Below are 119,104 nucleotides of genomic sequence, written 5' to 3'. Positions count from 1 at the left end.
TGGTGAGGTGGAAGGTGCCTAAACCCTACAATCCAGAAATTCCACTTCTAGAGAAACTCATACATAGGCACCTGGAGGCATTTACAAGGATGTATGTCACATGTTTGAAATAGCAAAACAGAAATAATCCAAGTGCTCACCAAGAGGAGAATGAATGGAAACCGTGACATTCTCACAGACATGAAATACCACACAGCAGTTACATTGAATGAACTGGAGCTTCTTGTGTACATTTCAAAGCCATAACACCATTGAATAAAGCAAATTGTCAAATTCTGTGTACAATATAGGGCTTCCCTGATGGCTCAGATGGTAAAGAATCTGCCTGCAATGTGGAAGACCCAGGTTCGATCCCTAGTTAGGGAAGATCCCCTGGAGAAGGGAACAGTTGCCCACTCCAGTATTCTTGCCTGGAGAATTCCTTGGATAGAGGTGTACAATGTAAGATTGCCCATGTAAGAATGTTTAATACACAGGTAGTTCTATATATTATGAATGAATATATACCCAAGTAGAAAACTACGTAAAACTGAACAGGAAGATGCCATGTCAACTTCAGGATATTATTACCCAGAAGGAGAGAAGTGAGTGGCATAGGGAAGAGGTGCAAAGGGTTTCTGGCAGAACGTAATGACTTGTGGGAATTCCTAGGTGGGCCAGTGGTTAAGACTCCGTGCTTCCAATGCTAGGGAGACAGGTTTGATTCCTGGTCAGGGAATGAAGATCCCACATGCCATGTGGTGGGGGAAAAAATAAATAAATAAATAAGAATAAGAATGTAAAGTGAAAAGTGAAAGTGAAGTCGCTCAGTCGTGTCCGACTCTTTGCGACCCCATGGACTGTAGCCTACCAGGCTCCTCCCTCCATGGGATTCTCCAGGCAAGAGTACTAGAGTGGGTTGCCATTTCCTTCTCCAAATAAGAATGTAACGACTTGCTAAATCTGAGTGGTGGGGCCCCGTGGGTATCTCTTATGTTCTTCTTTGTACTTACCAGTGTGTTTGGTGGTGTGTCTTCTTTTTTTTTGGCTGTGCTTTGCAGCTTGCGGGATCTCAGTTCCCCAACCAGGGACTGAACCTGAGCCATGGCAGTGAAAGTACCAAGTCCTCACGAGACCACCAAGGAACTCCCCTTATAATTTTAAAAAATATATTCCAAGGGAGGAGGGCAATTTTGCAGGCTAGCTGCAAGACGGTGGGATGCCATCTTGGTTTCTGTAGCCGATCCCAGGCTATACCTTCCCTCCTTCACTCCACAGTTCGACTTTGGCAGCTCCTCAGCTGGGCCAGCGTTCTTCTCCCACAGAGATGACCTGTACTTGGTGGTCCTGCCTGGGGTGGCAGTAGTCTTCTTTGAACAACTTACCACTGGTGATGGCAACACGCAGACACCCAGGAGGGTCCCTGAGCTCTACACAATTGCCCATGCTCCCATCTCTTAACTGCGATTTCACTTACCCTCTGTGGTCAGAGTCGATTGTCTCAGCCATTGCAGCGATCCTCCTTTGCCTGTTCTTGTAGGGGCCCAAGGAACCCCAAATGGTCAGGAGACCCCCTCCCTTTCACTGTAGTGGGCCTGTTATCATGCAACCCCCCAGGAGAGCATCCTCCCTTCAGCAGAGTTCAGGAAACAAAACTCTTGACAGTGGTCATTGTTGTACCTCAGGGTGATGCCTCCCCCATTTTTGCCCCTCAGTTCCAAGATCCTCAAATAGCACTGAGATCCTAGATCCTAAAGCAGTCTAGGCTCAGTGTCACATTTATACAGCCTGAACTAGAAGTACATAGGAACCCCCTACTCACTCCCCCCTGGGGCTTCCCTGGTGGCTCAGACAGTAAAGAATCCTCCTGTAATGCAGGAGACCCAGGTTCTATCCCTGGGTCCGGAAGATCCTCTGGAGAAAGGAGTGGCTACCCACTCCAGTATTCTTGCCGGGAGAATCCCATGGACAGAGGAGCCTGGAGGGCTACAGTCCACAGGGTCTCAAAGAGTTGGACACGACTGAGTGATTAACACTTTCACTCCCTATTCCCTTCCCCACCCTTGCCTTTTGAAAGATATCAAAGGTATTGAAATATGTGGTCGACCACAATACAGGTGAAAAATACCTTCCTTTCCTCTCACACCCCACACCCCTCTGTTGGTCCTCAGCAGATCTTCCGGAAGTTGCCCTCCCAAACCTTTCTTTCATTCCTAGTCTAAAAAGTTCTGTTCTTCCTCTGTCCATCTCAACCCTTTATTATATGTATCTACAATGCCTTTCTCCCAGCAAGCAACCCTTTCTCCTTACAATCAGTAAGATGGGAGGGGTGAGGGGAAACTTGGTGCAATTACTGAATCCTCTTTAGCAGACCAGGAGAGGAGGAAGTCCGAATGCACATATGTTCTGTCTACAGGAGAAAAGGCACCGTATAAGGGCATTTTTGAGATGGCAGTCCAACCTCCCACGCTTTTGTTTCCCAGGTGGACCGCAGCTGTCTTCAAAGGGTCATTTCATCCTTGCATCCTGCAAAGCCAGATGCTTCTAGATGGTGGGGATCATGATGAAAGCAGGGACATCTCCCTGTACTTCTTTTGCTGTATGGCAGCTTCTAGGTCAGAAGCAATATTGCAAGATTCACAAGAACAGCATATGAGGCGTGAATAAGTTCAAGAATGGTGGTACTGGCAGAAGCATGATGCTCAAGTAAAACAAATCCAGATCCCAAGAAAGCATCAATGAGTGTATGGACAAATGGCCAACGTCCTCACCACAGAAGGGGTCTGGAGTGACGGGGGTCACATTGGGTTGGCTGGCCCCTAAGGAAGGATGGCACCATATTGGATTCAGGATCGGTGTTGCTTTGCAGCCGATGGGCACTGGGATCAGCCTTGGTGAGAGAAAACCCTGCATGTCCTCCCACCCCCTACCTCTCTACCACAGTGGCTGCTGTCATTATAAGCGCATTGAGCAGGCTGGCGGATAAAGAGGCTGCCTGGCCCCGACAGGGCTGCTCATCAACTGACAAAGTTATTTGAGCTCCTTTCCCAGAAGACTCCCCTTGGGGCTGGAGCTTAGCCGGAGCACAGAATGCCAGGGGACTGCCCTGGCTGGGGATCATGGCCCCTGTCAGCGATAAGGCGGGAGGCACTAAGGGTTGAATAACCTCTGATAGAGCCCTATCTTAAATCAACCACTCTTTCCTTGGGCCTCAGAAGCTGCTTTGTTTAACTTTGTGCTGTTAGGATCCAGATATGATAAGATCCCCAAGGCTTAAATAAACTTAAAAGTCAACGGAGCCCTTTACCCTCCGTTCCCGGAAGGGAGGCTTAGTGAGGGGGAGGACGAGCACCATGCAGGGGCTGGGGGCCGGGGTCTCCCAGCCCTCTCTCCTGCAGTGCCCCCAGCCCCAGCCTATCCCAACTGAGCTTCCCTGCGGTTTCTTTTTCTTTTCCTTTTTCTCATTCTGGTCGCCAGTAGGAGACCCAAGGCCAAAACACTGAACTACAAAGGCCAACTTAGGGGTCTTAAACTCAAGTGGTTACAGGAGCCGAGCAGGTAATGAATAAGTGTACAGAGAACCAAGTGAAAGAAAATCGGTTGGGGGGGAAGTTCCCTGGCAGTCCAGTGACTAGGACTCTGCGCTTCCATTGCAGGGGGCATGGGTTCGATCCTTGGTCAGGGAACTAAGATCCTGTATGGTGAGGCAAAAAAAAAAAAAGACAACAGTTGGGGAACTTACACTCCTTTTTAAAAATATTTATTTATTTATTTGGCTGCATCAGGTCTTCATTGCATCACACGGGATCTTTAGTTGTGGCTCATGGACTCTCTAGTTGTGACACTTAGGAGTTGCAGCATATGGGTTTAGTTGCTCCAAGGCATGTGGGATCTTAGTCCCCTGACCAGGGGTTGAACTCATGTCCTCTGTATTGCAAAGCAGATTCCTAACCACTAGACCACCAGGGAAGTCCCAGGAACTTTCACTCTTGAGAAGATGAAATAGACATACGTGGCCCTATTCCTTCTGCCAAGTACAGCCAAAACCCCTGGACTTTATAGATAAAACAGGCATAAGAAGATTGAAAGGTGGAGGGAAGGTAGAGCAGCTCGGGACCTCTGGACCCAAGGGCACCTGGTGCCCTCGTCGTGGTCACCATCCAGCTGGCCGCCCTAAAACTCCTAGTGGTGCATGGCGAGGGCCGCAGCTTTTTTTTTTTTTTCGGTTTTTTTCTCCCAGTTTTATTGAGATATGGTTGATGTTGGCACTGTGTAAGTTTAAGGTGTACAGCATAATGGTCTGACTTATATGTGTATATGTGTGCTCAGTCACACAGTCTAGTCTGACTCTTTGTGACCCCATGGATTGTAGTCCGCCAGGCTCCTCTGTCCAAAGGAGTGGGTTGTCCTTTTCTTCTCCAAGGGATCTTCCTTGCCCAGGGATCGAACCCTGGTCTCCCACATTGCAGGCAAATTCTTTACCATCTGAGCCACCAGGAAAACCTTGACTTACATACATTGTGAAATGATTATCACAGTAAGTTTAGTGAATGTCCATCATCTCATACAGACACAAAATTAAAGACATAGAGAATAATTTTTTTCCTTGTGTTGAGAACTCCTAGGATTTACTCTCTTAACAACTTTCATATATAACACATAGCAATATTCATTATATTTATTATGTAATTTACATCCCTAGTATTAATTTATCTTAAAGCTGGAAATTTGTGCTTTTGACTGTGGTGGTTTGGTGGTTTAGTCGCCTAGTCGTGTCCGACTCTTGTGACCCCATGGATGGGGCCCGCCAGGCTCCTCTGTCCATGGGATTCTCCAGGCAAGGATACTGGAGTGGGCTGCCCTTTCCTTCTCCAAGGGATCTTCCCAACACAGGAATCGAACCCATGTCTCTTGCATTGCAGCCAGATTCTTTACCAGCTGAGCTACGACTGCTTTCCTTCAATTCCCCCTGCCGGCTCCTGCCCTGATAACCACAAATCTGATCTCCTTTTCTATGAGTTTGTTTTTTAAATATAATTGACCTATAATACTGTATTAGTTTCTGTTACACAATACCCTGGTTCTATACATTGCGAAATGACTACTATAATAAGTCTAGTTAGGATATATCACCATATAAAGATATTACAAAGTTATTGACTGCTGTTCCTCACACTGTACATTTCACACGCATGACTCATCCCTTTTGCAATCGAAAGTTTGTACCTCATAATCTTCCTCACCTATTTCTTTCCTTCCCCCAACCTCCTCCCCGCTGCCACCACCTGTTTGTTCTCAGTATTTATAACTGTTTCTGTTCTGTTATGTGAGTTCACTTGTTTCATTTTTTAGATTCCACACATACATGAAATCATACAGTATTTGTCTTTCTCTGACTTATTTAACTTAGCATAATACCCTCTAGATCTAACCATCTTGTCTCAAATGGCAAGATTTTGTTCTTTTTAATGGCTAACATTCCATTGTATATATATACCATAGGTTGTTTCTGTATCTTGGCTAATGTAAATAAAGCTGCAGTGAACATATTAGACCAAGCTTTAACATGGCAATATTTACCTTAAATGTAAAGAGTCTAAATATAGGCATCCTTCAGAGAAATTGCAGTTTTGGTTCCAGACTCCCCAATAAAGCGAATACAGCAATAAAGTGAGTCACTCACATTTTTCAGTTTCCTGGCACCTATAAAAGTTACGTTTATACTATATAGTGCTCAGATGATCAATCAGGTCTGACTTTTTCCGACCCCATGGACCTCTGTCCATGAGATTTTCCCGGCAAGAGTACTGGAGTGGTGTGCCATTTCCTCCTCCAGGGGATCTTCCGGACCCAGGGCTCGAAACTGAGTCTCTTACATCTCTTGCACTGTCACATGGATTCTTCACTGGCGCCTCCTGGGAAGCCCCTATGCTTACACTACACTGTATTCGTTAATTGTGTAATAGCATTATGTCTAAAAAAACAACGTGTGTGCTTGCTAAGTTGCTTCAGTCGTGTCCAACTCTTTGGGACTCCATGGACTGTAACCAAGCTCCTCTGTCCATGGGATCTGCAGGTAAGAATACTAGAGTGGGTTGCCATACCCTCCTCCAGGGCATCTTCCTGACCCCGGGATCAAACCCACATCTCTTACGTCTCCTGCATTGGCAGCCAAGTTCTTTACCATTAGTGCCACCTGGGAAGCCCAAGAAACAGTGTATATACCTTAATTTAAAAAATAAATTAAAAAAATTAAAACACCTCATTGCTGGAAATTCCCTGGCAGCCCAGTGCTTAAGACTCTGCTTCAACTGCGGGGGGCATAGGTTTAATCCCTGGTTGGGGAACTAAGATCCCACATGTCTTGAGGTGCGGCAAAAAGTTTTTTAAAATAAAAATACTTCATTGCTTAAAAAGGCTAACCTTCATGAGCCTCACAAGTCATAATCTTTTTGCAATAGTAACTTCAAAGATCACTGATTACAGATCATCATAACATAATAATAATGAAAAGGTTTGAAATATTTCACCAAAATATGACACAGAAACACCAAGTGAGCAAATACTGTTGGAAAAACAGCACCAATAGCCTTGTTCAGTCCAGGTTGCCACAAACCTTCAACTTAAGAAAGCACACTGTAGTGTGAAGTGCAATAAAAGAAGGTGTGCCTCTGTGTCAGTTAAAGAATTCTACCACAATAGTAGAGTTTCACTAATAGAATATACTTGTTATTGTTGTTTAGTTGCTAAGTCACGTCCGACTCTTTTGGGACTCCACGGACTGTAGCCCACCAGTCTCCTCTGTCCATGGGATTTCCCAGGCAAGAATACTGGAGTGGGTGGCTATTTCCTTCTCCAGGGGATCTTCCCGACACAAGGATTGAACCTGTGTATCCTGCATTGCAGGCATATTCTTTACCATCTGAGCCACAATATGTAAAAGAGGATTTATTAGAGGAATTGGCTTGGGCAGCTATAGGAGCCAAGAAGTCCCACAGTCTGCCATCTGCAAGCTGGAGAACCAAGAAAGCCAATGGTATAATTCAGTACAGAGTGCCCACTGGGCAGAGGAGGAGCCCAGACTGAGTGCGCTGGGGGGGTGGGGGATGGGGAGGGTGCCACAGCCACAGTATGGGAGCGGCAGGCCCTGGGGCCCTGATGGCTACTTCTGGGGGGTGGACACTGGGTGGGGGAACAGGTTAATCTCCTAGCTGTGGAAACTCTTCTTTCAGTTCCTCTTTTTCTAGCATTTGCTTCTTGGAGTCACACACACACACACACACACTTCACTCCAGCACACCTGGTCACCTTCACCAAGTAAAGTCTTCTCCACCAACTCCTGCCCAACCTCCTCCTACAAGAATTTCTCCTAGATCAAGACAGCCTCAGTGCTCTCCTTCCAATGGTCACTGGGCACTAACTGGAGGGATTTTGGAGCATCAGTGTCATCCTGGGTCAAGGTGCTGTTTCTGGACAAGAGGCTCAGGAACAGAAGGGAGAGACAAGCACTGCGTTGGAGCCCCCAAGCCTTACCCTCCTCTCAACAGCACTCCCGCACTACCCATAGTCATAGCTCTCCATACAAAGACAGCTTCATCCCATCCTCATTCCCACCTTCTGGGGTCACACACACCACACCAACAAATATTGTGGGCCCCAAGCACCATCAGTTCAGTTCAGGTCAGTTGTTCAGTTGTGTCCGACTCTTTGCAACCCCATGGACTGCAGCATGCCAGGCTTCCATGTCCATCACCAACCCCCGGAGCTTGCTCAAACTCATGTCCATTGAGTTGGTGATGCCATCCAACCATCTCGTCCTCTGTCATCCCCTTCTCCTCCTGCTTTCAACCTTTCCCAGCATCAGGGTCTTTTCCTATGAGTCAGTTCTTCACCAAAAGTGGCCTAAGTATTGGAGTTTCAGCTTCCAATGGAGTTTCAGGACTGATTTCCTTTAGGACTGACTGGTTTGATCTCCTTGCAGTCCAAGGAACTCAAGAGTCTTCTCCAACACCACAGTTCAAAACCATCAATTTTTCGGCGCTCAGCTTTCTTTATAGTCCAACTTTCACATCCATACATGACTATTTAAATAAACTATAGCTTTGACTAAACAGACCTTTGTTGGCAAAATAATGTCTCTGCTTTTTAATATGCTGTCTAGGTTGGTGATAGTTTTTCTTCCAAGGAGCAAGTGTCTTTTAATTTCATGGCTGCAGTCACCATCTGCAGTGATTTTGGAGCCCAAGCACCATAGTGGTTTTTATTTTAATAGCTTTGTTGATATGATTTATAGACCATTTCACAATTTATTTAATGGTTTTTTAGTATCTTCCCAGAGCTATGCAACCATCAGCATAATCAATTGTAGAACATTTTCATCACCCTAAAAAGAATACTGGAGTGGATATTCTCACTGTACCCATTAGCAATCAATCTCCATTTCCTCCAATGCCCCACCCCAGCACCATTGGATCTACTTTCTATCTCAAATAGATTTTCCTACTCTGGATCATTTTTATGAATGAACTCACATAATACACACCATTCCTTGCAACACACTTACCATAATGTCTTGAAGGTTCATCCACATTTTGCCACAGAACAGAACTTTATTCCTTTCTGTGACTGAATCATATCCCATTGTATAGACATACTCCTTTTTGTTTATTCATTCACCAACCGACATTTAGGACGTTTCTGCTTTGAGGCTGTTAGGAATGTTGTTCTGAACATTAGTGCACAAGTCCTTTTGGTTTTGCTTTTTATAATTTATTTATTTTATTTTTGGCTACACAGGGTCTTCGTTGCTGTGTGTGGGCTTTCTCTAGTTGTGGTGAGCGGTGTGGGCTTACTCTTTGTTGGGGTGCACAGGCCTCCCATTGCAGGTGCTTCTCTTGTTGCAAAGCTCTAGTCACCCAGGTTTCAGTAGCGTGGTGCACCCAGGCTTAGCTGTCCTGCACCATGTGGGATCTTCTTGGACCAGGGGTCAAACCCATGTCCCCTGCACTGGCAGGCGGATTCTTAACCACTGGACCACCAGGGAATCCCGTGTGTGAATTCTTTGGTAAACACATGTTTCCATTTCTCTTTATTTCTTCTTGATATGTTCTTTATTTCTCTTTGTATCTTCCATTTCTCATTATTAGGGTAAATATCTAATCATGGAATTGCTGGGTCATACAGTATAACTCTGCCAGGGGGCTTCCCTGATGGCTCAGTGGTAAAGAATCTGCCTGCCAATGCAAGAGATGCAGGTTCGATCCCTGGTTGGGAAGATCCCCTGGAGAAGGAAATGGCAACCCAGTCCAGTATTCTTGCCTGGGAAATCCCATGGACAGAGGAGCCTAGCGGATTACGGTCCATGGGGTCGCAAAGAAGTTGGACACGACTTAGCGACTAAACAACAAGTGGTGACTCTGCCTTTTGAGGAATTGCCAGACTGTTCTCAAAAGCAGCTGTAGCATTGAACAATGCCATCAGCTTTGTCGGAGAGTTGTAGTTTCTCTACAGTCTCTGTGACACTTGTTATCGTGTTTTTGATTCTAGCCATCCTTGTAGGTGTGAAGTGGTATCTCTTTGTGGTTTTGATTTGTGTTTCCCTGATGACTACTGGTGTCCGACAACTTTTCACGTGCACCTTGGCTATTTGGATATCTTCCTTGTCTATTCTGAATGTCTATGCAGATCCTTTGACTGTATTTTTTTTTTAATTGGGCTATTTGTTTTTTATTACTGAGTTGTAAGGACCATGGACGATATTAAGCAAAAAGCTGATTGAAGCTATTTGCCCAGAGCCAAAGTCTTACTTGCAGAGTTCCTGAAGTTTGGCCCCTGGGCATGAAACTTTCTGTCCTTCTGGCCTCATCTCTTCCCAGCCCAACCTAGTAGGTCCACCTCACTCAGGAACAAGGCACCTCTTCCTGCCTGTACCCCAAACCCAAGCAACTCAGAATAAACCCCTCTTCACAGATGAAGAAACTGAGGCTCCAGGTGGGAGAAGACTTGCTCAAGGTCACAGGACTGGTGAGAGTGGAGGCGGACTCCAATTCAGGTCCATCCATCTAAACCCCACACCTTCACACAGTTTCTCTGCACACTGGCTTGTCCGGCCCTTGTTGTTTTTTAATTTGCAATATGCTCACGTTGCCTCTGTACTCATCACAGCGCTGTGAGGTAGATCATGTAGACATCAGTTTCCTCATTTTGCAGAAGAAGAAATTGAGGTGAGGAGCGGGGGTGTGACTTTCCTTGGCCTCGGAGGTAGCAAGAGATAGAGCTCACAGCACAAAGAGTAGGAAGCCCACTCTCGAGACAAAAGCATCTGGTCTCAGGCCCCCATGGCCACTCTTCTGCCTCAAAGTCAGCCCAATAACCAGCACTTCACTGGACTTCAAGAACTTCCTCCAGGGCAACCCACACCCAGCACCAGCTGGGCCCTCTGGCCAGGCACTCCCAGCCCTGCCCAGCCCAGCCCCAGCTGGCCCAGCCCAAGACCTTTGCTCCTGCAAGAAGTAGGACCCTGGTTTCCATGGGCCTTGACCCTGTTTACCTCACCCCAGGGCTAGGACATTCACAGAGAGGACACAGGATGCAAGCCTATAATTTGAGAGATGCGACAAAGCAGGAAAACCCCTAGGGCCGATTCCATGAGGTCCCTCCTCTCACCTCAAAGTGCCCAAGTTTCCGACTAGATTCCAAAGGCAGGTAACAGGGTAATATCCCATTACCAGGCATTCATGCCAGGAGGAGGGGGCACCCCCGGGGCAGACAAGGTTGCAGGAAGGCAAGAAAGTGATGCTTATCCTCCATTCAAGTCACTAGATCAGGGACTTTCCTGGTGGTTCAGTGACTAACACTCTGTACTCCCAGTGCAGGAGGCCCAGGGTTCAATCCCTGGTTGTGGAACTAGAGTCCTCATGCCCCAGCTAAGAGTTACCCTGCTGAAAAGAAGATTCTGTGCACGCAGCCAAATAAGTAAAAATTTTTTTTAAAAGTCACTACATCAACTTTGTCTTCAGGACCTAACATGGTTTCAGACACTGGAGACATTGGCAGTGAATAAAACCAGCAGAAACCCTTGCCTGGTTGGGGGCATTCTGCATGTCCCAATGGAGCTGACATACCAGAGCAGAAAGCAAATAACAGGCAGTGTGAAATGCTAAAAGGAATGTAAAGTATAAAAATGGGGACAGGACATTGTGGGGTGAATAGCTGTGATTTTAAATTTTTATCTATTTCTTTTTTGGCCACATGGCCCTCGGGGAATCTTGTGGGATCCTAGCTTGGGGGATCCTTACCTTGTGCTAACCAGGGGTTGAACCCTGGCCATGGCCGTGAAAGCATGGAGCCCTAACCACTGGACAGCCAGGGAATTCCCGGCTGTGATTTTAAATAGTGTGGTCAGGGGAAGGCCTGGCTGGGAGCAAAAAGCTGAAAGGTGGAAAGAATGGGCCATGTGGTCTCTACATGATCCCTGTAGTGGACACGGCAAGGGTGGGGGCCCTGAGGAGAGGGGAAGTGAGGGACAGAATCTCCCAGGTCACCTCTGTAGGGCAGAGAGCAAGGTGAGGGATAGCTCAGGTGTGGGAGCAAGGCCCTTAGAGATAATGTCTCTGACTTCCCACCTTTGCCGGGATCAAAGGTCTTTCACCATCGTTTCAATAACGTGGGTACTGACTCCCCCGGGGTTAGGACCCGGGCTCTGTGGGAGGAGGGTGCGGGTGCGGTGTTTCTAGGAGGCGAGGCCAGCTCAGCGAAAGAGATCCAGGGACACCGTGAGGGTGAAGACCTGGGAACTGAGGAGGGGCTAGAGAATCTGAGTTCAGCACTGGCTCAGGGGTGTCTTCAGGGCGCCTTTGCGGGCTGTCCCCCGCTTCTGAGCCCAGACGACCAGGACTGGCAGTCCCAGGGGCCTGGATCAGGCCGAGAGCGCGCGCAGGGAGGAGCGCTGCCCAGAGGCCAGGGGGACCAGGAGCAGGTGAGCAGCTCCGGGGACAGCCGCCCACTCTGGTAAACAGCTGGGCCACGCCCACAGCGGGCTGGCCACGCCCACACTGCCCGCCCCTTCCCCGCGGATCCCCGGCCCCTAGCAGCGCCCCCCTCCCCACTCCTCCTTGCTGCGGGTAGAGTGGTGGAGTGTCAAGCAGGTTGTCCTTTTCACCCCATCCCCCGGAGAATTCCTTTCCGAGCTCTGGGGCGAGGGTGGGGTGGGCAGGAGCGAGGGGCTGGGGCTCAGATCTCGGCCCCGCCCTCTCGGCAGCCCGCACCCTGGCGCCTTGAGCCACTCCTGGCCAAGTGCTTCCTCCCGGGGCGCTTTAGTGAAAGGAGAAGAGGGGCCACGTCACTGTCCCCAGGCCTGGGAGAGCGCGGCTCCGCCCCTCCCGCCCCCGCCGGAGCGCTGGGCCGGGATCGAAGACTAACCGGCCCCTTCCTAGGGGCCAGCCCAGTCGCAGCCGCCCGCCTACAAAACCACGGGCAGGTGCAGGCGCAGCCGCTGCGCCAGCCGGGAGAGCGGAGCCGTTAGCGCGCGCCGCCCTTGTGTCCGTCCGTCCGTCCGTCCGTCAAGCGGGGCGTCAGTCCATCGGCTGCACCGCGGCTCCTGCCCAGGCCCCAGCGGCCCCGGACCCTCGTCGTCCCGCACGTGGAGCCGCCCGGCAGAGCCGGCTTTGGCGCGGCAGCCATGTCCATGGGCCTGGAGATCGCGGGCACCTCGCTGGCCGTGCTGGGCTGGCTGTGCACCATCGTGTGCTGCGCGCTGCCCATGTGGCGCGTGACGGCCTTCATCGGCAGCAGCATCATCACGGCGCAGATCACCTGGGAGGGACTGTGGATGAACTGCGTGGTGCAGAGCACCGGCCAGATGCAGTGCAAGGTGTACGACTCACTGCTGGCGCTGCCGCAGGACCTGCAGGCGGCCCGCGCCCTCATCGTCATCGCCATCCTACTGGCCGTCTTCGGGCTCCTCGTGGCGCTCGTGGGCGCCCAGTGCACCAACTGCGTGCAGGACGACACGGCCAAGGCCAAGATCACCATCGTGGCGGGCGTGCTCTTCCTGCTGGCCGCCCTGCTGACCCTCGTGCCGGTGTCCTGGTCGGCCAACACCATCATCCGGGACTTTTACAACCCCTTGGTGCCCGAGGCTCAGAAGCGCGAGATGGGCGCCGCCCTGTACGTGGGCTGGGCGGCGTCCGCGCTGCAGCTGCTGGGGGGCGCGCTGCTCTGCTGCTCCTGCCCACCGCGCGACAACTACGCGCGGACCAAGATCGTCTACTCGGCGCCGCGCTCCACCGGGCCCGTCACTAGCACCGGCACTGCCTACGACCGCAAGGACTACGTCTGATGGGGCGACCGCGGGAAGCCCCGACCACTCCCCCAAGCTGGCGCGCCCACCAGTCCTGCGTGCAGCCTTGCATCGGAGTCCAGCCCCCGCCCCCCAGATGCCAGTCTGCTCCCTCACTGGACTGGGAGGGGCCCGCCCGGCGCCCCCTTCCCCAGCTGCTAGCCCTCCTCGGCCCGGGGAGCGGGATTGTGGAGCCCAGGGGCCTGCCGGCACGAACCTTTGAAACCTTGCCCCTCTGGTGCGCGGAACTGGGATGACCACCTCTACTTGCCCGCCCGGTCGGACTGTGGCCACAAAGTTCTCTTTGCGCAGGGAACCGCAGCTTTGAAAAGGGGCCACGATATTTTTCAATAAAAATCTTTCGTTTTGCAGTTGCTGGCGCCTCCTTGTCCTGAGCGCGGACAGGCCTCCACCTACTTCCAAAACTTCCCCATCCCAACCCCCCGCCCCGCGTGCGACCCCCAAGGATTTGCCCTGGCTGAATTCTGCGCTCCGGCTGCGGGATGAAGCTTAGAGAGTTTCAATAAGTTGTAAACTGAGCTGGGTACTCACTAGCTAGCTGGTCCTTTGGCCTATTCACTGGGGATTCAGACAAGGAAGGCCCACTCCGGAGGGGCGGGCAGGTGCACTTCCGGCCATGGAGGAGGTGGGGAGATGTCAGGGACCCCCTTCTCCAGGCTTACGCCTGAGACACCGGCCCTCCAAAGCGCTCCCCAATGCCTGAATCGCCCTGCGGCGTGTTAAAGAGCACATTCAATGCTATGATTTCATATTTGGGAAAGGAGAACAAAAAGATCTATTGTTCTGGTAAAACACACCGCCAAAGGAAACTGGGTAGAATTGTGTCCCCAGGAGGAGAGAAGAGAGAGGGGCCTCATTTTTTTCCCTGAAACTCTTGAGGGAAGGAAAGGGTAGGTGGGGGGAAGGGATACTCAGAACTCTCTGGTGACACTCTAATGCTTAAGGTAAACAAGGCTGGAAGCACTTGTGTCTCAGAGAAGGTGTAGGAGGTTCAGGCAGTGGGAAAGGGGCCCAGTGTCCAGAGCCAGGAAAGTGGGATTTCACCTGGCTGGGTAGATAGCAAGGTGAGGGAGGAAGTGGCGATGGGGCCCTGGGCCCTGGAGAGGCCAAGTCACCGGGAGTCTTGTGTGCAGAATTACAGACCCTGGATTGTACTGGATTGTTACCGGAATCATGGAAGGGAGGTACCTGATCAGATTTATGCTCTAGAATAACCTCTCCAGCTGGCCTGCGGAACTGGCACTCAGGTAGAGGGATGAAGGCAGGAGACCATCTTAGAGGCTGTGCAGCTGTCATCACGTGAGATGATGCAGCCCAGAAATAAAGTAGGGACGGGGGGATGGGGGACCAGGCCTGATGGGGAGGGTGGCAGGGAGTGCTGTGAAAGAGGCAGGATGAGCCAGAGCCAGGCTGGAGAACCATTTGGGTATGTGGGGAGAGACAGCGGAAATAGCTGGGTTAACCCAAATTTTTTGCCTTAGGTCAGTGATTGAATGGTGGTACCATTTACCAAAATAGGACCAGGTTGCTGGGGGCAGTTGATGGGCTTATCTGTGAGTGAACAGAGTTTGGCCAGCCTGTGGGACCTCCAGGCACAGACGTCCAGGAAGAGACAGGGCATATATAGAGATCTGGAACTCAGGAGTGGTAAACCTGCTGTTGTTAGAATACATATGGCAACCGAAACCAGGGAAGTAGATGAGGTCAGTCTAGAAACCAAAGAGGAAAAAAAAAGAGTTTCAAGAAGGCGGGCATTGGCAATGGTGTCGGAGGCTGCGGAAGTCGTCAGGCAAGAAGCCTGAGAATTCAGAGCACCGAGCTGGTCACTGGTGGCCTTGGCAAGAGGCCTGACAGCGGACACAGTGAACAGACAGATGGGTGGGAGATGAGAAGCAGAAACAGACCATGTAGGCCATGCGTCCTAGAGGTTTGCGGCTTCCAGGCCAGGAGAGCAACTTGCAAAAGAGCAAGGACAGTTATTTATCCCAGGACAGGTATTTGGGATTGTGGAGGCTCGCAATTATTTCAAAGTTATTGTATCTTGAACTTCTTGACCTGCAGCAAAGCAGAAAGCAAAAGGCCCCAGGAGCAGGCAGATTTTTCAGTAGAAGGCTTTCAGTTCAGTTCAGTTCAGTCGCTCAGTCCTGTCCAACTCTTTGCGACCCCATGAACCACAGCACTCCAGGCCTCCCTGTCCATCACCAACTCCCGGAATGCTTTACATTGGTCCAAAATATTCTCCTCTCATTAAGCAACAACTGACAAGTCACTGTGCTTTATTACCAGAAGAAGAGGAAATAGGTTACTGTAAACAGTAAGAGCACCCTGGCTTTAGAGTGTTCATTCTTAGGAGATTCCTGGAAAAGGCTTGGGGTTGGCATTACTCTCTCTCCAACCCAGGCCTCTTTGGGAGCCATTCCTCTGGCCTGGGGAAAGGAAAGAGGGAGAGGGCTGTGAATATGAAGGTGGGGAGCGGGTGATGGAGACGGATCCCAGGAAGAGCTGGAGGAAGTGGACCTGGGCTCAGAGAGGGATAGACTTAGCAAGAGGGGAGGGGCTCATGGGGAGGCCTCTAGGGAAGGGGGTTAGGTTGGGGGGGAAGGGAGGGAAGGGAGCTCAATGAGAGGGAAGGGACCCAGAGAAGAGGGTCAGTGAAGGGGAGGGGGCTTTGTGGGGGAAAGGGTCAGACAGGAAGGAGGCTTAGTAGTAGAGGGGCAGGAGGAACTGAGCAGACATGCTCTCTGGGCCTCTCTGGACGGGATTTGGGGGTGTAGGCAGAAGGAGCCAAGGGATTTACATCTGAACCCTCACGGTCTCTGGCCAGGGGCACCAGGGAGTCAGGTTGCCCCGAGCCAGAACCGAAGGGCACCGGGTGGCTCTCCATCCCAGAGGGCCCCGCAGGCAGGAGTGAGGTTATTCACTTACCACTGGCTTCAAGAGGGAAGCCTGGACCCAAGGGCTCCCAGCTGCCGAACCAGCCCCCCATGGTCCGTCCCAGCACCCCCGAGCTGGGCAGAGAAGGCAGACGGACCCCATCAGATCTTCCCCTAGCTCCCTAGTCTCTCCCCAAGGCTGGGCTCCCCTGGTGGGGAGTGAGGTACCTTTCCCACCCCAACACGCACACACGTCCTTGCCTGACTTCTGGATCTGTCCTAACTCAACCTCTTCTTATTCTTTCTGGAATTTCCAGTCTAAACAGGTTAGAGTGTGCAGCATGCAAACCACAAGTTGGGAAGGGTCCCACGTGAGGAGGTCCCAGGAAATCTTGAGACCACTAGAGAAGAGAAAGCCATCTGGCGTGACTGGACTGGGAGTCAGGTGGGATCCACTCCTTTTCCTGGGATCCACTCCTTTTCTGCGAAACTCCCTTCCCTCCTGGGTCTCAGTTTCCCCATCGTTTCAACATAGGGGTTGAGGCCCGCCTCTAACTTGTCTTTTCCATCCCCATTTTTATCCGTATCATCTCCTGAAGCAGAAAATTAGTCAAGACATAGAAGGGTGGGATGGGAGGAGTGGGAGGGAGGCTTGAGAGGGAGGGGATATATGTATACATATAGCTGATCCACTTTGTCATACAGCAGAAACTAACACTACATTATAAAGCAATTATATTCCAATAATAAAATTAAAAAAATTTTTTTTAAAGAAGAAAAAATGTCAGAACCAAACTGACCAGGTAAGTAGGGCAGTTCACTCTCTGAGCCTCAGCTTCCTCATCTGCAAAATGGGTATGCTGTGTTGAGGATTAGCTCAGCCATCCTCTGGATTCCCATGCGGTCTAGTTTCACCCCATCACAGCACATACGACACTATATTGTTGTTCTGTTTCTTCTGAAATGTCCTCTACAGAAGGTCATCTCCCAAGCTCAGGGACACTGTCCCAAATTTCCCTCTGTCTGCAGCACCCAGTGTAGTCAGCACCCATTTATGGAATGATGGCATGTCTGTGTGCATGAAAAGCACCTGCCACAAAGCTAAGCACGCAGTAAGACCTCAATTAGTGTGAGCCGGTATCCTTACGATTTTGGTGAGGAAAAAAAAAAAAGATCTTGGTGTATTCTGCCAGGCAGGAGTCTGGGAACATGAGAGAGATGGTTGGTTCGTGAGAAAGTCCTTGGATTTCTTCAAAATCCACGGCCCCTGGAGCCCCCTGCCAGGCCCTGGGGCTCTGTCCCACCCCAACCTCCACCTGTGCTGCAGGCTGCCCTGGGTTCGCCACACCTGTTCTAGCTCTTCCTCCTACTGAGACCAAAAGCCAAGTGCTTTATCAAACAAACACAGCATTTATTGTGGTTCCCTCAAGGTCTGTGGCAGGCCTGGAGGAACAGACAGTACCTTCCTTCTCCCTGCCCTGCCAGGGCTTCATGAAAGGTCATCCTTGCCAAGTATGCACTGCAGAGCAGGTACAGAGAGTGAGGGCATTGGCCCTGGTGCCCGCTGAGGGACCTTGGGCGAGTCACTGGCCAGCTCTCACCCTCCTCTGTAAAAGAGGCGGATGTTGCCCCTCTTCTGTTTGATCCCCTTAAGAACTCTGCAAGGCAGGCCTTACACAAGGAGACCCCCAGGGCTCGGCTGCAGGCCCTGCCGCCTCCTGTCAATTACGTCTGTTATTACTTCCGTCTTCCCTAGTTGCACTGCCGGGACTCCAACCAGGCTGTCACCATCTTTCTGTAACAGTCTCAAGAGGGTCTTCCATCTCTAGAATCCCTCTTGATACTCTCAGTCCTCCCCTGTTATTTTTTTTTTTTTTAACATTAATGGAGTTTTTGTTAGATCCAGACAATGTTCTAATCAAAACTACTTACCTGCATTGATGGAGGAGACTTCCCTGTAGCTCTAATGGTAAAGAATCTGCCTGCAAGGCAGGAGACTAGGGTTCAGTCCCTGGGTTGGGAAGTTCTTCTGGAGAAGGGAATGGCAATCCACTCCAGTATTCTTGCCTGGAGAATTTCATGAGCAGAGGATCCTGGCGGGCTACAGTTCATGGGGTTGCAAAGAGTTGGACATGACTGAGTAAGTGACTAACACAGTCCAGTAATTTTATTAATTATTATCAATTTTTATTACTTCTTATTAATTTATATTCATGCATATTGGAGTGTATTTATTGACATCTTATTGGGTGCTATGTTGGTTTCTGCTGTACAGCAAAGTGAACAGATCTATGTTTATATATATCCCCTCTTTTTCAAATTTTTATTTATTCATTTTTGGCTGCACTGGGTCATAGTTGCTGAGTGCAGGCTTTCTCTAGTTGCAGCGAGCAGGAGTTTCTCTCCAGTTGCGGTATGCGGGCTTCTGACTGAGGTGGCTTCTCTTGTTTCAGAGCCTGGGCTCCAGGGCACACAGGCCCAGCAGTTGCGGTATGTGGGCTTAGTTGCCTGGCAGCAGGTAGGATCTTCCCATACCAGGGATCAAACCCACGTCCGCCTGCATTGGCAGGCAGATTCTTAACCACTGGACCACCAGGAAAGTCCCTTTATTAATTTTTCTAACTGAACTCTGCGTAATCTCTCTCTTCTTGGACTCCTTTTTCAAGACTTCTTTTCTCTCTTGTCAATTATGGTCAATCTGTGTACTGTCCTATCTCTTTTCTAGATTGTAAAATTTATTGATCATGGAAATAGTCTTGCTTATCCTTGCATTCTTCGTAAAGTATAAAGGAGAGTTCCTTTATGAAGTAGGAACTTGACAAATACAAATTGGGTTACAAAGCAGACCTGAATCGACTGCCTGATACATAGACTGACTATTTCTTTTTATGACTTGCTTTGATATAGCCTTTGCCTGCTTTTCATTTGATATATTTATTATATTTATATGGAACGGCAAAACTTTCACTTTTACATGTTAAAGATACTTTTATCACTTTAATTGAACATATCTGCCTTAGATTGGCAGAGCTAAGAGGAAAAGGTTTTCCAGGCAGGAATCACAGACTGGACAAAGGCATAGAGTCAGGCCAGAAGTCAGGAGTTGATCAAAAGGCTGACCTGGCTGAAGTTGAAAATTTGTATGGAAGTCAGTAAGAGAAAAGATTGAATAGGGACATGGAGTGACAATTCCAGCCAAATTTCTCTGGCTGGTATTGTATCCCAGGCCCTTCACTGCCTCCTTCCCAGACCCAACAATGGAGCCCCTGGAGTTGTTCCAGCCCCCACATTTTTTCCTTTTATTGAAGTACAGCTGATGCACAGTAATGTTACATAAGTTACAGGTGTACAATATAGTGATTCACAATTTTTAAAGGTTGTACTCCATTTGTAATTACTATGAAGTATTGACTATATTCCCCGTGTTGCACGACATAGCCTTGGAGCTTATTTCACACTTAGCAGTTTGTACCTTTTAATCCTTTGCCCCTTTATTGCTCCTCCTCCCTCCCTCTCGCCTCCAGCCTCTACAGTAACTTTTCGCTGTGCGGGGTGCAGGGCTCGAACACAGTGCAGCAGTGTGCAGGGTCTCAGTGTGCAGTGTGCAGTGTGCAGGAATCGAGCCCATGCCCCTTGCAACGGAAGTGCGAGGTCTTAACCACTGGACCTCCAGGGACGTCCCAACACGTTTTGCAGTCCCTATCCTTCCACCTTGCCTTCTGTCCACGTTCTAATCATCACCAGGGAGTTGGCAATTCACTGAAAATCTGGATGGATTAAGGGTTTAACACAACGAAACAAACTAGGAATGAACTAGAAGGCAATGCAGAGTGTTCTTATAATATCAAACTGAGGAAGGCCTCCCTAAGCAAGACACAAACCCCAAAAGTGAAAGAAAAGATGATAAGATTTGAGTGCATAAAAAATATAAAATAAATAAACCGAAAAGGAAGTTAAGAAAACAATGCCACTTACAATAGCATCAAAATGAATAAAAGTCTTAGAAATAAAGCCTAAGCCAGGAGGTGAAAGAGTTGTACACAAAAAACTACTGAAAGAAATTAAGCACAAATAGATGGAAAGACATCCCATGTTTATGCATTGAAAGACTTATAATTGCTCAGAGATCCATGTCACCCAGTGATCTACAGTTTCAATACAATGAAAAATCCCATTTTTTTTTTTTTTTTACAGAAATAGAAAAGTTCATCCTGAAATTCATATGGACTCCCAAGGGAACTGAATAGCCAAAAAGAAGAACAAAGTTGAAGGGTCTGCACTTCTGGATTTGAAAATATTACAAAGTTAGAGTAATCAGATCAGTGTGGTAGCAGCATAAAGACAGACATAGAGACAAATGAAATAGAAGAGAGAACTCAGAAATAAACTCTCTCACATACGCACAAAAATCTCAAATGAGTTTCAATAAGGACGCCAAGAACACTCAACAAGGAAAGAACAATTTTTTCACCTGGATCACCACAAGCGAAAGGATGAAGTTGGACCCTTGCCTAACGCCATATACAAAAACTAACTCACGCTAGGTCAAAGACGTAAACACAAAAGGTAAAACAATAAAACTTTTTGAGGAATGTGGGGCAAAACTTTGCATCATTGGATTTGGTGACAGTTTCTTGAATGTGACATCAAAGGCACAGGCAGCAAAAGAAAAGAATAGTCAAATTTGACTTGATGAAAATTTAAATTTCATGCATCAAAACGCACTGTGGACAGAATGAAAAAGCAATTCACAGGATGGATTTGCAATATATTTGCAAATCATATATCTGATATATGATTAATATCCAGATTATATAGAGAATTCCTAAAACTTGAAGAAAAAAAAAAAGCCAACAAAATAACAACTGTTGGCAAGCATATGGAGAAACTGGAACTTCTATGACCTGTTGGTGGGAATGGAACATGGCACAGCTACTGGGGAAAACAGTGTGGGAGTAAGAAATTTTAAATCGAGCTACCATAAGACCCAATAATGCCACTTCTGGGTATATACCCCAAAGAGTTGAAAGCAGGGTTTTGAACAGATATTTGCACACCTATGTTCACTGTACTATTCACAATAGTCAAGAGATGGAATGCAATTGTCCACCTATGAATGAATGGACAAGCAAAATGTGGTATAAACGTAAAATGAAATATTATTCAGCCTTAACAAAGAGGAAAATTTTGACACATGCTATCACATGGATGAGCCTTGAGGACATGTGCTACATTGAAATAATCCAGCCATGAAAAGACAAATACTGTATGATTCCACTTATATGAAATACATAGAATAGTCAAATTCAATGATAAATTTGAAAGTAGAATGATAGCTCCCAAGGGCAGGAAGAGGAGGAAAAGGGGTGTTGTCCTTTAATGATTATAGTTTCAGATTTTCAGGTGAAAAGGTTCTGAATATATGTTTCACACTAATATAGATTTATTTAAAATGACTGAGCTATACCCCATGATTAAGGTGGTATATTGATGCTTTTGAACTGTGGTGTTGGAGAAGACCCCTGAGAGTCCCTTGGACTGCAAGGAGATCAAACCAGTTAACCCTAAAGGAAGTCAGTCCTGAATGTTTATTGGAAGGACTGATGCTGAAGCTGAAACTCCAATACTTTGGCCACCTGATGCAAAGAACTGACCTGATGCTGGGAAAGCTTGAGGGCAGAAGGAGAAGGGGCAATAGTGGATGAGATGGTTGGATGGCATCACAGACTCGATGGACATGAGTTTGAGCAAACTTCGGGAGTTGATGATGGACAAGGGAAGCCTGGCATGCTGCAGTCCACGTGGTCGCAAAGAGTCAGATAAGACGAGCAACTGAACTGAACTGAATTGAAGGTGGTATATTTTACATTGTGTGGTATTTTTCCCACAATAAAAAATTATGTAGCAGAGAAAAATCAACAAATGTCAATGATAAGCAAGAAACAGGGAGAAACGTTTACATCATATGTAACAGAAAAAAATGCTTAAAATATCTAATATGAAGAGTTCCTCCCAAAGTCAGTGCTCTGTGACAGCCTAGAAGGGTGGGATGGGGAGGGAGTTGGGGGTTCAAGAGGGAGGGGACATACGTATCCCTAACGTCGATTCATGTTGATACATGGCAAAAACCATCACGATATTGTAAAGAAATTATCCTCTAATTTTAAAAACTTTTCATTAGAGTAAAAAAGCGTTGCTGCAAAAGAATAAGAGAAAGTATAGCAATCCAAAAGAATAATCTGCAAAGGAAAAGAAGCAACTATAAAAGTAACTATTTATCCTAATAAAGGTATGAAAAGATGCACAACTTCCCTATTTAGTGTTATTTCTCTAAATTCTCTAAGTGAAATCAATTTTTCCCTGTTATGTTTTTGTTTTTAATTTTTGTTTATTTTGCATTTATTTCTGGCTGCACTGGGTCTTCCTCGCTGCGCTCAGGCTTTCTCTGGCTGCAGCGAGGGAGGGCTACTCTCCAGTTGTGGTGTGTGAGCTTCTCACTGCAGTGGCTTCTCGTTGCAGAGCAAGGTCTCTAGGCCTGTGGGCTTCATAGTTGCAGCACAAAGGCTCAGTCGTTGCCGTGCGCCAGCTGCATTGCTCTGTGGCATGTGGAATCTTAGTTCCTCGACCAGGGATCGGAGTCGAGTCCTCTGCATTGCAAGGTGGATTCTTAACCACTGGACCACCAGGAAAGTCTCACATGCTGTGTTTTAATGAGACTTTATGGAGGGACTATGTATAGAGAGGCATGGGTAGAGCTAGGGAATTTAGTAAAGAATATTGAGGTATCAAGAAACTAACAATAGTGGGGACCCTTTATCACCCGTAAGCCTAAAGAAGCAATGGGAGGAAGCTGAGTTACAGGAGCCAGGTTGAAACATGGAGCTGTGGGAAATAGGGTTACCAGACAGTAGCCACGGCTGTAGGAGGGCACACCCTCTGCTGGAACCACAGCAAACCAGGGAGCAGCAGGGGAAAAGAATAGGCCAGCACCTCTCTCTCTTCTCACCTTCAGAAGCCAGAAGGCAAGGCTAATACATCCTGCAAAGGTGAACCTCCCAGAAACACAGACAAGAGTAGAAAATGGATTTGGGGACAGTAACCTGCACTTTGATGATATCCCATATGATAGAATAATAACTAACAATGTCTAAGAGCAAGTGTCTGAATAGTGGCATTATTAGCACCATCCCCATTTTACAGATAGGAAAACTGAGGCACAGAGAAGTTACACTAGTTGTCCAGACTTCACACAGATATCACACAGAGGTGCTGGGCTTTGAACACAGGTATCTGATTTGCTAGAACCCAAGTTATTAACCACTGCACTCCTCTGACTCTTGTTTTCCTTTTCCCTAGTTGGTGCAGTATATATATATTGATACAATAACTGATTTTTTGGAGGGCAATTTGACCACTTCTATAAAAAATAAAGACCTTATAAATATAAAAAGTCTGAGATCTAGCAATTCCACTTCTAAGTAACATTGTTCAGAAATACTCAGTGTCCAAGGATATAGGATATTCATCTTATACATTTTTAGATAACTGGAATACACCCCCACCTCCAGCTTCAATGATAACTCCTGATTAGCCTAAGCCGGTGGCTGTTGGTCTCTTCCTTCCATGGTTATTGGCTCAGAGTGGGCATGTGACAGTTGCAGCCTATCAGACAGAAGGGAAGGTCTGTTGCCAGGCAGCAGGCAGCCTCCACTTGCCTAAGAAAGAAGTCACTCCCCTCCTTCCCCAGATGTTCTTCAGGCAGGTGGTGACATCAAATTCTATCACCAACTTGAACCCCAAAGAGAACAAGCCTGAGGATTGAGACCAATGAGGAGGACCTCTATCTGGAGAGGAGGAACTTGGAGCCCTGGAAACATTTTCTATCCAGTAACTGCCTCCTCTTTGGGGCTCTCAAGTTCCTCTAGATCTCTGGTTGTGGGAGATGTGGGTTTTCTCATTGGTTAAGCTGGTTTGACCTGGGGTTTCCAGCCAAAGGTGTCCTAACTAGTATGACTTGGCTGCCATAAAAGAAGAATCAAGTTCAACATCTCTTGTTAAATAGTCTTGAAGAAAAATAAAAATCATAAATAAATGAACTATGCTGCTGCTGCTGCTAAGTCGCTTCAGTCGTGTCCAACTCTGTGCGACCCCATAGATGGCAGCCCACCAGGCTCCCCCATCCCTGGGATTCTCCAGGCAAGAACACTGGAGTGGATTGCCATTTCCTTCTCCAATGCATGAAAGTGAAAAGTGAAAGTGAAGTTGCTCAGTCATGTCTGACTCTTAGCGACTCCATGGACTGCAGCCTACCAGGCTCCTCCATCCATGGGAGTTTCCAGGCAAGAGTACTGGAGTGGGGTGCCATTGCCTTCTCCTAAATGAACTCTAAATCTTGTCAATTTCTTGATCAGAAGACAAATTTACAGCACATGCAAAAGAGAGAGGAACACATACACACACAGAATACAGTCAGCAAAATTCAGATGCGGAGAACTCTATCAGACAAATGGATTCTTCATCAATAAAAAACTTTAAAAAAAGAAAATGAGGTGTAGGGACCAGTAGATCAAAAAAGAACAAAAGACTCATCAACCAACCACGGATGTGGGTCTCAACTGATTCCAGATTCAACCTGTTAAAATAAAGTATGGCATTTGTGAGACAATTAGAAAAGTGAACATTGAATGGATAATTGATAACATTAAGAAATTATTACTCTTTAAAGTATATAAGTCACTGTTCCTGATGGCTCAGACAGTAAAGAATCTACCTCCAATGCAGGAGACCTGAGTTCGATCCCTGGAAGATCTCCTGGAGAGGGAATGGCAACCCACTCCAGTATTTTTGCCTGGAGAATTCAATGGACAGGGCAGGCTGGCAGGCTATAGTCCATGGGGTCACAAAGAGTTGGACATGACTGAGGGACTAACACAAAGCATGTAAATCAGTCATCCCCAACCTTTTGGGCACCAGGGGCCAGTTTCGTGGAAGACAATTTTTCCATGGACAGGTGAGGGGATGGTTTCAGGATGATTCAAGCGCATTAAGGAAGGAGAGCTCAGCTGTAAATACAGATGAAACTTCGCTTTCTGGCCAGCCGTTTACCTCCTGCTGTATGGCCAGGTGGCTAACAGACCGCAGGCTGATACTGGTCCATCATGGCCTAGCAGTTGGGGATCCCTGATGTAAATGATACAGTGGTTTATGTTTAAAAAACAGAAAAGTCCTTAGCTTTTAGAGAAACATTAGAACTATTTACAGATGAAATAGTATAATGTGTGATATTTACTTCAAAATAATGTGGAGAGGAGACAGGAGATACATGGGGACAAATGAAACAAGATTGGCTTTGAGTTGTTGAATTGTTGAATTCATCACAATTGTTGAAACTGGGTGATGGTGATCCTATCTCCCTTCAGGTATGCTTTAAAATTTTCCATTATAAAAAGGTGTTTTTTTTTTTAAAGGTAGAGCCAGGGAATTCCCTGGTGGTCCAATGGTTTTCACTGCCATGGGCCTGGGTTCGATCCCTGGTCAGGGAACTAAGATCTCGAAAGCCATGCAGCACAGCCAAAATAAAATTTACCAGAATTTTAAAAGTTAGATCGTACAAAGTAAATTAAATAAATAAATAATAAAAAATAAAATAAAATTTTTTTAATTTTAAAAATAAAAATTTTAAAAGGTAGACAGAAAAAAAAAATCTCCCTCTGAAATACCTTCTTTCTCTTGCATTGTCAAACTCCACCCGCTCTCTACTATATCCTTCACATCAACATATAAACATGATTGAATATCTCCCATCTTAAAAAATAAAAGTCTCCTTGCCTTCACGTCTCCAAAGAGATGCCGCCCATTTCTCTGTTCATGTCAAGCGGTATCTCACCCCTGCTTTTGCTTCCTCCCCACTTGCCCCTCGGCCACTCCTGTCTGCTCCTGCCCCCACCCTTTTTTTCTCCACTCCAAGCTGCTCCTGGCAAGGTCCCAGAGGCCTCCAGGTTGCCACGGCCAACGGTCACTTAACTTTTCTATCCAGAGTGTACTCTAAATGCTCTCAGCAACTTTTGACACGGCTGATTGCTCGCTCTCCCCTTCTGAACTCTCCCCTGTCTTGGCCTTTGTGACACCAGCCTCGCCTTCCTCCTCCCTCTACACATCCCGTCCTTATCCCTTCCTTGTCGTCTTCCCAGGATCCTCTGTCTTCGGTCCTCTTCTCTTCCTCCAGTGCACCATCATCCCCTTTGAGTGTCTCTCCCATTCCCTCGCCTTTAACACCCTCCAGCCCCGACACCTCTCCTCCAAGCCCCCCACTGCCTGCATCGCCTGTGTCCCGAATGCCTCGACGACAGTGGAGGGCAGTGGTTAACAGTGTGGCCCTTGGGCCCAACCATTTGGGTTTGGATCCTGGCCCTGCAGTTTCCAAGCTGTGTGACCATGGGTGATTAATTAACCCCTCTGCGGCTCAGTTCTCTCAGCTGTTAAAGGAGGGGCTAAATAATACACATACCCTCTCACTGTCATTATGAGGGGTAAATGAGTCAATGAATATGTAGCAGTGGGAACAGTGCTTGGCATGTTAAACTCAGTAAATATTAACTATCATGGTATCTCACGGGCTTCGAAAACTTAACATACCTCAAGTGGAACTCTGGATTCTCCCTTACTATTGGTACGCTTTAGAGGGAAAAAGGAAATGGCAACCCACTCCAGTGTTCTTGCCTGGAGAATCCCAGGGACGGGGGAGCCTGGTGGGCTGCCATCTGTGGGGTCGCACAGAGTCGGACACGACTGAAGCGACTTAGCAGCAGCAACAGAGGGAAGAAAAGAAAAAAATTCCTCTCCAGCCTTCCTCATCTCTATAAATGACACAACTACCCTCAGAAACGGGGTTGTCCTTGATCTCTTCCTTTTCCTTTGTACCATCTTCCTCTCTACCCATCTAAATTCTTTTTTTTTTCCCCATCTAATTCTTCATCCAGGGGAGTCTCTGGCAGCCCAGTAGTTAAGACTTTGTGCTCCTAACGCAGGGGGCACAGGTTCCATCCTTGGCTGGAGAACTAAGATCCCACATACTGCAGGGCACAGTCTTAAAAAACAAGTAAAATAAAAGAAAATGGAAAATATGTCTCTCCCTGCTTAAACCTTTGTTGTTGTTTAGTGGCTGAGTTGTGTCCAACTCTTTTGTGCCCCCCATGGATTGTAGCCTGCCAGGTTTCTCTGTCCATGGCAATAATACTGGAATGGTACTACTACTGAGCCACCAGGGATGCCTACTTAAACCCTTGCTACACCACTTCAGTCGTGTCCGACTCTGTGTGACCCCATAGTCGGCAGCCCACCAGGCTCCCCCGTCCCTGGGATTCTCCAGGCAAGAACACTGGAGTGGGTTGCCATTTCCTTCTCCAATGCATGAAAGTGGAAAGTGAAAGTTAAGTTGCTCAGTCGTGTCCGACTCTTAGTGACCCCATGGACTGCAGCCCACCAGGCTCCTCCGTCCATGGGATTTTCCAGGCAAGAGTACTGGAGTGGGGTGCCATTGCCTTCTCTGAAACTTAAACCCTTACTGGCTCTCATTTCTCTTTAATAATGGACCCGTACATGGACCCACCCTAGCCTACCTCCTATATGCCTTTCTCCTCTTGTTTTCTCTGCCTGAGCTTCCTCTGCCTTCTTCTCTGTTCTTCTAACAAGATACAGTCTTATGTACCTCAGGGCCTTTGCACATACTATTCCCACTGCCTAAAACACTTTTCCCTGATGTTTGTATGACTGCCTCCTTCTTATCCTCCAAACTTCATCTTACCTGAGAACTTTCCTTATCACCCTACTTAATATCCTCTACCCCTGTTACTACTGAACACAGCACCCTGCCCACTGAACTTAACACAATTTGTACTTACAAATTTATTTGCTTGTTTCTTTGTTGATGGCCTGTCTTCGCCACTTGAGAGTAGATAGGTTGGCAGCAGGGGTTGCCTTTTTGTGTTCCTTGAGGAAGAGGGCCACGTAATTGCCACATCCCTGGCTCTAAAATTCATATTTGGTAACTGCAGGTGCTTGGTAAATATTTGTGGAATGAATTATTGGATTGTTGATTCATAAAGGAAATCAGTGTATATGGCATTGTGGCAATTATGAAAGTCAGTCCATAAACTGAGCAGTGCAATAATGTTATTTCCTTGATGCTCCATTCTGCTGAGGCAGTTAGAAAGAGGATGGACTTCAATCTTTCTGAGGCTGGACTACAATTCCAGGATATTCAGCAGGGTCAAATTTGCTGGGGGTATGGCAGACGGCGGGGCGGGGGGCTTCCCAGGTGGCCCTAGTGGTAAAGAACCTGCCTGCCAATGCAGCAGACATAAGAGATGCAGTTTCAATCCCTCGATTGGGAAGATTCCCTGGCAGAGGGCATGGCAACCCACTCCAGTATTCTTGCCTGAAGAATCCCATGGATAGAGGATCCTGGTGGGCTATAGTTCATGGGATCACAAACAGTTGGCCATGACTGAAGCTACTTAGCAAGCACACACATGTGGAGAAGCGGGTAGATGAGGGAGGAGGCTGGGAGGGCGGCCAGGCTGGACAGTATCCAGACCTCAGGCAACAGTGATCCCTGCTAAAACATCACCATCTTGTCCCCCCGACCCTTTTGGTCCTGTGGTTTGCACTGTGTCTGCTTTGGGGTCAGAGCTGAGAATGATTTTGCAAGCTGCCTATGGTCTTGCCTGCCTAGTAAACCCCTGAGCCACTTCTTTCTGGGGACCCTGCTAAGAGGTAAGTGGCAGACCCCCCTTGGCATTCTTGGCCAAGATAGTTAACACTACTGAGGCATCTTCTTCCCCTCTGGACTTCAGCTTTTGAAACACAGAGACCAGCTTTTCTATTATTCCGAGACCCTGATGCTGGGAAAGATTGAAAGGAGCAGGAGAAGGGGGCAACAGAGGATGAGATGGTTGGATGGCATCACTGACTCAATGCACATAAGTTTGAGCAAATTCCAGGAGATGGTGAAGGATAGAGAAGCCTGGTGTGCTGTGGTCCATGGGGTCACAAAGAGTCAGACACCACTGGGCAACTGAACATTTGCCATATGTATCCCCAGGAGCATTGAACACAGAACCCAGAGCACAAAAAAATAGGGGGAAAAAAACTGGATTAACACAGAAATATGTGTTTGGAGAGATCAAGCTTCCTACTGTGTAGGGAAATGACTATGGAGACTGAAATGGACAAGTCCAGTGAGAAGGTGACAGTGATGGAGGGGAGTGATGGGGCTCTGGAGATGGACAGAAGCCAATGGATCTCAGAGATATCTGGGAGATAAAAATCAGCAGAAGTAGGTGAGGGACTGCTTCGGGGTGGGGGAGGTAAGGAAGGAGGCATCAGAAATGAGTCCTGATTCAATCTTGAGAAACAGGACGGCTTTGCCATTGCACATGGAGTCCCCACTTCTGGAACATCCTCCTCCACTGTAACCTCCTCACCGAAGTTACTGAGTCCTTTGAGCAGTCCTGACTGAGTCCCACTCCTTCTTATCTCCATCCAAGCGTTACTTCTGCAGGGCCAGTCACATTCTTCGGTTTGATGCGCTCCCTCTCCTTTGCATATTTACTGGGCGTGTGATCACACATCCGTTCATGTCTTCCCCACCGTCAGGTGTGTGAGTGGATCAGAGTTCTCCCCTGCATCTGCAGTGCCTGGCACAGAAGGCTCCAAAATGAAATGAAAGCTCCAAAATGCAGGCAGAGGAGGCTCATGTGCGTTATGCTGGCTGTTGTTTCTCAAGGGGAGTGTAGGGGAGTGTAGGCTGCTGATTTCAAAACACAGACTCCTCCACCCTCAAAAGAGGAGGTGTCCTCACTCGACCTACTTTAAGAATCTGTGTGTGTGATGAGGCTGTTACTGGGAGTACAGTGTGCACGTGAGGTAGGAAAAATGTTGACAAAAGTTAGCAGGGCCTGTCGGGGGTTCTGGAGCAGGGCCTGTCGGGGGTTCTGGAGCAAGGAGCCAGTAGGTGAAAGCAGGAGACGAGGAGCTGGGGGCCGGCGGGAAGCTTAGAGGGGAGGACTCACAGGTCAGGCCTGGAGGTGGCAGAAAGTGTCCCCAGAGGTGTTCTGGACAGCAGGACTGGAGGATGATAACGTGCAGTCTCTTTCCTCTGCACAGGTCCCCAGGAGTCTCCTCGCCATCTGCTCCAAAGAAAAGAAATAACAAACCAGGGGTGGGTGTCAGTCGCTCAGTCCTGTCCAACTCTGCGATCCCATGGACTGTAGTCGGCCAGGCTCCTCTGTCCACAGGATTTCCCAGGCCGGAATGCTGGAGTGGGTTGCCATTTCCTTCTTCAGGGGATCTTCCCGACCCTGGGATTGAACCCGGGTCTCCTGCATTGCAGGTGGGTTCTTTATCACGGAGCCACCAGGGAAGCTCTCACTAACACACATCCACTGTGGTGTGGCTCATTAGTCTGTTGTTCAGTTCACTGGCTGTCTTCAGAAAGGTGTTAGATGCTCAGTCGTGTCCAGCTGTTTGTGACCCCACGGACTGTAACCTGCCAGGCTCCTCTGTCCGTGGAATTCTCCAGGCCAGAATACTGGAATGGGTTGCCATGCCCTTCTCCAGGGGATCTTCCCAGCCCAGGGATCAAACCCTGTTCTCCTGCATTGCAGGCAGATGTTTTTTGACTGCCTGAGCCACTGAGGAAACCCCGCCCCCCGCCTCCGAGCCCCCACCCCGCTGCCCCATCTCTAGAACGGTGCCTGTGTCTATAAAGGCGAGAGGCTCCAGGAATATCTGTCGATTGTTGAATGAAGGCAGGCAGGAGCAAACGTTCTCAAAGTGTTCCCTGAGTGTGTGTGTGGTGGGGCGGAGGCACAGGGGATTACTACTGCTCCTGTGTGGATTAAACAAGACAAAGTCTTGGCAATTTAATACCCCGGGGCTCAAAATCTAGGAAGAGAGAAGCTGGGTTGAGGATGGGGAGTGTTGTGGGAAGAGGCCAGACGGGTGTCACAGGGTGAGCGGGGCCACTCACTGGGGCAGACCCAGGGGAAACCGTAAGGGGTCTCTCAGGAGCCTCAGCGACCCCAGCCTGACTGACTGACACCCCTACCCTATGGGGCAGTTGTGGGGGGGGCAGGAATTTGCCCTGGTGACCTCCCCAGGCACACTCCTGTCACCATGGTGATCAATCGCAAAACAAGCAGCTTGATTGTCCCTGCTCAGCGGGGCAGGTGAAACCCCGGCCACGTGACCGATACTGGGCCAGGTGCGGTTAAGGGACACCCGCCGCCTCCCTGTCTTAACCCATTCAACACCTCAGTGTCCCTGCCGCTGCAGGCCCCACCCCCCTGGCTCTCCGTCCCCAGCCAGATGGGTGGTGACGAAATCCCCGGAGCACTGACTGGGAGTCACAACCCGGGAAGGACTTCGGGCTGGGCCAAGCGGGGACTGTGTGACTGCAGCTGGGTCACTTCACCCCCCGCGTCTCCGTTCTCTCAGCAGTAAAATGAGGGTGCTAACACCCTCCCCCTTCCCAGGGAGGTTGGACCACTGGAACAGAGATGCGGAAGTGGAAAGCCATCGCAGACATAGAGCATCCTCGTTCTGTACCCCGCTTCTTCCCTTTCATCAGCCTCAGTATATCAGGGGCTTGCCACTTTCCCCAAGAGGGAGACCCTCACCAACCGCCAGCGAGTCCACTGGCCCATTCCTGACATGCTGGAAGGGAGGGGTGGGCAGCCCTCGGGTGGACCCCTCCCCAACACCCCATCATCAGAGTCCCTCCAAGGTAGCGAAAACCCCTCTCCTGGCCCCACAGCTTTTTCTGGAGTGTTCAAGTGAAAACCTCAAGCCAACTGGTTTTTCTGCTTGCCAGCCAGCCAGGCCCTAACCAGCCACGTGATACAGCTGGGGCCCAGAACTCAGAAACATCTCAAGACTGCTTCTGCCCCTAGACCCAGGGCTCCAGCCGGAGGCAGATGGTCAAGGGCTGAGGGCCAGGTTCAGGTTACCCAGTTAGACAGCAGGCTGGGGTGGGGTGGGGACTCACTTGAAACCACCTTTGAAATGTTACGCTTCTGAATCACTAACATGACGTCAACCCCCTTCCCATTTACCCACCAATTCTAGAAAAACATCCTGCCCATTCTCCTCCAAGGACCCCTCCCAGACCTTAGGCCAACCCCCTCTCCAGTGCTCAGATGTTTTCCTCACTCCCCTAATGACTATGCTGGCAACAAATGATTACACCACCTGGTGTGTTTAGAGTCCCCAATGACCTCAGAGCCCTCCCCAGATTAGAACAAAACACCGGCCTATCACCAGCTGGCTCAAGATGGGGGCCACTTTATTAGGCAAGGCATTGATGATGCCATGTAATTAGGATGCTTGTAACTGTACTGACTCCATCAGGCTTGTCCTAAGGAGGTAGGGGAGAAGCCAGTGTAACCCTGGCTGGCCCAGGTACCATGTCCTTGAAGGAGTGACCCAGCCACCAGCTGAACTGACACCTAAGCCTCAGCTGGTGCCTGACTCTCTCCATGATCATTAAGTAAAATTACTATTGCTCTTTGCACCAGATGAACAAAACATGACCAGGGGCTTCCAGGAACATCCAGCCTATGGTGGACATATAGAAGGTCGGACTCTTGACAAATGCTTTGAGAACATGGGGTGGAAGAGATTAGTTTCAACTGGGTAAATCTGGAGAGGTTTGAGAAAAAGGTGGCAGTTATCCTGGACCTTAAAAGATGTGGAGGATGGCCAACTGGCTATTTGGATGGTGGCACAGCACTGAAAGCAGGAGAAGGGGATGACAGAGGACGAGATGGTTGGACGGCATCACCAACCCAATGGACATGAGTTTGAGCAAGTTCCGGGAGATGGTGAAGGACAGAGAAGCCTGGTGTGCTGCAGTCCACAGGGTCGCAGAGTCAGACAAGACTGAGTGACTGAAGAACAACACAGCTCCCCAGTGGGAAGTAGCAGGGGTTTTTGTAGCCACGGGTTCCAGGAAACAAACTCACTCAGAAGGACAATGCAGATAGTGGAGTGAAGTTTATTACACCGGCGGGCCCAAGGCAGAGTCTCCTCTTAGCCAAGGACCCCAACCAGTTTTTGTGAAAACCTTATATACCCTAAGTGTACGTGCCCAAACCCACGTCCCCAAATTCCCTGAAACTAGTCTGAACAAAGGAAGAGAAAGATACAAAGTTAACCCACGATTCATATGCCTTAAGTCTGGGTAGTTAACAGTGGACAATTATCAATAGGCCTGTGGTCATACCCCAATAAGCATAATAGAACTTATGATTCTATTTGGTTACACAGATAATTAGGGTATTCTTTTAGGCAATGGAGAGTCTAGGTATGAGCCCTGGGGTTCTTCCATCCGGGGTGCCTGGTTTTCCAGTTGGTATGTCATTTCCATAGATACTGGGCGTAGAGCTCAAAGTCCACAGCCCGGCCCAAGATGAAGTCCTGCTTTCAAGATGGAGCCTGTTCTGTCTGTTTCCTCCTTCAGGGTAAGGACCTGAAGGGAGGTGTGTAGTGTAGTCTTTAGGGGTGCCTGGTTGGTCTGCACCACATGCCTTATAGGATCTTAGTTCCCCAACAGAAATTGACTCAGGACCCTCACCAGTGAGAACGCAGAGTCCTAACCACTGGACCACCAGGGAATTCCCCTTGATGTTTGTTTGTTTTTAAACAGATAAGCTATTTTATTTGTTTGGCTGTCTTTGGTCTTAGCATGCAGGATCTTTAATCCTCGTTTCAGCATGCAGGATCATATATATATATATAATTTCATTTGCTTGTTTTTGGCTGTGCTGGGTCTTCGTTGTTGCACGGGCTTTTCTCTAGTTGCAGCGAGTGGGGGCTACACTTTGTTGCAATTCAAGGGCTTCTCATTGTGGTGGCTTCTCTTGTTGCAGCTCCTGGGCTCTAGGACACAGGCTCAATAGTTACAGCGCAGGGGACCAGTTACTCCGTAAAATGTGGGATCTTCCCAGACCAGGGATAAGACTGGCATCTATTGCATCGCAGGCAGAGATTCTCCACCACTGAGCCACCAGGGAAGCCCATGCAGAATCTTTGTTGCAGCATGTTCCCTAACCAGGTGTCAAACCCAGGCCTCTGCATTGGGAGCACAGTCTTACCCACTGGCCCACCAAGGAAGTCCCTCCCCTGATGGTTTCTGAGCAGAAGAATGCCTTAGAAAGAGCAGCTACTCTTGTAACTGCTGAAGGCTCTACTGCTGCGGAAGCCAGCTGAGACCTGAGACGTCGCCACTGCCACATTAGCCCAGACACAGAAGAGAACATGGCAGCCCGTCAGGGTTCCAAAAAGGGGGTGACATCCCTGCACGATGTGCTGAGCGGGTGGGAGGATTATTTATTATTTCTCTGCTGATAAATGGGGGGCGTGGTGAGCACAGCTGAACCCAATACAGCTCAGTGCACTAAGCAAATGCCCTCTCTAGTACAAACAACTGGCCTCCCACCTTGACTCGAAGACCAGAGATTCCGGTTCTACTGCTTGTAAAAGTTATTTGCCTCGGTTTCCCCATCTGTAAAGGGCGGGGAGGCGGGAAGGTTGGAGACGACCTCCAGAGTCTCTCCGAGCTCCTTCTAGAGTCGACTTCAAGATTAGTGAGAGTTGTTCTGCTCCTTCCGGCCTGCCTGGGCCCGCGGCAGTGGAGCACGGCGCCTCCAAGCTGGCGTCTCGGCGAGGGGAGCCACTCCGGCCGCCGCCCGCCGCACAGAAAATACCGCATCTACCCAAGCCGGCGCTAGAGGGCAGAGGAGCAGGCCGCAGCAGGGCCAGGCCGGACTTCAGCAGATTGCCAAGGATCTGCCCCGCGACCAGAGTTCAAGCCCAAACCCCGTGACTACATCCTGAGCGACCGAGACCAGACTCCAAAACGAAAGCTCTGATTCCCGGCATAGGTTCTCCACTTGGGAGGAGCCGAGAGGGAGCTCAGCGTGGCGGGGTCAGGGTGTTGGGTGGCTCCGCCCGGAGCGTGGCGAGGGGCGGGGCTCTCGCCTGTGGGCGTGGCACCCGCAGGGTTACGTACGGGCGAAAGGGGCGGAGCCTAGAAGAGAGACATGTTTCCGGGATTACGTAAGGAGACGTGAGCGAAGGCGGGGCGCTCCGCGCTAGGGGGCGGGGAGAAGCCGGAGCTCCGGCCGGAATTGGGCGAGGCCCTGAGCGAGGCGGAGCCAAGGGGACAGCACGAGGTGCGCGCCGGGTAGCAGATCCTGGAGATGCTCCGCTGGACGCGTGCTTGGACGGCCCCCTATAGGGGGATCGGCCTCTCCAATTCGAGCTTCTCCAGACTGCCTATAGCACCCAGCAGCAGTCAAGGCGGCACCGAGCCGAGGTCAGTCAAGGGCGTCCGCTGGGAGGCCGTCCCTCGCTCCTCCCCCCGCGACCCCCCGCCCCCCGAGTTTGTCCCAGTTGGCTCCGCTTCCTCCGCTTGGGCCCTCCCTCTCCCAGGCCACTCGCTTCCCCTGCTGGCTCAGACACTTCTCCCACCCTCGTTCCTCCCGCCAGACCGGTGCGGCTTTCCTACAAGCTTCTGGACGGCGAGGCAGCTAGCCCCGCCCTTGTCTTTCTGCATGGGCTCTTCGGCAGCAAAACCAACTTCAACTTCGTCGCCAAGGCCCTGGCTCAGCAGACAGGCCGGAGGGTGAGCTTCTGGAGTCGGCGGGGCCCTGAGGGAGGTGGGGTCTGGGTGGGCGGGGCCCTAGAGGAGGCCGAGGTGTGGCCAGCTTCTCTGTCCCTAGCGCTTGGGAGCGGCGGGTCTCTCTGATAAGAAATCAAAGAAGAGATTGACCTTCTGAGGTTGGAGGCCCCAGGGCAGACCCAGGCCCACGACGAACCCCATTCATTCCCTGGTGCTTTCACCCACCCAGTCCTTCATTCGTATTATAGATCTCCGTCTGTGTGATCCACCCTGATTTAGCCTCTGCTCTCAGATACCTAGGCACCAACATCCTGCCCGCTAAGGGGGCCAGACCCTGCTTGTTCACCAGGGGATGACGGGCTTTCCACCTCCTGCAGCTGCCCGCCCTGCTGTGCTCCAGCTGTTGCCAGTTCTTGCTGTCTGCTTTCTCTGTAGCTGCCAGCCAGCTAGGCCAAATGTCTGGAGATGTGGTCACACTCCTTGGGCCTTCTGGCACAGTGGCTCCGGTTCTTCATCTGGGCCACCAAGGTCTGAGAACGGGGGTCTTCTCACCATCCGGGCCCTTTCCCCCTTCTGGATCTCCCCCACCCCGGGCTCTCCACCTCCCTCAGCCTGCAGATCTGCCAGGCTTTTGGCTCTGCCCTGACTGGATGCTAGCGCTGCTCCCCACCTCCCGCTTCCCCAGGTGCTGACAGTGGATGCTCGGAACCATGGTGAGAGCTCCCACAGCCCAGACATGAGCTACGAGGCCATGAGCAAGGATCTGCAAGACCTCCTACCCCACCTGGGCCTGGTGCCCTGCGTCCTCATTGGCCACAGCATGGGAGGCAGGACCGCCATGCTGCTGGCACTTCAGAGGGTGAGCCGTCTCTCTCCAGGGCTTCCTCCTATCTGTTGTCGACCCTGAGCGCTCAGCAGGCAGCCTGGAACTCCAGCGAGCCTTGGATGGCCGAGTTCCAGATCCAGGAACCTGCCCTAAGGTACCCAGTCTGCTTCTCTCCCGCAGCCAGAGCTGGTGGAGCGCCTGATTGCCGTGGACATCAGCCAAGTGGAAACCACATCCAGCTCGAACTTTCCAAACTACATTGCAGCCATGAGGGCCGTGGACATGGCGAATGAGGCGTCCCTTTCCGGCGCCCGAAAACTGGCCGATGAAAGGCTCCGCTCTGTTATCCAGGTAATGCACGCAAGCCCCTGCGTGGTGTGGGCAGAGGAAGAGTGGCAGCCCCAGGCCTCACACAGAACCTCCCACCCCGCAACTGCGGGACCCCCACAGAGCGCGAGCATTCGGCAGTTGCTGCTCACCAACCTGGTGGAGGTGGACGGGCGCTTCGTGTGGAGGCTGAACTTGGACGCCTTGGCCCAGCACTTGGACAAGATCTTGGACTTCCCCGCACGACAAGAAACCTACTCTGGGCCAACCCTCTTCCTCCGGGGTGGAAACTCTCAATTCCTGCTGTAAGCCAGGCTGGGTGGTAGGGACGGGCATACCCGACTTACCCAGCCCCTCAGCCTGCCTTGGGGAGGGCTGGGGTGTGGGTAAGGGGTGCCTGAAAACCGGAAACACCACTGGGCACATAGACTCACGTGGTTCTCCCTCTTTCCCCGCTTGGCCTCTGTGTCCCTCCTTCTCTCTCCACTTTCCTCCTGTCATCCCTTCTCGGCTGCCTTCTCTCTGGTGTTCAGTCCCAGCCACTACCCTGAGATTAGGCGGCTGTTTCCTCGGGCCCAGATGCAGACTGTGCCGAACGCTGGCCACTGGGTCCATAGCGACCGCCCACAGGACTTCATGGCGGCAGTCCAAAGCTTCCTGGCCTAAGGGTTGCTGGCCAGAGGGGACGTGAAACCCCAGGCGTCAAGGCTCTGTATCCTGCTCCTTGTTTCTGTACAGAAGCACTCAGGTGGGCACTCCAAGGGCATGAGGATTCAGAAGGGGTCAGACCTCAAACTTTAATGAATAAAGACACTCCTCCCAAGGTCTTGGGCTGAGCTTTCTCACCGCCAGCGTCCCCACCGACTCAGGGGGAATCGGATCCAGGGGGTCCTGGCAGTTCCAGGGTCCGCGGGGGCTCCCGGAGCGCCCCGGGACTCTCTCTGCAGCTGACTCTCAACCTGCTGCCTCACCAGCCATTGCATGTCCTCCTGGGGGCCAGGAGAGCAGGGTCAGGGGCCAGGCCTGTGCTTGTCTGGCCCTGCCTCCCAGGCCCGGCCGGCACACCCACCTTACCTCCCAGGCCTCCACCTCCTGCCTCAGTCTCAGCTTCTCCTCCAGAACTTCCAGCAGTTGGGCCTCCACAGCACGCAGCTTGGCTCTGCAGGTGTCCAGCTCAGCCTCCACGGCCCGCTTCCTGATGGGGGCAGAGAGCAGCCTGAGGCTCAGGCCCTGCAGACATGATTCTGGGCCCTGGGGGTGGACCAGTGTGGCCACAGCCCCCTGCCTTGGGACAGTATTCGTACAAGTATCTATGCAGCTTTCCTCCCAGGAATGCCCGACTTCCCCGCTTCCCCTCCTGGCAGGACAGAGCCTCGATGGGGAGCCATCCACCGCCCTCCCAACCCCCGCAAGCAGCTGCCTCTCACTTGGCGATAGCGTCATCTCGCTCCCGGAGGACCTGGTCCAGCGAAGGCTCTGTCTGGGTGTCCCCCAGTGCTCCAGCTGCTTGGGATTCCTGGCTCTGCAGTCGGGCAACAGAGGAGGGAACAGGGGTTTCTGGGTCTTGCCTGGATGAGGTGCCCCACGTGGCCCTTCCGCCCTGACCTTGATCCTGATGCCGATGTCAGGAGGGGAAGGGTCTGAGACACTTTGCACCTGCCCGCCAGTGCCCTAGTCTCTGCTTCCTGCTGAGGGGATAGTAGGTGTGGCCCCCCTCTTTCCACCTAACAGGGAGCAGAGGGGCTGGGTGTTTGGACCCCCAGGGAGGAAAGGCATTCTTATCCGATCCCCACGAAAGGGGCGAAGTGGCTTCCGAAGGACAACTTACCCCTCGAGGGCCCCAGACTGAGAGGGTGGCCTGGCGACTGGGACTCTTGTCAGCGGGGTGGGGCAGGCGGAGGACATGGCCCTTTGCCCTTGCTTCCTGTCCGGGCACTCCCTGTCAGGCCCCACCCCCGGCCGGCTGGCCGTGCCCTTGTCTCCCCTCCTGGAACCCTCTGGCCAGACCCAGTTTTCTCAGCCCCTTCCTTGCCCAGTCATTCGTGCCCTGCACCTCAAGGGGGCGCTCCACTCATATCAGGAAATGAGAAAGGAGCGTGAGAGCCTGTGCTCAGTGACTTAAGTCCTGTCAGACTCTGTGACCCTGTGGACTGCAGCACCCAGGCTCCTCTGTCCATGGGATTCTCCAGGGAAGAATAATGGAGTGGGTTGCCATTTCCTCCTCCAGGGGATCTTCCTGATCCGGGGATCAAACCCACGTCTCCTGCAGCTCCTTCATTGACAGGCAGATTCTTCACCACTGAGCCACCTGGGAAGCCAGATGAGAAAGGAGGGACAGAGCCCAGCTGGCTCCAGTGCTGAGACTGGTGCCCCACCCCCCTATCCTGCAGAGCTGGCATCCTGGAACCCTGAATGAACGGCATCATCCATATAACCAGAACCAGAAGGGAAATAGGTCTAACTAGGCAAATTTCTCCTAACATCTTAGCAAAAACAGTTCCCATTTGGGGATTCCCAGGCAGTCTAGTGGTTAGGGCTCCATGCTCTCACTGCCAGGGGCTTAGGTTCAATCTCTTGTCAGAGAACTAAAATCCCACAAGTTGCATAGCAAAAAAAAAAAATTCTAACATCTTGAACATCCATCCTCCCTAGAAATATCCTCCAGTATTCCTACATTATTGCTCATTATCCCCTGAATACTCCCCACATTCTGATCCTGGAGCGTGGGTGGGGATGGGGAGGTCTCGGAATCTCAGTATCCCACACCTTCCTAGCTGCAACCGCTGAGTGCCCAGGTGACATCAAAGATATAAAAGGGCTTCCCCTTTGAGAGACCTCTGCAGCACATGTCCACCTTGGACATTAGACCCTCGGTCCTGCTCTAAACAGTATATCCTTCTTCCAAGATCCCCACTAGGAAGCTCCCTGCAGACATGACTCCTGGTGGTCCGTGGGTCCCACTCAGCCAGGTGCACCTCCAACAGCCAGACATCCCAGTTTCTTTGACTGAACCCCAGTGAAGAGGTAGAACTGAGCTGTACCCCTAAACACCCCTTTTGTGGAAGTTTGCATTCAGTGTATTTCCGGAGGAGGCTACTCTGTCATGATCCAGACAGGACCCCTGCTCTCGGAACTCTGGGTATTATCAGAGAAGGGTGTTAGAGAGCCCAGGGACAGGGGGAGCACAGAGGGCCCTCACATCCAGTCATGGGGATTCCACAGGAGCTTGTCTGAAAATGAGTCCTGAAGGCCAGCCGGAGTCAGCCAGAAGGGCTAACATTCATGCCAGGCTAAAATTCATGATGTTTATTTTAACTTTTTTCTTTGAAACAATTTCAAACTGTAATGTCCCCCCCCCAAAAAAATTCCTTTTAGGGTAAAAAAAAAAAAAAAAAATCTAGTGTAAAACATTGCTCCCAGTTGTCACATCTCTCTCCCTCAATCTAGAACAACTTTGCAACCTTTCTTTGAATTTTGACCTTGGCGTGTTTGAAGATTACAGGGAAGTTATTTTGTAGACTGGCCTGTTCTTTGATATGGGTTTGTTCGTTCCTCCCGCACATTTAAACAACTGTTACACATTTTGGGCAGAAATATCACAAAAAAAAGATGCTGTGGGTTTTTTTGTTTTGCTGCACCGCGGAGCCTGTGGGATCTTAGTTCCCTGAACGGGGATTGAACCCAAGCCATGGCAGTGAAAGCGCCAAAGTGCCAAGTCCTAACCACTGGACCACCAGGGAATTCCCGATGCTGTGTTCTTACATCCAGTATCATTTGGAACCATGACTGGTGGTGCTGGTAATATTGATCATTTGATCATAATTAGTATTGAGAAAATGAGGTATTTTATGATCATAGGTTTCAGCATCCATTGATGTATCTTGTCTGAATTAATACAATGGCTTGCAAATGGAGTTTTCCAGTTTAATAATTTCTTCCGCATTTATTAGTTGGCCTTCTATTATTAATATAAAGAAGAACTTTTACTTCACCCCATTTATTCATTTTACTTATGTCAGGTGGACTTGTGATATTCTAATATATTCAGTAGGCTATAACACATTCTTATCATTTATTTTGATGCTCATATTGTCCAGAACTGGTCAGTGGGTACCCCTTACTGACCTCTTCATTTTAATGTGTCACATCCTTCTTTGGAATCTTCCATTCTTTCTGGCTCAAGAAGATATTCCAGGTTCACCTTATTTTCCCCTGCCCCCAGCCCTAGAATTATCCATTTTGGCAAGAATACCTATTTCTTTTTGGTGGTGAATAGTATTTAGAAACCAAGATGTGGGTGTTAGTTGTGCTCAATGCAGTTAAGGTAACGTCTCCTGCCAGGCCCACTCAGTAGACTCACATTCTCCATACACACATAAACATGCACATTTATACCTCTGTTCCTTCATCTGTGTGAGAGTTAATTTTGTGTGTCAACTTAGGACTGAGTCACTGGATGCCCAGTTATCTGGTTAAACATTACTTCCGGGTGTGTCAGTGAGGGTGTTTCCAGAAGAGATTAGCATTTGACTTGGTGGCCTGAATAAAACGGTGGCCCTCCCCAAGATGGACAGGAATCATCCAACCCATTGAGGGCCTGAATAGAACAAAAAGCCAGAGGAAAGGCTAAATTCTCTCTTCCAGCCTGTTGAGCTGAGATCTTGGTCTTCTCCTGCCCTTGGGCTGGTACTTGCACCACCAGGGCACTGCCCCTTCTCAGGCCTATTTTCTCAGTCTGGAACTCCAGCACCCCGCTTTCCAAGTCTCCAGCTTGCAGACAGCAGACTGTGAGACTTCTCAGCCTCCATAATGGCATGAGTCAATTCCTCATAATAAAATTTCTTTCTCTATATTTATCATATTGGTTTTGGTTCTCCAAAAACCCAAACAAATACAACTTCCATGTATTGAAAGATAGTGGTCATTCAGACATTACGTTCCAGTCCAGTGGCACTGGGTTCATCATAGCTTTCCCCCTTTCCAGATTTTTACTCCCTTTTCCCCAGTTGTCTTCAATACATTCTTGTAATTTGTTCAATGTATGTAGCTAATCCTATATATAGGTAATCCCCTGAGACAACAGGCTGCCCCTGACTTAAATGCCCTCCTTTCAAGGGGTTGGGCCCAGCAGAGCTTCCTTCTCACCCCACCCCAATCCTATCTGCATACATGGCCCTGGCTGCCATTGGGCTATCAGACATTTCTAAGAGATTTTTTTTCCGGGGTCGGGGGGGGAGGTAGTGCTTCACTATATGTGGGATCTTAGTTCCCTAACCAGGGATAAAACCCACGCCCACTGCACTGGAAGACAAGACCTAACCACTGGACCACCAGGGAAGGCCCTCTAAGAGCCTTATATTCATTCATTCCACAGGTATTTACTGAGCACCTACTATTGCTTCAGGCTGTTTCCCGGTGATGGAAAGCAGGAAGACAGACAAAGTTCCCTGGCCTCCCGAGCTCACGTTCTAGTGAAGGGAGACAGATGATAAACAAAAAAGTACACCAGATGGTAAGAAGTTCTGTGAAGAAAGAGAAGGAGAATAAGAAAAGACTAGGAGACTGCTAGTTTATGTAATTCTGTGCTACCCTGCTGCTGCTGCTAAGTCACTTCAGTCGTGTCCGACTCAGTGCGACCCCATAGACAGCAGCCCACTAGGCTCCTCTGTCCCTGGGATTCTCCAGGCAAGAACACTGGAGTGGGTTGCCATTTCCTTCTCCAATGCATGAAAGTGAAAAGTGAAAGTGAAGTCGCTCAGTTGTGTCCAACTCTTCGAGACCCCATGGACTGCAGCCCACCAGGCTCCTCCGTCCATGGGCCCTAGGGAAACTGCAAATATTAACCTATCACTTAGATGAAAAATAGCCATTCTCATGACTTGGAATAATAATTTTTCCAGCAACAGCATCATTTATGAATTCAAAAGGTCTGTATTTCCACACACAAGTGAAGATGATACATTCGAGAAAACTGTATGGGGGAAGTCAAACGAGGGGCTGGGTATGGCTCATGGCAGATGCCAATGAGCAGCACAAATGCAAGTGAAGGGTTTAAATCAACTTTCACAAACCGTGAGCATGGAAAAGAATTGCCTTTGAAATAAAGTTATTCTTAAAAATATGTGCTTTAAAATCTTACAATTTGAAAAAAAATAACTTTAAATATGAAATGTTTTCACTAAATATCATAACCAGGGAGTTACGTGTTTCATCTGCATCCCTAAATGTTTTAATTAGAATAGTGGGCCAAATTCCTTTTTTAAAAATATCTTGTTGGGAAAAGGAGGGCAATGTATTCAAGCATATTGTCAATTCCATCACCCACCCTACCTCCAGTATCACGTGCTGAGCAGTGAGACTCCTTCCCCAGCTGCCTACTCCCTGAGTCTCCCTCCTCCACTGCACCCCCAGCATGGCTGAGCCCAAGCCTCAAGACTGAACTGGAAGATGGTTACAGGTTGACGGTGGGCTGGGAGTCTGGAGCTTGGAAGAAGAAGGAGAGCTGCCTGCTGGGCAGGGCCAGGCTTGGTGGTCAAAACAGCTTGGGTTGCAAGGGCTAGGTGGCTTAGAAACCATGTCACCTAACCCTCAATGCCTGCTGTGCGTTTACCTCTCTGAGCCTCATCGTCTCGTCTGTGAATTGAAACTAAGGAGGGCGTCCCTGATAGGGTCACAGTAAGGGTGAGGCTTACACAATGGCCAGCACTTTGTACAACAATGGGCCGGGGCCAGACTACCCAGGAGAGGAGAAAGAAGGAGAAATCCTGCCAGAAAGCAGCAGAAAAGCCACAATGGAGAATATTGACCACACACACACACACACACACACACACACACTTCCCCCAGCCATGGAGCCTGGGTCAGCTGCCTCTTCCTGCTCTGCAGCCCCCACAAGTTGGCCCCAAGGACAGTTCTGCTCCCAAATCCTATATAAACTGCCTCCATTCCTCCTCCTGACCCCAACAGCCCCTAGACTTCCCCATCATTGTCTTGTCATGGTCAGGGTGTCTCTCCCACCAGTCTGGAGGACAGGTGATGATTGTCTTCATCCCAACCTGGGCACACAGGTGCTCCAAGGCAAGGGCATGGCCGAGGCAACACCGGCTTTGCCCAGCAGGTGGCAGCAGTTGCCAATATCAGCCATCTGGTGGGCAAGGACCGCCACCTGCTCCCTCCCAGCCTGTAAAATGGAAACCCCAAACTGTGCCTGGGCTTAGAGGGCTTCCAGATGCCCAACCTGTCCCTGCTCCTTTACAGGAACACAGTTCATCCATACGTGCCAATGTTTATCGCTTACTCCGCAAACACACTTTCTGTGCCATTCCTGGGGAATCAACAGGAGCCTGACCCAGTTCCTTCCCTTGTGCTGCTGAATTGCACAGTCGTGTCCCACTCTTTGTGACCCCACGGACTGTAGCCGACCAGGCTCCTCTGTCCATGGGATTCTCCAGGCAAGAATCCTGGAGTGGGTTGCCATACCCTCCTCCAGCGGATCTTTCCAACCCAGGGATCAAACCCGAGTCTCATATCTCCTGCATTGGCAGGCAGGTTCTTTACCACTAGCACCCCCTGGGAAGCCCCTCCTTTCCTTTAGGTGTCCCCATCCAAAGAGGGGACAGACACCTAACACACACTATATCCAAACAGTACAATAAGTGCTGTAGTCAGGATAAATACTAAGATCCCACAAGCTTCGTGGTGCAGGCAAAAAAAAAAGTATCCAGGGGAATTCCCTGGAGGTCCAGTGGTTAGGACTCAACCCTTTCACTACTATAGCCTGGTTTCAATTCCTGGTCAGGGATCTTAAGTCCCACAAGCCACAAGATGCAGCCAATAAGTAAAGCTAAATAAATTTTTAAAAATGTTTCCAGGATGTGACCACTTCTCATCACCACCACTGCCATCACCTTTGTCCCAGCCACACACACAATAGCAATCACTTCCTAAATACATCCCTGCTTCCTCCTATGTCCTCTTCCATCCATTCTCCACCCAGCAATCAGAGTGATCCTGCTGAAGTCCAAGATGGATCAGGTCCTCTGCTCAAAACCCTCTGGGGGCTCCCATCCCTCTCAGAGGCAAAGTCAAGGGACACAGTCCCTTTCAAGGCCCCTCCATCTACTCTGATACCACCTCCTTGGAGCTCTTCCTCACCTACCACGTTCCAGGCATCCTCACCTCCTTACTGTCTCTCTCATATGCCAGGCATACTCCCTGCTCCTGGCCATTGCACCTGATGCTTCCTCGCCAGAATGCTCTTCCCCCAGAGATCGATGTGGCTCCCTCCCTCAAAGCCAGCACCCTAACCCTTCTGTCCTACTTTATCTTCTCCATAACTTATTATCACCATTATATATGTTGTTTATTTATCATCTCTTTCCTCTCCCAGAACCCCATGAGCACAAGGACTTTTGTCTGTCACGTGTCCAACATCTAGAATAACCAGTACATAGTAGATGCTCAGTGACAGTGTCAGTCGCTCAGGGCTTCCCAGATGGCGCTAGTGGTAAAGAATCTACCTGTCAATGCAGGAGATGTTAAAAGACACAGGTTTGATCCTTGGCTAGAGAAGATCCCCTGGAGGAGGGCATGGCAACCCACTCCAGTATTCTTGCCTGGAGAATCCCACGGACAGAGGTGCCCAGCGGGCTTCAGTCCATAGGGTTGGAAAGAGTTGGACACGACTGAAGCAACTTAGCAGAGCACAGTATATGCTCAATGAATACTTTTTGATTAAGGGAGTGAAAGTTGGACCTTTGATTGCCTTCCAACCTTGTCTGCATGATGAAGTTTAACATTCAAGGCCTCTCTCACTGGTGTTATCTCCCACCCACGCTTACCCCTGTGCCTGAGCATCACAGCAGGTTCCTGAGGTTCTCTGGTTGCTCCCCACTCCCACCCCCAGTGTCTGGGCATGCTCCTTCTGTCCAGAAAGCCTGCAGCACTGCCTGCTGCACACCACTCCTTCAACATCCAGCTTGAACATCACTGTCTCTGGGAAGCCACCCTGAATCCCTTACACACTGAAATCATGTCCCTCCCACAACCCAGGAGCACCTTAAGAGCAGAACAGTGGCCCCAGAACATGCATTCCCAGCTAATGTTTGATGAATGAATGAATGAGCGTAAGACCTGTATCAGAAAGGTAGTTTAAGGTGAAGGGCACACATTCATTCTTTATTAATTTTTCACGCTACCATTTAATATGCATCTCAATAAGGGATGCTTGACATGGTACCAGGACTCTCTGAGGGCAGGAGCTGTGTCTCCCCTTCCTGTCCTCTCCCCCACAGGGCCAGACAACGAGCTCCGGGGCTGCACCCATGACTCACCCCACTGAGTCACCCTGCACACAGGAAAGCACTCTGGACCAGGAATCAGCACTCTCCCTGCCACCTGTCCCCTGGAACCCTGGGCAAGCCCCCTAGTAGATGAGTCCCGGTCTTGCATCTGTCAAACAGGGCACCACCAGCACTTGCTGTGTGGGTTACTCAAGATTGAGGTCTGGACAAGTGGAAGGGGTGTGGCTGTCTCTCAGGCCAGGCTACATCTGAGCTAGCCTTGGGCCGGACTTTCCAGGGAAGGAGGGATGGCTGGAACAGTGCCTCCAGCCCGTCTGCCAGGCAGCTAACCTGAGCCCACAGTCTGGGAGAAGTGCCAGGCTCTGACACACTGTGCAGCAGGGGGCTGGCTCAACTCCAGAGCAACACCTTTGGCAGCCCCCGGGGAGGGGAAGGGGGAATGCTTGGCTCCAGGTCAAGAGCGTCTGGGCCAGGGCACGGAGGGGGCAGCTGGGGGTGTGCAAGTGGCTGTTGCTCAACAAGAGGCTGGCAGGAACCCGGAAAGGAGCATCTGCTACTGACTAACCCCCAGCCACCATCCCTCTCCAGCGCTGCGAAGATCTTCCCATTAGTCCAGTGGAGCTGGGCCCCTGCTTAGCTACCCTCAGCTTCTAGACAGGAAATAAGCTCTCAGGCTCGGGGCTGGGATGCAGGGTTGGGAATACAGGGGAAGGAGAACGAGATGAGGCAATAACCTAGATCTCCTTCCCCCCAAATGGAGGGGTTCCTGCAATCTTGCTGAGAGTAGAAACTAAAGGAGGTGGTCACTCAGCATCAGACTGTGAACCGAGAAATCCTGGGGAAAGAGGAAATCCTCCTGAGCCTGAGTCTGAATGAGATACTGGGGGGAAGGCCGAAGGGGTGGGAGGCACAAAGGCTGGAACTCTGGAGGTTTGTGGAGTGGGGTGATGCTGCAGACCCCAAGGCAATAAAATTAAGGAGGGAGGTGGTGTCTGGCCTCTAGCAGAGATGTGAGGAGCTCTGGAGGTGAAGATCCAAAAACACTGTCTATGTCCAGAAGGAGGGATGCTGAGCGGTTGAGTCGAGGGAGGATTGGGATGGGACCTCCGGGCGGGGTCGAACGGACGTTGGGAACGCAAGGGAACGAGGTCCCGGGGTCTGTGACCCTTCAGCCCCTTCGGAGCACCTTAAGCGGGATGGGGTAGGAGCCCGGGTATCAAGAGCCCCAGAGCTGGGCTCTCGGCTGGGACCCACCGGGGCGGAGCAGGCGCGGGGCGGGGCCGGGCTGGGGCTGGGCCGGGGTCCCGGGGGCCGGGGCGGGGCCGGGCTGGCGCTGCGCAGCCGCGGGGCGGCCGCCGCGCATGCGGGGCTCACCGGGCTGCAGCCGGCGCCGCTGCCACTCCCGGGAGCATGAAGGACCGAACCCAGGAGCTCCGCACGGTGAGTCCGACCCCTGCGCGGCGCCGCTGGCCGCCGGCGCCCAGCGCCCGGTCCGCTTCCCGAGCGGCTCTAGCGGCCCCTGGGGCTGTCGCCCCTGCGTCCCCGGCCAGGGCGGGAGCGAGCGGTGCCAAGCCGGGGACCCCGACCGCCCCGGGTCCCGCCCCTCGGACCCACTGGGGTCACGAGCTCGCGTGAGCTCGGCTCCGATGGCCCGCGGGCTGGCGGCTGGAACCTGGGGTCCTAGATAAACTTTTCGGCGCCCCCCTTGTTTTCGGAGGGATATTCTGGAATATCGGTGGCGGGACCGAAGCTTGGCCTCCCCGTCGCCCGGCGGAGCAGGTCCCGACCCTTGTCTCCCCGCTGTGCCTCCTCACTGACCCTCCTGCCCTCCCTCTGGTTTAGACCGACGGCGGGACCTGTGCGAAGGGAACGGCCGGGGGCGGTCCCCTGTCCAGAGCCCGGCTGCAGGGCGCGCTGCGGAACCTGGCCGGTCGGGTGGGGCCGGGCTTCTCGGGCTGGCGCTGTCTCGCGGGACGGCCGCCGCCCCCATCACCTTCCGTCACCTGTAGCTCCCATCACCTGTGGCTCCCCAGCCGGTGGTGATCGGCAGCTGCTGCCCTCCCCGATCCGGGAGGGGTCAGGCCCGCTGTCTTTCCCTCTTCTTGGCTTCCGGGCAGCCGGGAGCCGGCGTTTCCAGACCCTTCCTGGTTTTCCAGATCGTATTCCGACTTGAACCTATTTTTTTCCACCTGTGTTTCGGAGGCCACTGGGGTGTGGCTTCTGGGGCGTGGTTCCAGTGGGGGGAGCAGAAGGATGCGCAAAGGTTTCGAGTCAGAGTCCGCCCTCTGCCAGCCCAGACAGAGATCCCTGCTGCCTGCTCCTTATCATCAAAGCCCCTCTCCCCTGGCCTCTGCTCTTAACCAGGGTGTTAGCACCTCTGCCCTTAAAGATGGCAATCTTGGGAGGGGCTACGCGGCCGGGACCGTGCACAGAAGGAAGTGAAGCCTGCCTGCGGGGAACCCGGACATCAGGGCTCTAGACCAGGTTGAGGCTCCTCTGAGGCCCTGGCTGACCACCCTGCTGATCTCTTGCGGGGGTGGGGGGTGGGGCAGAGTCTCCCTAGAACCCTTCCCCTGCTACCCAGCTTAGAGCCAGAGACCTGGACCCCTTATATGGAAAGTCCCAAGTATCCTTTGGGCTTGTGATCCCATGGCTGGTCCTCTCTGCACACAGCTTCCCTGCACTTGTGCCTGGCTCTCCCCCATCGTACCAGTCTTGTCTCCTGGGCAGCCTGGGGCTGGCACTTGTGCTCTCCTGCCTCCATCACCCCCTTGCTGTGGCTGCCAGCCCCACTCTCCCATTAGACCTGTATTATTCCTGGCTGAGTGCCCAGCACCCCCCCCAGCACCCCCCACCTCAGGGTAAACCCCTGGAGGTTTCAAAGGAAGAAGATGGTCCCTCATGTCGAATATGGTGTCTATAAACACTTCCCCTGCCAGGCTTGCGGTTGCCCTCAAGTTTCCTGTGCGCAGTTGAATCAGAAGGAGCGTTGTTATCTTGGGGATGAAGGGCGTGTAGTGCATTTCCTGGTGTTTGGGTGCCTGGTGGGTCAGACCAGAGTGTCTGTGGGAACCAGTGCTCAGGGGGAACAGAGCCCTTGACATCTGACGTCTTCTGACTCATCACCTTCATCCCCTTCATCCCCTTCACTGAAGGGAAGACAGAGGCATGAGAGAGAGAGATGTGGCTAGCCTGGCAGATCAGGTGGGATGAAGGGGCTTTACCTAGGCCTGAAAACAGTCAGACTTAGACGCGGCTGAGACCTAAGGGCTAAGAGACATTGGACTGTAGGAGCTTGAAGCTAGGTCTTTGCTCTGGTGAATCCCTCCCCGAGCCAAGCACATATACACACGCACACACGCTAGCCAGACTGGTCCTTAGGTGATGAGGCCTGGCTTCTCTAAAGTAATCTGAGGCTTCCTCTCCAGACGTTCCCCCACTCCAGGCATTCACTGCCCACGCAGGCTGCCGTACTCGTGGCTGGGTGGCCCTGTCCCTTAGGGGCTGCTAGCACCCTTGAGGATCAGCTGGCAGAAGCCCACACTGAGTGGGGTGCAACCGTTAGTCTAGGGGCGGCCATTCCCACAAGTCTTCCTTTGGGCTGCACAGATTCCCATCTAGGAAGTAGGTATAGGAAAACTGAGAATCCAGCTTCTTAGGGCAAGCAGTCACGGGTCTCCTGACTCCAATTCTATATCTGAGGGAGACCTTGAACCCCAGGAACCAGAATCCCCAAGGAACCGAGAGGGCCAGTGCTGGCTGGGCTGGACAGAGGGTGGTGCTTGGGACAGCTGCTTGCACCATCCCCACCCTCCCTCCCCCTCCCTCCCCCCTCCTCCTCCTTCCTCACCCCACGCCACCACATTTGGAAGAAGGAAAGCAAGAGAAGGGAGCTTATTTATAAAAGTCACACTTGGGGAAGGAGCTGGCATGTTTCCTCCGCGCTGCAGGCCGGGCCCAGCCCTCCAGCCTTCTCCAGCCCTCCTCATCTCTCACGGGGGCTGATCCTCTCCTGCAGAGAGAGAAGGAAGGGGTCATCCAGGGCCAGTGTGGGGGCCTGAAAGCGTCCAACAGCCCTCGGAGATCAAGGGCAACCTGGAGCCCAAGGAGACGGGTGCGGACGTGTGCGACCAGAATGTATAAAACCAGGGGGACTTTGGGGACAGGTGTCCCCAGGCAGCCCCAGCCTGGCCAGCAGCCACCTCCGTCCCCCAGTTCTAAGGCCTCCCCGGTTTTCTTTCCCAGGACTGCTCAGAGCTGACACCCCTCCCTGGGCGCAGAACTCTGTTTCTGTACCTCCTGGGCCATGTGACACAGCGGGGGCCTGTGCAGGAGCCAGAAGCCAGAGAGAGGAGGGAGCAGGGGGGGGCAGTCAGAGCAGGAACCTTCCTGGAACAGGAGGTCTGAGATCGCCGGGGGGAGGAGCTGGATTTGACTGGGAGGAGGGAGGGAGGGTGGGCCAAAAGAAGGGACCCGTGTGAGAAACAGCAGAGGGGCTGGCGATGCCTGGGTCTGACACCCAGGGTCCCCCCTCGCTCACTGGGGCAGCAGGCAGGCCTGAGTGGTGAAGCCCAGTGCCCCCTCTGCCGACTTCTGAAGGGACTGAGGGTCTCGGAGCAAGAACAGGCAGGTGGGTGCCTTAACCTCTCCGTGCTCATTTGTCTGCATAATGGAGCCGGCCGGCTTCACCCTGCAGAGCAGAAGAAAGGGGGGGATGTAAGAATAGACCCAGGCTAGGGGCCCTTCCTTCCTTCCCATCACCTTCTTGGGATTTCTTAAAAAAAAAAAAAAATTAATAATGAATTTGGGCACATGTCCATCTGAGGTGCAGATGGTGTCCAGGGACTATCTAGTGCAACTTCGTATTCTACAGAGTGGAAAACTGAGGTCCAGAAAGGGCCAGGAGTTTATCTCAGGTCACACAGCACCTGGAGGGAGGCAGAGCCCAGCCCCTCCCCACACCCTGAAGCTGCTTCCCTGAGTTGTGCTGGGGCCCTGCTAAGGGGTAGACTGGCAGAGGCGATCTGGGGGGCGGGTGGGGGGGTGGTTGCAGGGTGGGGAAAAGAGGAAGGGGTCAGAGAGAGTCCTTTCTTTCTAGAGACCTATCTCAGTCTCTGGCACACCCCTGACTCAGCTCTGGGCCTCTCTGCTTTAGTGAGATAGGCTTTGATTAGTCATTAAAAAGAAGGGGGAAAAGAAAATAGCCCTCGAGACAGACAACAGCAACTCCTGCTCCAGCAGCAATGAATCACCCCTGCCTGCTGGCCAGCCGCCATCTCCCGGGACAGGCCTGGAGACTGCCTGGCCTCCGCACCTCTTGGAGGAATCACACTCTTATTTCCAGGAAGGGATCGTGGAGTCCTGGTGCCTCTGCCTAGAGAGACCATCAGGGCTGCGCAGCGGGGGCTTCTAGTGGGGTCCCCTCCCCTGTCTCAACAGGTCCCTGTGGTGGGGGCAGTGCTCACACCCACCCTGACTTCCTTTTCTGATTGCTCAGGCTGGAGGCGATGAGACCAGAGTCAAGATAGCCAGCTGGCCAGAGACCAGGCCAATGGTTCCCAATCCTGAGGGGCTTTAAGGAAAAAAAACAACTTCACCGCGCCACCCCCATAGATTCTCATTTGGTCTGGAAGTTTTTTTTTTAAAACAAACAAACAAACAAACAAACAAAAACACCCTACCCCCAAGGGGCTCTGTTGCTGGACCAAGGTTGAGAACCCCTGAAAGATAATTAAAAATGTGCGTGCATGCTCATACATGTCCGACTCTTTGTGACCCCATGGACTATAGCCCACCAGGCTCCTCTGTCCATGGGATCTTCCAAGCAAGAATGCTGGAATGGGTTGCCATTTCCTCCTCCAGGAGATCTTCCCAAACCAGGGATCAAACCCACATCTCCTGCACTGGCAGGCAGATTCTTTATCACTGAGCCACCTGGGAAGCCACGAATTAAAAACACCAGGATCAAAAAACAAACACCAGGACCAACTGGATGTTGGTTGGATATGAGAGGAGGAGGAAGAGTGTGGATGCCCCCCAGTTTCTGGCTTCGGAGACTCTTTAAGAACGGGGGCTCAGGAGGAAAAAGTGGAACTTAGTTCTGGCCAGGTGGTTGGCAAGGTGCCCATGTGATGTCTGGGGGAGTTTGTCCGGAAGACGGTTGTACCTCGGAGCTTGTAACTGCCTCACGACTGCAGCTGCTGCCTCCGCACCACAGCCTCTCCAGTCCCAACTCTAGTCCAGCCGTCTTTCTGGAGCTGTGACTGCCACTTTGAGAGGGTTGGCCGGTTCCCAAGGGAGCTGGGGCCCTAATCAATCAGGGCCTTGGCATAGATGGGGATAAAGTAGGAGGGGGCAACAAAGGCATAAACCATCAGATTCTCACAGACTGGGACAAGGGTCAGAACAAATGAAGATCCTTCATTTGAGCCCAAAAGCCAACCAAGTAAACAGGGAGGGGAAGGGCTTCTTCCTTGGCTTCTGTGATCTCTGGCTGCATTAACAGAGGTCGACTTTGTAGAAAGAGGGAGGTGGTGGGTCAGATCTTTGGCCCTGCTCAGACCACAGTCAGCAGCAGATTCAGTTTCTATCTTGTCCTGCTGGAGAAGACAGAGACTAAGTGGAACAGATCTGGGGCAGGGGCTTCAACTTAAGGCCTCTGGGAAGGATCTGAAGCAGAGGGAACTTGGTCAACTTGAGAAAAAGAAAACCAGGGAGGATGCAGATGCTACCCTCAGATTTCTGGCGGGGCCAGCCCAGGGAGAGGGCACCAACAGGTTCTTTATGGCCTGGGGCCAGCTTGGAGGAAAGGGAAGGGCTTTCTAACAGTTGGGGCTGCCCCAGATAGACAGAAGAGCCTGGGGGAGCTAGTGAGCTCTCCACCACTGGAGGTGTGAAAGCTGAGACTAGAAGCTGTGGCCAAGGTGGCTTTTCAGGTCTCCCAGGGCTTGAGAGTGTGTTGCAGTGGCTCCAGTAGGGATGTGAATAGGGTGTGGGGAATGAGAGGAGCGAGATCCCATCCCTGGGGAGATGAGGAAGGCTTCCGAAAGAGGTGGCACCTAATGAAGAAGGGAATGTCGGTTTCATGGAATCAGCACTGCAGGCAGCGGGAGCCGCCTGGGGACCGCAGGGAGGACAGTGGGCAGATTCTAGGAGTGGATGGTTATAGGTGGGGTGCGCTGGGATCAGATTTCAGACTGGAGCAGTGAGATAAAGTGGAGGTGGGTGGAGGGGTGAGAGTGAAAAGAGCCTGAGGAGGAAGAAGTTGTAGCACTTGGAAGGGATGCCCTGGGAGCATCCACTCCCGGTTTTGCTCAGAGCCACGGTTGGTTTGACGCAGGCTGTGAGGTCAGGCCCTAATGTATATGTGTGCGTGTGTGCATGCTCAGTTGTGTCCGACTCTCTGCGACCCCATGGACTGTAGCCTGCGGGTTCCTCTGTCCCTGGGATTCTCCAGGCAAGAACACTGGAGTGGGTTGCCATTTCCTTCTCCAATGCATGAAAATGAAAAGTGAAAGAGAAGTCGCTCAGTTGTGTCTGACTCTTACTGCTAGCGCCACCTAATTGATGGAGAGCGTGGAGGAGGATGTGGCATCTCCCTGCTATCCTTCTGTTGGAGAAACTACCCGAATCCAGCCTCTGTGCACGGAGGCCGTGCAGGGAGCAGGTCAGACCTGGCTGGATGCCTGGAGAAGACAAGTCCATTTTGCAGGTGGGCAAGCTGAGGCCCAGAGGGTGGGGGGCACCAGCCCTGGAGCCCCTGGCCGTGACTCTCGTCTCTGGTGACTCAGAGATGAGTCTCATTTCTGGTGACTTGTCTTGGGCTCCAGCTGGTCATTACTCCCAGAGGGAATGGAGCTGGAAAATTCTCCTTCCACCTCTTTCCGCTCACCCCTATCCTCTGGGTACCGGAAGGACAGAGAGGCCAGGATGCTGAATGGCAGGAGCTCCCAAGGACACCTCCCAAGCTGGCCAGCTGCTGTGGAGGGGGCCCTGGGTGCCCCCATCGCACCCTGCCTTGGTTTCCCTAGGGAGTGCTCCTCCTCCAGCTCGGCTTCTAGATTCTCTGTGGCTAAGGGTGGGCTTGGTGGGGGATGGGGACCACCTGGTGGCAGCCACAGGCACTTGTGGGAGCGAGGACTTATTTTAGCTGCTGGGGGAGGAGGTGTGATCTCTTGATGAGAGGGGCCGCCTCCATAAAGCTCCCAACCAGCCCCTTCTCTTGGTTGGCCCCACTTGGGTGGGGTGGTGGGACCCCAAGAGCCCCAGTCCTTTGCAGAACGTGCTACGGTTCCCCATCACTCGTGGGCCCGCCCTCCCCCAGCAGAGCATCGCTGTCCCCATTTCATAGAGGAGCAGACAGACCCCGCGGGAAGTCCCTCAGCCCGTCGGTGTCTGTCTGGGCACAGAACCCAGTCCCTTTGGAGGTGGCGGGGCCCCAGCACCCCCTCTCCTCCCCCTCTGCCTGCTCGCATCCTCACAAGAGAGCATCAGGCCGAGGGCCAGTGCCTCCTCCCCGTGGGGCACTGAGGATGAGGGGGCAGAACCCAGCCCGAGAATCCCAGGTGCCCGTCCTACCCTGAGTAGCCTGGCCTTGGCTGTGAGGGGCCTTGGCCTTGCCTGCAGAGCGAGCCAACCCTGGCTAACTCCAGGTGTGAGACGGACAGTAATGAGCGTGGCCGGCATGCTGGGAAGTCAGAGATGTAATTACCTCCAACCCTGTGATGGGCTGGCTTTTGTGTGGCGGCTCCTGGGGCGGAGGGGCCAAGCCGACACCTGCGGCTGAGACCCAAGGCAGGCCCCGAGCCAAATAACAACATGACTGGCCTCTGGTGCCTGCCAGGCCCAACTCTGTGCCTGGAAGGAGAAAGGATCAATGTCAATGCCAAAACTAACAGGGAGAGGGACTTCCTAATAGTCCAGTGGCTAAGACTCCATGCTCCCAATGCAGGGGACCTGGGTTCCATCCCTGCTCAGGGTTCTAGATCCTACATGCCACAACTAAAAATCCCTCACGTTGCAATGAAGATCGAAGGTCCCTGTGCCAAAACTAAGACCCGGCACAACCAAATAGGTAAATAAATATTTAGAAAAAAAAAAGACTAACAAGAGAGGTCTCCAGGCAGTCTGAGGGAGCAGGCCTGGAGGTTCCCAGAGCTCTCCATGGGCAGTAGCTATCAGACCAGCTTGGGTGCTGTGGGCATGACCTGTATCTGAGCCATCCTAGTTTTTAGCAGGGAGGTGTTGGTGGTGCCTAGGCCTAGGGGCTTCTCTGGTGGCTCAGTAGGTAAAAGAATCTGCTTGCAATGTGGGAGACTCAGGTTCGATCCCTGGGTCAGGAAGATGCTTTGCAGAAGGGAATGGCAACCCACTCCAGTATTCTTGCCTGCAGAATTCCATGGACAGAGGAGCCTGGTGGGCTGCAGTTCATGGGGTCACAGAGTCGGACACGACTGAACAACCCCAGGGATGTTGCAGGTCTCACTGAGGCTGGGAGCTGAGGGCACAGCCAGGCCTTGTCCCTGCCAAGGGGACAGACAAGGATGGCCGGGCCTCGGAGCTCCAACCGGAAGACCCTGCTATAGGGGGATCCTGGGCAGCTTGGGGTCCCAGGACCCATGGGACCCAGTGGTCCTACCACAGGGGCGCTTGTGTGTCCACCCCCCTGCAGGCCAAGGACAGCGACGATGATGACGACGTCACTGTCACCGTGGACCGAGACCGCTTCATGGATGAGTTCTTCGAGCAGGTGGGAGCCGCACCCCCGCCTCTCCCCAAACACCGGCAGACCTGGGGCGGCCATGTCTCACCTCTCAGCCGGCCTGGGGCGCTTACATACCCGCGCCTGAGCTCAGCAGCCCACAGGCACCAAGTAGTGAGCCCATTTTGAGGGTAAATAGACAGGCTCAGCGGGGAGCAAAAGTGGGGATTGCCCACTCCTTCCCACCCCCACCCCAATCTCGAAGAATCCTTGGATCAGCACTACCCACCCCCCTCACCACACACACACACCGGAACCTTGCCCGGCCTGGCCCTGACCTCCTCCGGCCCTACTCTGGGCCCCAGAAGGCCCCTCCCTGGATTTCCGCCCCCAGAGCACCTGACCTCGGCCCACAGGTGGAAGAGATCCGCGGCTTCATTGACAAGATCTCGGAGAATGTGGAGGAGGTGAAGCGGAAACACAGCGCCATCCTGGCCTCCCCCAACCCTGACGAGAGTGAGTGTGTGGGTGTGCGGGGTTGGGGGCCGTCCGCAGGCCTCCAGAAAGACGCTGCAGCCAGGGAAGGAACGCCCTGCCTTGCTGGCCGTCTGAGGGGCCTGGCCAGGTTGGGGAGGGTCAGGAAACACAGGCTGTCCCAGGCCTGGGTTGAGGGGCGGTTCAGTGCCCTTAATCACCGTGGGATGCCTGGTGGGAGGGGCGGCCCCGCCATCCCCAGGTAACTTGGCTGCTTTCTAGGACAGCCCTGGATTCTGGGAGGGAGGGATGGAGGGAGGAGCTGCCTGTGATCAATAGGAGGCGTCCCAGCCCAGCCCCTCCCTTTCCGTCGCCTCCCCTGGGGAGCAGATGGCTGCTCTGAGGCATCAGCGCTGTGGGAGGGCAAGCCGGCCAAGCAGGCAGAGTTTCCGGAAAAAGCTGGCGGCCCTGGCACTCGGCCATTGGTGCCTCGGAGCCAGGCATTCTCAGGGCTCCAGGAAGTCACCTCTCCCCCTGAACAGGGAACATGTGTGTGTCTGTTTTACTCTGTCCCTGGGCAGGTCCCCCTGACCTGTGAGGCACTGATTACTACTACAGTAATAATAGGCCAGGCTGACAGCATGCTGGCCTGGGATCCCTTCCCCTAGAAGGGGTTCACCTTCAGCCCAGGGAGGCAGTGATGGGCCAGGGCTCAGGCCAGCCGCCTGGACTCATCAGATTGGGTGTGTTTGCCGCCTGCCTGTTCTCGAAGCTCGCTCACCTCCCCTCTCCCTTCTCCAGCTCCTTTGGAAGGCCCCAGGACAGAGCACGGGGCAGGGTCCAGCTGCTGCCCAGGTGTTCAGGAGGAAGGGCCTAGGGCCCATAGCCCCCTACCCAGGCACCCAAGGCTTGATTCTGTTCTCAGTTCCAGCACTGCCTCTCTATCCGTGGCCTCTCAACCTCAGGCCCACAGGCATCCTCAAGCACCCAGAATAAATCTCTCCACGGCCCCAAAGTATGTTTGGACCTGAGCCCAGTGCCACACCAACCAAGCCCAGCGCCAGGCCCTTGGAAGGCAGAACGAGTCAACTGGGAGCCAGGGAGACTGAACCGGGAAGGGCTGGAGAGGAGACAGGGACCCCCCCAGAGCAGGGCATACCTCCAGTGTGGTCCTCAGGTCGTCCTGGCTCCCCTCCCGCCCCACCTAGAGGTGTGTCAGGGACGGCGTCACGTGACATGGTTTGTCTGCATGCCCACATGTATCTGGGTCAGCGCATGTCCCTGGTGGGTCACTCCTGGTGAGGCTCAGGAGGAGGGCTGACTGTGGGGTGAGACTGTAAAGAGCTGGATTTGGCCTCTCACCTGCCGGAAGATGGAGCAGGCGGGGGGAGGGGGAGGATGGGGAGCCAGAGTTGCTCTGCTCCCCAACCTTAGCTGTGTTGTGTTGCCTTCATCGGATATCAGCAGTGACCACTTCAGAATTTGCCACCTGTGAGCTGAGCAGTCAGGACCTGGCACTTCCCAAGCGGGGAGGGGCTCCCCAAGAAGGGTTCTGGGGCAGAGGCGGAGCAGGGTCGCCAAGGCATCACAAGGAAAGTTGGCAGGAAGTGGGGGGCTTTCCCGGGCCAAGGCTTGCTCTGCCTTCTCTAGGGACTGCCATCCAGGCTGGGCTATTTTGGGTCTGAGCAAAAGAGGCTGAGACATCAGAGCAGCTGGTAACCGAGTTTTCCTTTGTTCCTGCGAATAAGGCGCACGCACCCCCGCTCCTGGAAGCCCCCCACTCCACCTCACTCACATGCCAATTGGGAAGTGCCCTGCCCACACTTAATTGGCCACTGTCAGTGCCCCTCCTGAGTCCCCCCAGGGGAGAAGCCCCAGCCCCAGAAGCACGCACAGGGTGGGCGTGAAAGGTTGAATCCAGGCGTTCAGTCCGGGTTTCTCCGGGGTGGAGTCCGGGGGTACCCTGAGGCTGAGCTCCACCCAGCTCCCCAGCGGGAAGAGCCTTCTTGCCCCACTTTGCCAGTGGACCCTCCCCGGGAGCAGGGCAAGCTGGGCACTCCCATGGCCTCTGCCAGGTTTAGGGAGATGGTACCGGCTGGAACAAGGGCCAGAAACTATGCCACTGCCCTCCCCCAGCTCCACCCTCTCTTAGGCCCAGCCGCATGCCACCTCCAGAGCCAACCGTACCCCAGGAGCCCCCTCTCTCCAGCACTTCTCTCAGCTCCCACCCAGGCCAGGTGCCACCCACCTACCTGGCCCTCAGCAGTTGGCCTTCGCTGAGCTCAGACCTGGGGAGCAGGGCTTTGTGAGTAGAACAGGTCTGCCCTGGCCAGGGTGCTCGATGGGTCTGCCTTCTGCCTCCTTGGCCCTTGGCCCGTCAGCCCTTCCTGAGCCACCAGGTAGCGCTAGGTGAGCCCGCTCCCCCCACCCTCGACTCTGGCAAGTATCAGCTAAATGTTCCCCAGTGCCAACTCCAGCATCGCCAGCTGCTCCACAATTATTTCTGCCTTAAATTTAGACCCATCTGTTATCTACAGGGGGTGGGGGGGTAAGCCAGCCAAGGAGGAAGGGAGGCTCCTTGGAAGACAGCGCAAGAAGGGGTGAGGCTGCAGCTGGCGTGGGCCAGCCCAGGATGGGAGAACAGGCAGGGCCTTAGCCAGGGGACAAGGAGACCCAGGGTCTGCCCGGAGCGCCTCCTCGGCCCTCCACAGGGGAGCCCAGGGTGTCTACCCCACCCTTTCTACCTCCCTAGAGACAAAGGAGGAGCTGGAGGAACTCATGTCCGACATAAAGAAGACTGCAAACAAAGTCCGCTCCAAGTTAAAGAGTGAGTCTGGGCTCCAGGCCTCGGCTGGGGTGTGGGGGGCACTCCGGGCCTGCTTCCCCCACACTGCCCAGGGGGTTTCACTGACTCAGAGGGGTACACTGGGTCTTCCTTGCTGTCCTTGTGAGGGTACCACCATGTGCCATTCACTCAGCAGCTACCTGGCGAGACCTGTTTGTGCCAGGCACTGGGCTGGGCCTCAGGATGTTGCCGGGGACACTCTGGACACTGTCCCCCACTTAGGCTAGAGTGTTAGAGGAGTGGCTGGTACTGCCTGATCCCACGCAGGAGCCCCATGCACTCCTGGGAGCACAGGTATACATGCCCCGCGGAATGCCAGGGTCATGTCTGTGCCCTGTGGTTGTGGCCACCTGCCCCGCCCCCATGGCATGCCCCAGCCGGTGTTCCGTACAACCTTCATAATCAGGACGGGGTGGGCCTGCCCCACCAGGCTTAGCACATAGTGGATGCTCACACTCACACACTTACAGATACACAGCTTAGCGTGTGCCTGGGGCCTCACAGGTGAGTGTACATGCACATACCCACACATCTTGCCTGGAATAGCCTTTGCCGGCCCCTCCTGCATCAGTGCGTGGCGCGGCCCCTTCCTCTGCTTCCTGTGTGACCCCACTCAACAGACAACACGAGTCCCTCCAGGGGAGGTTCCGAACCCGATCCCGGGTGTGTGGGCCGCGAGGGAGCGGCGAACGGGGCAGGTTATCAGCAGCCGGCTGTTCCCCAGGCATCGAGCAGAGCATCGAGCAGGAGGAAGGCCTGAACCGCTCCTCCGCAGACCTGAGGATCCGTAAGACACAGGTATGGGAGGGGTCTTCGGGGCGAGTAGCCGGGCGCCGGAGGCTCTGGGGCCCCGATGGGCTGGGCCTGACACCTATACCCCCGTCTCGGGACCCCAGCACTCCACACTGTCCCGGAAGTTCGTGGAGGTGATGTCCGAGTACAACGCCACGCAGTCTGACTACCGCGAGCGCTGCAAGGGCCGCATCCAGAGGCAGCTGGAGATCAGTAAGTTGAAGGGGCGGGGGCGGGGCGGGGCTAGACTGCCGCTGACCACTCTGGCGAAGGGCCTGGCTCAGTTTGACCCCTGATCGCAGCCGGCCGGACCACGACCAGCGAGGAGCTGGAGGACATGCTGGAGAGTGGGAACCCCGCCATCTTTGCCTCCGGGGTAAGTGTGGCCCCCTCCCACCGGAGTCCCGGGTGTGTGTGCGAAGTGCTATGTCTGGGCAGTGTTTGGACACCATCACCGGGTGAGGCAGGTTTTAGAGAAGAGAAGGCTGAGTCCCGGAGAGGGCAAGGGACAAGCAGAGGTCCCACTTTAGTGCCAAAGGTGGAAGTAAGACCCGTCTCCTGCTTCCTCCCAGTCGGGCCGGCTTCTTGTGCCCTGTGCTCACTTGCCACCAGCTAGGGGGCTCCTTCCACCATCCTGAGGACCCTTCCCACCTGGGAGGACACGGTGCCCTCGGCCTCTCTATATTCAAGTGAAGCTCCATGTGCTGCCAAGCAGGGGAGCTTCCTGAAGGAGGTGGCATACAGGTAAGGGATGCAGTGTGGACATGTGATTTTAGGAGGAGGGATCAGCTACATTCAGGGTGGGAGGAAGAACAGGAGGAGAGGTTTCAGGAAAAAGGCCATTCAAGGCTTGGGTCCTTCGCGCAGTCATTTTGGGCTCCTACAGCACCGGTGGTGAGAACTACCACTCGGCTGTTAAAGGTGTGCAGATGCAGGTGGGGACTGTTATTAACCCACGTTACAGGTAGGAACCTACTGGTAGGAAATCAGGTCTCAGAGAAATCTGGTAACAGCTGGTAAGAGCCTGGGCTTCGATGGTGGCTCAGTGGTAAAAAACCTGCCTGCCAGTGCAGGAGACTTGGGTTCGATCCCTGGGTCGAGAAGATCCCCCTGGAGGAGGAAATGGCAACCCACTCCAATATTCTTGCCTGGGAAATCCCATGGGCAGAGGAACCTGGTGGGCTACAGTCCATGGGGTTGCAAAAGATTCAGACCATACTTAGTGACTAAACAACAATGGTGGGAGCCTAACAGAAAGTGGGGGGAGGGCTGTGGCTAAGGACAAAGCCACCAGCAGGCCCTGCTTCCAGAACATTCTGCTCAGGCCACTGCCCATCCCGGTGGCCTCTGCCCTTGGCCTCTTGCTGCCCTGGCCCCCACCCCTCCCCCTTCGATGGGTCCCCGGGTCCCAGCCCACGGCTCGCACCCCCTAGATCATTATGGACTCCAGCATCTCGAAGCAGGCCCTGAGTGAGATTGAGACACGCCACAGCGAGATCATCAAGCTGGAGAACAGCATCCGGGAGCTGCACGACATGTTCATGGACATGGCCATGCTCGTGGAGAGCCAGGTGGGTGCCCGGGCCCCCCCCGCCACCACACCCCACCCCTAGCAGCACCCAGGGCTGCACTAACCCTCCCCTTTCTGCCCGCCACGCTGCCCCCGCCTGGGAGGGACCCAGTCTTCAGGTAACTCGCTGCGTGCGGTTGAAACTGCCCACCTGAAGGATCCTCTCTGCATGGCTCTGCTTGGCTCTCCAGGACCCCAGGCCCTGCATGGCCCTGCCCACCTTCACTCGGCCTTGTCCTGTCTCATTCACCAGCTGTTTGTCACGTGGGCACGTGGAAGGGCATTTTTCTAGGAGTCAGAGGAATAGCAACGAGCAAGACCACGGAGGGCCTGCTTCCCAGAGCGGATGTCTGTTGGGCAATAGGGCAGCATCAGTGAATGACGAGTGGCGTGGTCTCTACCCGCACTGGGTGTTAGAGGGCGGCAGCCTGACAGCAGTGGTTCTCAGCCTTGAAAGTGATCAAGAGCCACACTCACAGCCCTTGTTCTACATTTCCCTGTGCTGGCCCCTGTTCCCAGAGATTCGCAGGTGGGGGTTTGTTGTTCAGTTGCTCAGTCATGTCCAACTCTTTGTGACTCCGTGGACTGCAGCACACCAGGCTCCCCTGTCCTTCAGCGTCTCCCAGAGTTTGCTCAAATTCACGTCCGTTGAGTCAGTGATGCCATCCAACTATCTCATCCTCTGTCACCCCTTTCTCCTCCTGCCTTCAATTTTTCCCAGCGTCAGGGTCTTCTCCAGTGCGTCAGCTCTTTGCAAGGGCTGGCCAGAGTTATGGAGCTTCAACTTCAGCATCAGTCCTTCCAATGAATATTCAGGGTTGATTTCCTTTAGGGTTCACTTGGGGGTAGGGATTCATACATTTGTATGTCTTTAAAGTTCAAGGGTGATCCCGATGCTACTAGTCCCTGGGCCACGCTTGGAGTGACAGTCACTGCAGTGACCACTGGACGGGATGGTCAGGGAAGGCCCTTTCTGAGGAGGTGGCATTTGAACTCCAAAGACTCCCCAGGGGAAGAGCAAAGAGCTGGCCCAAGTAGAGGGACCAGGAACACCACAGTTCTGATCAGGACCAGCAAAAGCCTGACTTCCCCGAAAAGCAGAAGGGCGTTCCGGGCAGTTAGAGCCCAGGGAGAGTTGGAAATGATGGAGACGGGGGGGACGGGGGTCCTGGCAGGCGGTGCTGGGCCCTGGAGTCCTTTCTAGTTGGAGGATCTTAGTGTGGGAGGGACGTGGTCCATGTGGGGAAGCAGGGAGACCTTAGGAAGCTGCTGCTTCCATTGGGGTGAGAGGTGCTGTGGCCACCAGTGGGGGCCGTGGAGTTGGAGAGAGCGGTCAGCTGCGTGGTCGAGTGGCCTCTGAGGGCTCCTACCAGGCCCACGAGGGCTGTGGGACTGGGCGGGGGCATCAAAAGCTGTCAGGACTGGATGGAACCATCATGCCTGGGGAGGGCTCACCATGGCCAGACTCCCGCCCACCACCACTCTCGCCCCCGCCTTGCTCTGCCTGGCGCTGTCCTCTGTTTGGCCCTGGGGTCAGAGCCCCAGACAAGTGTCCTCTGCATGGTCCCCTCCCCCTTGGCTGAGGCTGCATGGCCAGTTCCCGCCCCTGGATGGCTGCATTTTGGGGAGCTGCTCGGGGTGCCTGGACCCCCCTCCTCCTCACCTTCCCCTTTTCTCTAACCCCAGGCGCTGTCTTCCCAAAATCCCTCCTCGGGCCCCCTCGCCGCCTGGAGGGGGCCCCTCTGGAGCTGGGGTGCCCCTGGCCCTGCAGGGGGAGATGATTGACAGGATTGAGTACAACGTGGAACATTCAGTGGACTACGTGGAGAGGGCCGTGTCTGACACCAAGAAGGCCGTCAAGTACCAGAGCAAGGCTCGCCGGGTGAGTAGTCCCGTCCTGCCGGAGCCCACATCCTCACGTACCCAGAGTCCCCCGCCCTCAGGCATCACAAGTCCCTCCCCGTTTGCCTTCCCTCGGCCCTCAGCTCCGACCAGAGCCTCCACCTGGCTCTCCCAGGCCTTGTTGTTGTCTAGTTGCTAAGTCATGTCCAACTCTGTGACCCCATGGACTTGCAGCTCACCAGGCTCCTCTGTCCATGGGATTTCTCAGGCAAGAATACCGGAGTCCCAGACCTTCAGCACCCCATTAAAATCCCACCCAGACATACTCCGGGCCATCACTTTCTTTCTCATCCAGTCCCCCAAACTCTCCAACCCTCAGCCCTGACCAGAGCCCGCTCCCCAGCGGCCCCCCACCCCTCAAAGCTCTGCTCAGAGGAGGCTCCGCCTCCCTCCCGGCACCCTCTTCCATGCTCTCTGAGGCTTCTCTGTGTCTCCCCATGCAGAAGAAGATCATGATCGTCATCTGCTGTGTGGTTCTGGGCATCGTGATCGCCTCCACCTTCGGGGGCATCTTCGGATAGAAACCACCCTGCCTGCCACTCTGCTCTGGACGGTCCACCCCCAGGAGACCCCTGGCTGCTGCCCCGCCTCTGGCTCGGAGCCCTCTCCCCGCCGCCCCAGACTGCTCCTTTCTCTGCCACAGGGACCCCCACTCCCACCCCGCCCTGAGCCGTCGTGTGCATGATCTTGTGACAGTGTGCGTCTGTACCGAAGAGGCAGAGGGGAGCCAGGCTGGGAAAGAGCCAGCCGGGTGGGGACGGGCCAGCAAGGGAGACTCAGGCCCAGGCCCTTCTGATCGAGGAGGGCTGCCCCAGGGTAGTTAGCCATGCTCCTGTCCCCCAACCTTCAGTAGTTCCACTCCATCCCAGGGTCTGCCCCCTTCTGGATCAAGGCTCTCTCTGGACCCCAACCTTGCCTCTTCTTGACCAGCCTACCTGCCCCGTCCTGTGTCCTCTCCAGCTGTCCCCCTGAATGGGCACCCCCTTCTGAGGGCTGGGGACCAGCTGGCCACATGGTGCTGCTTTTTGGTTTAGGGGAGGGGTGGCCCTAAGAGACAGCCCAGCTCTAAGCCTCTAACAGCCGATCACTGCCAGGGGCCGTGGCCGGGTGGCTTCTGGCCGAGTCAAGACCCGGCTTCCTCCCCTACCTGGGGGCAGAGTCCCAACAGGTCTTCGGCTGCCTCAGCCTCCCTCCTTCCCTAGTTCCTCCAGCCCCCAGAGGGCTATAGCTGACCCCAGGGAACATTCTGGAAGAGGCTGACCGGGGGCCTGGTCTCCTGCCCTTGGAGCTAGGGCAGCAGGGCAGGCCCTAGTCGGGCCTCTGCACTGGCGAAGCCCATGCCCGGGCCATCAGCTCTCCCCGGGTTGGGTCCTCAAGCCATTGTGTGTTGCATGTGTGGGACAGTGGTCCCGGCTCTCCTGTGCTCGAGAAGTCAGTGTCACTTCAGGCCTGCAATCTTGTCCCACCCTTGCTGCCTGCCCCCATCCCCACCACGTGGGTGTTGGATGTCTCAGATGCAGTATTCAGCCAGGGAGGGGGCACCTCCCTCCTCCCCACCGGCCCGGGACTTCTCAAGTCTGAAACGTGCTCCCTGCCCAGAAGCCCTCTTCCTCGTCGACAGGCAAGGAGTGTGCATGCGTGCGCATGCAGCGAGGGCCGGGGCCAGGCCTGTGCCCCACCCGCCCTCCGCTTCGCTCCTGCCCAGTGACTGTGACCACTGTCCGTGTTGCCTTCTTGAACAGCGACTCCCCACCCCACCCCCACCCCTCACCAAAGGTCTTGGTACAACCAGCTGCCCATTTTGTGAAGTTTTTATGTAGAATAAACATTTGTATCTGTACCACGCCTCTGCTCCAGCTTTCTTAGTGTCACGGCCTTAGATCTTGGGGGTGAACTTGAGTGGCACCACGGGGCTCAGGAGGCCAAGGATCCCAGCCGCCTCCCTCCGCCTGCAACCTCCAGGCCTTCTCGCCGGCTCCCCAGCAGCTTGAACCTCCCAGCTCCAGCTTGTTGCCTGTTCTGTACCGTGGGCCCAGACGGACCCCCTCTTCACACTTTACCAGGAATCACAAACCACCACTGCATCCCCTCCAGTCCACTAGACAGTCCCCAGCCAACCCCATGGCAGAACCTCTGACCACCAGTGACTGGAGAGCAGACAGACCTGCAAGAGCCCAGTGCTGGCCCGTCAACACCTGAGGCAGCAGCTCAGGGTCAAAGTCAGCCCAGGCCACTGGGAAACCATGACTGGGCAGTGGCCTCAGGCCCAGGGTACCACGGATACACGTCACCCTGCCCTTGCTTCCCAACTTTGCCTGATGATGTAAAACAAAATACAGTCTTACCAAAGTTAACATATAAGCACTCTTAAAGGATTGATGCTTTTGAACTGTGGTATTGGAGAAGACTCTTGAGAGTTCCTTGGACTGCAAGGAGATCCAACCGGTCCATTCTGAAGGAGATCAGCCCTGGGTGTTCTTTGTGGAAGGAACGATGCTAAAGCTGAAACTCCAGTACTTTGGCCACCTCATGTGAAGAGCTGACTTATTGGAAAAAACTCTGATGCTGAGAGGGATTGGGGGCAGGAGGAGAAGGGGACGACAGAGGATGAGATGGCTGGATGGCATCACCAACTCGATGGACCTGAGTTTGGGTGAACTCCGGGAGTTGGTGATGGACAGGGAGGCCTGGCGTGCTGCGATTCATGGGGTCACAAAGAAGTTAGACACGACTGAGCAACTGAACTGAAGTTAAAGGAATCTACCTTGTTCCTTGTAGGTTAGAATAAAGCTTTCACACGTTTAAGTTCTTTAAACCTAACTCACACCTGGGAATAAAGCCCCACCAACAACAGAACTTCTGAAATTTGTCAGGGAGGGAAAAATGCCAGAGCCAGGGCTCCACAGAAAGTGGTTTATTGCTTTCAGAACAAAGAAGCTCTTAAAATTTTTTTTTTTTTAAGTGAAGAAAATGCTTTTAGAACATTAAAACTTTTTCGAACTTTTTCTAAAACTTCTTCTAAGAAAAACGCGTTTTGTCAGCAGCTGAAGTAGGCACTTCAATAGAGAGAACTCTGCAGAGGCAAGCATCTGTGCTGGATTGCACAGCTTCTGCCCGGGGGGTCCCCGTGGACGCAGTCACCTGCTCAGAAGCGAGGCTTGCGCTTGCGGCCGGTGTACTGGGTGTCAGGGCAGACCTCCCTGTGCCAAGAGAGAACAGGGGAGGGAAGGACAAAACAGGCTCAGCAAAGTGAACTATGAACCCCTGGGACCCTGGAGGCAAGACAGTCCCAGGCCCTGGGTGGCCAAGCCCCCCTTCAGCCCAGAACCCAACCCCTCCAGCACTCACTTGCCCTGCCGGCGGCGGCGTGCCTTCTTCTCCAGGACCCATTCTCGGCTCTTCCTCACCACACCCCGTCTTGCTATCCTGTACGGGATCCTGTATGGGGACACAGCTGTCAGGAAGGGGACAGAGCAGCCTAAGCTGGCACCCAGGTGTAGCCGGGCAGAGAAATGTGGCAAGTCCCCCTGCCAGGCAGGCGGCCTCTGTGGTCCCCATTCTGGACAGCCCCTTCCTGGTGACACCTGCTGGGGCCAGAGCAGCTATTCAGCAGGAGGTGAGGGTCCCCCTCATTTGCAAGTATCCTCAAGATTGGGAACCGTGTGTTAGGCCTACATACAAGTGCCTGCGGGGCAGGCAGGGGCCAAATTACTTTGGGGCCAGGATCAGCTCATAAGAGCCTATCCAAGGAGGGACTCTCCTGGCGGTCCAGGGGTTAAGAATCCTCACTTCCCCTGCAGGGGACGTGGGTTCGATCCCCATGGCCAGGGAACTAAGATTCCACATGTTGTGCAGCATGGCCAAAAATAAAACTAACTTTAAAAAAAAGACCCCAGGGCTTCCCTGGTGATCCAATTGTTAAAAATCGGCCTGGCCGTCCACACAAGTTCGATCCCTGGTCTGGGAAGATCCCACATGCCATGGTGCCACAACTACTGAGCCCGCCCTCCGCAACAAGAGAAACCACCACAATGAGAGGCCTTTGCACCACTACTAGAGAGTAGGCCCTGCTGCTGCAGCAAGGGAGACCCAGCAGGACCCAGCACAGCCAGACAAAGACATTCCAAAAACACGGCCTAGCCAAAGCAAGCTGGGGATTCCAGCAACTGTGAATGTCCGAGGTAGGAAAACACGGCTGCCCAGCTCACAGCAGCCCCGAAAACAACCCTCAAGAGTTCATCTTGGGCTCCAGTCCCGGCTGAGGAGAACTCTTCTCTTCAGCTCTACGGGAGAGAGGCCCTGAGAAAGGGCAGAGGCCGAGTCCTCAAGGCACATTCCCCACCTGGCAGCCGGAATGAAACTGTTTTCAGCGATGACACGCCACGGAGGCTGTCTGCCATGTGAGCAACCGTCTCGAGGTACCTGGGTGGGCCCAGCCCGTGGGTGTTCTACAGCGGGTACGAACCAGCCCTGCCCGTGAAGAGTCCACGGCTGGGCAGGGGCAGCGACCACCCACACCTGGCCGAGTGCAGAGAGGCCAGGAGCAGCTGAGGGAGTGAGGTGGGCGACGAGTACGCCACCGAGCTTAAGCCACTGTAAGTATTTCTTCATGCAGGAGATGGGGCAGAGTCCAGACAGGAAGCAATACATGAAAGCGAGGCTCTGAGTTGACTGAAGGGGAAGGTTAGGGAGTAGAAGAGTCTTGGTGCCTAGAGCGACGGGTATAAGAAGGGGAGGGTCCCAGGGAGAATCTGAGAGTCCGCTGAGGATCGAGTCATCCTTGGAAGTCTACTCCAAGCCAGACTGCGTGACACAATCTTCCTGCTGCTACGTCTCATCTGTTCTAACCCAGTAATAAAAGTCAGATTAAAAAAAAAAACAACTCAGATTCCCACTTGTCTGAACCAGTTCATGGAGCTGTGAACACCAGCAAGGAGCGTGCCCTCTCTCCAGGAAGCAGCAAGACCTTAGACCAAAGGAATGACATACTCTAGACTTTAGGGTGTAGAGACAACAGTTCACAGAAGAAAGTTAACAGGCTCAGAGTGAGGGGGCAGGAGTCCAGTGTATTAGATGCAAAGCAGGAAGCAGCTAAAGATGCAGGACTGAACCCCAGGAGTTCGTAAGGAAGGACAAGCTCCAGGGTAGCACAGCAAATGGGGGCAAGATGTGAGCTGCAGGAGGGTCGATGGGAAAGAGTCATCAGGAGAGTCACAGGGGCAGCAAGGACGGCGAGCGGTGCAGACCACAGGAAGAGGTAAGTGGTGTCCACAGGCAAAGGCCAGAGGGGACGGCGCCTACGGAGCGCGCAGGTGATGAGTGGCAGGGCGGAGGCCGGGTGGCGAGGGGTGAGGAATACATCGGTCAAGCAAAGTTGATGGGGTGGGGGGAGGAAATTAGAAATGAGTTGGCAAAGGTTTAGAATACCTTTTCTTAATTTATCTATGTATTGGATTGGCCAAAATTTTCACTTCTGCAAGATGTTATGGAAAAACCTCAATGAACTTTTTGGCCAAAACAATATTTCTAAGAGGCTCAAATGTGATCAGACCAAAGTGACAGCACCTGGAGCAAAGCCCCATCAGCCCACAGCCTCCTCCCCACCCTTCCCAAATCGGAGGATTTCAAGGGGAAGAGTCTGTAGGGAGACAGGGTCTGAGCCAGGCACCGCGCCAAGTCCTGCACAGACATGCCCTCGACTCCTCAACATGCTGCCTGAGCCGGGGGCACAGTCCCCCTCGCCAGATTTTTAAATGAGAGATGAGAAACGGCTGCTGAAGGTCCCACAACTTACCTAAGTTTACAGCTAGGACATGTTGTCTGTAGACACCGCTGTGAGGACAAGAGGGAGCCTAAGGTGGACGGAGGGAGTTAAACCACTTGAATTTCCCTGTGAAGCAGGAGATGGGACCGCTTGCTGGGAGCAAGTGCTGGGTACCTTGGAGGAGAAACAGCAAGGAGAGCGCCCCCAAGTCCCCATGGGGAATGGGCTGAGGAAACTAAGGGAGATGAGCCTGAAGGGCCAAGGGGTCAGGAGGCATCAGTGCGTGGCAGATACGAGGACTGGACTCATGATTTTTCATCATCTCTGGGCCTTTCTAACTCATCCTTACTCCGCCTATTTTTCCTCTTTGATGTCTTAAAGTCTGAAGACCTTTCACTCTAATCAGAATGAAGAAATAACCTCCTTCTTTACTCTTCATAATCATTTCTCCTTCAACAAATACTAAACACCTTTCGCTAACAACACATTCTTCTGGTGTCAGGTATACAAGTCCCCACCGAGTTTTCACTGTAGTTGGGGGTAGAAATAATGCCATGTAATCAGGTATTTCTGATTCAGAGCTGTGAACAGTGTTACGGAAGTAAAACTAAGAACTCAACTGAAGATACTGAACAGGAAAATCGCAAGATATGATGTACACTTTTAAAAAGCAAAAGAGAAGGATCTGTCTGGCTGCACGGCCAGGGGAGACCAGGGACGCAGCTTTCAGAAACCGGGGCAGTGGGGATGGAGACCACATAGGTATGGGGGAAAGGGGTGGACTGACTGGATGTGAGATGTAAGGCAGGCAGGAAGGGTAGACAACAGGAAGGATGGAGGAAGGAAGTTTGGGGGTGAAACCAAGGGCTCTGTTTTGCTCTGGAGGCCTGTGGGAAGTCCAGGTCTGGACATTCAGGAGGGCGGGTGGTTTGGAAATCAGAGGTGGGATTGAGACCAGTGCTATACACGTGATGTTCTCAACCTGGAGCTGGTGTTTAAGGCAGCAGCACGGAGAGAAAGGGGGTCCAGGCGGAGCTGCACAGTGAACGGAGAAGGACCAGCCAGGGAGGTAGGTAGGAAGCCAAGTGAAGAAAGCGTTAAGGGAGCAATTGGCTGCCTTAGCTCCTACTTACCAAGCAAGTTACAATGAAGATGGAGAAGGGAAAAAGGCTCATGGGTTTGCTAAGACAGGCTTGTGGTGGCAAGAGCAATTTGCGATGAGACAAGCCTGAGCCAGGAGAGGACGGAGAAAGGCAGGGGGCCAGTGCGAGGAGTTCTGCCGCAGTGGGAGCCAATAAGCAGGGGTGGATATGCAGTGGCAGTCAGGAGCCGTTACAGGAATAAGGGAGGATCTTTTTTAAAGTCGGGATAAACTGCGCAGCACTGCCACGTGCTGAGAGCCATGACTCGAGAGGGTGAAGACGAGGATGCAGGGGGACAGGGAGCTGCAGGAGCCACAGGGAGGGGGCCTGGGATCCAGGGGACAGAGGCAGCCTGGGAAGGAGGGGGCCACCTGCTGCCCATGGACGTCCAGCAGGGCTCTACTCTCTCAGCCAGAGGCAGGTGCAAACGCCATCCCAAAGGGTTGCCCAGTCCCTTCTCCACCTTGCTGTCACTGCCACATCAGACCCTGAGAGACTTGGCGAAAGCAGAGACATGGAAGAGTCTTGCTGCCTGAACCTGGGGACGGCGACCATCTGCCCCGAGTTGGCGCCTCTCACCTATCAGCCGTGAACGTGGACTCGGCAGGCTTCTCCTCCTCGGTATCTTCGCTCAGGCCCTGCAGAGACCAAGGTGCTTTCTGGTGACATGGAGATCTCTCAACCTCCCCGCCCGCTCCATCCCGAAGGCCTGGCACCCAGGCCTGTGAGTCCTTCCAGCAGGTCCACGGCCTAACCCCACAGGAAGGGAACCCCAGACAGATGGGCCTACAAACTCAAGGGCCCTCACCTCTGGTAGAGAGGTTGAAGGTCCAGAAAACAAACACAGGTAGAACCTGAAATGAGAAAACGAAGAGTGAGGGCTGGGCTCGGAAAGCCTTAAGGGACAAGTGAAACCCTTACCCCACCCCGCCACGAACAGATGCACACACCGGGCCCCAGTGACCCAAGCCAGCACTGCTCTGGTCAGTCACTGGCCTGTGAGGGCCAGCCCGCCACCCTCTCTCCTGCTGCACGGGCGCACCCTGACCCCCGGCACTCACTTCTTGGCTTTGGCACTGTTGGGGTAGTCCACCACCACACCGCCAGTGAAGCCGGCCCTGGTGGCCTGGGTGGTGATCAGCTCCAACTGGGGAGAGAACGGCAGGGAGTCAGGCAGGGCAGCCGGCTAACAGCAGCTCTCTGCTCATCCCCCGGGCCCTCATCTGGTCCCAGGACGGACCTCGCCTGGGAGAACTGAAGGTCTTTATTGACTGTTCCCAATTCTGAGTCCCCAAAAACCATGCAGGGAAGGTGCAGGCTGGAGCCAGCCATGGCAGACACCTCCCTCGGGGATCACAGAACCACCAACCACCACCCCCTGCCCCGTTTTTCTCACTTTCTACCCCAGGGACCCACCTCCCCACTTAAATCTCCGGCAATGAATGATCACCAGCTGAGAGCCAGACTCATTCAGGGACAGCTCGATATTTGTCCATCGGAGTTGGTACCTCTGACCTGCCTCTGCTCGTGCATCACACTCCACAGCATACAACTGTTAACATCCCCTCCCCCACCCCCATTATTTCTTCAGTTATGGACATCAGTAATACCAGAGGGTCTGTCAAGAGGAGACAAACACCCTATCCCCCACCTGCCCCAGGTACCCCTCCCTCCTTAGGCCATAAAATGGCCGGCGAGGAGGACCACTCTCAGCTCCTCCCTTCCCACCGAGCAGCCTAAGGTGGCTTGTCCTGTCACTTCCCAACAGCAGAAGGACAGGAGAGTGAGAAGCAGGACAGTTGGACCTGTTCTGGGCTCCCCCTACCTGCATGCACCCCGACTAGCCAAGGGGCTTACCTGCTCTGAATTCTCAGGGTACAACTGCAGGACAGCTCGGCCTCCACGCACCTGCAACAGAAACGTGGTGGTCTCTCAAATAATCCGTGGGGTCCAGACCCAGATGCTTCCCCTTTTCTTCTTCACAAAATACTTGTTGAGTTCCCACTGTGTGCAAGGGATACTGTTCTTGGAGGTGGGAAAGAGCCATGAACAAAAGAGACAGTCCCCAATGTCTGCAGCTCAGGCAGCTAATCCACAGCAGATTAAGTGCCAAAAAGATAAATAACTTAGAACAAGGGATGGTAAGTGACAGAAACTATCCAGCTTACTTTCAGGCCTCTCTCTAAGGGACACTGGAGCAGAGGCCTGACTACAGGATGGAGGTGGCTATGGAAATGTCTGAGAGGAGAACATTTCAGCAGAGGGAAAAGTAAACACCGAGGCCCTCAGAACTTCAGGATTAACCCCAGAGCCTGAGCAGAGAAAAGACTACATAATGCACAAGACTAGTAAGCTATCTGCCCAAACCCACTCTAGAAGAGTCAGGGGTGAAGGAAGGTGACTTAAGAGCACCAAGAAACACCTGGATCTGGGACCTCCCCAGTGGTCTGGTGACTAAGACTCTGCCCCCAATGCAGGGGGCCCAGCTTCCATCCCTGGTCTGGAAACTATTAATAAATCCCACATGCTGCAACTAAGCCCAAAGACCCTGGGTGCTGCAACTGAGACCTGGCACAGCCAAATTTTTGATAAAAGAAAGCAAACACTTGGATCCAAAAAAAAAAAGAACCAACAGATTTTTAGGACTTAGAATCTCACTCTAATCTAATCCTAGTAAACAATGGAAATCAATGCCATCATTTCTAAAGATGAGATAAAGCTAATAAGAGGTTCTCTCACTAGTAAATAGCCACCCTGCTCTCCTCTCTGAGCACTGGTGGGAGGGGGAAGGAAGGTGGGAGCTGGAGGATGTGAGCTCTGGAAAGTGTTGTGTGTGGCCTCGATATGCCATCCCTGTCCTTGATCTGGGGAGTCCAGGCCCCCAAGCCAACGTAGGATTAAAATTCAGCAGCATAGACACAGCAGTTGTGATCAGTCTCAGATTCGGTCATCAGTGTCTTTGCATTTCACTGGCGTGTCGGGTCCCCACCCCACCCCCTTCTTTTAAGGCTGTCCACTGGGACAGCATTAGCCACAGTAAGGTCCTGCCATTCTGTGTCCTTCCCATGGGGTGCCTCTGCCTCATCACGCTATCTGCAGGACGAGGGAGGGACAGGGAGATCTCGTAACTCACCAGAACAGAGTAAAGAGAAGAGAAGAAGCAGTACAGGCGCTTGGCAGGAATATCAGACTTCTTGTTAGCATTACAGAGCCACTGCACTGCAGAAATGCTGCAAGAGGAAGAGACCACATCAGGAAAGGGAGCGACATGCACGGCCCACCCCTGCCTCTTTGTGACCAATGCCACATTCCTTAGTCTCCAGATGAAACCCTCCTGCCCACAACTCTGTTGGCACAAGCACCTCGGATCATTATCTTACAACACTGGACCAAACAGGGCCTCCAGAAGGTGAGCATGAAAGGTTTCCTTGCTGCCAGTCCAAGGAAACACATCCTCAAACTTTCTCACGCATCTCAAGTTTGGTTCAGCATCACTCAGCAGGTCAAGGCTCTCCCTGCCACCTACCCCTTCATACCCTTCCTCCATTCAAAAGAAATATGCTTCCGGCTTCCACAAAGCCATTCACTCTCCTCCTAAATCATTTCCTTCAACTCTACCTGCTAGGGGTCTCCACGATCCCCAGATTTAAAACTTCAAGCAGGGATTTCCCTGGAGGTGCAGTGGTTAAGAATCTGCCCGCCAGTGCAGGGGAAGTGGGTTCAATCCCTGTTCCAGGAACTAAGGTTCCATATGCCACAGGGCAACTAAGCCTGCGAGTCACAGGTAAATATCCTGCATGCCGCAACTAAGACCCAACGCAGCAAATAAATATTTAAAGAAGTAAAACTTCAAGCAACGAATATGCCCTCTTTTCCAGTATTCCCCTCCTCACTGCTGAGCACACACATAACACAGAACCCCAAACCCAGTTGGTGTGCCCAACTGCCTCTCCCAGCTTTTACGTCCTTCCACCACTCTCCTGGGTCAGCATTTATTATCACTTCGATTGCTTCAACAACCGAACTTTTCTCTTGCATCTTCTCCCTTAAGTAATGTTCCTATAACACAGACCAAGTCTCATCACTCACCAGTGCTCCATCAACAACTACTGAATAAAGACCCAACTTCTTAGGATGGAGTAAAAAGCTTTCTAGGAACCAAACCCACATGATCTCAGCTTCCAGGGAATTTCTCATTCATCGCTACATCAATGAGATGCCTTTTTCCCACTCACTTCTATGCCTGTGTTCACACTGCTTCTTCACTCTGAAACCCTCTCCCTTGGCTCTCCAAATCCCTTCCAGCCTTCAAGGCCCAGCCCCGGCCCCTCCTGCTCAAAGTTTTCCTGTGCTCTTATTTCTCTTCATAACTCTGGTGGGTCCCCAGACTTCCTAGTGTACACCTCACCCTGGGGCTCATGTTTAATAACTTGGTATACATCTTTCATTTTTCAGCCACAACGCACATCATGTGGGATCTTAGTTCCCCGACCATGGATCGAACCTGCAACCCCTGCAGAGCAAGTGCAGAGTCTAAACCATTGGACTACCAGGGAAATCCCCTGGTCCACACCTTATAGCACCAAAAAAACTATGGAGAGTCTTAAAAACACGGAATTTTATTTCCATAAACTCCATAGCATGTAGTACAATTTCTTACATGTAACAAATGTTGAGACAAAAATGCTGGCCAAACCACCTTCTCCTTTTAAAAACAAACTAAAAATGACTGCTTACTGCTGAAACACCCAAGATCATATTGCTGGTCTTTGACTCTCTGCAGCTTAGAACATCTCACCTGATCATTACTAAAACACGGTTGCTATCTTTGAAACGTTTTTTCTCCTCCAATCTTGTTTCCACATATATGTTAATCACTTACCCTAAAAAAACATTTGAATGTAGATTTGTACTCCTCATCCAGGTTCTTACTGTGTAGCCCTACAGCTCAATCTATTATCATAGGAAGGTCTTCGCCTCCCAGATAATGATTCAGCTTTGACATCCTCTCCTAGCCCCTACTTCCACCCCAGCAACAAAACACTAAACCAAATACTCCACAGAGCTTACCACAGAAGACAAAGAACAACTTCATGTTTCTAACAGTAATTAGAACAAGACCCCCAAAGTCCTCTCTTTTGTGTTACAAAACTACTCCTATGATTAACTTGTCCTGCCAGGTTCAGGCACCAGGGTATATAGATTTTTCTGCTTTGTGCGTGTAGCAGGGTGGGGGCTTCTGAGCCTCTGGGAACTATCTTGTGGGTCCCAGCAGCCATCTTGTGGGCCCAATGTTCTAAAATATGTTATCGAAGTACTATGTACAACACACTCAAAGCCTGACCCTGACTCCTCAGAAAAGACTCCCAAGCCACTGAAAAGACTGGAGCCTGAGGGCCACTCTCCACTATAAAACTCCTTGAAAAGAAGTCAACAAGATGGAGGCTGGGGCCCACAAGATGGCTGCTGGGGCCCACAAGATGGCTCCCAGAGCCATCTTAGAAGCCCTCACACACAAAGCAGAGAAATCTATACACCATGGTACCTAAACCCAGCAGGACAAGTTAAGCATAGGAGTAGTTTTGTAACACAAAAAAGACTCATCTGGGGGGCCTTGCTCCGATCTAACAGACCTGAGAATCCTGGGGAATGTGTATATTTATGTATTCTGTACAACTCTGCTTTGGGAAGCACTGACCTGCAGGACTAAAAGCAGGAAATGAAGACCCTTACCTGATACAAGCATCAAAGGTGCCCGGTTTGAAGGGAATGCCCTGACCCATGTCCCCCAGAATCACATCTCCCTGCGTCTCACGGTCCAAGGCCTCATCTACATTGGAAAAGAGTGGGTTAGGAATCAGGACAATCTGCATCACCACTCCAAACTCATGGAAGGGTGTCCACCCCAGTGCTAAACAGGGCATACTTACCCAGCATGGCAGGGCTGATGTCAATGCCCACCCAGTAGTGCCCCTCATCTGAGAGGTAATCACCGCTCAGGCCAGTACCGCAGCTGGAAGACAATCAGAGACTCAACAGTGTGAGGACCAAGGACATCCCCTCACCTGGACTGTCTGAACTGGGCCCCAGGATCTCACCCAATATCCAACACGTAACACGGCTTGTCCTCGGGCACACAAAGAAGCTCCAGTGCCCGTCCAGTCATCTTGATTTGGACGTCAATCATCCGTGAGCTAAAAACACAAGAACGTGGTAAAGGGGTTCTGGGCTAAAACCTCACCCAGACCAAGAAAAGTCAAAGGAAACAATCATCCTGAGGTACTCTTTCCCAGCCAATAAACTGCACGATGACTATTTAAAAGTAACCCCCAAAGACCATGTAGTACGTGTTATTCTACTGTGACACAGATTAAACTGTACCAGCTGCAGAGCTACTATGAAGGGAACAAATCATTTACCTCATAACGCATCATTTGGTATTTTCAACTCTACCAAGCTCTGACATCCTCTTACTTAAAAACATGTTTTCTAGAAGAATTATCCACTGTAGCTACTCCCATGTAGAAGGGTCAACAATGCACAGTAAAAATTATAACAGTGCTCTCCATGAGAAATACAACACAAGCCACTCAGGACATTCTTGAGTCCCTATTTAAAAAGAAACTAAATACATAGAGTTAACTGTAGTAGTCCTTAACCTAACCCAGTATACTCAATATTATACTTTACTTAATCCAATATGCTCAAAATATCATTTTAATATGTAACATAAAAAAATTAATAAACATTTCATTTTCTTTAGAGACATACAGTAAACATTCTACGGGTATTATTTCTCCCCCCTACAGACAGTACTGATAGTTTACACATCACCACTCCGTCCTACCTAATTCTTCACATGCTTGAAATAAGCTGTCACCTTAAACAAAGCAGGTATGATCACTCCCTTCCTAATTCTAAGATTACCGAGACCCAGAGAATTTGGTTTACTGAAGAGTTGACTTTGACGGTGTCAACAATGGATCAATTCAAGTTTCTTCCTTCCGCCACCCCCAAATTCTGCGTGCTTTCCAAGCACCTCCGCATTCAGGGCAACTTGCCGGTTCCCGACCCCCGATACCCAGCAACATCCAGGCTTCCCTTACTTGCGCACGTATTTCCGGGCTTCATTCTTGTCGTAATACTGCAAGAACGAGAAAAAGGTTGGGGGGGAGTCGGGTAAGATATCAAGACACGGACGCCCTAGGAGAAAAGAGAGGGGCGGGGGTGGTCACAGCCCTCACCAGCTCCGGAGGCCCGCGGAGCTCAGGTCTCCGCCCGCGAAAAGCCATCACCACGCCTCAACAGCAGAACTCGAGCGAGTGGCTCCGGAGCCCGGTTTTTATGTCATCGGCCGGGCGCCCGCCCCGTAACACGCATGCTCCACCCCCCCCCCTCTCCCCGCCTTCTCTTTTACTCGATTGGCTACAGGGCCGACCGGCTGCGAAAAACGCACGTCTCCCATTGGCCAGTTTATCTTGCACTGCCCGCCAGATTCACTCAAGATGGCAGCCCGGCGCGATCTGAAGTGGTCGCAACTGTTACTGTGGAGATTGTGGCAGCCCCGGGGGGTTCCCCAAAACCCGAGATCGGGCCTGGGCCCAGAAGCGAGGACTTATACCCGGAGCGACGGCCCGTACTCGCGCACGGCGCTCTATGATCTGCTCGGCGTCCCCTCCACGGCCACGCAGGCGCAAATCAAGGCAGCTTACTACCGGCAGAGCTTCCTCTACCACCCGGACCGCAACTCGGGGAGCGCTGAGGCTGCCGAGCGCTTCACGCGCATCTCCCAGGCTTACGTGGTGCTGGGCAGTACCACCTTGCGTCGCAAGTATGACCGCGGCCTGCTGAGCGACGAGGACCTGCGCGGTCCGGGTGTCAGGCCTTCCAAGACTCCCGCCGCCGACCCCGAGACGCCTCGTACCCCTCCGCCCGGCCCTCGGGCCCACGGCCGCGGTCCGGCCTCTCCGGGAGCCAAGCGCACCATGTTCGACTTTGACGCCTTCTACCAGGCGCACTACGGTGAGCAGCTAGAACGCGAACGGCGCCTGAGGGCGCGCCGGGAGGCCTTCCGCAAGATGCAGGAGGACCGGGCCAAGAAGGGCTTAGGCTGGGACGAGACCCGAGACTTGGCTTTCGTCCTCGTTCTGCTCACCGTCTTCCTCATCGTGAGCTCTCGTATTTAATCGGAGTGGAGGGCAGGGGAGCAGCCCCCAGCCAACACCCCCCCGCCCCACCCCACCCCCAAGAAAATGGCCCTGCGTGTCTTCTTGAACCCCTTGCCTCCCATTGTCTACCTCTGCTGGGGCCCGAAGGAACTGCTCTCCCCGTTCTGTTGCCCACCTGTCCAACTTAGCCATTGACCTGCACGTCCCTACCCCCGCCCCGCTCCAGAAAAGGAGGCTTTTCGATGCTCGAGAAAACAGGCCCCTAATGAAGAGTCCTGAAAGCCTGAGAGTGAGGGGTTTTCTGGAGGCCCTGGGGTGCCTGCTTCCAGATGTTGTCAACTTCTGGAACATTTGCTCTGGCTTTCTTGTAAAGCTCCAAGCAAGACTCGTCTGCTCCTGCCCCGTGCGTGTAGCGTGGGGCTCCTGTGTAACCTTGAAACGTGCAATGTGACCAATCGTGGCTGTCCAAACGAAAAAATCTGGGGTCTTACGAAACTTGCCTTTCTGTGAGTTCCCCAAGCCACAGGTGAGACCTGATGTAGGATAAAGTTGTAATCCGTGGGAACTTGGCCATTCTTGGGTAGTCAGATCCCACTTGGCCTTCTGTTGGTGGCCTCTGGGAGTGGGAAAGAAAGCAAGGTCATGAGTCTTCCTGTGCCCATACTTGTCGAATATATGACCTTGCAGAAAATTCATCTGTGGGCATGATGGCAGGGGAGCAAATTGTTTGCTCTTTCGAGATCTGTCATACTTGATTATCCATGTTCTAGTAGGCTCAGTGATTAAAATATTGATGTCGGTAGAGCCAGATTTATCCTTGGGACACTGTGCCTGGCACCTGGTCATTCCTTGACCAGCCAGCCTCATTGCTAACTGTGCAGTTCCTCCCCTCCTAGAAACAGAGCAACAAAAGCGGAGGTAAGAGTTGCGTGAGAGTGGCCCAGCCTCCCATTCTGCTGGTAGCGCTTATCACAGGCCCCACAAGCCAAGTCCTTGAAACATGGCTACTTGAGGCTGTGGGAACTGGGGGAGTTTGAGTAAACAAGATTATTGAGGGAGAGGAGGGACATGTAGAAATGCACTTCCTTATTCAGAGCTAACTGAGGCCTTTTTTTCTTTTTATGGCTGCACAGCTCAGGCATGTGGGATCTTAGTTCCCCAGCCATGGATCGAACCTATGCTCCTGTCTCAACCACTGCATCCCCAGAGAAGTCCCCTCCCCCCGTTTTTTCCCCTCCTCTGTTCCTAACTGGTGCTAAACAAGTGGGTGATCACTTGCTAGAGCTGTTGTAATCCAGCCCTCTTAACCCTGAATCTCTGCACACGGGGTGTGGATTAGCTGTGAGGCAGTAGGAACTCAAGTATGTATGCGCTGTTGAGCAGAAAGCCATGGGATAGGAAAACTTGTGCAGAAGACCTACTACAAGAGTCAGGACCTAAGTCTAGCTTCTAAACGAGGCCAGAGGTGCTTTGCTATATTAACACCAATTCCTGCACTCAGTCTTGTGTGTGCAATTCTTGTGTAATTTGGGTATAAACCCATAGGTGGTTCAACTTGGGTCTTTTCTCTAGCCTTGGAGGTTGGGCGCAAGTTCTTCAGCATGGCTTTGCAGTGACCCATGTAACTCAGTGGTAAGGCTTTAAGCTCACTCTGGTTCAGACCTGCTGGGCTCAGCAAGCCTTGGTTTGAAGGGAGGGGCATGTGTACTTTTAAAAAGAACATTTAATGTTATTATGTTTCATATTTGGAAAACAGGTGGGGAAAGTCTGTTCTTTCAAAGCACAGACAACAGGAAGTGAAGCTTAGTGAAAGGTACAGAGACTGGTAATTCTCAACCAAAGAGTTGGGACTGAACAGTCTGTGCTGCTGCTGCTGCTGCTAAGTTGCTTCAGTCATGTCCGACTCTGTGAGACCCCATAGACGGCAGCCCACCAGGGTTCCCCGTCCCTGGCAAGAACACTGGAGTGGGTTGCCATTTCCTTCTCCAGTGCATGGAAGTGAAAAGTGAAAGTGAAGTCACTCAGTCGTGTCTGACTCTTCGAGACCCCATGGACTGCAACCTACCAGGCTCCTCTGTCCATGGGATTTTCCAGGCAAGAGTGCTGGAGTGGGGTGCCATTGAACAGTCTGTGAGGCAAGATTTCATCCAAATTTCCATCAAATGGGGTTGGGGTTCTTTGGGGTTTTGTTTGTAAAAGCATTAATGGTCTGTGATATCCAGGGCCTTTCTCATTGGCTGTGACATATACCTCTCAAGTTTGTTTTCTCTTGGTGAAGATCACAGCCAAAAATATTCCCTAGGGGCCCCAGAACGTGGAGGTGAATAGAAAATTCCAGAAGGTTTGGGGTGATGGGTCCAGACTCTGTGAAACCTCTGGAACATTCCATGCAACTCCAAACAGGGCAGTCAATAAAATTTATTAACCATCCACCTCTAAGCCTCTTCTTAGGCCTAGAACTAGGCGCCCCACTCCGCCCCCCTTTATTCTCTCTAGTGCTGTCTTGCCTGTTGGGGTTTTTTTAGGCCAGAGCTGAACTCAGAGACACCACTCCCTACCATCCCTCAAACAGTCTGGGCTCATCGTGGGCAAGGAGGTGTGTGGGAGGCTTTCTGAAGTACCCTCCCACACTGGTTCCTGTTACATCATTTCTCTCCCCACCACCACCCGCATCTGTCCATTCTCAGTTTCTTATCTGCCCTTGGGAGGAGAGGGTGAACCAGGCCATGGACATTAGCCCCTGCCTTTCAGGGGCTGCTCCCGTGTTCCTGAGACATGGTCAGCTTTAGTCCCTTTTTTCCTTTTGGTCACAAGCTAAAAAGTAGAAGTTTGGACTGAGGAAGAGAGACTGGGACAAGAGGGGTCCAGCTTGCTCCAGGCTGCGCTCATTGGGGTGGGTGGGGGTGTAGTTCAGTACCAGGCCCAGTGAGAAGCATGCACAGATCCTGAATGGAGAGACGTGAACGAGAAGACAGGAATCAAAGGTGTGTATGTCTAGGCAGTTGTGATACTGCCTTTGGGCTTAATCAGGACTTTATTCCTCCTGAGCCAAACTTTTCCCCTCCATTGTCCTTTTTTTTTTTAATTGCTGGGTGAAAAGATCCTTTACACTTCACAGTGCTAAAGGAGTAAGATTTCTTGCTTCCTTCTGAAGTTCTGGCATTTCTTTCTCTGGGTGCACCTTACCCTCTGTAATGGTTCAGCCAAGATAAAGAAGAATAGCCTATCTTAGGCCAGCGAGTTGCCCGTTGGTCATCACTGACCATGTGTATATCTCCATCCCTTATAGCCACAGCCTGAAGCTGAGACACCAAGGGTGGAGCCCAAGTGAGTGGCCACCACACCCACTTTTGGGAAAATGGCGAGGAGGAGGGGTCTTGTCTCGGGCCTTTGGGCTTCCTGGAAGGTCATCAGGTCCCATGAAGAGAGGCTGAGAAGGGAAGCCGGTAAGTGGCAGGGTTACTTCAGTTCTCTGAGTTCAGCACTCTCTCATGGCCTTTGCCCCGTCCGTTCCTCTGCCCTGTGATGAATGTGGTCACATTATCACCTGCCTCTGAGCAGGACTGTAGAAGGCCCGCCTCACCTGCCTTCAGCGGCCTGGCTCTCAGCCAGCCTCTGGAGCCCTGGTGGCCATGGGGTTTGAGCAAAGCAGCCGAGGATCCGTCTGTTGGTTTTAGGATGATAGCAAGACCTGAGTCTGGGCCTCATAAACTTGTGTATGCGGGGGTGCTCAGTGCTCTCATCCCCCAGAGGCGCCGCTTCCCCGTCTGTTGTAAGATTATAGTATCAATGGATCTAGCCATCTTACCAGTGTCTCTTAAGGCTGTCTCAACCTGGGGCCTGGGCGCTACTATTGAGGGAGGTCAGCCCTCCCATTCGGCCTTTGTCCCTTCAGCATTCACACCCTTGGTCCTGGGAGGGGCTGCCGCTAGACCAAAGAAGGCCTGTTTTAGGAGAACCAAGGACTGACCCAGATTCGTGGTTCACAGGCCACAGCCAACCTGCACGTAGTGTTTGGCTGTGGCTAGCACGGTGTCTTAACTTTAGCAAACATTAAGAACTTGGGAGACTGCATAAAAATCTAGCTTTCTGACTTCGCTCCAAAAAATGAGAAAATGCCGCCATTAAGCTTCCTCCCATACCCGCATGACCGCGTGGGAAGAGCTGTCAGGTCTGCCTTGTAGACAAAGTCCTTCCTCCCCAGGCTGCTGCACTCTGACCAGCAAAGGGATGTGTCAGAAGCCATAATGCACACACTTGAAACCATTTCGCTGTTAGTAAAGAAATCTCTCTCTGTATCCCATGTCTATAAAGAGGGAAAATAGACAGACAAAAGGGGTCTCACATTTCCAGGAAAATAGGGGCGGATGTGCTTTGTGGAAATGGTGCTGCTGGGCACTGTGACCTTCCTGGCCCCTCCAGGCGTTTGAGGTCGCAGATCCCCAGATAACCTCCTGTGTCGTTGTAAGAGCTCACACTTTGGGAGGCAGAGTGTAAATCTTACTTTCTGTGGAACAGGAAGAATCTCTCGAGAGGCCTGTGGCAGGGGCAGGGTCCCAGACAAAGCCAGAGGTCCCTTGGTACAATAATGCCATTCCTGCACTTGGTCTTTCATGTAAAATCCTTGTATAAATTGGGATAAACCCTCAGCTAGTCCTACTTGGTCTCTCTGAAACCACTGGATTCTCTCTAGCCTTGGAGGTCAAGGGCAGTTTCTTAGCCATGGCTTTGCAGTGACCACACGATTCAGGGGTAGAGATTTGAGCTCACTGTGGTTCAGGCCTGCTTAGCTCAGTGAGCCTTGATTCGCGCGCACACAGACACGAAGTTACGTGTAGTGTTTCATATTTGGAAGATGAAGCAGGAGACTTAAGAAAGGACACAGAAGCTAGTGATTTCCAAGCAAGGAGATGCACATAACAGACTTCTGAGGGGCAGGAACACGTGTTTATCAAAAAGGGGTGGGAGTTTTGTTACTGGGGCGATCTGGGGGGTTTGGTTTGTAAACGCACCAGTGGTCTGTAATAGAACTTTTCTCATGGGCCCCTTGATGTAGCCCCTCAAGTTTATTCTCTCTCACAGAGGATGATAGCCAAGAACATTCCCTGGTACCCCAGAACCTAGACAGTTACAGAAGTGATCTGGCAGGAGAGCCCAGACTGCTTGGAACTTTCCAGAACATTCCATTTTCCTTCAAGCAGAGAGGCTAATAAAGCTTATTAACCATCCAACTCTAAGCCTTTCCTGTGGCCCAGAACTAGGGCCAGGCACTCTGGCGGCATCTGTACCCACCTCCCTCAGGTCTTTGGTCTTTTTCATGCTGGAGCTGAATCCTGAGGGGCGTCACTCCCTGTGCCCTCTAAAACTGAGCTCTTTGGGGAAGGGGAGGGGTGTGGAAGCCCTTTTGAGGGCCCCCACCTGGGTCCCATGGTAACGCTCTTCCTTTCTGGTCCCGCCCTTGCCTGGTCATTTCTTCCTCTGACCTGCCTCGGGGAGGGGAGGCTGAACCAGACTGTGGACATTAGCCTCTGCCCAGCTCACAGTAGTGGAGGTAGGCTCCGGCATCCCCATCCTTAGCCCTTCTTCCTGTGGTTACAAACCTGGAAAAACACCCTGGAAGCAGGGACCAGGAATGGGAGGCCAGGGTGAGAGGGGCCCAGCTTGCACCAGGCCCTGCTGAGAATGCAGAAGTTCTTCCAAGGCTGCTCAGTCTTCTGTCTGCTGTCTCAGGCAGGCACTAGGTGTCATCTTGGCGTCCCTCACCTCCAGCAGCTCAAGTGCTAGCCGGGAGGAGCAGGAGCGCCGAGGCCGCCGTGGGGTGGAGCCTCTTGAGCGGGCACTGGCAGTGCTTTGCCCCCGCTGGGAGGGATCTGACTGGACTTGACGGGCTGTCAGAAGCTCAAATGGGCCAGTCCCTCTTAACTATTGCCTACGTTTCTAAAGATCCCATCAGAGGAATTCCCTGGCAGTCCAGTGGTTAGGACTGTACACTTCCACTGCTGGGCACCTGGTTTCAGTCCATGGTCAGGGAACTAAGATTCCAGGAGCTGCACCGTGTAGCCAAGGGAAAAAAAACCCAAAAACAAAATTATTAAAAAACAAGATCCCATCAAGCAGTCACTCAGGTGCTGCTCAGACAGCTTTAGGAACGGGGACCACCTACCTCTAGTAGCAGCCATGGCTCTAGAGCCTCATCCTGAGCCAAAATCTGGCTCCCTGTGGTCTCCACCCACTGGTCTTGACTCTGACCTCTGGCTCTATGTGAAGCAGCCCTTTAGACTCAAAGGGCAGCCATCACCTACCTGTATGCCAAACAGATCCCTCAACTGTTCTGCAGGGGACTCAGTCCCTGTCCTTTTTTTCTCTTTATTGTTACTCCAAAGGCGGGCTTCCCAGGTGGCTCAGGGGTAAAGAATCTGCCTGTAAGGCAGGAGACCTGGGTTCAATCCTGAGTCGGGAAGATTCCCTGGAGGAGGGCGTGGCAACCCACTCCAGTATTCTTGCCTGGAGAATCCCATGGACAGAGATGCCTATCGGGCTACAGTCCATGGGGTTGCAAAGGTCAGGCACAACTGTGCAACTAACACTCACTGTATCAAAGGTGCTGCTGCTGTGGGGTTCCCTTAGAGTTTAAAACTTCAGTAAGAAGTAGTGCCAACCCAGCACTCGCCTCGGTCTAGATGGTTACTTCCCTACTAACGTGGACCGAGGTCACAGTAGCTTCTACAGCACTCTGACTCCTCTCACTGAGAGGATCTTCCTTGACTCCCTGCCAAACTTCGTCTCATCAAACTTGACCTAAGCGGATCCAAGACATGCTCCTACTCTCCCGTCGTCTTGTCCCACCGTCATCAGCCAAGCTGAAGACAGACAGCCTCAGCCTTCGGGGAGCCCCTCCATCACCCAGTGGGCGCGGTCATTTGACAGGCCAGAGAAGGAGCAGGGCCATCCTGATGGGGCCTACAGGGCACCGAGGAGAGGAGGGTGCACAGCGGTGCGGCCCTTGAGAACTGGGACGCAGCGTGTGCTTCTGTCCAGCAGGGCTGGGAAGTTCAGAGCTAGGAAAAGACTCTCTGGGGTTGGCAATCAGAGAAGGTTTCATGAAAGAGGCGGAAACAGTGCTGGACCCGAAGGACAGCTGGGCTTTGCATGCGCAGAGAGGAAAGGAGGGCCTCTCAAGAGTAGGCAGCTCAGGACCTGAGATGAGGCTGCAGTAGCTGAGAGGCCGGGTGAGGGGTCAGAGAGGAGTCGGGCAGCATGGTCATCTTCATCATCACATTTATTGACGGCCCCTGGGAGGCGGGGCTGGGGACAGAACATACAAAGACAAGGACCTGCCCTCAAAAAGGTTCCATTCTAAGGAGACGGGACAGAAAAATACAGAATGGTCTTTCCAGGGGATGGCCCACTCTCACCCCTGCAGGTCAGAAGCCCCTGGCCTACCTCGCCCCATGGTCTGGAGCCTGAGTGGGGCAGGTAGTGGTAGCCCCATGGCCATGGTGTCCCTGCCCCTGCCACTGGGGCCTGACCCCCTGGCTCCTAGGTGGTGGACCCCAGCACTGGGGGAAAGGTAGGCTCAGGACATGATGGAAAACACTCCGGTCAGCCGTGGCATTGTGCGAGCCCAGCGGAGGGGCAGGGGCGCTAGGGCCCCCTAGGCAGGGCCCCTTGAAGGAGGCGGGCAACTTCCCAGGCCCCTTCGAGTCAAGTTCTTGCACTGGGGCTGGCCCATCACCCGGGAGGCCCCAGCCGGGGAGAAAAAAAAGGCAGAGGTTCCTCAGCGCCAGAGGCATCAGACCCTGCCCACCCCACCCCCAGCCCTCTCTCTGGGCATCTCCCAGTGGACCCTCCTCCCCAGCTCAGCCTCCAGGGCCAGGGCCTGCCTAGGGCCAGGGGGAGGGGCCTGCCCCTCCCCCCACCCAGGCAGTGGGGGAGGAGGAGGAGCCACGCATCAAGTTTGTCTGGGCCCCCCATGGGGGGGCCATACCCTGGATCCTACCGGTGGGGGGGCTCTGGCTGCGAGGGCCGAGGGCTCAGCAGAGGGGCTGGGCCCAGGGGGCACCCGGGGGAGCCCTTCAGTGGGGGCACTGGGCGGGAGTCCAAGGGGGGCAGGCTCCGGGGCACTGCCGGTGGCCCCCGGGCGGCCCCGGTGGGCAGGACTGCGGCAGCGGGGAAGGATTTGGGGGGCTCCGCGGCAGCCGTAGGGGCTGGCTGGCCAGACCGCTCCCGGCGCCGCAGCAGCTCCTGCAGCTTCTCCGCTTGGGTGCGCCTCAGGTGGGCCAGGGCCCGGCCTCTTTGGAAGGCGGGCAGGAAAGCCTCCAGGCTCTGCTCTCCCAGCAGCAGCTGCTCCATCTGCTCCTGGGACAGGAGGGATGGGACAGTTTAGGAGGACCATGACCGAAGACTCAGGGCTGGTCCTCTCTCCCCCATCCTGAATCCCTTCCAATGGACCCCACCGCCCCGGTCTGGGATGGGGCACTGAGTTCCAGCCTCGCCTGCCCCTTGCTGAGTGACTGTGGACCAAGTCCTCTCCTCTCAAGCCTTGATCACGATCACCAGACCTGCCGGGGCAGGGACGAGGGGGTCCAGGGATGGGGACACATGTGAAGGGGACGGGTGTCCATCTCCTCCAGGCCAGGGCCCTCCACCTCCACCCCTCCACACCCTGAGCACTGTGCTCCCTCCCACTGTTCTGGGACGACTGACTGCCCCGGCTCCTCTGTAGCCCCAGCCTAAGCTGCCGGAGATGGTCACAGGAAGCCGGGGGAAAGTCACAGGTGGGGACGGTGGGCCTTGTGTCCAGGGCGGACAGCAATTCAGCAGGCCCTCCTGGGGGCCAGGCACTCAGGGCAGGCTTCCTGGAAGAGGGGCTCTCACGCCTGCAATGTAAGAATCAAGGGGAGGGGACGATGATAGGTTGGGTTCCCCCTCCGGGTCCCCAGGCCCAGCTGCCCCCTCCTCTCACCTCAGCCTCCTGCTCAGCTTCTTCCAGCTCAGCCTGCAGCCAGCCCAGCGCGCAGTGGGGGCTCCAGCGGTGCATGCTGTCCTCTGAGGGCCGCAGAGGGACGCAGTGAATAGCCCCTGCCCTCAGGGCCTGTCACCCTGGACAGACAGGCCGGAGCCCCAGGGCCCACTGCTGACTCTCTCCCTGACCCGTGTGTGCCTCTACGCTTCCCCTCCCCTCTCTGGGGCCTCAGTTTCCTCACCTGGACAACGCCCCACAGCATCAGTTTGTGTGCCCCCCACACCCCGTCCTGGTGCGAAAGAGGAAGCAGAGGCTGTCTCCTAGAGCACCCCAGGCCCTTGGGCAGCGGGTCCCCTCTTCTCCCAGGGACCCATTCTGGTCTCTCCAACCCAGCTATACTCACCAACTGCTCACTTTCCCAACTTGGGAATTTCCCAGGAGTAGCACCCCTGCAAGCTTGCCCGAAGAAGAGGTGTGCCCAAGTTCCCAACCTTCAGAGCCTGGCAATTCCCAGGCATCCCCACCCCCACCCCGGGCAGTTCTCCCCGCCATCCCTCACCCAGTCGCTGCAGCTTGTCTGCACAGCTCTCGGCCACCTCCCGGAGCTCCTGGTACTTGATGGCCAGGGCAGTGCGGCCCATCTCCAGGCGGGGACGTAACGCCAGATTCTCCTTGGCTAGCGCGTAGTTGGAAGCCAGGCACGCCTCGCGCTCCAGCTGCAGGCCTTGGAACTGCCGGCGGGGAAGAGCCCAGAGGCCCATTCAGGGACTCTCCCCACAGCCGCCGACCGCCCCCCCCACCCAGGCGGCAGTGCCCACAGGCCAAGCCAAAGGCGCCCCAACCTCAGGATGGCGAGCCAACAGGTGGAGGCGCTGGGAGAGCCCAGACCCCACTTTGCCTCGGTTTCCTAGTCCACAAAGTGAGCTAAAAACGTCTCCCTTATAGGGTTGTTGGGAGACTGAAGTGAGGAAAACTACGAAGGTCTCTACAAATGTTAGTTAATTTTTAATTTTTCAATTAATATGTCTGCTCAGGTCCCCGAGGAGCCCCCCTCCCTCCTCTGTCCCATTTTCCATGCATGGGCAGCTTCCCTCTCATTCCAGGCCTTTGTCTGCTTCCTCTTCAGGTGTTTGCTCCGAAAACACTCCCCATCCCCTGCTCTGACTCTCCAGAGTGAGGTGTTCACCCTGTCCCTGTCTGGCACCCCCTCACACACACACACCCCTCCTCGCACTCCTCGTCTGCCCTCCAGTGGAATCCCCACACCCCAAGGAATACACACCCCCTTTTCCTCCCCGATCCGCTAGCACCTGCTCCCAGCTCTCCTTCTCTTGCAGAAAGCAGACCCCTTTCTTTCCTGGCCCTGGAGAAGGCTTTTTCCTTCTGTTACTAGGCGGGCCAAGCCTCCCCTCCCTGCCCCTGGAGAACGCACTACCCTCCATCTGTCCCCTATAGGATGCACATGGCCCTCCCGCCTGCCTCCCTCCAATGTACACTTTCCCTTTCCGCCCCCCACAGACAACCAGCCCGGGCCTATCTCCTGTGAAATATACAACTTTCTCTCATGGTGGCCTATGGAACACACACCTCAGCTTTCAGTACCCCTCCCCAACGGAAAACACAAAGCCCCTTCTTCCACCCCCGGCATACGGACACCCTCCCAACGGTGCCCCCAGGTGTCAAACAGGCCCCTAGTTCTCCCTATTGAAGGCGCCTCCCCTTTCTGGCCCTACAGAACGTGGGTGTGCGAGCCAGGGCCCCCCACAACACAGCCGCCCCCCGGAACACACCTCCCTGGAGCATCCGCCGTAGGACACGCCTCGCGGCCATCCCTGGGGTGCACGGGCGCCTCCCTGGGTCTCCGGCGCGCCCCACCCGCCCCAGGCCAGCTCCGGGCGCCCCCTCCCCCGGGGGCGGCTCCGCCGGGCCCACTCGTACGTGCCAGGCTCCGGCGGCCCCGCGGCCCGGCCAGCGCGGCCCTTCGGTCGGTCGGCAGGTCCGACAGGCCGCGGCCCGTCCCCCGCGCCCCCCGCCCGCGCCCCCCGTGCTACCTTCCTGCTGAGCCGCACGATCCGGTCCAGCTTGGGCTCATCCTGAAGCAGATCCCGGAGCTGCCCGGTGCTGAGGATCCCAAAGCGCCCCGGGCTGCCGGGCTCCGGCCCCGCCCGCGCCGCCCGGGCCCGGTACATGCCGCCCGCCCGCGCCCCCAGCTCGGCTGCTGGCTCGGCCCGCTCGGCCCGCTCCGCCCCGGCTCCGCTCCGCTCCGGCTCCGGCTCCGGGATCCGGCTCGGGCTCGATCTCCGGCGGCGCGCGGCGCTCCGCCGCCAGAGGGCGCCCCGCCCGCTCTTAAAGGGGCCGCGGCGTGGAGGCTGGGGGTGGGGCGCGGAGGGGGCGGGCCGCACCCCTTCCCACCCCGGTGGCGGCGCGCCTCCCGCACCCGCGGATATCCTGGCAACCCATCATCCTTCCGCCGTCTGGATCTCTAGGGCCGCCTCTCTCCGCTCCCCTTCTCTCGGCCTTCAGTCACCACGCCTCCAGGCACGGACTCTCCTACCCCAGGCGTTTACAGGTTGCAAGGCTGTTTCACATTTACCCCTTGAATTCGAACGATTTTCTGAATTTGGCCAGGCTCCAGAAGCTCCTGACCTGCTGATGACTTGGATAAGTCATTCACCTCCCCCAGCCTCAGTTTTCCCTTCTACAAAATGGGGCGATGATACACAAAGTGAGGAAAAGAGGCAGTGAATGTTGAGTTCCTTGGTTTAGTCGCTAAGTCATGTCGGACTCATTGGCGAAGCCATGGACTGTAGCCCGCCAGGCTCTTCTGTCCATGGGATTTCTCAGGCAAGAATACTGGAGTGGGTTGCCATTCCCTTCTCCAAGGGATTTTCCCAACCCAGGGATCAAACCCTCGCCTCTTGCTTTGGCAGGTGGATTCTTGACCACTGAGCCACCAGGGAAGCCTGTAGAGTCTCTTACCTGTAGTTAAATGAATACCTGATATGAATTACTGTTATTTCAGAGATGAGGATACAGATTCTCAGAGATGATGTCACCTACCCAAAATCACGTTCTAGGTGAAAGACAGACAATCTCAGTTCTTCTGTATATGCAGGTCCTCAATCCAGCTAGAGGACAGAGGGTGTGCTGGAGATGTCTGAGAAAGAGACAGAACTGATGGAATGGGGCAGGACAAGCTTGCTGATGCATTGTGAAGGCAACGCTTTGCCCACATTTTTCAAAACATTTATTTTTATTTATTTGGCTGTGTTGGTTCTTACTTGCCACATGTGGGATCTTTTTTTGTTGCGTCATGTGGGAGCTAGTTCCCCAACCAGGGATTGAGCCTAAACCCCCTGCATTGGGAGTGCAGAGTCTTAGCCACTGGACCACCAGGGAAGTCCCCTTCCTCCACATTTTTATGGTAACTGAAATTTGGTTTTCCTTCTCCAGACTCAGTTGGAACATCACCACCTCCAGGAAACCCTCTTTACCTCCCCAGGCGGCGTTGTGTGCCCCACAGTCCCTGCTGTCCCTCCATCAGGATCCTGGATATTATCAAGAGCCCTGCCACAGGTCCCAGTTTATGAGCTCCTTGGTTCTGCTGTGTCTCCTCCAGACCCACTATTTCCGCCGTTCTTCCAGGGGCCTCCTAGACATTCCCTCCTGTCTGGCCCACCTTTGGCCCCCCTCCTCCAATCTTTCTTCACTCTAAGAGGCCTTGGTGAGATCTGATGGGAGCTCTTCCCTCAGCTTGTCCCTCTTCATCACCAACCCCTCTTTATTCTACACCCACCCCAATGCCTTTCCTTCCCTCTCGCCTCCAGGAAGAGAAACCTCCCCTCATTCCAAAGTTAACGAAGTACCCTTGCTATGGGTCTCACCTTCACCTTGCCTCCTCTGAGAGCCTTCCCCCCTACTGTGGTTAGTTATGTCTCTCTCTCTCTTTTAAAAAAAATTATTTATTTACTTATTTAGTTGGCTGCATCAGGTCTTAGTTGCAACAGGCAGAATCTTTGTTGCCACATGAACCGTCTTTCATTGCAGTGCAAAGACTCTAGTTGTTGCATGAAGGCTCAGTAGTTGGGGCGCCCTGGACCCGGGATCCGACCTGTGTACCCTGCATAGCAGAACGGATTATTTTTTTAGTTAATATGTTTACAAAATATTTATTAAGCTTCGCTGGTCTTAGATGTGGCACGCAGGATGTGCAATCTTTCAGTTGCGGTATGCGAACTCTTAGTCATGGCATGTGGGGTCCAAGTTTCCTGGCCAGGGATCGAAGCCCAGGCCCCCTGCATTGGGAGTGTGAAGTCTAAGCCACTGGATCACCAAGGAAGTTCATATGTCTCTCTTTCTCTGTCTCTTTCATGTTTAATTTCTGCCTTTAGACTGATACGTCCCTTTCACCCCCACCCAGTATTTTAAAAAGTACCCGATTATGAACTGAGTGTGTGCTCAGTCATGTCCAACTCTGTGCGACCCCATGGACTGTAGTCTGCCAGGCTCCTCTGTCCATGGGATTTCCCAGGCAAGAATACTGGAGTGGGTTGCCATTTCCCTCTGTATGAACTGAGTACCCCGCCCCCCAGTTGGTATTTTGAAATCCTAGCCTCCAATGTGATGATATTTGGAGGTGGGGTTTTGGGAGGTAAGTAGATGAGGTCATGAAAGTGGGTTCCCATGATGGGATTAGTGTCCTTCTAAGAAGAGGAAAAGAGACCAAAGTTTTTTCTCTCTCCACCATATGGGGTCACAGTTAGAAGGCCACCATCCGCGAATCAGGAAAAGAACCCTTACCAGAAGCCAAATCTGCTGGCACCTTAATCTCGGGCTTCCCAGCCTCCAGAATTATGAGATAGGCATCTTTTGTTTAAGCCACCCAGTGTGTGGTGTTTTGTTGTGACAGTCCAAGCCAACCAACATGCCATCTACACCCTGCACTCCGTGCATTCGTTTCCTCATCAGCATGTGTGTGCGCTCAGCTGTGTCCAACCCTTTGCAACCCCATGAATTGTATCCCGCCAAGCTCCTCTGTCCATGGAATTCTCCAGGCAAGAATACTGGAGTGGGTTGCTACTTCCTACTCCAGGGGATCTTTCCCATCTAGGGACCGAAGCCATGCCTCCTGCATTGGCAGGTGGATTCTTTACCACTGAGCCACCTGGGAAGCCCCCATTTCCTTATACCTCCCCTTATTCCTTGACTGACTCTGACTTCACCCCACCACCACTTCAAGGACCCTGCTCTAGCCAAGGTCACAGACCGCTTCTGAGTTCCAGAGCCCTTCTTTCTCACATTCAACACCATCGACCACCATCTCTTTCCTGAGCATATAGCAGTCAGAATCCAGACATTTCACAAGTGTCAAGTTGGCAAAAATTAAAAAGTCAGGTAATATCAAGTGTTGGTGAGGTTGGGGAGTGACAGGAATGCTTACATGCTGCTAGTGGGAGAGAGAATCAGTTCACTGGAGAGCAATTTGACAAACTCGTAAAGAACATTCAATGTGCAGTGGACAGAGTAATAGACCCCAAAGTTGGCCACGTACTCATCCCTGAGACCTGTGGATATGTCACCTTCCATGGTGAAAAGAACTTTGCAGCTGTGATTAAATCAACGATCTTGTGATGCAGAGAGTATGCTGGATCACCCAGGTGCGCCCATTGTAGTCACAGGGGTTCTTAGAAGGGAGAGGCAGGAGGGTCAGAATCAGAGAAGACACAACAATAAAATTGGAGTGCTGGAGTCAGTGAGAAACTTGAAGGCAGTACGTTGCTGGCTTTGAAGACGGAGAAAGAAGCCACAATCAAGCAGCCTCTAGAAACTGGAAAACGCAAGGAAGTGGGTTCTCCCCGAGACATGCTAGAGGGGGTGCGCCCCTGCCAGTATCCTAACTTCAGTCCAGGGACATCTATCACAGACTCCTGACATCCAGAACTGTAAGAGATTCTGTCTGTGTTGTTGGGTCCAGCGGCTGGGACTCTGTGCTCCCAATGCAGGGGACTTGGGTTCAATCCCTGGTCAAGGAACTATATCCCACATGCCACAACTAAGAGTTCACATGCCGCAACTTACTTCCTGCATGCCGAGACGAAGATTCGAGATCGCACATTCTGCAGCTAAGACCCAGGGCAGCCAAACAAATAATGAATAAATAAATTATCTGTGTTGTTTGGCAATTTGTTATAGTAGCAATAAGCAGCTAATACAGACTTCTTGGAACATTCACTGCCTTGGACTGGAAGACAAGAACAGGAATGTTTGCAGTGACTCTACTTGTAATAACAAGAAACTAGAAACAGCCCAAATGTCCAGGGCAACAGAAGACTTCATACTACACACAGAAATGGGCACGTTGCAGCTACACATGTCAATCTGGCTAAATCTCACAAACAATACCTCAAATAAAGGCAGCAGTCTCAGAAGAGTACACTCAGTATAATAATGTTTATGTAAAATTTAGAAACATGCAGAGCCATACTTCATATTGCTTGGAGATATGTACAAAGTACGGGAACAATAAATAACCAAATTCAGCAGTGTGGCAGTCTGGCAGAGGATGGAATTGAGAAGGCAACAGAGGGGACTTCAATGGCATTAAGAGATAGTTCAGGGATTTCCCTGGCAGTCCAGTGGTTAAGACTCCATTCTGCCAATGCAGGCGGTATGGGTTCAACCCCTGGTAGGGAACTAAGATCCCAAAAGATTTTTTTTTAAATTAGAATTAAAGAGATAGTTCAGTTTCTTAGGCTGAGTGTAGGTACACACAGGTGAATACTTTGGGATAAGTGCTGCGCTCAATATGGCAGCAAATCTGTAAAACGCAGCAGTGGCCACAGGACTGGAAAGGTCAGTTTTCATTCCAATCCCAAAGAAAGGCAATGCCAAAGAATGCTCAAATGACCGCACACTTGCACTCATCTCACACGCTAGTAAAGTAATGCTCAAAATTCTCCAAGCCAGGCTTCAGCAATATGTGAACTGTGAACTTCCTGATGTTCAAGCTGGTTTTAGAAAAGGCAGAGGAACCAGAGATCAAATTGCCAACATCCGCTGGATCATGGAAAAAGCAAGAGACTTCCAGAAAAACATCTATTTCTGCTTTATTGACTATGCCAAAGCCTTTGACTGTGTGGATCACAATAAAGTGTGGAAAATTCTGAAAGAGATGGGAATACCAGACCACCTGACCTGCCTCTTGAGAAATCTGTATGCAGGTCAGGAAGCAACAGTTAGAACTGGACATGGAACAACAGACTGGTTCCAAATAGGAAAAGGAGTACGTCAAGGCTGTATATTGTCACCCTGCTTATTTAACTTCTATGCAGAGTACATCATGAGAAACGCTGGGCTGGAAGAAGCACAAGCTGGAATCAAGATTGCCAGGAGAAATGTCAATAACCTCAGATATGCAGATGACACCACCCTTATGGCAGAAAGTGAAGAGGAACTAAAAAGCCTCTTGATGAAAGTGAAAGTGGAGAGTGAAAGAGTTGGCTTAAAGCTCAACATTCAGAAAACGAAGATCATGGCATCCTGTCCCATCACTTCATGGGAAATAGATGGGGAAACAGTGGAAACAGTGTCAGACTTTTTTTGGGGGGGCTCCAAAATCACTGCAAATGGTGACTGCAGCCATGAAATTAAAAGACGCTTACTCCTTGGAAGGAAAGTTATGACCAACCTAGATAGCATATTGAAAAGCAGAGACATTACTTTGCCAACAAAGGTCCGTCTAGTCAAGGCTGTGGTTTTTCCAGTGGTCATGTATGGATGTGAGAGTTGGACTGTGAAGAAGGCTGAGCGCCGAAGAATTGATGCTTTTGAACTGTGGTGTTGGAGAAGACTCTTGAGAGTCCCTTGGACTGCAAGGAGATCCAACCAGTCCATTGTGAAGGAGATCAACCCTGGGATTTCTTTGGAGGGAATGATGCTAAAGCTGAAACTCCAGTACTTTGGCCACCTCATGCGAAGAGTTGACTCATTGGAAAAGACTCTGATGCTGGGAGGGATTGGGGGCAGGAGGAGAAGGGGACGACAGAGGATGAGATGGCTGGATGGCATCACTGACTCGATGGACGTGAGTCTGGGTGAACTCTGGGAGTTGGTGATGGACAGGGAGGCCTGGCGTGCTGTGATTCATGGGGTTGCAAAGAGTCGGACACGACTGGGCGACTGAACTGAATGAACTGAACTGAAAATTTTTATACAAAATTGGTGGCTCAGAGGTAAAAGAATTCACCTGCCAATGCAGGAGATGCAGGAGACACAGGTTTGATCCCTGGGTCAGATCCCCTGGAGAGGGAATAGCAACCCACTCCAGTACTCTTGCCTGGAAAATCCCATGGACAGTGGAGCCTGGTGGGCTATATAGTCCATGGGGTCGCAAAGAGTCGGATATGCCTAAATGACTGAGCACACATGCTCACCCAATAATTTTAAGGGTATATTTTTAGACCTTAGCTTTGAAGTCAGACAGCTTGAAGTCAGCCTGGGTCCCTTTCTGAGCTCTGCCGCTTCCTATGTGACCAAGAGCAAATTCCTTAATTCCCAGAGTCTCAATGATACCATCTCTGAAGTGGATGGTTGAAGGATTCAGTGACTTGCTATGTATCTAACACAATGCCTGCCACTTGGTCGTGCTCCAGAAACAGCAGCTGCAATGGGTTCCTCTTTCTAGAAACAATTCCTTCGATTTAACTTATGGAGCACCTACTCTCTGCCAGGGATTCCCAGGGGCTGCCGGAAGAAAGGGGACACTTTATTCTTGGGGTTCTGCTCCCTGGTTCAGTCTTTAAATTCATTATTCTCCAAGGATTCAATCATTACCCCCTTAAAAAAAAAAAAAAGCAGCTTTATTGAGATACATACCACACAAGTCAACAACTTAAATTGTACAATTCTATGGGTTTTGGTATATTCACAAAATTGTGAATCCATTGGCACAATTTTAGAACATTTTCATCACCCCTAAAAGAAACTGTACCTGGAATTCCCTGGTGGTTCAAAGGTTATGACTCCATGCTTCCACTGCAGGGGGTATGGGTTCGATCTCTGGGCAGGGAATTCAGATCCCACAAGGCGAAACAACAAAAACAAACCAAAACTCTCTACTCATTAACAGTGATTCCCCAGTTCCTCCAAACCCCCACTCCCACCACCAGCCCCAGACAACTAACCTACTTGCCTGCTCTGGACATTTCACATTAACGGAATTCTTTAATATGTGGTCTTTCGTGGCCAACTTCTTTAAAAACAGAATGTTTTTAAGATTCATTCTTGAGAAAAAGTGAAAGTGAAAGTCGCTCAGTCGTGTCCAACTCTGCGATCCCATGGACTATACAGTCCCTGGAATTCTCCAGGCCAGAATACTGGAGTGGGTAGCCTTTCCCTTCTCCAGGGGATCTTCCTGACCCAGGAATTGAACTGGAGTCTCCTGCATTGCAGTCGGATTCTTTACCAGCTGAGCTCAATTCCTTTTGACTTTTTGGTGGTACGTGCATGACACAAAATTTACCATTTTAATCATTTTAAAGAAGGTTCCAGTTCCTTCACCAACACTTGTTATTGTCTATCTTTCTTTAAATTATAATTCTCCTAGTGGGTATGAAGTGTTGTCTCATGATTTTGATTTGCATTTCTCTGATGACTCATGATGTTCACCATCTTTTCTTATGCGATTTGTTGTTTTTAATATCTGCTTTACAGAAATGTCTACTCTGATCCTTTGCCCATATTTGTCTCTTTATTATTGAGTTTGTAAGAGTTCTTTATATATTCTGGACACTAGTCCTTTATCAGGGATATGGTTTATAATTTTTCCCATTCTGTAGGTTGTCTTTTCACTTTCTTGATGGGGCCCTTTGATGCACACAAGTTTTTACAAAAAGTTTGATGAAGTCCTATTTATTTTTTTCTTCCGCTGCTTTGTGCTTTGGCATCATATCTAAGAAATCATTTTATAACTCTAGATCATAAAAATTCACCATTATGTTTTCTTCTAAGGTTTTATAGTTTTTAGCTCTTCCATTTAGGTCATTGGTCCATTTTGAACTAATCTTTGTATATGGTGGGAGTTAGGGGTCTGACTTCATACTTTTGCATGTGGACATCCAGTTATTCTAGAACAGATACATACACATCCTCTTTTAAAATCCAGACCTCACACCATTTCATGCCAGTCAGAATGGCTGCAATCCAAAAGTATACAAGCAATAAATGCTGGAGAGGGTGTGGAGAAAAGGGAACCCTCTTACACTGTTGGTGGGAATGCAAACTAGTACAGCCACTATGGAGAACAGTGTGGAGATTCCTTAAAAAACTGGAAATAGAACTGCCATATGACCCAGCAATCCCACTGCTGGGCATACACACCGAGGAAACCAGAATTGAAAGAGACACATGTACCCCAATGTTCATTGCAGCACTGTTTATAATAGCCAGGACATGGAAGCAACCTAGATGCCCATCAGCAGATGAATGGATAAGAAAGCTGTGGTACATATACACAATGGAGTATTACTCAGCTATTAAAAAGAATACATTTGAATCAGTTCTAATGAGGTGGATGAAACTGGAGCCTATTATACAGAGTGAAGTAAGCCAGAAAGAAAAACACCAATACAGTATACTAACGCATATATATGGAATTTAGAAAGATGGTAACGACAACCCTGTATGCGAGACAGCAAAAGAGACACAGATGTATAGAACAGTCTTTTGGACTCTGTGGGAGAGGGCAAGGGTGGGATGATTTGGGAGAATGGCATTGAAACATGTATATTATCATATGTGAAACAAATCACCAGTCCAGGTTCGATGCATGATACAGGGTGCTCGGGGCTGGTGCACTGGGATGACCCAGAGGGATGGGATGGGGAGGGAGTTGGGAGGGGGGTTCAGGATGGGGAACACATGTACACCTGTGGTGGATTCATGTCAATGTATGGCAAAACCAATACAGTATTGGCTAATTTAATTAGCCTCCAATTAAAATAAATTTATATTAAAAAAAGAAAAGGCAATAAAATAAAATCCGGACCTCAGTTCAGTTCAGTTCAGTCGCTCAGTCATGTCTGACTCTTTGCGACCCCATGAATCGCAGCACGCCAGGCCTCCCTGTCCATCACCAACTCCCGGAGTTCACTCAAACTCACATCCATCGAGTCGGTGATGCCATCCAGCCATCTCATCCTCTGTCATCCCCTTCTCCTCCTGCCCCCAATCCCTCCCAGCATCAGAGTCTTTTCCAATGAGTCAACTCTTCGCATGAGGTGGCCAAAGTACTGGAGTTTCAGCTTTAGCATAATTCCTTCCAAAGAACACCCAGGCAGGTACACAGAAATAGATTAATAGTAATTCTTATTTTTTGATACACTCTTTTCTTTGGTGTCTACTTGGCCTGCATTTATTTCATTTATTTGTGGATTTATTCATCTATAATGAGCACCAGTGAATCTACCACTCAACCCCAGAACTGGAACCTCACCAAAACCTTACATTTGGGTGTTCCTACCTTGCTTGCTCACACCCCTGAATTTGGGATTATCACTCTTCCGTCACCTTTTTTATCCCCGTGTGCGTGTGGGATCTTAGTTCCCCAACCAGAGATTGAACCCAGTCCCCACATTGCAAGGTGGATTCTTAACCACTGGACCACCAGGGAAGTCCCCTCTTTAGCCAGTTCTCCTGACATTTACAAGTGTATCGTTTTGTTAACAAAGAATCTGTTCTGGGGCTGAATCTAGAATCTTGAATGAGGCCCAAGAACTTTGGTCAAGTGACAGTCAGTCCCTTCTGCTGGGTAAATCCTCCACCCACCTCCCCAAGACGGTTGTGTGGTCCTGGCCCAGCTCAGGCGGACTGACCACTCCTGGGCTGAGCTCCCCACCCCTTTCTGGCCCTCCACTGCCTCCCTCTAGTTCTAGCAAATCTGACCAGTCTTGCCTTTGATGGAAACTTACAGCTCCCTATCCTCTCCCAGATGGAGACTACATTACGTTGTCTAATGCCTGTGTTCCTCTTTTTTCCTTTTTCCTTTTGCCCATCTCATACTCAACCTCTAGATCCTCTTCCAGTCATGCCAGACTCTTGACCATTCCTCAGTCTCACATTGCATCTCTGCACCTCTCCTGCTTTTGCCCTAGATGTCCCACCACCCAGAATGCCTTCCTCTCAATGCCTTATCCTAAAGCTATTGAAGAACAGACCCATCCTTTTGGCTCAGCACATACCTCCTCCTGCACAGGCAGAATCCATCCTTCCTTCCCAGCCCACTCTATCCCAGCCCCGATCCCAGCTTGACCTGTGCCAGAGTCATTAAAGACTCATCCATGCTCCCTCTTGTTAGACAGTTCAGTTCAGTTCAGTCGCTCAGTCGTGTCTGACTCTTTGCGACCCCGTGAATCACAGCACGCCAGGCCTCTCTGTCCATCACCAACTCCCAGAGTTTACCCAGACTCACGTCCATCGAGTCAGTGATGTCATCCAGCCATCTCATCCTCTGTCGTCCCCTCTTCCTCCTGCCCCCAATACCCCCCAGCATCAGAGTCTTTTCCAATGAGTCAACTCTTCGCATGAGGTGGCCAAAGTACTGGAGTTTCAGCTTTAGCATCATTCCCTCCAAAGAAATCCCAGGGCTGATCTCCTTCACAATGGACTGGTTGGATCTCCTTGCAGTCCAAGGGACTCTCAAGAGTCTTCTCCAACACCACAGTTCAAAAGCATCAATTCTTTGGCGCTCAGCCTTCTTCACAGTCCAACTCTCACATCCATACATGACCACTGGAAAAACCACAGCCTTGACTAGACGGACCTTTGTTGGCAAAGTAATGTCTCTGCTTTTCAATATGCTATCTAGGTTGGTCATAACTTTCCTTCCAAGGAGTAAGCGTCTTTTAATTTCATGGCTGCAGTCACCATTTGCAGTGATTTTGGAGCCCCCCCAAAAAAAGTCTGACACTGTTTCCACTGTTTCCCCATCTATTTCCCCTGAAGTGATGGGACCGGATGCCATGATCTTCGTTTTCTGAATGTTGAGCTTTAAGCCAACTCTTTCACTTTCCACTTTCACTTTCATCAAGAGACTTTTTAGTTCCTCTTCACTTTCTGCCATGAGGGTGGTGTCATCTGCATATCTGAGGTTATTGACATTTCTCCTGGCAATCTTGATTCCAGCTTGTGCTTCTTCCAGCCCAGCGTTTCTCATGATGTACTCTGCATAGAAGTTAAATAAGCAGGGTGACAATATACAGCCTTGACATACTCCTTTTCCTATTTGGAACCAGTCTGTTGTTCCATGTCCAGTTCTAACTGTTGCTTCCTGACCTGCATACAGATTTCTCAAGAGGCAGGTCAGGTGGTCTGGTATTCCCATCTCTTTCAGAATTTTCCACACTTTATTGTGATCCACACAGTCAAAGGCTTTGGCATAGTCAATAAAGCAGAAATAGATGTTTTTCTGGAAGTCTCTTGCTTTTTCCATGATCCAGAGATGTTGGCAATTTGATCTCTGGTTCCTCTGCCTTTTCTAAAACCAGCTTGAACATCAGGAAGTTCACAGTTCACATATTGCTGAAGCCTGGCTTGGAGAATTTTGAGCATCACTTTACTAGCATGTGAGATGAGTGCAATTGTGAGGTCGTTTGAGCATTCTTTGGCATTGCCTTTCTTTGGGATTGGAATGAAAACTGACCTTTTCCAGTCCTGTGGCCACTGCTGAGTGTTCCAACTTTGCTGGCATATTGAGTGCAGCACTTTCACAGCATCATCTTTCAGGATTTGAAATAGCTCAACTGGAATTCCATCACCTCCACTAGCTTTGAAAGAGGGCTTCCCAGGTGGCGCTAGTGGTAAAGAATCTGCCCACCAATGCAAGTAGACATAAGAGACGCGGGTTCAATCCCTGGGAGGGGAAGGATCCCCTGGGGGAGAGCGTGGCAACCCACTCCAGTTCTTGCCTGGAGAATCCCATAGACAGAGGAGACTGGCGGGCTACAGTCCATAGAGTCACACAGAGTCAGACACGACTGAAGTGACTTAGCATGCAAGCACACACATACCCTAAATAGTGCATGAGACATACTCAAACTTAAAAAATATTTCTTATTTATGAATACTTTCTGGCCTGTCCCTGTCGTCTCTCTGGGCTGCTACCCTGTGAGTGTCCAGGGTGTTTGTGGAATGAATGCTAAAAATCAGGAGGAATGTAGGGACCCAGAAAGGGAGGTCACACAAGGGGAGATCAGTGGGCCCTAGGAGGCAAGGGGGGATGAGGGAAGGGGATTCAGGAAAGTGGTGGGGTTCAGGGAGGAGGACAGAGCCTCAAGGATGAGCATAGAAGGTGGGGAGTGGTTCCGGGAGAGGGCAGGGTCATAGAAAGACACAGGGACCCAGCGGGAAAAGATGTCAGAAAGAGGTTCCAGGAGGAACCGGAGCTTAAGGAGGTAGAGGCTGTGGAGGAGGAGGTTAGGGAAGTAAGGGGTCGGGGTGTGAGAAGGGGAGGGCTGCTCTGGAGGAATGGGAGTGGGGATCCTAAGGGTGAAGGGAAATCAGAGACGGAGGTGGTCGGAACCCAGCACCGCATGGAGCTGGCTTCCAGGGGAATGAATGGTGCTCAGATAGCCTGATGGGAACTCAAGACAGCTAAGAGGGGCTGGGGCTCAGAGTGTAACTGCGGCCTCCCAGGCGCTGCCTTTGCCCACCTGGGCCTGGCTCCACACCTGTGGCTCCTCCTCTCTCCAACCCAGCCCTAGATTTGGGCGCCGGGCACCAAGCCCCCGCGGAGCTGGGGGAGGGGGTGTGTGGGGTGGGGTGGGGGTGGTTAAAGGTGATCAGGCACGAGCGGGTCGCAGACGGGGAGTGGCAGGCGCCTGAGCCCATAGCCCGGGCCACGGCTGCCCCACGGCCCGCCAGCTGGGTGAGCGGCTGCCACCCACGTGCTAAGGAGAGAAGGAGGCACCGGATCAAGGGGCAAAGGACATCCCAAGCAGGCGGGGAGGGCGGGGGCCCCGGCAGTGCCAGAGTCCACACCCACTGCTAAAAGCCCGGCCGGCGACGCAGCGCAGTGCACAGAGCCCTCTGCCGCCGGCGTAGAGAAGACACCGAGAGGCAGCGGCCGCGGCCCCGAGCATCCCGCGTGCGCCCCCGACGCCGCCCGGGGAGACCCGGTGGCCCTGGCTGGGCGCCACCCCGCCCGCAGATAGCGCGGAATCCAAGTAAGGGGTATGGAGGGGCAGGGGGGGACAGGTGCTTAGCCCGAGGGGAGTCGGAGCCTCGCTCACGCGGACCTTAGTCTCCCCACCTGTCAAAGAGGGAGGGGCGCTCCTATGGCTCTGCCGAGCATTAGGGGTTAATAGTCTCGCGAACCTGCCTGCCTCCCTGAAGTTCAGCTGCCTCGAGAAGGAGGCAATTTCATACCCTAGAGAAGGCTCGAGATCAAGAATCGGAGAAGAATTCATCCTGCTTCCCAGGCTCCCCGCTGTCTCAGTCCCACCAGCTGGGTGGGACTGAATCTCGGGCCAGGGGTGAGGATGAGGGGAGAGGTCAGGTGCCCAGGGGACTCTCCAGGGAGCTGAGTGTGGGCCAGGAAGCAAGAGGAAGGACCTTCCTCCCTATTGTCGCCCCCTGCCCTGGGCAGGTGTGGGTGCCTGTAGAGAAGCTGGTTCCAGGTGGGCTGGTGGGTCAGGGACAAGGACCCAGACTTCTCCTGGCTGGACAGGGAGAAGCCGTGTGGATTCCCAGCCACCGGGCTTCTAGCCAACAGGCAGGAGCCAGGCAAGTGGTGCAAGGCACCCATGCTGGCTCCTACCGACATGGGAAGGAGCTTCCCACCGGCTCCCCAGCCACCCTGCCCCCATTCCAGGTCTGCTGAGTCCACCTGCAGGGTCAGGAAGCCAGAGTCAGGCCTGGTCTCTTGTCTGTGGCTGGCTGTGTGACCTTGGGCACGTTACCTCCTTTTTCTGGGCCTGGCTCTCCCTCTTGGGACTTAGGGAGGCTTGTTCCTGGGCCAATGGTATAGAAACAGGGACAGAATAAATTGGGGCCGCTTCAGAGGACCGGGCAGCCCCTCCAAGCCAGGTGGGTCTGGTCCTTGCCAAGGGGGATGATGTTGGAGGCTCAGCTGAATCAGGTGGCAGACGGGGCCAAGGATCTAGCCCCTGCCTCTATCTTACCCAGATCCTCTCAACACCTGCTCAGATCCTCAGAAGAGGGGGCTGGGACTCTCAGGTCTGGGAACCTGAGCAGTGGGCTCAGGCCCACCCTAGGGAGGCTCAGCGCCTCAGCCTCAGGGCAGGGACGGCTCCTGGAGGAGAGGGAGAATCCCACTGAGGAGCTCTGAGATATGGCAGCCAGGAGTTCCCTCTTTTGTGAAGGTGACTCTTCTGACTGTGCCCCTCCACACCCCCCCTTATCCCCTAAGTCAGTTCAGCCACTCAGTTGTGTCCGACTCTTTGCGACCCCCTGAACTTCAGCACGCCAGGCCTCCCTGTCCATCACCAACTCCCGGAGCTTGCTCAAACTCGTGTCCATTGAGTCGGTGATGCCATCCAACCATCTCCGCCGTCTCCTTCTCCTCCTGCCTTCAATCTTTCCCAGCGTCAGGGTCTTTCCCAATGAGTCAGTTCTTTGTATCAGGTGACCAATGTATTACCCTTGTAAGGACACAGTCTATCTGAGACCTGGGCTCAGGGCTCGGGCGGGGATCAGGACTCAACCTGGGCCTAGGTGAGAGGGCTGCTGGGAGCTGGGGTCAGGGCCCCACCTGGGGTCCTGGAATGCTGTGAATGAAACTGTCTGATACGGGTGCACGTGACTTTTGTAAACTGAGGTGGATGGTAATAAGCACCGGCAAATGGAAGTGGGAGGGGCGGCTTTTTGGAGGCTCCATGACCTCACTTGCGAAAACACTCAGACTCCCCTCCCAGGGTCCTCCTTCTGAGGCTGCCCTTGACCCTGCTGCTGGCCCTGTGGTGGGCAAAAACAGGTTTTGGAGCTGTCAGGCTGGCAGAAGCCATCTTTAGGTCAATTCTCACTCCTTGATCAGGGCTGAGGAAGAGATTTGGGCTCGGATGTGAAGCAGAGGAAGGAGACTCAAGGGAGCTGGGAGTCGGGGCAGGAACCAAAATTTCTTGTACACCTACTGTGTGACAGGCATGCACCTACTGTGTGCTGGGCACTGTGTGGGGCTTTTCTGTCGCTGTTTCTTTCTTTCTAATAACCTGAGATGGAAAGGGTATTCTATCCACTTTACCGATGAGGAAACAGAGGCTCAGAAAAGTCAAGGCACTGGCTTAAAGTCAGGCAGGGCTGGGATTCAAACTCAGGCAGCCTAATTCCAAAGCTTCTATTCCCCCTGCTGCCTCTGACTTTTCTCCAGGTGACCCTGTCCTCTCTGCTCATCTATAGATGACTCTGCTCATCTATAACCTGGGTCTAAGCATTCTTACCCGGACTGCTGGGCAACGTGAGTGTGTGTGTGTTCTGTATTCAAAACGCAGCACACTAGAAGGGGTGTGTTCATGGGTGCTCGTAGGTGTCCTCATGGCCTGTGCCCACCCCATCCATTTCCCCATCTGTCTTTCCTCCTCCTGAGATACAGGGACAGGAGGCAGCTCCTATTGTCTCTCCTTTCTGAGCTGACCTTAGGGCTTCCTAGGTGGTGCTAGTGGTAAAGAACCCACCTGCCAATGCAGGAGATGAAGAAGACTGTGGGTTTGATCCCTGGGTCAGGAAGATCTCCTGGAAGAGGGCATGGCAATCCACTCCAGTATTCTTGCCTGGAGAATCCCAAGGACAGAGGACCCTGGTGGGCTACAGTCCATGGGGTCGCAAAGAATCAGACACGACTGAAGCGACTTCGTATGCACACGAGCTGACCTTGCATAGGGGACCCTGGCCGACCCCAGCAGGAAGGAACAGGGCATTCCTCCAGCAGGGCCTGGCACCAATAAGTAGGCGATGCATCCCCTTGGCTGGCCCTGGTGGTCAGCTGGCAGGTGGGTGGGCAGGTAATGGTCAGCTGCTGAGGGACCCCATTGGCTGTAAGACTCTGGGTGAAAAATGTGCCTCCCTGGGACACCCTTTCTATGTCAGTCCAGGGGCCTGAAGCCCTGATGGAGCTGGTGAGGGGCCACAGCTGGTGTGACTCCCAGAGCTCCCCAGCACTGGAGGGGCCTGGGGATTCTGGGCAGGGCTGAGCTGTCTGTCACCCGTCCACAGCTGGTCTGACAAGGCTTTTTCCATCCCCAGGTCCCCTGGTGGAGGTTGTTCTCTGTGTCCTGGAGCACCTAGTTCTTTAACACCATGCCCAGAGGTGTTGGCTAGGAAGGAAGGAAAAAAGAAAGGGCAGGGGTGGGAGAGGCAGAGAGGGAACGAAGAAGGAAACCACACTTATCAGTGCCGACCACTGGCTGTCACTCACTTCATTTGATCCTCATAACAACCCCCTAAGGTTAAATATAACATCATATCACACACCCATTTTATTTTTATTTTATCAACCTGGCTACACGGCACATGAGATCTCAATTCCCTGACCAGGGGTTGAATCTCCATCCCTTGCATTGGAAGCCCAGAGTCCTAACCACTGGCCCACCAGGGACGTCCTGCCACACCCATTTTAAAGATGAGAAACCAGTGCTCAAAGCACTCGCTCCTTATACAGGGATCGCACTCAGAGCGGGGCCCAAAGTCACAGATCAGGCGCAGCTTGGGCACCACCGTCCACAGCTCTGGGCCAGGGAGCCCCAGACGGGCTGGGCATCCTCTGGCCCTAATGTTTCCCAGCCAGGCAAGGATCTGAGGGGCCAGGAAGGTCTCGGCCTTGACGGTGATTCCACCCCTCCAAGGTACCCCCCTTTCTACTCTCCAGGGACTGACCCTGGGCCACACCAAGACTTCAACTTGGTACACACAGGTGGCCAGAAATGTACAAAGAAGGAGTTTGCACACCTGCTTTCCAGCTCTCTCTTTCCTCCTCTGTGGAATTGTCCCCATTCTACTTCTCCCAGCCTGCTCTTGTGAGACTCCAGTGATGCAGCATGAAGGTTCCAGAGCTGGCGGGGAAGAGGCCTGGCATGGTCACTGATGCACCATGCCAGTGGTCTGAGACAGCCCCTGAGCCCAACCAATCCCCACTCTCCCTCTGAGTAACACGAGGTCTGTGGCCCTCGCTGACCTACAATCTTCTAGATCATGGATATGAGTCTTCTGCAGCTGATGACACCCTGAACCCTGGAGAGTGTGGGGAGAAGGACTTGCCAATCCTTTGTTGACTCAGCAAGTATTCACAAAGCGCCTACTGTGTGCCGGCTGCCCCTTCCACCCTGGTATGTGCGTCTTCTGCTACTTGATGTTTTCAGGAGGTCAGATCAGCCCTCAGTGCCTCCAAGCAGCCCAGTGGAAAGACACACTGGGACTCTGGCATCGGACACACCGGGTTCAAATCCAGGTGACACTGCTCATTAACTGTACGACCTGGAACAACCGTCCTACTCTCTCTAACACATGTAAACAAACAACTCCAAGCCAGGCGTGCTCCATAAACTGGGGGCCATCAGCCCCAGGTGACACGTGGCTGAGTGTTGCTTAGACAGGAGACCCAGTGTTCAGAGCCTGGCAAGCCACTGGGAGGCCTGGTTGTGGTCCACTGGGAAACAGATATACCTGGTTTTTGTCTCCGAGTTTCTAGCACACAGCACCTAAAACCCCTGGAAACTTCAGAGTCTTTTGTATGCTAATAGATGACTAGTGGCCCCTAGACAGTTTTGAGCTGGTCAGTAGGAAGATCAAGGCATGGTTAGAGAGTTGGAATTTCAGCTCCAGGGTTGTGGTGGGGGGACAGGGGCTGGAGATTGAGTTCAACCATCAAGAGCTAATGATTTGTTTTTATTTTCATTTCTACTTATTTATTTGGCTGCACCCAAGTCTTAGTTGTGGCACACAGGATCTTTAGTCTAGTTCCTGTGGGGATCTAGTTCCCCGACCAGGGGTCAAACCCAGGGTTCCTGCATTGGGAGCTTGGAGTCTTAGCCACTGGAGTGCCAGCAAGTCCCCAGGGTTATGCAATTTAATCAATCGTGCTTATGAAATGAAACCTCCATAAAAATCTCTAAATGAAGGAGTTCAGAGAGCTTCTGGGTTGGGGTACTGCAGGGAGTGGTGCACCAGGCGGGGGCATAGAAGCTCCGCATACCCCCTGCCCCCATACTTTGCCCTATGCGTCTCTTCCATTCACGTCTCCTGAGTTCTCTCCTTTACGAAGAACCGCAAAATATAAGAGCTTTCCTGAGTCCTGTGAGCCTTTCTAACAAATGATGGAACCTCAGTCAGGGGTCAAGGATCCCCCTGTTTATAGCCAGTCGGTCAGTACTTCCGTGTCTGAAGCGAAGGCAGGCTTGCGGGACCGAGCCCTTAACTTGTGGGATCTGACACTAACTCCGGGTAGACAATGTCAGAGCTGAATTGAATTGGAGGACACCCAGCTGGTATTGGAGAACTGGAGAAGACATCGCGCATTTGGTGTCAGCAGTGTTGTGAGTACAAACTGCCCACTGACAAATGGCAGCCGTCGGCATTTTTACAGACTCTTGGCATAGCGGCTCTTCTTGGTGAAGCAGCAGCTCCGGGCTGGCCCCCCTCCCTCACTCTGCTCTGATGCCAGTGGCACATTCTGCTCCCCTAGCTGTTCACAACATACCAAGAGGCTGGGCTGCTTCTGCTCATGTTGCAAGGAGGGCAGCTGAGGCCCAGAGAGGGCAAACGGCTTGTGTAAGATGGCCCAGCCTCCCCCATGAGCCAACCTCCCGTCCTTGTGCCCTAAAGAGAAGATGTCCCCATGGGGTCCAGAATGAGAATAAAGTGTCAGACAAGCTGTGTGGGAAGCTGCACCCCGCAGTGTCTGATCAGCCAAAACAGTGAGCCTTTTCTTTTTTTGAAGGGTCATGCCTCGAAGCTTGTGGGATCCTAATTCCCCAATCAGGGATCAAACCCGGGCCCTTAATTCCCCAGGGAGCCTGTTTGGGTGGCTTTGATCTCTGGACTTCCGGGTCCTCAAGAAGAGGGGAGGGGGTTTCTCATGCCATATATATTTTATATTTTAGTATTTATTTGACAGCATGCAGGATTTTAGTTGTGGCATCTAGTTCCCTGACCAAGGATCAAACCCAGGCCCCCTGTACTGGAAGCCCAGAGTCTTAGCCACTGGTTCACCAAGGAAGTCCCTCTCATGCCATCTTCTAGTCCACTATCTCCTCTTGTTTCCTTTACTGTTTTGGAGGATTCCGCCCCCCCCCGCTGGTTTCAAAAGCAATACACAGGTATTACTTAAAAATTTATTGAGATTTACAAAATAAATGTCTCCATTACCCTACCCTCCACTAAAGACCACCAGTGTCATCATATGATACTTGTATGTCCAGACTTTTCTTCTTTTTTAATGTGTGTTTACTGTTGTTAATTTACTCAAATGGGATCACATTTCTCATTTCTTTTTTAATCAACATTGCATCTTTCCTTATTTCTACAGCTAGCATTACTATGGAAGCATTTTACAGGTATTAATTCACTAAATCCTCATGAAAACTATGAGAGACGGATCCTATTATTATCCCTGTTTTACACATGAGGTTGTTAACAGCTACATAGTATTTCATGGTAGAGATTTATCAGAATTTATTCATCCATTCTCTGGTTTCTCAGTATTATAAGCAGTGCTGCCCGGAACGTCTTTGTACATCTTTGCACACTTATGGAGATATTTCATAGGACAGATTCCTACAGTTGAACTTGTTGGGTCAAAGAGTACCAACATTTTTGATGTAGTAGATTTTGCCAAATGGTCCTGCAAAAATAGAATCCCATGTTATTGGTCTGCCAGCGGAAGAGGGGAAAAGCTTGTAATCTGGCCCATGGCATTCCTGCCTCCTCCTGGCCTGGAACAGTGTTCTCTGGCTGCCAAGGAAGCAGCCACAGTGCTGGATAAAGAAGTTTCTGGGCAGGGAATTCCCTGGCCAGCCAGTGATTAGGACTCCAAGCTCCCACTGCCGAGGACCTGGGTTCAGTCCCTGGTTGGGGAACTAAGATCCCACAAGCTTCAAGGTGCAGCCAAAAAGAAAAAGAAAATTTCTAGGCGGATAACCCCTTCCCCCCGATCCTGCCACAGGCCGCTGTTTTCCTCCCCGCTCTCCCCCAGCTGGCCCTGCACACCAGCCACCCGCTCCCTGCCCTACTAGGGGCTGCGTTCCTCTCCTCTCTACCATCCAGCTGTACTAGTGGGCCTTGCCTGGCCATCCAGTAGCTAAGACTCTGTGCTCCCAACACAGGGGTTCTATACCTGGGCGGGGAACTAGATCCCACATGCTGCAACTAAGACCTGGCACAGCCAAATAAAATTTTTTTAAAGTATAATAATATGACCTTACTTGTAATATCACTAACTGTAAATACAGAAGCAGAAATTCTGTAAGCAAGAAGTGTATTTTTGCCAAGGGAAGTGACTTTTTTCATTCCTCCTACGATGAGACTATATATATATATATATATATATATATATTTTTTTTTTTTTTTTTTTTTAAGATTTATTCGTTTGACTGCATTGGGTCTTAGTTGCAGCACACAGACTTAGTTGCCCCATGTAGTATCTTAGTTCCCTGGCCAAGGATTGAACCTGCATCTCCTGAAGGCAGGTTCTTAACCACGGGACCACCAGGGAAGTCTGAGACTCATATTTTTTGACAGAACAATTGAGTGCTTCTGATATGAAAAATCATTCAGTCCAACTTCCTCACTTTGATGGAATATTTATCATATTTATCAATTTTCCCTTCGTGACTTGCTCACCCATTTTTCAGATACAGAAACTGAGACCCAGATAGGGGAAATGACTTTCCAACTTGCCACCGGTTAGAGACCCAGCTAAGACTCCTCTTTCTCTCACCTACCTCTCCATCCTCTATTCCCTCAACTCACTCAGTGATTCCTCCTCCTGCCACTACCTAGATGCCCAGTCCATTCCCAGGCCAGGCAGGCTTCCATGAGGCTGCACATGCAAACTTAAGCTCTCTCTGTCTGTTTAAAATTTTTGTGGCCACGCCAGGATCCTAGTTGCATCATGCAGGATCTAGTTCCCTGACCAGGGATCAAATCCGGGCCCCCTGTATTGGGAGCACAGAGTCTTAACTACTAGACCTCCAGGTAAGTCCCTTAGTCTCTCTTTTCAAAAACTTGTAAGTTCAACATCCATATAAAAACTGTTCATAAGTGTCCAGTTCAGTGAATACTCACAATGAACACGCACGTTTCCTGAGCCCAGATAAAGAGACAAAATGTTAGTGGCCCCTTCTTGATCCCCTCTAGTGACCCCAAGGCTAAACCACAGCCTAACACCAGGGATTAGCCTCTTTTGGTAAGTGCATGCTAAGTCTGCTGAGTCAGTTGTGTCTGACTCTGCGACCCTATGGACTGTAGCCTGCCAGGCCCCTCGGGGATTCTCCAGGCAAGAATACTGGAGTGGGTTGCCATGTCCTCCTCCAGGAGATCTTTCTGACCCAGGGAACCTGCATCTCTTACGTCTCCTGCATTGGCAGGCGGGTTCTTTACCACTAGTGCCACCTGGGAAGACCAGCCTGTTTTGGAGCTTTATATAAACGAAGCCTTACAGCATCCACACTTCCACGTCAGGCTGCTTTTGCTCAGCATGTTGTCAGTGAGATTCATCCATATGGTTGCATTTGGTAGTAGAGTGTTCATCTCTTTGCTGTGTTAAGACTCTGTCATGTGTCTGCGCTGAGATATATTTATGCATTCGCCCGTTGATAAACATTTGCATTGTTTCCAGTACCAAGCTAATAAGGCTAATGCTGTTCTGAATAGTCTTGTACATGTCTTCTGGTGCACATATGTGCACATATCTGTGGAACTGCTGGGTCATAAGGTACACGGATGTTCAGCTCTGGTGGATACTGACTAATAGTTTTCCAAAACGATTGTGCCAAGTCACAGCGGTGGTGGCAGAGGAGGAGGTTCTGCACACACTGCATCCTCACCAACAATTGCTTGTCTTTTTAAAAATTATTTATTTATTTGTCTGCACCGGGTCTTAGTTGCAGCACGTGGGATCTTCGATCCTCATTTCAGCATGTGAGATCTTTCAGCTGCAGCATGCAAACTCTTAGTTACCGCACGTGGGATCCCTGACCAGGGACCAGACCTGGGCCCCCTGCATTGGGAGCGTAGACCACCAGGGAAGTCCCTGTTAGTCCTTTTCATTTGAGAAATTGGGTATTTGGGAGTCAGGCTTCCCCCATCAGATTGCCTGGGATTGAATCCCATTCTTTTTACTCGTGACCTTCAGCAAAGCCTGTTTTTCTTGTCTACAAAATGAGTTGAAAGTCATGGGACTGTTAGAAAGATACCCTAGACCAAGCAGTTTAGGCTCCATAAACATTAGCTATTTATGGTTAATTCTCGTAACAACCTCTGAATCACTTCCCTTTCCAGAGCCTGAGTTTCCCCTTCTGTAAAATGGCAATGAAAATACGAACACACTCACACACGCACACAGTCGAGCAGATTACCAGTCAGTTAAATAATATATTAAATATATTTAAATATAAATTAAATATATTAAAGTACCTAATTTTTTTTCCTGAAATATAATACACTCATCGGGGCTTCCCAGGTGTGCTCGTGGCCATGCAGTGACCAGTGCAGGAGTCAGCTAGTGATGCAGGCCATGCAGTGATCAGCTAGTGCCAACGCAGGAGACATGAGACTCGGGTTCAATCCTTGAGTCAGGAAGACCTCCTCCTGGAGGAGGGCATGGCAACCCACTCCAGTGTTCTTGCCTAGAGTATCCATTGCCAGAGGAGCCTGGCAGGCTACGGTCCATGGGGTCACTAAGAGTCGGACACAACTGAAGAGACTTAGCACTCACGCATGTACCCTTTTTCACTGGCTCTTAGTATATTTATAAAGTTGTGCAAATATCACCACTGTCTAATTCTGGAATATTTTCAACACCTAGAGCTAAACCCTGTACCTGAAGTAGTCATTTTCCATTTTCCTACCCTATAGATATTAAAAGTGCCAGGGACCTCCCTGTTGGTCCAGTGGTTAAGATTCCATACTTCCGATGCGGGTGGTATGGGTTTGATCCCTGGTCAGGGAACTACGATCCCACCTCGAGGTGTGGCTAAAAATAAATAAATAAAAGTGCCAGATCTTTGCCTTTTTATGTTTTTTAACTAAGCGAACTACTTAGCGCTGGGACAGGCTCATCAGTTCAGTTCAGTTCAGTTTAGTCACTCAGTCGTGTCCAACTCTTTGCGACCCCATGAATCGCAGCACGCCAGGCTGGACAGGCTCATAATGTGCACTTAATAAATATTATCTATGTGTGTGGATGTGGATGGATGGATGGATGGATAGATAGGGAGAGCACATTTAGTCTAGATAGATATAAACTCATTCATTCAGCAAATACCCATTTCCACATTTGCACTGGAGAAGAATATGGTCCGTGGAGAGTGAGATGAGTCTTGCTTTCAGAGACGCTGCCATCTAGTGGGAAAGAGAGGCACATGCATGTGAACCCAGGGCCGAATGAAACTGCAGTTGCAGCTGAACAAGAGTTGTGGTAACTTGGGGAAGACGCCAGAGTGGCACTTCTGGGATGGGTGAGCTTTGGGTGGCAGCCTCACAGGTGAAGGAACCTGGACTTCTCGAGTCAGATCTAGCTCTGTCTTTTCTCCGCTGGGGACCTTGAGCGACTGCTTCCCCTCTCCAAGCCTGTCTCTTCAACTGTAAAATGAACGTAGTGACACCTAACTTCAGTAGGTTGGAGATGATGTTTCAAAAGTGTTGGACACAGGGACTCCCCTGGCAGTCCGGTGGTTAGTACTCTGAGCTTTCACTGCCGAGGGTGCGGGTTCAGTCCCTGGTCTGGAACTAAGATCCCACAAGCCACGTGACACAGCCAAAAAGAAAACTCCTTTTAAACAGTCAACAGATAGGTTGGAGGAGACTAGACAAGGTGAATGAGGCATATATCCAAGGCCTCAGCAAGGTTAAGGCATTAGAACACTTTTTAAGTTTTAGTAATTGATACACGCATTTTTTAAAATTGAAGATGTCATCATGGGAGAAAGAATTTGTGGACTACATTTTTTAAATTCAAATAAATGAATTAAAAAATTTTTTTTTCCAAAATTCATTTGGGCAACTGTTTTGTATTTTGGGAGTCAAGTTGGTTTTTGGTTTTTTACTTGAAGCATAGTTGATTTACAGTTTGTATTAGATTGTTAGGTGTACAGCATAGTGATTGAGTTACACACACACACACACACACACACACACACACGGGCTTCCGAGGTGGCTTAGAAGTAAAGAATCTCCCTGCCAGTGCAAGAGGTTTGGGTTCGATCCCTGGGTCGGGAAGATCCCCTGGAGAAGGAAATGGCAACCCATTCCAGTATTCTGCATGGGAGATCCCATGGAGAGAAGCCTGGTGGGCTACAGTCCATGGGGTTGCAAAAGAATCGGACAGGACTTAGCAACTAAACAACAATAAAATATACATATACATACGCACATATATTCTTTTTCAGATTCCTTTCTGATACAGGTTATTACAAGATAATGAATATAGCTCTCCATGCTATCAAGTAGGGTCTCGTTTATTGTGGACTTCCTTTTATTTCCTGCAGTGTTGTTTTGTTTTGAATTATGTGCAGAGAGATTATATTTTCGGTGTTCAGGCCTCAGGAAGACAGAGATGGGGTACAGATGCCTGTGGAGAGCCAACTAATGTCTAGGCAAAGAGAGAGGCATGAAGTAAAGGAGATAACCCACCTTAGTGAGAACTAGCTCAGAAGAAAGCTTCTTTTCTGGGCTATGCTGTGTAGCATGGAGGATCTTAGTTCCCTGACCAGGGATTGAACTGCAGTGGCAGCATGGAGTCTTAACTACTAGCCCACCAGGGAAGCCCCCAGGGGAAAGTCTTTTGAGCCACAGAACACTACTCTTAGATTTTCTCCTGGGACAGGAGGTTGGAGGAGCATGGGAGTGTGAGCTGGAATGGTGATAGCAGGGACTTAGAACCAAGAGTGGTTCAAGTTGCAGGACCCTAAGACATCACTGAATTCAACTTCCCCATTCCAGGTGGCTCAATGAGTAAAGAAAGTGAAAGTCACTCAGTCGTATCCAGCTCTGCAACCCCATGGACTACACAGTCCATGGATTCTCTGGGCCAGAATACTGGAGTGGGTAGCCTTTCCCTTCTCCAGGGATCCCCTGTCTTAGGGTCCTGGAACTTGAAACACTCTTGGTTCTAAGTCCCTGCTATCCTGCAATGCAGAAGACACAGGAGACCCAGGTTCGATCTCTGGGTTGGGAAGATCCCCTAGAGGAGGGGAGATCCCCTCCTCTCTAGATCCCCTAGTGAGTTTCATGCATGGCAACTCACTCCAGTATTCTTGCCTGGAGAATCCCATGGACTGAGGAGCCTGGCAGGCTATAGTCAATGGGGTCACAAGGAGTCGGACACGATTGAAGTGAATGAGCAATACACTGAGCACATTTTACAGACAGATTCTCCGTAAGACACAGACTTGCCCAGGGTCATTCATGGAATTAGTGGCAGAGAAGGATCAATTCAGATGTCTGTTTTAGCTCAGTCAGTAAAGAATCTGCCTGCAATACAGGAGACCCAGGTTTGATCCCTGGGTTGGGAAGATCCCCTGGAGAAGGAAATGGCAACCCACTCCGGTATTCTTGCCTGGAGAATCCCATGGACAGAGGAGCCTGGTGGGCTACAGTCCATAGCGTCACAAAGAGTTGGACATGACTGAGCGACTAAATCACCACCTGAAGCGAGGAGGCTCCAAGGGAGAGGAGGCCCTGCTTCCCACCCCTAGCCCCACAGTGTGTCCCCCAAGTCCCTGGGTGCCCAGTGTGGGGGTTCAGATACTCCAGGACACAGTTTCGCCTCAGGGCCCAGAGGCCAGAGGAGAAGTCAGACAGGCACATGAAGGATAATTCACTGAGCCAAGGATTCCAAAAGGACCATTTAGAGATGGCCCTCTCTCCAGAGGAGGGCAGGCTGAGGTGGGCACGTGAGGACCCACCTCCCCAGAATTTGGGAGAGGTGGGCAGGGAGAATCCACTTCCTGCAGAGAGCAGCAGGGAGGAAGTGGTGCAGAGTCGCTGGGGCTCCTGGGAACATGTGGTGACTGGCAGGGACAGAGGGAACCTGTCCAGGGGACGTGGTGGGTGGAAGGGCTGGCCTGTGACCAGCCTGGGTAACCATTTCAGCACCTGAAGCGCTCCCAGTGGCCCTCAGGGCACTGCCATTTGCTCAGGGAGCTGTGTGACCCTGCCATGGGCTGGAAGAAAGTGTGTGGGGAGCCTTGTCCAAGCCTTCAGCCCCCAACTGACCACATCCTCCCTTGGTCTGCCTGTGACTTAACATAGACCACACCCTCCGCAAAGTCAAGGGAGGTTAAAATTTGCCTCCAGCCCTCACCGACTGCCTCGCCACCACTGCCAGCAGAGATGGCCCTGGGTGTTTCCTTGCCTGTGGATTCTGGTGGCCCCTCTGATGTGGGGTAAGAACCCACCCTGAAGGTTGTTAGAGGAGCCAGTGAGGTGACAGGTGTGAAATGCCTCAGACCAAACGGCCTAGTTTGTCTCTTCTGGGTGAGAACAGGGCCTTCAGAAACGAGAACACAAGCTGGACCACAGGGTCTGTGAGAGGAGGGGGCCCAGACCGATGGGCTGCCTAGGGGGTGTTCAGGGGAGGGTGACCACGGCTCTCCTTTCCCCTTCACCACTGGTACGGACCCCGCGTGTCCAGGCAGGATTCACACTCGGGTAAACCACTCAGGACCTCTGGGCAGGTGCAGTGATGGTTACAATGATAACTGGAGGTATCCGGACTTTCCTGTGGGTCAGGCCACGCAACACTTGGTGCTTTCAGCTGTGTGAAGCACGGAGAGGGAGTGAATATGAGCCGGGAGGTCAGAGAGGGCAGGGGGTGAGTTAGATGAGAGGACTCACGGGAGGGCGAACCGGGGAGCAGGGATCCCTGGCACCGACGACTTTCTGGCTCAGGCGTGAACGACTCTTCTTGAGAGCCCTTTTGGTGACGTAGGGGCGGTTCCACCAGGACTCCAGGTGGTCATAACATAAGGAAGGACGGGAGAGGAGATAAGAGACCCCCTCCTGACCAAACTCTAGACCTGCGGGAGCTCTGACCCGGCGTCCTCACACCTGGCGCATTGACTGTTAATATAAGCCCGCCCCGTCTGCTCCCGCGCGCCCCGAGGCCCCGCCCCCTCCAGCGACCTATCGCGGCTGGAGGGCGGGGCTATGCTAACAAGCGGCGGGCGGGCATATGCTAATGAGCCGGTCTGGCCACACGGGTTGAGCCTGCTGCTGACCCGAGCCCAGGCTAGGCGGCGGCGGCGATGACCATGGCCGGGGCGCTGGCGGGTCTGGTCGCGGGCTTGCAAGGCCCGCGGGTCGTCCCCAGCCCGGATTCGGACTCAGACACAGACTCGGAGGACCCGAATACCCGGCGCAGCGCGGGTGGGCTGCTTCGCTCGCAGGTCATCCACAGCGGTCACTTCATGGTGTCGTCGCCGCACAGCGACTCACTGACCCGGCGGCGCGACCAGGAAGGGTCCCTGGGGCACGCCGACTTCGGGCCGCGCAGCATCGACCCCACACTCACCCGCCTGTTCGAGTGCATGAGCCTGGCCTACAGGTGAGGGCGGCTCCGGGGCCGACAGCCTCGGCCCTCCACGGCGGGACCTCGCTCTGGGGCTCCCGGCCAACCCACTCGGCCCCAAGCCTTGGTCCGGCTGTTCTCAGAGACTCGGGCCACATCCTGGATCCCTTCTTCTCCTCCACCCCGGAGTGTCTCTGATCCCGCCCTTTCCACTTGGCCCCCCGACTTGCATCCCTCCCGGGTTCCCATTTCTCTCCACCAAGACTCCCTCCGTAGGGCAGGGACCTCCTGCCCTCCGCCTCGACCTCCGGAGGCCCCGCTCCGGCCCCTCTCTCCTAGTCCTGACCCCTCCGCCCCCAAAGAATGCCAACAGGGCATCCCTCGCACTCCCAGGACCCTAGGCGGTCCTAACATGCCCACCGTTCACCCCGGGGGTCACTCCACCCGACCACCTGCAGCCTTCTGCTCCCAATACAGAAGCCCCTGCCCTGGCCGACTCTTCTTGCACCCGCGCGATACTCCTCGCGCCTTGGTTGTCCCAGTTCATAGCCAACGTCGATTGAAACCCAGTCTCACGTCCACCCTGCACCCCTCGACTGCGGGACAATTAACCTGTTCTTAACCTCCTGGGTCGAGGGTGGCGGGAAGAGAGTGCCTGGGGAGGACCCAGGAGGCGCTCCCTCGCAGTTTCCCAGCGGGGTCCGGCATGGGGTGATACAGGCTGCGCAGGGCTGGTCCCGGGGAACCGGGGTCTGGGAGGGGGGTGTCTGGGATCGCCTCCCCGAGTCGCCGCGCGAGGTTCTGCGCCTAATATTGCCTAGGACCCCTGCTCGGCGCGTCGCAGAGCACGCCGGCCGCGCCCGGCCCCAGTTCCACGCCTGTGTCCCAAGGGAGGGCGCGAACCAGGGTCCTGGCTCGGTGCCCCGGAGCAAAGTTCCCCGGAGCGGAGGGACCAGGATAAATTATCAACCGAAAACCCGTAGGAGAGAAAGGGGGATCGGCCGGCCTTGATCTTTTCTCTGTGCAAATATTCCTCTTCCTCTACGGCGCCTCCTCCTCTTCTGAGAACTGCTGGCTAGAGACGGCACTGACTGGGAGCCGGGGAGCAGGGGTGGGGATTACGGGGGAGTGTTGCCCACCCCCTGCTGCGGCGCCCAGCCTGGACCCCATTGGCTGGACGCTTTGTAACCTTGGCCCACACGCTCTGGCCTCGGGCCCAGGTCATGTTGCAATCTGATCGCCCAGAGAGCAAGACCTGTGTGGAAAGTTCAAATTCCCATCCCATTCCTCCCTCCCCTCCTCGGACATCACGGGACTTCAGGGGACAGGGCATCTAAGGTCACGGGACACCGGATGTGGGGTCCAGCCAGGGGGAGCACCTGCTCCCAGGGTCCTCCAGGGTCCCCTTTTCCCACCCATTCCCAACTTATGCTTCTTGCTTTATACCACACACTGCTCTGCCTGGGCTGGCTCAGGCCCACCCCCCACCATCACAGACCATGGGTAACCCAAAGGGGAGATTCAGGGGAGAAGGCCAGGCAGGGGACAGAGTCCACTCCCAGAACCACCCCCACTAGGAGGCTGATGACACTGTTGTGACCCTAGTTAGGGGAAGCTGGGGTAGGGAGATTTGGGCTTTCTCCCTAAACACCAAGAATATTCCATCTCTGTGGCTGGCCCTGAGTGGGGGCCTAAGGGGT

The 119,104-nt window shown here is 52.5% G+C and overlaps 8 protein-coding genes and 2 non-coding genes across 15 annotated transcripts in view; 5 read left to right on the top strand and 5 right to left on the bottom strand.

Moving 5' to 3' along the window:
- Nucleotides 1–12,296: 12,296 nt before the first annotated feature.
- Nucleotides 12,297–13,692, top strand: CLDN3 (claudin 3). Its single transcript, XM_070362116.1, has one exon. It carries the CDS (start codon nt 12,659–12,661, stop codon nt 13,316–13,318), a length of 660 nt encoding a protein of 219 aa, XP_070218217.1. The 5' UTR covers nt 12,297–12,658; the 3' UTR covers nt 13,319–13,692.
- A 21,717-nt stretch (nt 13,693–35,409) lies between these two features.
- Nucleotides 35,410–37,872, top strand: ABHD11 (abhydrolase domain containing 11). 2 transcript variants are annotated; one of them, XM_005892848.3, is made up of 6 exons: nt 35,415–35,590; nt 35,764–35,899; nt 36,582–36,755; nt 36,903–37,073; nt 37,173–37,354; nt 37,583–37,872. In XM_005892848.3, the coding sequence occupies exons 1-6, from the start codon at nt 35,475–35,477 to the stop codon at nt 37,713–37,715; spliced, it is 912 nt and encodes a 303-aa protein (XP_005892910.2). In that variant the 5' UTR covers nt 35,415–35,474; the 3' UTR covers nt 37,716–37,872. The 2 variants fall into 2 exon arrangements, with proteins under 2 accessions (XP_070219198.1, XP_005892910.2); XM_070363097.1 differs by lacking the exon at nt 36,582–36,755 and having other exon boundaries at nt 35,410–35,590.
- Nucleotides 37,873–37,891: 19 nt separating this feature from the next.
- LOC138985589 (BICD family-like cargo adapter 1) lies at nt 37,892–44,193 on the bottom strand. The gene is made up of 5 exons (XM_070362568.1): nt 44,113–44,193; nt 38,878–38,973; nt 38,477–38,571; nt 38,124–38,244; nt 37,892–38,038 (listed from the first exon to the last, which is right to left on the bottom strand). The coding sequence occupies exons 1-5, from the start codon at nt 44,191–44,193 to the stop codon at nt 37,892–37,894; spliced, it is 540 nt and encodes a 179-aa protein (XP_070218669.1).
- On the bottom strand, nt 40,710–40,789 carry TRNAQ-UUG (transfer RNA glutamine (anticodon UUG)). The gene is given in 2 exon segments: nt 40,710–40,744; nt 40,753–40,789. It is a non-coding gene; the product is annotated as a tRNA-Gln (tRNA).
- Nucleotides 44,194–47,688: 3,495 nt separating the features above from the next.
- On the top strand, nt 47,689–65,386 carry STX1A (syntaxin 1A). 4 transcript variants are annotated; one of them, XM_070362489.1, is made up of 10 exons: nt 47,696–47,791; nt 56,022–56,099; nt 56,468–56,567; nt 59,278–59,352; nt 60,095–60,168; nt 60,267–60,375; nt 60,465–60,538; nt 61,596–61,733; nt 63,504–63,614; nt 64,078–65,386. In XM_070362489.1, exons 1-10 carry the CDS (start codon nt 47,762–47,764, stop codon nt 64,153–64,155), a joined length of 867 nt encoding a protein of 288 aa, XP_070218590.1. In that variant the 5' UTR covers nt 47,696–47,761; the 3' UTR covers nt 64,156–65,386. The 4 variants fall into 4 exon arrangements, 1 of the variants encoding a protein (XP_070218590.1); XR_011462617.1 differs by having other exon boundaries at nt 47,704–47,791; nt 59,280–59,352; nt 59,991–60,168; nt 63,419–63,614; XR_011462618.1 differs by having other exon boundaries at nt 47,709–47,791; nt 63,419–63,614.
- A 1,147-nt stretch (nt 65,387–66,533) lies between these two features.
- Nucleotides 66,534–77,910, bottom strand: BUD23 (BUD23 rRNA methyltransferase and ribosome maturation factor). Its single transcript, XM_005892846.3, has 12 exons — nt 77,785–77,910; nt 77,647–77,684; nt 76,639–76,734; nt 76,471–76,553; nt 76,274–76,370; nt 73,674–73,770; nt 72,398–72,448; nt 71,602–71,687; nt 71,349–71,394; nt 71,120–71,178; nt 66,983–67,072; nt 66,534–66,834 (listed from the first exon to the last, which is right to left on the bottom strand). Exons 1-12 carry the CDS (start codon nt 77,830–77,832, stop codon nt 66,780–66,782), a joined length of 846 nt encoding a protein of 281 aa, XP_005892908.1. The 5' UTR covers nt 77,833–77,910; the 3' UTR covers nt 66,534–66,779.
- On the bottom strand, nt 67,805–67,933 carry LOC138985680 (small Cajal body-specific RNA 20). Its single transcript, XR_011462721.1, has one exon. It is a non-coding gene; the product is annotated as a small Cajal body-specific RNA 20 (non-coding RNA).
- A 125-nt stretch (nt 77,911–78,035) lies between the features above and the next one.
- DNAJC30 (DnaJ heat shock protein family (Hsp40) member C30) lies at nt 78,036–81,140 on the top strand. The gene is made up of 2 exons (XM_005892845.2): nt 78,036–79,234; nt 79,842–81,140. The coding sequence occupies exon 1, from the start codon at nt 78,046–78,048 to the stop codon at nt 78,724–78,726; it is 681 nt and encodes a 226-aa protein (XP_005892907.1). The 5' UTR covers nt 78,036–78,045; the 3' UTR covers nt 78,727–79,234; nt 79,842–81,140.
- A 4,907-nt stretch (nt 81,141–86,047) lies between these two features.
- VPS37D (VPS37D subunit of ESCRT-I) lies at nt 86,048–89,970 on the bottom strand. The gene is made up of 4 exons (XM_070362321.1): nt 89,725–89,970; nt 88,233–88,404; nt 87,674–87,756; nt 86,048–87,066 (listed from the first exon to the last, which is right to left on the bottom strand). Exons 1-4 carry the CDS (start codon nt 89,860–89,862, stop codon nt 86,704–86,706), a joined length of 756 nt encoding a protein of 251 aa, XP_070218422.1. The 5' UTR covers nt 89,863–89,970; the 3' UTR covers nt 86,048–86,703.
- Nucleotides 89,971–117,100: 27,130 nt separating this feature from the next.
- The window catches only part of MLXIPL (MLX interacting protein like), an 18,496-nt gene continuing 16,492 nt past the window's right edge, over nt 117,101–119,104 (top strand). For both annotated transcript variants that reach the window (XM_070362493.1, XM_070362492.1), the window contains exon 1: nt 117,101–117,440. In XM_070362493.1, the coding sequence (XP_070218594.1) occupies nt 117,142–117,440 (299 nt within the window). In that variant the 5' untranslated portion in view covers nt 117,101–117,141. The remainder of the gene's footprint in view (nt 117,441–119,104) is intronic.

The sequence above is a fragment of the Bos mutus genome, chromosome 25, assembly GCF_027580195.1.
Source record: "Bos mutus isolate GX-2022 chromosome 25, NWIPB_WYAK_1.1, whole genome shotgun sequence".
NCBI lineage: Eukaryota > Metazoa > Chordata > Mammalia > Artiodactyla > Bovidae > Bos > Bos mutus.
Note: the sequence above shows the minus strand (reverse complement) of the source record. Positions and strands in the feature narration are given on the sequence as shown.

Coding starts and splice junctions, on each gene's coding strand:
- CLDN3 (XM_070362116.1), top strand. CDS start 12,659: ATGTCCATGGGCCTGGAGATCGCGGGCACCTCGCTGGCCGTGCTGGGC.
- ABHD11 (XM_005892848.3), top strand. CDS start 35,475: ATGCTCCGCTGGACGCGTGCTTGGACGGCCCCCTATAGGGGGATCGGC. Junction 37,074..37,172: donor GGCTCCGCTCTGTTATCCAG/GTAATGCACGCA, acceptor GGACCCCCACAG/AGCGCGAGCATTCGGCAGTT. Junction 37,355..37,582: donor GGAAACTCTCAATTCCTGCT/GTAAGCCAGGCT, acceptor TCTGGTGTTCAG/TCCCAGCCACTACCCTGAGA.
- LOC138985589 (XM_070362568.1), bottom strand. CDS start 44,193: ATGGCTGATATTGGCAACTGCTGCCACCTGCTGGGCAAAGCCGGTGTT. Junction 38,974..44,112: donor CCTTGCCTTGGAGCACCTGT/GTGCCCAGGTTG, acceptor GTGCCCGGACAG/GAAGCAAGGGCAAAGGGCCA. Junction 38,245..38,476: donor CGAGATGACGCTATCGCCAA/GTGAGAGGCAGC, acceptor TGCCCCCATCAG/GAAGCGGGCCGTGGAGGCTG.
- STX1A (XM_070362489.1), top strand. CDS start 47,762: ATGAAGGACCGAACCCAGGAGCTCCGCACG. Junction 56,100..56,467: donor TGGATGAGTTCTTCGAGCAG/GTGGGAGCCGCA, acceptor CTCGGCCCACAG/GTGGAAGAGATCCGCGGCTT. Junction 63,615..64,077: donor ACCAGAGCAAGGCTCGCCGG/GTGAGTAGTCCC, acceptor CTCCCCATGCAG/AAGAAGATCATGATCGTCAT.
- BUD23 (XM_005892846.3), bottom strand. CDS start 77,832: ATGGCTTTTCGCGGGCGGAGACCTGAGCTCCGCGGGCCTCCGGAGCTG. Junction 76,554..76,638: donor TGTTACGTGTTGGATATTGG/GTGAGATCCTGG, acceptor ATTGTCTTCCAG/CTGCGGTACTGGCCTGAGCG. Junction 67,073..71,119: donor TCCACGTTCACGGCTGATAG/GTGAGAGGCGCC, acceptor GTCCCCATACAG/GATCCCGTACAGGATAGCAA.
- DNAJC30 (XM_005892845.2), top strand. CDS start 78,046: ATGGCAGCCCGGCGCGATCTGAAGTGGTCGCAACTGTTACTGTGGAGA.
- VPS37D (XM_070362321.1), bottom strand. CDS start 89,862: ATGTACCGGGCCCGGGCGGCGCGGGCGGGGCCGGAGCCCGGCAGCCCG. Junction 88,405..89,724: donor TCGTGCGGCTCAGCAGGAAG/GTAGCACGGGGG, acceptor CCCCGCCGGCAG/TTCCAAGGCCTGCAGCTGGA. Junction 87,067..87,673: donor AAGCTGAGCAGGAGGCTGAG/GTGAGAGGAGGG, acceptor CTCCTGTCCCAG/GAGCAGATGGAGCAGCTGCT.